The sequence below is a fragment of the Carcharodon carcharias genome, assembly GCF_017639515.1.
Source record: "Carcharodon carcharias isolate sCarCar2 chromosome 38 unlocalized genomic scaffold, sCarCar2.pri SUPER_38_unloc_2, whole genome shotgun sequence".
Classification (NCBI taxonomy): Eukaryota; Metazoa; Chordata; class Chondrichthyes; order Lamniformes; family Lamnidae; genus Carcharodon; species Carcharodon carcharias.
The window spans coordinates 313993-453274 of record NW_024470786.1 but is presented as its reverse complement, the minus strand read 5'-3'; the positions used below and the strand labels follow the sequence as shown (position 1 = coordinate 453274).

The following is a 139282-nucleotide window of genomic DNA, read 5'->3' as shown; positions in this document are numbered from 1 at the left end:
TGGGGAGTGAGGGGAAGAGTGGAATTAGACTGGGTGGGATGTTAAAGTGTGCAGGCAGAGAGTGGGATTAGACTGGGTGTGATATTAAAGGGTGTGGGGAGAGTGGGATTAAACTGAGTGGGATATTAAGGGGGGGCGGGGAGAGAATGGGATTAGACTGGGTGGGATATTAAGAGGTGCGGGGAGAGAATGGGATTAGACTGGGTGGGATGTTGAAGGGTGCGGGCAGAGAGTGGTATTAGACTGGGTGTGATATTAAAGTGTGAGGGGAAGAGTGGGATTAGACTGGGTGGGATATTAAAGGGTGCGGGGAGTGAGGTGGAGACTGGGATTAGACTGGTTGGGATGTTAAAGAGTGCAGGGAGAGTGGGATTTGACTGGGTGAGATATTATAGGGTGCGGGGAGTGAGGGGGGAGAGTGGGATTAAACTGGGTGGGATATTAAAGGGTGTGGGGAGTGAGGGGGGAGAGTGGGATTAGACTGGGTGTGATATTTAAGTGTGAGGGGAAGAGTGGGATTAGACTGGGTGGGATATTAAAGGGTGAGGGGAACAGTGGGATTAGACTGGGTGAGATATTAAAGGGTGTGGGGAGTGAGGGGGAGAGTGGGATTAGACTGGGTGGGATATTAAAGGGTGTGGGGAGTGAGGGGGAGAGTGGGATTAGACTGGGTGTGATATTTAAGTGTGAGGGGAAGAGTGGGATTAGACTGGGTGGGATGTTAAAGTGTGAGGGGAAGAGTGGGATTAGACTGGGTGGGATATTAAAGTGTGAGGGGATGAGTGGGATTAGACTGGGTGGGATATTAAATGGTGTGGGGAGTGAGGTGGAGAGTGGGATTAGACTGGGTGGGATATTAAAGGGTGTGGGGAGTGAGGGGGAGAGTGGGATTAGACTGGTTGGGATGTTAAAGAGTGCAGGGAGAGTGGGATTTGACTGGGTGGGATGTTAAAGGGTGTGGGGAGTGAGGGGAAGAGTGGGATTTGACTGGGTAGGATGTTATAGGGTGCGGGGTGTGAGCGGGTGAGTGGGATTAAACTGAGTGGGATATTAAGGGGTGCGGGGAGAGAGTGGGATTAGACTGGGTGGGATGGCAGAGGGTGTGGGGAGTGAGGGGGAGAGCGGGATTAGACAGGGTGGGATATTAAAGGGTGTGTGCAGTGAGGGGGAGAGTGGGATTAGACGGGGTGTGATATTAAAGGGTGCGGGAAGTGAGGTGGAGAGTGGGATTAGACTGGTTGGGATGTGAAAGAGTGCAGGGAGAGTGGGATTTGACTGGGTGGGATATTAAAGGGTGTGGGCAGAGAGTGTGATTAGACTGGGTGGGATATTAAAGGGTGTGGGGAGTGAGTGGGATTTAGACTGGGTGGGATATTAAAGGGTGTGGGGAGTGAGGGGGAGAGTGGGATTAAACTGGGTGGGATATTAAAGGGTGCGGGGAGTGAGGTGGAGAGTGGGATTAGACTGGGTGAGATATTAAAGGGTGTGGGGAGTGAGGGGGAGAGTGGGATTAGACTGGGTGGGATATTAAAGGGTGTGGGGAGTGAGGGATAGAGTAGGATTAGACTGGCTGGGATATTAAAGGCTGCGGGCAGAGAGTGGGATTAGACTGGGTGGGATACTAAAGTGTGCGGGCAGAGAGTGGGATTAGACTGGGTGGGATATTCAAGGGAGCTGGGAGTGAGGTGGAGAGTGGGATTAGACTGGGTGGGATATTAAAGGGTGTGTGGAGTGAGGGGGAGAGTGGGATTAGACGGGGTGTGATATTAAAGGGAGCTGGGAGTGAGGTGGAGAGTGGGATTAGACTGTTTGGGATGTTAAAGAGTGCAGGGAGGGAGTGAGATTTGACTGGGTGGGATATTAAAGTGTGTGGGGATTGAGGGTGGAGAGCGGAATTAAACTGGGTGGGATATTAAAGGGTGCAGGCAGAGTGTGGGATTAGACTGGATGGGATATTAAAGGGTGTGAGGAGTGAGGGGGAGTGTGGTATTAGACTGGGTGTGATATTAAAGTGTGAGGGGAAGAGTGGGATTAGACTGGGTGAGATATTAAAGGATGTGGGGAGTGAGGGGGTGTGCGGGATGAAACTGGGTGGGATATTAAAGGGTGCGGGGAGAGTGGGATTAGACTGGTTGGGATATTAAATGGTGTGGGGAGTGAGGGGAAGAGTGGGATTTGACTGGGTGAGTCATTAAAGGGTCTGGGGAGTGAGGGGGAGAGTGGGATTAGACTGGGTGGGATATTAAAGGTTGTGCGGAGTGAGGGTGAGAGTGGGATTAGACTGGGTGGGATGTTAAAGTGTGCAGGGGGAGAGTGGGATAAGACTGGGTGGGATATTAAAGAGTGAGGGGAATAGTGGGATTAGACTGGGTAAGATATTAAAGGGTGTGGGGAGTGAGGGGGAGAGCGGGATTAAACTGGGTGGGATGTTAAAGATTGCAGGCGGAGAGTGGGATTAGACTGGGTGGGATATTAAAGGGTGTGGGGAGTGAGGGGGAGAGTGGAATTAGACTGGGTGGGTTGTTAAAGTGTGTGGGCAGAGAGTGGGATTAGACTGGGTGGGATATTAAAGGGTGTGTGGAGTGAGGGAGAGAGTGGGATTAGACGGGGTGTGATATTCAAGGGAGCTGGGAGTGAGGTGGAGAGTGGGATTAGACTGGTTGGGATGTTAAAGAGTGCAGGGAGAGAGTGAGATTTGACTGGGTGGGATATTAAAGTGTGTGGGGATTGAGGGGGGAGAGCGGGATTAAACTGGGTGGGATATTAAAGGGTGCAGGCAGAGAGTGTGATTAGACTGGGTGGGGTATTAAAGGTTGTGGGGAGTGATGGGGAGAGTGGGATTAGACTGGGTGGGATATTAAAAGGTGCGGGGAGAGAATGGGATTAGACTGGGTGGGATGTTGAAGGGTGCGGGGAGAGAGTGGTATTAGACTGGGTGTGATATTAAAGTGTGAGGGGAAGAGTGGGATTAGACTGGGTGGGATGTTAAAGAGTGAGGGGAACAGTGGGATTAGACTGGGTGGGATATTAAAGGGTGTGGGGAGTGAGGGGGAGAGCGGGATGAAACTGGGTGGGATATTAAAGGGTGCGGGGAGTGAGGTGGAGAGTGGGATTAGACTGGTTGGGATGTTAAAGAGTGCAGGGAGAGTGGGATTTGACTGGGTGGGATATTAAAGGGTGTGGGGAAGTGTGGGATTAGACTGGGTGGGATATTAAAGTGTGAGGGGAAGAGTGGGATGAGACTGGGTGGGATGTTAAAGTGTGAGGGGAAGAGTGGGATTAGACTGGGTGGGATATTAAAGTGTGAGGGGAAGAGTGGGATTAGACTGGGTGGGATATTAAATGGTGTGGGGAGTGAGGGGAAGAGTGGGATTAGACTGGGTGAGATATTAAAGGGTGTGGGGAGTGAGGGGAAGAGTGGGATTAGACTGGGTGAGATATTAAAGGGTGTGGGGAGTGAGGGGGAGAGTGGAATTAGACTGGGTGGGATATTAAAGTGTGCGGGCAGAGAGTGGGATTAGACTGGGTGGTATATTAAATGGTGTGGGGAGTGAGTGGAAGAGTGGGATTTGACTGGGTGGGATATTTTGGGTGTGAGGGGGAGAGTGGGATTAAACTGAGTGGGATATTAAGGGGTGCGGGGAGTGAGGGGGAGAGTGGGATTAGACGGGGTGGGATGGTAGAGGGTGTGGGGAGTGAGGGGGAGAGCGGGATTAGACTGGGTGAGATATTAAAGGGTGTGGGGAGTGAGGGGGAGAGTGGGATTAGACTGGGTGGGATATTAAAGGGTGCGGGGAGTGAGGGGGAGAGTGGGATTAGACTGGGTGGGATGTTAAAGGGTGTGGGCAGAGAGTTGGATTAGACTGGGTGGGATATTAAAGGGTGCGGGGAGTGAGGTGGAGAGTGGGATTAGACTGGGTGGGCTGTTAAAGAGTGCAGGGAGAGTGGGAGTTGACTGGGTGGGATATTAAAGGGTGTGGGCAGAGAGTGGGATTAGACTGGGTGGGATATTAAAGGGTGTGGGGAGTGAGGGGGAGAGCGGGATTAAACTGGGTGGGATATTAAAGGGTGTGTGGAGTGAGGGTGAGAGTGGGATTAGACTGGGTGGGATATTAAAGGGTGTGGGGAGTGAGGGGGAGAGTGGGATTGGAGTGGGTGGGATATTAAAGGGTGTGGAGAGTGAGGGGGAGAGTGGGATTAGACAGTGGGATATTAAATGGTGTTGGGAGTGAGGGAGAGATTGGGATTAGACTGGGTGGGATATTAAATGGTGTTGGGAGTGAGGGAGAGATTGGGATTCGACTGGGTGGGATATTAAATGGTGTTGGGAGTGAGGGAGAGATTGGGATTAAACTGGGTGGGATATTAAAGTGTGCGGGCAGAGAGTGGGATTAGACTCGGTGGTATATTAAATGGTGTGGAGAGTGAGGGAGAGAGTAGGATTAGACTGGGATATTAAAGGGTGCGGGGAGAATGGGATTAGAAAGCTTGGGATGTTAAAGGGTGTGGGCAGAGAGTGGGATTAGACTGGGTGGGATATTAAAGGGTGTGGGGAATGAGGGGGAGAGCGGGATGAAACTGGGTGGGATATTAAAGGGTGCGGGGAGTGAGGGGAAGAGTGGGATTTGACTGGGTGGGATATTATAGGGTGCGGGGTGTGAGGGGGAGAGTGGGATTAAACTGAGTGGGATATTAAAGTGTGCGGGCAGAGAGTGGGATTAGACTGGGTGAGATATTAAAAGGTGTGGGGAGAGAGGGGGAGAGTGGGATTAGACTGGGTGGGATATTAAATGGTGTGGGGAGTGAGTGGAAGAGTGGGATTTGACTGGGTGGGATATTTTGGGTGTGAGGGGGAGAGTGGGATTAAACTGAGTGGGATATTAAGGGGTGCGGGGAGAGAGTGGGATTAGACTGGGTGGGATGGTAGAGGGTGTGGGGAGTGAGGGGGAGAGCGGGATTAGACTGGGTGAGATATTAAAGGGTGTGGGGAGTGAGGGGGAGAGCGGGATTAGACTGGGTGGGATTTCTAAAGGGTGTGGGGAGTGAGGGGGAGAGTGGGATTAAACTGGGTGGGATATTAAAGGGTGCGGGGAGTGAGGGGGAGAGTGGGATTAGACTGGGTGGGATGTTAAAGGGTGTGGGCAGAGAGTTGGATTAGACTGGGTGGGATATTAAAGGGTGCGGGGAGTGAGGTGGAGAGTGGGATTAGACTGGGTGGGCTGTTAAAGAGTGCAGGGAGAGTGGGAGTTGACTGGGTGGGATATTAAAGGGTGTGGGCAGAGAGTGGGATTAGACTGGGTGGGATATTAAAGGGTGTGGGGAGTGAGGGGGAGAGCGGGATTAAACTGGGTGGGATATTAAAGGGTGTGTGGAGTGAGGGTGAGAGTGGGATTAGACTGGGTGGGATATTAAAGGGTGTGGGGAGTGAGGGGGAGAGTGGGATTGGAGTGGGTGGGATATTAAAGGGTGTGGAGAGTGAGGGGGAGAGTGGGATTAGACAGTGGGATATTAAATGGTGTTGGGAGTGAGGGAGAGATTGGGATTAGACTGGGTGGGATATTAAATGGTGTTGGGAGTGAGGGAGAGATTGGGATTAGACTGGGTGGGATATTAAATGGTGTTGGGAGTGAGGGAGAGATTGGGATTAAACTGGGTGGGATATTAAAGTGTGCGGGCAGAGAGTGGGATTAGACTCGGTGGTATATTAAATGGTGTGGAGAGTGAGGGAGAGAGTAGGATTAGACTGGGATATTAAAGGGTGCGGGGAGAATGGGATTAGAAAGCTTGGGATGTTAAAGGGTGCGGGCAGAGAGTGGGATTAGACTGGATGGGATATTAAAGGGTGTGGGGAATGAGGGGGAGAGCGGGATGAAACTGGGTGGGATATTAAAGGGTGCGGGGAGTGAGGGGAAGAGTGGGATTTGACTGGGTGGGATATTATAGGGTGCGGGGTGTGAGGGGGAGAGTGGGATTAAACTGAGTGGGATATTAAGGGGGGCGGGGAGAGAGTGGGATTAGACTGGGTGGGATGGTACAGGGTGTGGGGAGTGAGGTGGGGAGTGGGATTAGACTGGGTGGGATATTAAAGGGTGCGGGAAGTGAGGGGGAGAGTGGGATTAGACTGGGTGGGATATTAAAGGGTGTGTGGAGTGAGGGGGAGAGCGGGATTAGACTGGGTGGGATTTCTAAAGGGTGTGGGGAGTGAGGGGGAGAGTGGGATTAAACTGGGTGGGATATTAAAGGGTGCGGGGAGTGAGGGGGAGAGTGGGATTAGACTGGGTGGGATGTTAAAGGGTGTGGGCAGAGAGTTGGATTAGACTGGGTGGGATATTAAAGGGTGCGGGGAGTGAGGTGGAGAGTGGGATTAGACTGGGTGGGCTGTTAAAGAGTGCAGGGAGAGTGGGAGTTGACTGGGTGGGATATTAAAGGGTGTGGGCAGAGAGTGGGATTAGACTGGGTGGGATATTAAAGGGTGTGGGGAGTGAGGGGGAGAGCGGGATTAAACTGGGTGGGATATTAAAGGGTGTGTGGAGTGAGGGTGAGAGTGGGATTAGACTGGGTGGGATATTAAAGGGTGTGGGGAGTGAGGGGGAGAGTGGGATTGGAGTGGGTGGGATATTAACGGGTGTGGAGAGTGAGGGGGAGAGTGGGATTAGACAGTGGGATATTAAATGGTGTTGGGAGTGAGGGAGAGATTGGGATTAGACTGGGTGGGATATTAAATGGTGTTGGGAGTGAGGGAGAGATTGGGATTAGACTGGGTGGGATATTAAATGGTGTTGGGAGTGAGGGAGAGATTGGTATTAAACTGGGTGGGATATTAAAGTGTGCGGGCAGAGAGTGAGATTAGACTCGGTGGTATATTAAATGGTGTGGAAAGTGAGGGAGAGAGTAGGATTAGACTGGGATATTAAAGGGTGCGGGGAGAATGGGATTAGAAAGCTTGGGATGTTAAAGGGTGCGGGCAGAGAGTGGGATTAGACTGGATGGGATATTAAAGGGTGTGGGGAATGAGGGGGAGAGCGGGATGAAACTGGGTGGGATATTAAAGGGTGCGGGGAGTGAGGGGAAGAGTGGGATTTGACTGGGTGGGATATTATAGAGTGCGGGGTGTGAGGGGGAGAGTGGGATTAAACTTAGTGGGATATTAAGGGGGGCGGGGAGAGAGTGGGATTAGACTGGGTGGGATGGTACAGGGTGTGGGGAGTGAGGTGGAGAGTGGGATTAGACTGGGTGGGATATTAAAGGGTGCGGGAAGTGAGGGGGAGAGTGGGATTAGACTGGGTGGGATATTAAAGGGTGTGTGGAGTGAGGGGGAGAGTGGGATTAGACTGGGTGGGATATTAAAGAGTGAGGGGAACAGTGGGATTAGACTGGGTGGGATATTAAAGTGTGTGGGGAGTGAGGGGGAGAGCGGGATTAAACTGGGTGGGATATTAAACGGTGCGGGGAGTGAGGTGGAGAGTGGGATTAGACTGGTTGGGATGTTAAAGAGTGCAGGGAGAGTGGGATTTGACTGGGTGGGATATTAAAGGGTGTGTGGAGTGAGAGAGAGAGTGGGATTAGACGGGGTGTGATATTCAAGGGAGCTGGGAGTGAGGTGGAGAGCGGGATTAAACTGGTTGGGATGTTAAAGAGTGCAGGGAGAGAGTGAGATTTGACTGGGTGGGATATTAAAGTGTGTGGGGAGTGAGGGGGAGAGTGGGATTAGACTAGGTGGGATATTAAAGGGTGTGGGGAGTGATGGGGAGAGTGGGATTAGACTGGGTGGGATATTAAAAGGTGCGGGGAGAGAATGGGATTAGACTGGGAGGGATATTAAGAGGTGCGGGGAGAGAATGGGATTAGACTGGGTGGGATATTAAAAGGTGCGGGGAGAGAATGGGATTAGACTGGGTGGGATATTAAGAGGTGCGGGGAGAGAATGGGATCAGACTGGATGGGATATTAAAGGGTGTGGGGAGTGAGGGGGAGAGTGGGATTAGACTGGGTGGGATATTAAAGGGTGCGGGAATGAGGTGGAGAGTGGGATTAGACTGGTTGGGATGTTAAAGAGTGCAGGGAGAGTGGGATTTGACTGGGTGGGATATTAAAGGGTGTGTGGAGTGAGGGAGAGAGTGGGATTAGACGGGGTGTGATATTCAAGGGAGCTGGGAGTGAGGTGGAGAGCGGGATTAAACTGGTTGGGATGTTAAAGAGTGCAGGGAGAGAGTGAGATTTGACTGGGTGGGATATTAAAGTGTGTGGGGAGTGAGGGGGAGAGTGGGATTAGACTAGGTGGGATATTAAAAGGTGCGGGGAGAGAATGGGATTAGACTGGGTGGGATATTAAGAGGTGCGGGGAGAGAATGGGATTAGACTGGGTGGGATATTAAAGGGTGTGGGGAGTGATGGGGAGAGTGGGATTAGACTGGGTGGGATATTAAAAGGTGCGGGGAGAGAATGGGATTAGACTGGGTGGGATATTAAGAGGTGCGGGGAGAGAATGGGATTAGACTGGGAGGGATATTAAGAGGTGCGGGGAGAGAATGGGATTAGACTGGGTGGGATATTAAGAGGTGCGGGGAGAGAATGGGATCAGACTGGGTGGGATATTAAAGGGTGTGGGGAGTGAGGGGGAGAGTGGGATTAGACTGGGTGGGATATTAAAAGGTGTGGGGAGTGAGGGGGAGAGTGGGATTAGACTGGGTGGGATATTAAAGGGTGTGGGGAGAGTAGGATTAGACTGGGTGGGATATTAAAGGTTGTGGGGAGTGAGGGGGAGAGTGGGATTAGACTGGGTGGGATGTTAAAGTGTGCAGGGGGAGAGTGGGATAAGACTGGGTGGGATATTAAAGAGTGAGGGGAACAGTGGGATTAGACTGGGTGGGATATTAAAGTGTGTGGGGAGTGAGGGGGAGAGCGGGATTAAACTGGGTGGGATATTAAAGGGTGTGGAGAGTGAGGTGGAGAGTGGGATTAGACTGGTTGGGATGTTAAAGAGTGAGGGGAACAGTGGGATTAGACTGGGTGAGATATTAAAGGGTGTGGCGAGTGAGGGGGAGAGCGGGATGAAACTGGGTGGGATATTAAAGGGTGCGGGGAGTGAGGTGGAGAGTGGGATTAGACTGGTTGGGATGTTAAAGAGTGCAGGGAGAGTGGGATTTGACTGGGTGGGATATTAAAGGGTGCGGGCAGAGAGTGGGATTAGACTGGGTGGGATATTAAAGAGTGAGGGGAACAGTGGGATTAGACTGGGTGAGATATTAAAGGGTGTGGGGAGTGACGGGGAGTGTGAAATTAGACTGGGTGTGATATTAAAGTGTGAGGGGAAGAGTGGGATTAGACTGGGTGGGATATTAAAGCGTGTGGGGAGTGAGGGGAAGAGTGGGATTAGACTGGGTGAGATATTAAAGGGTGTGGGGAGTGAGGGGGAGAGTGGGATTAGACTGGGTGAGTTATTAAAGGATGTGGGGAGTGAGGGGGAGAGTGGAATTAGACTGGGTGGGATATTAAAGAGTTAGGGGAACAGTGGGATTAGACTGGGTGAGATATTAAATGGTGTGGGGAGTGAGGGGAAGAGTGGAATTAGACTGGGTGGGATGTTAAAGTGTGCAGGCAGAGAGTGGGATTAGACTGGGTGTGATATTAAAGGGTGTGGGGAGAGAGTGGGATTAGACTGGGTGGGATGGTAGAGGGTGTGGGGAGTGAGGTGGAGAGTGGGATTAGACTGGGTGGGATATTAAAGGGTGCGGGAAGTGAGGGGGAGAGTGGGATTAGACTGGGTGGGATATTAAAGGGTGTGTGGAGCGAGGGGGAGAGTGGGATTAGACTGGGTGGGATATTAAAGGGTGTGTGGAGTGAGGGGGAGAGTGGGATTAGACGGGGTGTGATATTAAAGGGTGCGGGGAGTGAGGTGGAGAGTGGGATTAGACTGGTTGGGATGTTAAAGAGTGCAGGGAGAGTGGGATTTGACTGGGTGGGATATTAAAGGGTGTGGGCAGAGAGTGGGATTAGACTGGGTGGGATATTAAAGGGTGTGGGGAGTGTGGGGGAGAGTGGGATTAGACTGGGTGGGATATTAAAGGTTGTGCGGAGTGAGGGTGAGAGTGGGATTAGACTGGGTAAGATATTAAAGGGTGTGGGGAGTGAGGGGGAGAGCGGGATTAAACTGGTTGGGATGTTAAAGAGTGCAGGGAGAGTGGGATTAGACTGGGTGGGATATTAAAGGGTGCGGGGAGTGAGGTGGAGAGTGGGATTAGACTGGTTGGGATGTTAAAGAGTGCAGGGAGAGTGGGATTAGACTGGGTGGGATATTAAAGGGTGCGGGCAGAGAGTAGGATTAGACTGGGTGAGATATTAAAGGGTGTGGGGAGTGAGGGGAACAGTGGGATTAGACTGGGTGGGATATTAAAGAGTGAGGGGAACAGTGGAATTAGACTGGGTGAGATATTAAAGGGTGTGGGCAGAGAGTGGGATTAGACTGGGTGGGATATTAAAGGTTATGGGGAGTGAGGGTGAGAGTGGGATTAGACTGGGTGGGATATTAAAGAGTGTGGGGAGTGAGGGGGAGTGTGGTATTAGACTGGGTGTGATATTAAAGTGTGAGGGGAAGAGTGGCATTAGACTGGGTGAGATATTAAAGGGTGTGGGGAGTGAGGGGGAGAGTGGAATTAGACTGGGTGGGATGTTAAAGTGTGTGGGCAGAGAGTGGGATTAGACTGGGTGGGATATTAAAGGGTGTGGGAAGTGAGGGGTAGAGTAGGATTAGACTGGCTGGGATATTAAAGGGTGCGGGGAGAGAGTGGGATTAGACTGGGTGGGATATTAAAGGGTGTGTGGAGTGAGGGAGAGAGTGGGATTAGACGGGGTGTGATATTCAAGGGAGCTGGGAGTGAGGTGGAGAGCGGGATTAAACTGGTTGGGATGTTAAAGAGTGCAGGGAGAGAGTGAGATTAGACTGGGTGGGATATTAAGAGGTGCGGGGAGAGAATGGGATTAGACTGGGTGGGATATTAAAAGGTGCGGGGAGAGAATGGGATTAGACTGGGTGGGATATTAAGAGGTGCGGGGAGAGAATGGGATTAGACTGGGTGGGATATTAAAAGGTGCGGGGAGAGAATGGGATTAGACTGTGTGGGATATTAAGAGGTGCGGGGAGAGAATGGGATCAGACTGGGTGGGATATTAGAGGGTGTGGGGAGTGAGGGGGAGAGTGGGATTAGACTGGGTGGGATATTAAAGGGTGTGGGGAGAGTGGGATTAGACTGGGTGGGATATTAAAAGGTGTGGGGAGTGAGGGGGAGAGTGGGATTAGACTGGGTGGGATGTTAAAGTGTGCAGGGGGAGAGTGGGATAAGACTGGGTGGGATATTAAAGAGTGAGGGGAACAGTGGGATTAGACTGGGTGGGATATTAAAGTGTGTGGGGAGTGAGGGGGAGAGCGGGATTAAACTGGGTGGGATATTAAAGGGTGCGGGGAGTGAGGTGGAGAGCGGGATTAGACTGGTTGGGATGTTAAAGAGTGCAGGGAGAGTGGGATTTGACTGTGTGGGATATTAAAGGGTGTGGGGAGTGAGGGGGAGAGTGGGATTAGACTGGGTGGGATATTAAAGGTTGCGGGTAGAGAGTGGGATTAGACTGGGTGGGATATTAAAGGGTGTGGGGAGTGAGGGGGAGAGTGGGATTAGACTGGGTGGGATATTAAAGGTTGTGGGGAGTGAGGGTGAGAGTGGGATTATACTGGGTGGGATGTTAAAGAGTGAGGGGAACAGTGGGATTAGACTGGGTGAGATATTAAAGGGTGTGGGGAGTGAGGGGGAGAGCGGGATGAAACTGGGTGGGATATTAAAGGGTGCGGGGAGTGAGGTGGAGAGTGGGATTAGACTGGTTGGGATATTAAAGGGTGCGGGCAGAGAGTGGGATTAGACTGGGTGGGATATTAAAGTGTGTGGGGAGTGAGGGGGAGAGCGGGATTAAACTGGGTGGGATATTCAATGGTGCGGGGAGAGTGGGATTAGACTGGGTGGGATATTAAAGGTTGTGGGGAGTGAGGGGGAGAGTGGGATTAGACTGGGTGGGATGTTAAAGTGTGCAGGGGGAGAGTGGGATAAGACTGGGTGGGATATTAAAGAGTGAGGGGAACAGTGGGATTAGACTGGTTGGGATATTAAAGTGTGTGGGGAGTGAGGGGGAGAGCGGGATTAAACTGGGTGGGATATTAAAGGGTGCGGGGAGTGAGGTGGAGAGTGGGATTAGACTGGTTGGGATGTTAAAGAGTGCAGGGAGAGTGGGATTTGACTGGGTGGGATATTAAAGGGTGTGGGGAGTGAGGGGGAGAGTGGGATTAGACTGGGTCGGATATTAAAGGTTGCGGGCAGAGAGTGGGATTAGACTGGGTGGGATATTAAAGGGTGTGGGGAGTGAGGGGGAGAGTGGGATTAGACTGGGTGGGATATTAAAGGTTGTGGGGAGTGAGGGTGAGAGTGGGATTAGACTGGGTGGGATATTAAAGAGTGAGGGGAACAGTGGGATTAGACTGGGTGAGATATTAAATGGTGTGGGGAGTGAGGGGAAGAGTGGAATTAGACTGGGTGGAATGTTAAAGTGTGCAGGCAGAGAGTGGGATTAGACTGGGTGTGATATTAAAGGGTGTGGGGAGAGTGGGATTAGACTGGGTGGGATATTAAAGGGTGTGGGGAGAGTGGGATTAGACTGGGTGGGATATTAAATGGTGTGGGGAGTGAGGGGAAGAGTGGGATTTGACTGGGTGGGATATTATAGGGTGCGGGGTGTGAGGGGGAGAGTGGGATTAAACTGAGTGGGATATTAAGGGGGGCGGGGAGAGAGTGGGATTAGACTGGGTGGGATGGTAGAGGGTGTGGGGAGTGAGGTGGAGAGTGGGATTAGACTGGGTGGGATATTAAAGGGTGCGGGAAGTGAGGGGGAGAGTGGGATTAGACTGGGTGGGATATTAAAGAGTGAGGGGAACAGTGGGATTAGACTGGGTGGGATATTAAAGTGTGTGGGGAGTGAGGGGGAGAGCGGGATTAGACTGGGTGGGATATTAAAGGGTGCGGGGAGTGAGGTGGAGTGTGGGATTAGACTGGTTGGGATGTTAAAGAGTGCAGGGAGAGTGGGATTTGACTGGGTGGGATATTAAAGGGTGTGGGGAGTGAGGGGAACAGTGGGATTAGACTGGGTGAGATATTAAAGGGTGTGGGGAGAGTGGGATTAGACTGGGTGGGATATTAAAGGGTGTGGGGAGTGAGGGTGAGAGTGGGATTAGACTGGGTGGGATATTAAAGGTTGTGGGGAGTGAGGGTGAGAGTGGGATTAGACTGGGTGGGATGTTAAAGAGTGAGGGGAACAGTGGGATTAGACTGGGTGAGATATTAAAGGGTGTGGGGAGAGTGGGATTAGACTGGGTGGGATATTAAAGGGTGTGGGGAGTGAGGGTGAGAGTGGGATTATACTGGGTGAGATATTAAAGGGTGTGGGGAGTGAGGGGGAGAGTGGGATTAGACTGGGTGGGATATTAAAGAGTGAGGGGAACAGTGGGATTAGACTGGGTGAGATATTAAAGGGTGTGGGGAGTGAGGGGGAGAGCGGGATGAAACTGGGTGGGATATTAAAGGGTGCGGGGAGTGAGGTGGAGAGTGGGATTAGACTGGTTGGGATGTTAAAGAGTGCAGGGAGAGTGGGATTTGACTGGGTGGGATATTAAAGGGTGCGGGCAGAGAGTGGGATTAGACTGGGTGGGATGTTAAAGTGTGCAGGTGGAGAGTGGGATTAGACTGGGTGAGATATTAAAGGGTGTGGGGAGTGAGGGGGAGTGTGGAATTAGACTGGGTGTGATATTAAAGTGTGAGGGGAAGAGTGGGATTAGACTGGGTGGGATATTAAAGCGTGTGGGGAGTGAGGGGAAGAGTGGGATTAGACTGGGTGAGATATTAAAGGATGTGGGGAGTGAGGGGGAGAGTGGAATTAGACTGGGTGGGATATTAACGAGTGAGGGGAACAGTGGGATTAGACTGGGTGAGATATTAAATGGTGTGGGGAGTGAGGGGAAGAGTGGAATTAGACTGGGTGGGATGTTAAAGTGTGCAGGCAGAGAGTGGGATTAGACTGGGTGTGATATTAAAGGGTGTGGGGAGAGTGGAATTAGACTGGGTGGGATGTTAAAGTGTGCAGGGGGAGAGTGGGATTAGACTGGGTGGGATATTAAAGAGTGAGGGGAACAGTGGGATTAGACTGGGTGGGATATTAAAGGGTGCGGGGAGAGAGTAGGATTAGACTGGGTGGGATATTAAAGGGTGTGGGGAGTGAGGGGGAGAGCGGGATTAGGCTGGGTGGGATATTAAAGGTTGTGGGGGGTGAGAGTGGGATTAGACTGGGTGGGATGTTAAAGAGTGAGGGGAACAGTGGGATTAGACTGGGTGAGATATTAAAGGGTGTGGGGAGTGAGGGGGAGAGCGGGATGAAACTGGGTGGGATATTAAAGGGTGCGGGCAGAGAGTGGGATTAGACTGGGTGGGATGTTAAAGTGTGAGGGGAAGAGTGGGATTAGACTGGGTGGGATATTAAAGGGTGCGGGGAGTGAGGGTGAGAGTGGAATTAGACTGGGTGGGATGTTAAAGTGTGAGGGGAAGAGTGGGATTAGACTGGGTGGGATGTTAAAGTGTGAGGGGAAGAGTGGGATTAGACTGGGTGGGATATTAAAGTGTGAGGGGATGAGTGGGATTAGACTGGGTGGGATATTAAATGGTGTGGGGAGTGAGGGGAAGAGTGGGATTAGACTGGGTGAGATATTAAAGGGTGTGGGGAGTGAGGGGAAGAGTGGGATTAGACTGGGTGGGATATTAAAGGGTGTGGGGAGTGAGGGGGAGAGCGGGATGACACTGGGTGGGATATTAAAGGGTGCGGGGAGTGAGGTGGAGAGTGGGATTAGACTGGTTGGGATGTTAAAGAGTGCAGGGAGAGTGGGATTTGACTGGGTGGGATATTAAAGGGTGCGGGGAGTGAGGTGGAGAGTGGGATTAGACTGGTTGGGATGTTAAAGAGTGCAGGGAGAGTGGGATTTGACTGGGTGGGATATTAAAGGGTGTGGGCAGAGAGTGGGATTAGACTGGGTGGGATATTAAAGGGTGCGGGGAGTGAGGGTGAGAGTGGAATTAGACTGGGTGTGATATTAAAGTGTGAGGGGAAGAGTGGGATTAGACTGGGTGGGATATTAAAGAGTGAGGGGAACAGTGGAATTAGACTGGGTGTGATATTAAAGTGTGAGGGGAAGAGTGGGATTAGATTGGGTGGGATATTAAATGGTGTGGGGAGTGAGGGGAAGAGTGGGATTAGACTGGGTGAGATATTAAAGGGTGTGGGGAGTGAGGGGGAGAGTGGAATTAGACTGGGTGGGATGTTAAAGGGTGCGGGGTGTGAGCGGGAGAGTGGGATTAAACTGAGTGGGATATTAAGGGGTGCGGGGAGAGAGTGGGATTAGACTGGGTGGGATGGTAGAGGGTGTGGGGAGTGAGGGGGAGAGCGGGATTAGACTGGGTGGGATATTAAAGGGTGTGTGCAGTGAGGGGGAGAGTGGGATTAGACGGGGTGGGATATTAAAGGGTGCGGGAAGTGAGGTGGAGAGTGGGATTAGACTGGTTGGGATGTTAAAGAGTGCAGGGAGAGTGGGATTTGACTGGGTGGGATATTAAAGGGTGTGGGCAGAGAGTGTGATTAGACTGGGTGGGATATTAAAGGGTGTGGGGTGTGAGTGGGATTTAGACTGGGTGGGATATTAAAGGGTGTGGGGAGTGAGGGGGAGAGTGGGATTAAACTGGGTGGGATATTAAAGGGTGCGGGGAGTGAGGTGGAGAGTGGGATTAGACTGGGTGAGATATTAAAGGGTGTGGGGAGTGAGGGGGAGAGTGGAATTAGACTGGGTGGGATATTAAAGGGTGTCGGGAGTGAGGGATAGAGTAGGATTAGACTGGCTGGGATAATAAAGGGTGCGGGCAGAGAGTGGGATTAGACTGGGTGGGATATTAAAGTGTGCGGGCAGAGAGTGGGATTAGACTGGATGGGATATTCAAGGGAGCTGGGAGTGAGGTGGAGAGTGGGATTAGACTGTTTGGGATGTTAAAGAGTGCAGGGAGGGAGTGAGATTTGACTGGGTGGGATATTAAAGTGTGTGGGGATTGAGGGTGGAGAGCGGAAGTAAACTGGGTGGGATATTAAAGGGTGCAGGCAGAGAGTGGGATTAGACTGGATGGGATATTAAAGGGTGTGAGGAGTGAGGGGGAGTGTGGTATTAGACTGGGTGTGATATTAAAGTGTGAGGGGAAGAGTGGGATTAGACTGGGTGAGATATTAAAGGATGTGGGGAGTGAGGGGGTGAGCGGGATGAAACTGGGTGGGATATTAAAGGGTGCGGGGAGAGTGGGATTAGACTGGTTGGGATATTAAATGGTGTGGGGAGTGAGGGGAAGAGTGGGATTTGACTGGGTGAGTCATTAAAGGGTCTGGGGAGTGAGGGGGAGAGTGGGATTAGACTGGGTGGGATATTAAAGGTTGTGCGGAGTGAGGGTGAGAGTGGGATTAGACTGGGTGGGATATTAAAGGGTGCGGGGAGTGAGGGTGAGAGTGGAATTAGACTGGGTGGGATGTTAAAGTGTGAGGGGAAGAGTGGGATTAGACTGGGTGGGATGTTAAAGTGTGAGGGGAAGAGTGGGATTAGACTGGGTGGGATATTAAAGTGTGAGGGGATGAGTGGGATTAGACTGGGTGGGATATTAAATGGTGTGGGGAGTGAGGGGAAGAGTGGGATTAGACTGGGTGAGATATTAAAGGGTGTGGGGAGTGAGGGGAAGAGTGGGATTAGACTGGGTGGGATATTAAAGGGTGTGGGGAGTGAGGGGGAGAGCGGGATGACACTGGGTGGGATATTAAAGGGTGCGGGGAGTGAGGTGGAGAGTGGGATTAGACTGGTTGGGATGTTAAAGAGTGCAGGGAGAGTGGGATTTGACTGGGTGGGATATTAAAGGGTGCGGGGAGTGAGGTGGAGAGTGGGATAAGACTGGGTGGGATGTTAAAGAGTGAGGGGAATAGTGGGATTAGACTGGGTAAGATATTAAAGGGTGTGGGGAGTGAGGGGGAGAGCGGGATTAAACTGGGTGGGATGTTAAAGATTGCAGTCGGAGAGTGGGATTAGACTGGGTGGGATATTAAAGGGTTTGGGGAGTGAGGGGGAGAGTGGAATTAGACTGGGTGGGTTGTTAAAGTGTGTGGTCAGAGAGTGGGATTAGACTGGGTGGGATATTAAAGGGTGTGTGGAGTGAGGGAGAGAGTGGGATTAGACGGGGTGTGATATTCAAGGGAGCTGGGAGTGAGGTGGAGAGTGGGATTAGACTGGTTGGGATGTTAAAGAGTGCAGGGAGAGAGTGAGATTTGACTGGGTGGGATATTAAAGTGTGTGGTGATTGAGGGGGGAGTGCGGGATTAAACGGGGTGGGATATTAAAGGGTGCAGGCAGAGCGTGTGATTAGACTGGGTGGGATATTAAAGGGTGTGGGGAGTGATGGGGAGAGTGGGATTAGACTGGGTGGGATATTAAAAGGTGCGGGGAGAGAATGGGATTAGACTGGGTGGGATGTTGAAGGGTGCGGGGAGAGAGTGGTATTAGACTGGGTGTGATATTAAAGTGTGAGGGGAAGAGTGGGATTAGACTGGGTGAGATATTAAAGGATGTGGGGAGTGAGGGGAGAGCGGGATGAAACTGGGTGGGACATTAAAGGGTGCGGGGAGAGTGGGATTAGACTGGTTGGGATATTAAATGGTGTGGGGAGTGAGGGGAAGAGTGGGATTTGACTGGGTGAGTCATTAAAGGGTCTGGGGGGTGAGGGGGAGAGTGGGATTAGACTGGGTGGGATATTAAAGGTTGTGCGGAGTGAGGGTGAGAGTGGGATTAGACTGGGTGGGATGTTAAAGTGTGCAGGGGGAGAGTGGGTTAAGACTGGGTGGGATATTAAAGAGTGAGGGGAACAGTGGGATTAGACTGGGTAAGATATTAAAGGGTGTGGGGAGTGAGGGGGAGAGCGGGATTAAACTGGGTGGGATGTTAAAGATTGCAGGCGGAGAGTGGGATTAGACTGGGTGGGATATTAAAGGTTGTGGGGAGTGAGGGGGAGAGTGGAATTAGACTGGGTGGGTTGTTAAAGTGTGTGGGCAGAGAGTGGGATTAGACTGGGTGGGATATTAAAGGGTGTGGGGAGTGAGGTGGAGAGTGGGATTAGACTGGGTGGGATGTTAAAGAGTGCAGGGAGAGTGGGATTTGACTGGGTGGGATATTAAAGGGTGTGGGCAGAGAGTGTGATTAGACTGGTTGGGATATTAAAGGGTGTGGGGAGTGAGTGGGATTTAGACTGGGTGGGATATTAAAGGGTGTGGGGAGTGAGGGGGAGAGTGGGATTAAACTGGGTGGGATATTAAAGGGTGCGGGGAGTGAGGTGGAGAGTGGTATTAGACTGGGTGAGATATTAAAGGGTGTGGGGAGTGAGGGGGAGAGTGGAATTAGACTGGGTGGGATATTAAAGGGTGTGGGGAGTGAGGGATAGAGTAGGATTAGACTGGCTGGGATATTAAAGGGTGCGGGCAGAGAGTGGGATTAGACTGGGTGGGATATTCAAGGGAGCTGGTAGTGAGGTGGAGTGTGGGATTAGACTGGGTGGGATATTAAAGGGTGTGTGGAGTGAGGGGGAGAGTGGGATTAGAAGGGGTGTGATATTAAAGGGAGCTGGGAGTGAGGTGGAGAGTGGGATTAGACTGTTTGGGATGTTAAAGAGTGCAGGGAGGGAGTGAGATTTGACTGGGTGGGATATTAAAGTGTGTGGGGATTGAGGGTGGAGAGCGGAATTAAACTGGGTGGGATATTAAAGGGTGCAGGCAGAGAGTGGGATTAGACTGGATGGGATATTAAAGGGTGTGAGGAGTGAGGGGGAGTGTGGTATTAGACTGGGTGTGATATTAAAGTGTGAGGGGAAGAGTGGGATTAGACTGGGTGAGATATTAAAGGATGTGGGGAGTGAGGGGGTGAGCGGGATGAAACTGGGTGGGATATTAAAGGGTGCGGGGAGAGTGGGATTAGACTGGTTGGGATATTAAATGGTGTGGGGAGTGAGGGGAAGAGTGGGATTTGACTGGGTGAGTCATTAAAGGGTCTGGGGAGTGAGGGGGAGAGTGGGATTAGACTGGGTGGGATATTAAAGGTTGTGCGGAGTGAGGGTGAGAGTGGGATTAGACTGGGTGGGATGTTAAAGTGTGCAGGGGGAGAGTGGGATAAGACTGGGTGGGATATTAAAGAGTGAGGGGAATAGTGGGATTAGACTGGGTAAGATATTAAAGGGTGTGGGGAGTGAGGGGGAGAGCGGGATTAAACTGGGTGGGATGTTAAAGATTGCAGGCGGAGAGTGGGATTAGACTGGGTGGGATATTAAAGGGTTTGGGGAGTGAGGGGGAGAGTGGAATTAGACTGGGTGGGTTGTTAAAGTGTGTGGGCAGAGAGTGGGATTAGACTGGGTGGGATATTAAAGGGTGTGTGGAGTGAGGGAGAGAGTGGGATTAGACGGGGTGTGATATTCAAGGGAGCTGGGAGTGAGGTGGAGAGTGGGATTAGACTGGTTGGGATGTTAAAGAGTGCAGGGAGAGAGTGAGATTTGACTGGGTGGGATATTAAAGTGTGTGGGGATTGAGGGGGGAGAGCGGGATTAAACGGGGTGGGATATTAAAGGGTGCAGGCAGAGAGTGTGATTAGACTGGGTGGGATATTAAAGGGTGTGGGGAGTGATGGGGAGAGTGGGATTAGACTGGGTGGGATATTAAAAGGTGCGGGGAGAGAATGGGATTAGACTGGGTGGGATGTTGAAGGGTGCGGGGAGAGAGTGGTATTAGACTGGGTGTGATATTAAAGTGTGAGGGGAAGAGTGGGATTAGACTGGGTGAGATATTAAAGGATGTGGGGAGTGAGGGGAGAGCGGGATGAAACTGGGTGGGACATTAAAGGGTGCGGGGAGAGTGGGATTAGACTGGTTGGGATATTAAATGGTGTGGGGAGTGAGGGGAAGAGTGGGATTTGACTGGGTGAGTCATTAAAGGGTCTGGGGGGTGAGGGGGAGAGTGGGATTAGACTGGGTGGGATATTAAAGGTTGTGCGGAGTGAGGGTGAGAGTGGGATTAGACTGGGTGGGATGTTAAAGTGTGCAGGGGGAGAGTGGGATAAGACTGGGTGGGATATTAAAGAGTGAGGGGAACAGTGGGATTAGACTGGGTAAGATATTAAAGGGTGTGGGGAGTGAGGGGGAGAGCGGGATTAAACTGGGTGGGATGTTAAAGATTGCAGGCGGAGAGTGGGATGAGACTGGGTGGGATATTAAAGGGTGTGGGGAGTGAGGGGGAGAGTGGAATTAGACTGGGTGGGTTGTTAAAGTGTGTGGGCAGAGAGTGGGATTAGACTGGGTGGGATATTAAAGGGTGTATGGAGTGAGGGAGAGAGTGGGATCAGACGGGGTGTGATATTCAAGGGAGCTGGGAGTGAGGTGGAGAGTGGGATTAGACTGGTTGGGATGTTAAAGAGTGCAGGGAGAGAGTGAGATTTGACTGGGTGGGATATTAAAGTGTGTGGGGATTGAGGGGGGAGAGCGGGATTAAACTGGGTGGGATATTAAAGGGTGCAGGCAGAGAATGTGATTAGACTGGGTGGGATATTAAAGGGTGTGGGGAGTGATGGGGAGAGTGGGATTAGACTGGGTGGGATATTAAAAGGTGCGGGGAGAGAATGGGATTAGACTGGGTGGGATGTTGAAGGGTGCGGGGAGAGAGTGGTATTAGACTGGGTGTGATATTAAATTGTGAGGGGAAGAGTGGGATTAGACTGGGTGGGATGTTAAAGAGTGAGGGGAACAGTGGGATTAGACTGGGTGGGATATTAAAGGGTGTGGGGAGTGAGGGGGAGAGTGTGATTAGACTGGGTGGGATATTAAAGGGTGCGGGGAGTGAGGTGGAGAGTGGGATTAGACTGGTTGGGATGTTAAAGAGTGCAGGGAGAGTGGGATTTGACTGGGTGGGATATTAAAGGGTGTGGGGAAGTGTGGGATTAGACTGGGTGGGATGTTAAAGTGTGAGGGGAAGAGTGGGATTAGACTGGGTGGGATATTAAAGTGTGAGGGGAAGAGTGGGATTAGACTGGGTGGGATATTAAATGGTGTGGGGAGTGAGGGGAAGAGTGGGATTAGACTGGGTGAGATATTAAAGGGTGTGGGGAGTGAGGGGAAGAGTGGGATTAGACTGGGTGAGATATTAAAGGGTATGGGGAGTGAGGGGGAGAGTGGAATTAGACTGGGTGGGATATTAAAGTGTGCGGGCAGAGAGTGGGATTAGACTGGGTGAGATATTAAAGGGTGCGGGGTGTGAGGGGGAGAGTGGGATTAGACTGGGTGGGATGGTAGAGGGTGTGGGGAGTGAGGGGGAGAGCGGGATTAGACTGGGTGAGATATTAAAGGGTGTGGGGAGTGAGGGGGAGAGCGGGATTAGACTGGGTGGGATTTCTAAAGGGTGTGGGGAGTGAGGGGGAGAGTGGGATTAGACTGGGTGGGATAGTAAAGGGTGTGGGGAGTGAGGGGGAGAGTGGGATTTGACTGGGTGGGATATTAAAGGGTGCGGGGAGTGAGGTGGAGAGTGGGATTAGACTGGGTGGGCTGTTAAAGAGTGCAGGGAGAGTGGGAGTTGACTGGGTGGGATATTAAAGGGTGTGGGCAGAGAGTGGGATTAGACTGGGTGGGATATTAAAGGGTGTGGGGAGTGAGGGGGAGAGTGGGATTAGACTAGGTGGGATATTAAAGGGTGTGGGGAGTGATGGGGAGAGTGGGATTAGACTGGGTGGGATATTAAAAGGTGCGGGGAGAGAATGGGATTAGACTGGGTGGGATATTAAGAGGTGCGGGGAGAGAATGGGATTAGACTGGGTGGGATATTAAAAGGTGCGGGGAGAGAATGGGATTAGACTGGGTGGGATATTAAGAGGTGCGGGGAGAGAATGGGATCAGACTGGGTGGGATATTAAAGGGTGTGGGGAGTGAGGGGGAGAGTGGGATTAGACTGGGTGGGATATTAAAGGGTTTGGGGAGAGTGGGATTAGACTGGGTGGGATATTAAAAGGTGTGGGGAGTGAGGGGGAGAGTGGGATTAGACTGGGTGGGATATTAAAGGGTGTGGGGAGAGTAGGATTAGACTGGGTGGGATATTAAAGGTTGTGGGGAGTGAGGGGGAGAGTGGGATTAGACTGGGTGGGATGTTAAAGTGTGCAGGGGGAGAGTGGGATAAGACTGGGTGGGATATTAAAGAGTGAGGGGAACAGTGGGATTAGACTGGGTGGGATATTAAAGTGTGTGGGGAGTGAGGGGGAGAGCGGGATTAAACTGGGTGGGATATTAAAGGGTGTGGAGAGTGAGGTGGAGAGTGGGATTACACTGGTTGGAATGTTAAAGAGTGAGGGGAACAGTGGGATTAGACTGGGTGAGATATTAAAGGGTGTGGGGAGTGAGGGGGAGAGCGGGATGAAACTGGGTGGGATATTAAAGGGTGCGGGGAGTGAGGTGGAGAGTGGGATTAGACTGGTTGGGATGTTAAAGAGTGCAGGGAGAGTGGGATTTGACTGGGTGGGATATTAAAGGGTGCGGGCAGAGAGTGGGATTAGCCTGGGTGGGATGTTAAAGTGTGCAGGGGGAGAGTGGGATTAGACTGGGTGGGATATTAAAGAGTGAGGGGAACAGTGGGATTAGACTGGGTGAGATATTAAAGGGTGTGGGGAGTGAGGGGGAGTGTGAAATTAGACTGGGTGTGATATTAAAGTGTGAGGGGAAGAGTGGGATTAGACTGGGTGGGATATTAAAGCGTGTGGGGAGTGAGGGGAAGAGTGGGATTAGACTGGGTGAGATATTAAAGGGTGTGGTGAGTGAGGGGGAGAGTGGGATTAGACTGGGTGAGTTATTAAAGGATGTGGGGAGTGAGGGGGAGAGTGGAATTAGACTGGGTGGGATATTAAAGAGTGAGGGGAACAGTGGGATTAGACTGGGTGAGATATTAAATGGTGTGGGGAGTGAGGGGAAGAGTGGAATTAGACTGGGTGGGATGTTAAAGTGTGCAGGCAGAGAGTGGGATTAGACTGGGTGTGATATTAAATGGTGTGGGGAGTGAGGGGAAGAGTGGGATTTGACTGGGTGGGATATTATAGGGTGCGGGGTGTGAGGGGGAGAGTGGGATTAAACTGAGTGGGATATTAAGGGGTGCGGGGAGAGAGTGGGATTAGACTGGGTGGGATGGTAGAGGGTGTGGGGAGTGAGGTGGAGAGTGGGATTAGACTGGGTGGGATATTAAAGGGTGCGGGAAGTGAGGGGGAGAGTGGGATTAGACTGGGTGGGATGTTAAAGGGTGTGTGGAGCGAGGGGGAGAGTGGGATTAGACTGGGTGGGATATTAAAGGGTGTGTGGAGTGAGGGGGAGAGTGGGATTAGACGGGGTGTGATATTAAAGGGTGCGGGGAGTGAGGTGGAGAGTGGGATTAGACTGGTTGGGATGTTAAAGAGTGCAGGGAGAGTGGGATTTGACTGGGTGGGATATTAAAGGGTGTGGGCAGAGAGTGGGATTAGACTGGGTGGGATATTAAAGGGTGTGGGGAGTGTGGGGGAGAGTGGGATTAGACTGGGTGGGATATTAAAGGTTGTGCGGAGTGAGGGTGAGAGTGGGATTAGACTGGGTAAGATATTAAAGGGTGGGGGGAGTGAGGGGGAGAGCGGGATTAAACTGGTTGGGATGTTAAAGAGTGCAGGGAGAGTGGGATTAGACTGGGTGGGATATTAAAGGGTGCGGGGAGTGAGGTGGAGACTGGGATTAGACTGGTTGGGATGTTAAAGAGTGCAGGGAGAGTGGGATTAGACTGGGTGGGATATTAAAGGGTGCGGGCAGAGAGTAGGATTAGACTGGGTGAGATATTAAAGGGTGTGGGAGTGAGGGGAACAGTGGGATTAGACTGGGTGGGATATTAATGAGTGAGGGGAACAGTGGAATTAGACTGGGTGAGATATTAAAGGGTGTGGGCAGAGAGTGGGATTAGACTGGGTGGGATATTAAAGGTTATGGGGAGTGAGGGTGAGAGTGGGATTAGACTGGGTGGGATATTAAAGAGTGTGGGGAGTGAGGGGGAGTGTGGTATTAGACTGGGTGTGATATTAAAGTGTGAGGGGAAGAGTGGGATTAGACTGGGTGAGATATTAAAGGGTGTGGGGAGTGAGGGGGAGAGTGGAATTAGACTGGGTGGGATGTTAAAGTGTGTGGGCAGAGAGTGGGATTAGACTGGGTGGGATATTAAAGGGTGTGGGAAGTGAGGGGTAGAGTAGGATTAGACTGGCTGGGATATTAAAGGGTGCGGGGAGAGAGTGGGATTAGACTGGGTGGGATATTAAAGGGTGTGTGGAGTGAGGGAGAGAGTGGGATTAGACGGGGTGTGATATTCAAGGGAGCTGGGACTGAGGTGGAGAGCGGGATTAAACTGGTTGGGATGTTAAAGAGTGCAGGGAGAGAGTGAGATTTGACTGGGTGGGATATTAAAGTGTGTGGGGAGTGAGGGGGAGAGTGGGATTAGACTTGGTGGGATATTAAAGGGTGTGGGGAGTGATGGGGAGAGTGGGATTAGACTGGGTGGGATATTAAAAGGTGCGGGGAGAGAATGGGATTGGACTGGGTGGGATATTAAGAGGTGCGGGGAGAGAATGGGATTAGACTGGGTGGGATATTAAAAGGTGCGGGGAGAGAATGGGATTAGACTGGGTGGGATATTAAGAGGTGCGGGGAGAGAATGGGATTAGACTGGGTGGGATATTAAAAGGTGCGGGGAGAGAATTGGATTAGACTGGGTGGGATATTAAGAGGTGCGGGGAGAGAATGGGATCAGACTGGGTGGTATATTAAAGGGTGTGGGGAGTGAGGGGGAGAGTGGGATTAGACTGGGTGGGATATTAAAGGGTGTGGGGAGAGTGGGATTAGACTGGGTGGGATATTAAAAGGTGTGGGGAGTGAGGGGGAGAGTGGGATTAGACTGGGTGGGATATTAAAGGGTGCGGGGAGAGTGGGATTAGACTGGGTGAGATATTAAAGGGTGTGGGGAGTGAGGGGGAGAGTGGAATTAGACTGGGTGGGATGTTAAAGGGTGCGGGAAGTGAGGGGGAGAGTGGGATTAGACTGGGTGGGATGTTAAAGGGTGTGTGGAGCGAGGGGGAGAGTGGGATTAGACTGGGTGGGATATTAAAGGGTGTGTGGAGTGAGGGGGAGAGTGGGATTAGACGGGGTGTGATATTAAAGGGTGCGGGGAGTGAGGTGGAGAGTGGGATTAGACTGGTTGGGATGTTAAAGAGTGCAGGGAGAGTGGGATTTGACTGGGTGGGATATTAAAGGGTGTGGGCAGAGAGTGGGATTAGACTGGGTGGGATATTAAAGGGTGTGGGGAGTGTGGGGGAGAGTGGGATTAGACTGGGTGGGATATTAAAGGTTGTGCGGAGTGAGGGTGAGAGTGGGATTAGACTGGGTAAGATATTAAAGGGTGTGGGGAGTGAGGGGGAGAGCGGGATTAAACTGGTTGGGATGTTAAAGAGTGCAGGGAGAGTGGGATTAGACTGGGTGGGATATTAAAGGGTGCGGGGAGTGAGGTGGAGACTGGGATTAGACTGGTTGGGATGTTAAAGAGTGCAGGGAGAGTGGGATTAGACTGGGTGGGATATTAAAGGGTGCGGGCAGAGAGTAGGATTAGACTGGGTGAGATATTAAAGGGTGTGGGGAGTGAGGGGAACAGTGGGATTAGACTGGGTGGGATATTAATGAGTGAGGGGAACAGTGGAATTAGACTGGGTGAGATATTAAAGGGTGTGGGCAGAGAGTGGGATTAGACTGGGTGGGATATTAAAGGTTATGGGGAGTGAGGGTGAGAGTGGGATTAGACTGGGTGGGATATTAAAGAGTGTGGGGAGTGAGGGGGTGTGTGGTATTAGACTGGGTGTGATATTAAAGTGTGAGGGGTAGAGTGGGATTAGACTGGGTGAGATATTAAAGGGTGTGGGGAGTGAGGGGGAGAGTGGAATTAGACTGGGTGGGATGTTAAAGTGTGTGGGCAGAGAGTGGGATTAGACTGGGTGGGATATTAAAGGGTGTGGGAAGTGAGGGGTAGAGTAGGATTAGACTGGCTGGGATATTAAAGGGTGCGGGGAGAGAGTGGGATTAGACTGGGTGGGATATTAAAGGGTGTGTGGAGTGAGGGAGAGAGTGGGATTAGACGGGGTGTGATATTCAAGGGAGCTGGGAGTGAGGTGGAGAGCGGGATTAAACTGGTTGGGATGTTAAAGAGTGCAGGGAGAGAGTGAGATTTGACTGGGTGGGATATTAAAGTGTGTGGGGAGTGAGGGGGAGAGTGGGATTAGACTTGGTGGGATATTAAAGGGTGTGGGGAGTGAGGGGGAGAGTGGGATTAGACTTGGTGGGATATTAAAGGGTGTGGGGAGTGATGGGGAGAGTGGGATTAGACTGGGTGGGATATTAAAAGGTGCGGGGAGAGAATGGGATTGGACTGGGTGGGATATTAAGAGGTGCGGGGAGAGAATGGGATTAGACTGGGTGGGATATTAAAAGGTGCGGGGAGAGAATGGGATTAGACTGGGTGGGATATTAAGAGGTGCGGGGAGAGAATGGGATTAGACTGGGTGGGATATTAAAAGGTGCGGGGAGAGAATTGGATTAGACTGGGTGGGATATTAAGAGGTGCGGGGAGAGAATGGGATCAGACTGGGTGGTATATTAAAGGGTGTGGGGAGTGAGGGGGAGAGTGGGATTAGACTGGGTGGGATATTAAAGGGTGTGGGGAGAGTGGGATTAGACTGGGTGGGATATTAAAAGGTGTGGGGAGTGAGGGGGAGAGTGGGATTAGACTGGGTGGGATATTAAAGGGTGCGGGGAGAGTGGGATTAGACTGGGTGGGATATTAAAGGTTGTGGGGAGTGAGGGGGAGAGTGGGATTAGACTGGGTGGGATGTTAAAGTGTGCAGGGGGAGAGTGGGATAAGACTGGGTGGGATATTAAAGAGTGAGGGGAACAGTGGGATTAGACTGGGTGGGATATTAAAGTGTGTGGGGAGTGAGGGGGAGAGCGGGATTAAACTGGGTGGGATATTAAAGGGTGCGGGGAGTGAGGTGGAGAGTGGGATTAGACTGGTTGGGATGTTAAAGAGTGCAGGGAGAGTGGGATTTGACTGGGTGGGATATTAAAGGGTGTGGGGAGTGAGGGGGAGAGTGGGATTAGACTGGGTGGGATATTAAAGGTTGCGGGTAGAGAGTGGGATTAGACTGGGTGGGATATTAAAGGGTGTGGGGAGTGAGGGGGAGAGTGGGATTAGACTGGGTGGGATATTAAAGGTTGTGGGGAGTGAGGGTGAGAGTGGGATTAGACTGGGTGGGATGTTAAAGAGTGAGGGGAACAGTGGGATTAGACTGGGTGAGATATTAAAGGGTGTGGGGAGTGAGGGGGAGAGCGGGATGAAACTGGGTGGGATATTAAAGGGTGTGGGGAGTGAGGGGGAGAGTGGGATTAGACTGGGTGGGATATTAAAGGGTGCGGGGAGTGAGGTGGAGAGTGGGATTAGACTGGTTGGGATATTAAAGGGTGCGGGCAGAGAGTGGGATTAGACTGGGTGGGATGTTAAAGTGTTGAGGGGGAGAGTGGGATTAGACTGGGTGGGATATTAAAGAGTGAGGGGAACAGTGGGATTAGACTGGGTGAGATATTAAAGGGTGTGGGGAGTGAGGGAGAGAGTGGGATTAGATGGGGTGTGATATTCAAGGGAGCTGGGAGTGAGGTGGAGAGCGGGATTAAACTGGTTGGGATGTTAAAGAGTGCAGGGAGAGAGTGAGATTTGACTGGGTGGGATATTAAAGTGTGTGGGGAGTGAGGGGGAGAGCGGGATTAAACTGGGTGGGATATTCAATGGTGCGGGGAGAGTGGGATTAGACTGGGTGGGATATTAAAGGTTGTGGGGAGTGAGGGGGAGAGTGGGATTAGACTGGGTGGGATGTTAAAGTGTGCAGGGGGAGAGTGGGATAAGACTGGGTGGGATATTAAAGCGTGCGGGGAGTGAGGTGGAGAGTGGGATTAGACTGGTTGGGATGTTAAAGAGTGCAGGGAGAGTGGGATTTGACTGGGTGGGATATTAAAGGGTGTGGGGAGTGAGGGGGAGAGTGGGATTAGACTGGGTCGGATATTAAAGGTTGCGGGCAGAGAGTGAGATTAGACTGGGTGGGATATTAAAGGGTGTGGGGAGTGAGGGGGAGAGTGGGATTAGACTGGGTGGGATATTAAAGGTTGTGGGGAGTGAGGGTGAGAGTGGGATTAGACTGGGTGGGATGTTAAAGAGTGAGGGGAACAGTGGGATTAGACTGGGTGAGATATTAAAGGGTGTGGGGAGTGAGGGGGAGAGTGGGATTAGACTGGGTGGGATGTTAAAGAGTGAGGGGAACAGTGGGATTAGACTGGGTGAGATATTAAAGGGTGTGGGGAGTGAGGGGGAGAGCGGGATGAAACTGGGTGGGATATTAAAGGGTGCGGGGAGTGAGGTGGAGAGTGGGATTAGACTGGTTGGGATGTTAAAGAGTGAGGGGAAGAGTGGGATCAGACTGGGTGAGATATTAAAGGGTGTGGGGAGTGAGGGGGAGTGTGGAATTAGACTGGGTGTGATATTAAATTGTGAGGGGAACAGTGGGATTAGACTGGGTGAGATATTAAATGGTGTGGGGAGTGAGGGGAAGAGTGGAATTAGACTGGGTGAGATATTAAAGGATGTGGGGAGTGAGGGGGAGAGTGGAATTAGACTGGGTGGGATATTAAAGAGTGAGGGGAACAGTGGGATTAGACTGGGTGAGATATTAAAGGGTGCGGGGAGTGAGGTGGAGAGTGGGATTAGACTGGTTGGGATGTTAAAGAGTGAGGGGAAGAGTGGGATCAGACTGGGTGAGATATTAAAGTGTGAGGGGAGTGAGGTGGAGACTGGGATTAGACTGGTTGGGATGTTAAAGAGTGCAGGGAGAGAGTGGGATTTGACTGGGTGGGATATTAAAGTTTGTGGGGAGTGAGGTGTGAGAGCGGGATTAACCTGGGTGGGATATTAAAGGGTGTGGGGAGTGAGGGGGAGAGTGGGATTAGACTGGGTGGGATGTTAAAGTTTGTGGGGAGTGAGGTGTGAGAGCGGGATTAACCTGGGTGGGATATTAAAGGGTACGGGGAGTGAGGTGGAGAGTGGGATTAGACTGGGTGGGATGTTAAAGGGTGTGGGGAGTGAGGGGGAGAGTGGGATTAGACTGGGTGGGATATTAAAGAGTGAGGGGAACAGTGGGATTAGACTGGGTGAGATATTAAAGGGTGTGGGGAGTGAGGGGGAGAGTGGAATTAGACTGTGTGGGATATTAAAGGGTGTGGGCAGAGAGTGGGATTAGACTGGGTGGGATATTAAAGGGTGCGGGGAGTGAGGTGGAGAGTGGGATTAGACTGGTTGGGATGTTAAAGAGTGCAGGGAGAGTGGGATTTGACTGGGTGGGATATTAAAGGGTGCGGGCAGAGAGTGGGATTAGACTGGGTGGGATGTTAAAGTGTGAGGGGAAGAGTGGGATTAGACTGGGTGGGATATTAAAGGGTGCGGGGAGTGAGGGTGAGAGTGGAATTAGACTGGGTGTGATATTAAAGTGTGAGGGGAAGAGTGGGATTAGACTGGGTGGGATGTTAAAGTGTGAGGGGAAGAGTGGGATTAGACTGGGTGGGATATTAAAGTGTGAGGGGATGAGTGGGATTAGACTGGGTGGGATATTAAATGGTGTGGGGAGTGAGGGGAAGAGTGGGATTAGACTGGGTGAGATATTAAAGGGTGTGGGGAGTGAGGGGAAGAGTGGGATTAGACTGGGTGGGATATTAAAGGGTGTGGGGAGTGAGGGGGAGAGTGGGATTAGACTGGGTGGGATAGTAAAGTGTGAGGGGAAGAGTGGGATTAGACTGGGTGGGATATTAAAGAGTGAGGGGAACATTGGAATTAGACGGGGTGTGATATTAAAGTGTGAGGGGAAGAGTGGGATTAGACTGGGTAGGATATTAAATGGTGTGGGGAGTGAGGGGAAGAGTGGGATTAGACTGGGTGAGATATTAAAGGGTGTGGGGAGTGAGGGGGAGAGTGGAATTAGACTGGGTGAGATATTAAAGGGTGTGGGGAGTGAGGGGGAGAGTGGAATTAGACTGGGTGGGATGTTAAAGGGTGTGGGGAGTGAGGGGAAGAGTGGGATTTGACTGGGTGGGATATTATAGGGTGCGGGGTGTGAGCGGGAGAGTGGGATTAAACTGAGTGGGATATTAAGGGGTGCGGGGAGAGAGTGGGATTAGACTGGGTGGGATGGTAGAGGGTGTGGGGAGTGAGGGGGAGAGCGGGATTAGACTGGGTGGGATATTAAAGGGTGTGGGATGTGAGGGGGAGAGTGGAATTAGACTGGGTGGGATATTAAAGAGTGAGGGGGAGTGTGGGATTAGACGGGGTGTGATATTAAAGGATGCGGGAAGTGAGGTGGAGAGTGGGATTAGACTGGTTGGGATGTTAAAGAGTGCAGGGAGAGTGGGATTTGACTGGGTGGGATATTAAAGGGTGTGGGCAGAGTGGGATTAGACTGGGTGGGATATTAAAGGGTGTGGGGAGTGAGTGGGATTTAGACTGGGTGGGATATTAAAGGGTGTGGGGAGTGAGGGGGAGAGTGGGATTAAACTGGGTGGGATATTAAAGGGTGCGGGGAGTGAGGTGGAGAGTGGGATTAGACTGGGTGAGATATTAAAGGGTGTGGGGAGTGAGGGGGAGAGTGGAATTAGACTGGGTGGGATATTAAAGGGTGTGGGGAGTGAGGGATAGAGTAGGATTAGACTGGCTGGGATATTAAAGGGTGCGGGCAGAGAGTGGGATTAGACTGGGTGGGATATTAAAGTGTGCGGGCAGAGAGTGGGATTAGACTGGGTGGGATATTCAAGGGAGCTGGGAGTGAGGTGGAGAGTGGGATTAGACTGGGTGGGATATTAAAGGGTGTGTGGAGTGAGGGGGAGAGTGGGATTAGACGGGGTGTGATATTAAAGGGAGCTGGGAGTGAGGTGGAGAGTGGGATTAGACTGTTTGGGATGTTAAAGAGTGCAGGGAGGGAGTGAGATTTGACTGGGTGGGATATTAAAGTGTGTGGGGATTGAGGGTGGAGAGCGGAATTAAACTGGGTGGGATATTAAAGGGTGCAGGCAGAGAGTGGGATTAGACTGGATGGGATATTAAAGGGTGTGAGGGGGAGTGTGGTATTAGACTGGGTGTGATATTAAAGTGTGAGGGGAAGAGTGGGATTAGACTGGGTGAGATATTAAAGAGTGAGGGGAACAGTGGGATTAGACTGGGTAAGATATTAAAGGGTGTGGGGAGTGAGGGGGAGAGTGGAATTAGACTGGGTGGTTTGTTAAAGTATGTGGGCAGAGAGTGGGATTAGACTGGGTGGGATATTAAAGGGTGTGTGGAATGAGGGAGAGAGTGGGATTAGACTGGGTGGGTTGTTAAAGTGTGTGGGCAGAGAGTGGGATTAGACTGGGTGGGATATTAAAGGGTGTGTGGAGTGAGGGAGAGAGTGGGATTAGACGGGGTGTGATATTCAAGGGAGCTGGGAGTGAGGTGGAGAGTGGGATTAGACTGGTTGGGATGTTAAAGAGTGCAGGGAGAGAGTGAGATTTGACTGGGTGGGATATTAAAGTGTGTGGGGATTGAGGGGGGAGAGCGGGATTAAACTGGGTGGGATATAAAAGGGTGCAGGCAGAGAGTGTGATTAGACTGGGTGGGATATTAAAGGGTGTGGGGAGTGATGGGGAGAGTGGGATTAGACTGGGTGGGATATTAAAAGGTGCGGGGAGAGAATGGGATTAGACTGGGTGGGATGTTGAAGGGTGCGGGGAGAGAGTGGTATTAGACTGGGTGTGATATTAAAGTGTGAGGGGAAGAGTGGGATTAGACTGGGTGAGATATTAAAGGATGTGGGGAGTGAGGGGAGAGCGGGATGAAACTGGGTGGGACATTAAAGGGTGCGGGGAGAGTGGGATTAGACTGGTTGGGATATTAAATGGTGTGGGGAGTGAGGGGAAGAGTGGGATTTGACTGGGTGAGTCATTAAAGGGTCTGGGGGGTGAGGGGGAGAGTGGGATTAGACTGGGTGGGATATTAAAGGTTGTGCGGAGTGAGGGTGAGAGTGGGATTAGACTGGGTGGGATGTTAAAGTGTGCAAGGGGAGAGTGGGATAAGACTGGGTGGGATATTAAAGAGTGAGGGGAACAGTGGGATTAGACTGGGTAAGATATTAAAGGGTGTGGGGAGTGAGGGGGAGAGCGGGATTAAACTGGGTGGGATGTTAAAGATTGCAGGCGGAGAGTGGGATTAGACTGGGTGGGATATTAAAGGGTGTGGGGAGTGAGGGGGAGAGTGGAATTAGACTGGGTGGGTTGTTAAAGTGTGTGGGCAGAGAGTGGGATTAGACTGGGTGGGATATTAAAGGGTGTATGGAGTGAGGGAGAGAGTGGGATTAGACGAGGTGTGATATTCAAGGGAGCTGGGAGTGAGGTGGAGAGTGGGATTAGACTGGTTGGGATGTTAAAGAGTGCAGGGAGAGAGTGAGATTTGACTGGGTGGGATATTAAAGTGTGTGGGGATTGAGGGGGGAGAGCGGGATTAAACTGGGTGGGATATTAAAGGGTGCAGGCAGAGAGTGTGATTAGACTGGGTGGGATATTAAAGGGTGTGGGGAGTGATGGGGAGAGTGGGATTAGACTGGGTGGGATATTAAAGGGTGTGGGGAGTGATGGGGAGAGTGGGATTAGACTGGGTGGGATATTAAAAGGTGCGGGGAGAGAATGGGATTAGACTGGGTGGGATGTTGAAGGGTGCGGGGAGAGAGTGGTATTAGACTGGGTGTGATATTAAAGTGTGAGGGGAAGAGTGGGATTAGACTGGGTGGGATTTTAAAGAGTGAGGGGAACAGTGGGATTAGACTGGGTGGGATATTAAAGGGTGTGGGGAGTGAGGGGGAGAGTGTGATTAGACTGGGTGGGATATTAAAGGGTCCGGGGAGTGAGGTGGAGAGTGGGATTAGACTGGTTGGGATGTTAAAGAGTGCAGGGAGAGTGGGATTTGACTGGGTGGGATATTAAAGGGTGTGGGGAAGTGTGGGATTAGACTGGGTGGGATATTAAAGTGTGAGGGGAAGAGTGGGATTAGACTGGGTGGGATGTTAAAGTGTGAGGGGAAGAGTGGGATTAGACTGGGTGGGATATTAAAGTGTGACGGGAAGAGTGGGATTAGACTGGGTGGGATATTAAATGGTGTGGGGAGTGAGGGGAAGATTGGTATTAGACTGGGTGAGATATTAAAGGGTGTGGGGAGTGAGGGGGAGAGTGGGATTAGACTGGGTGGGATATTAAATGGTGTGGGGAGTGAGGGGAAGAGTGGGATTTGACTGGGTGGGATATTTTGGGTGCGGGGTGTGAGTGGGAGAGTGGGATTAAACTGAGTGGGATATTAAGGGGTGCGGGGAGAGAGTGGGATTAGACTGGGTGGGATGGTAGAGGGTGTGGGGAGTGAGGGGGAGAGCGGGATTAGACTGGGTGAGATATTAAAGGGTGTGGGGAGTGAGGGGGAGAGCGGGATTAGACTGGGTGGGATAGTAAAGGGTGTGGGGAGTGAGGGGGAGAGTGGGATTAGACTGGGTGGGATATTAAAGGGTTCGGGCAGAGAGCGGGATTAGACTGGGTGGGATAGTAAAGGGTGTGGGGAGTGAGGGGGAGAGTGGGATTAGACTGGGTGGGATGTTAAAGTGTGCAGGGGGAGAGTTGGATTAGACTGGGTGGGATATTAAAGGGTGTGGGGAGTGAGGGGGAGAGTGGGATTAGACTGGGTGGGATATTAAAGGGTGTGGGGAGTGAGGGGGAGAGTGGGATTAGACTGGGTGGGATATTAAATGGTGTTGGGAGTGAGGGAGAGATTGGGATTAGACTGGGTGGGATATTAAATGGTGTTGGGAGGGAGGGAGAGATTGGGATTAGACTGGGTGGGATATTAAAGTGTGCGGGCAGAGAGTGGGATTAGACTCGGTGGTATATTAAATGGTGTGGAGAGTGAGGGAGAGAGTAGGATTAGACTGGGATATTAAAGGGTGCGGGGAGAATGGGATTAGAAAGCTTGGGATGTTAAAGGGTGTGGGCAGAGAGTGGGATTAGACTGGATGGGATATTAAAGGGTGTGGGGAGTGAGGGGGAGAGCGGGATGAAACTGGGTGGGATATTAAAGGTTGTGCGGAGTGAGGGTGAGAGCGGGATTAAACTGGGTGGGATATTAAAGGGTGCGGGGAGTGAGGGGGAGAGCGGGATTAGACTAGGTGAGATATTAAAGGGTGCGGGGAGTGAGGGGGAGAGTGGGATTAGACTGGGTGGGATATTAAAGGTTGTGGGGAGTGAGGGTGAGAGTGGGATTAGACTGGGTGGGTTGTTAAAGTGTGCAGGGGGAGAGTGGGATAAGACTGGGTGGGATATTAAAGAGTGAGGGGAACAGTGGGATTAGACTGGGTAAGATATTAAAGGGTGTGGGGAGTGAGGGGGAGAGCGGGATTAAACTGGGTGGGATGTTAAAGAGTGCAGGGAGAGTGGGATTAGACTGGGTGGGATATTAAAGGTTATGGGGAGTGAGGGTGAGAGTGGGATTAGACTGGGTTGGATGTTAAAGATTGCAGGCGGAGAGTGGGATAAGACTGGGTGGGATATTAAAGAGTGAGGGGAACAGTGGGATTAGACTGGGTAAGATATTAAAGGGTGTGGGGAGTGAGGGGGAGAGCGGGATTAAACTGGGTGGGATGTTAAAGAGTGCAGGGAGAGTGGGATTAGACTGGGTGGGATATTAAAGGTTATGGGGAGTGAGGGTGAGAGTGGGATTAGACTGGGTTGGATGTTAAAGATTGCAGGCGGAGAGTGGGATTAGACTGGGTGGGATATTAAAGGGTGTGGGGAGTGAGGGGGAGAGTGGAATTAGACTGGGTGGGATGTTAATGTGTGTGGGCAGAGAGTGGGATTAGACTGGGTGGGATATTAAAGGGTGTGTGGAGTGAGGGAGAGAGTGGGATTAGACGGGGTGTGATATTCAAGGGAGCTGGGAGTGAGGTGGAGAGTGGGATTAGACTGGTTGGGATGTTAAAGAGTGCAGGGAGAGAGTGAGATTTGACTGGGTGGGATATTAAAGTGTGTGGGGATTGAGGGGGGAGAGCGGGATTAAACTGGGTGGGATATTAAATGGTGCAGGCAGAGAGTGTGATTAGACTGGGTGGGATATTAAAGGGTGTGGGGAGTGATGGGGAGAGTGGGATTAGACTGGGTGGGATATTAAAGGGTGTGGAGAGTGAGGGGGAGAGTGGGATTAGACAGTGGGATATTAAATGGTGTTGGGAGTGAAAGGGAGATTGGGATTAGACTGGGTGGGATATTAAAGAGTGAGGGGAATAGTGGGATTAGACTGGGTGGGATATTAAAGGGTGTGGGGAGTGAGGGGGAGAGTGGGATTAGACTGGGTGGGATATTAAAGGGTGTGGGGAGAGTGGGATTAGACTGGGTGGGATATTAAAGGGTGTGGGGAGTGAGGGGGAGAGTGGGATTAGACTGGGTGGGATATTAAAGGGTGTGGGGAGTGAGGGGGAGAGTGGGATTAGACTGGGTGGGTTATTAAAGGGTGTGGGGAATGAGGGGAAGAGTCGGATTTGACTGGGTGAGTCATTAAAGGGTGTGGGGAGTGAGGGTGAGAGTGGGATTAGACTGGGTGGCATGTTAAAGTGTGCAGGGGGAGAGTGGGATTAGACTGGGTGGGATATTAAAGAGTGAGGGGAACAGTGGGATTAGACTGGGTGGGATATTAAAGGGTGTGGGGAGTGAGGGGGAGAGCGGGATTAAACTGGGTGGGATATTAAAGGGTGCGGGGAGTGAGGTGGAGAGTGGGATTAGACTGGTTGGGATGTTAAAGAGTGCAGGGAGAGTGGGATTTGACTGGGTGGGATATTAAAGGGTGTGGGCAGAGAGTGGGATTAGACTGGGTGGGATATTAAAGGGTGTGGGGAGTGAGGGGGAGAGTGTGATTAGACTGGGTGGGATATTAAAGGTTGTGGGGAGTGAGGGTGAGAGTGGGATTAGACTGGGTGGGATGTTAAAGAGTGAGGGGAACAGTGGGATTAGACTGGGTGGGATATTAAAGGGTGTGGGGAGTGAGGGGGAGAGTGTGATTAGACTGGGTGGGATATTAAAGGGTGCGGGGAGTGAGGTGGAGAGTGGGATTAGACTGGTTGGGATGTTAAAGAGTGCAGGGAGAGTGGGATTTGACTGGGTGTGATATTAAAGGGTGTGGGGAAGAGTGGGATTAGACTGGGTGGGATATTAAAGTGTGAGGGGAAGAGTGGGATTAGACTGGGTGGGATATTAAAGTGTGAGGGGAAGAGTGGGATTAGACTGGGTGGGATATTAAATGGTGTGGGGAGTGAAGGGAAGAGTGGGATTAGACTGGGTGAGATATTAAAGGGTGTGGGGAGTGAGGGGAAGAGTGGGATTAGACTGGGTGGGATATTAAAGTGTGCGGGCAGAGAGTGGGATTAGACTGGGTGAGATATTAAAGGGTGTGGGGAGTGAGGGGGAGAGTGGGATTAGACTGGGTGGGATATTAAATGGTGTGGGGAGTGAGGGGAAGAGTGGGATTTGACTGGGTGGGATATGATAGGGTGCGGGGTGTGAGGGGGAGAGTGGGATTAAACTGAGTGGGATATTAAGGGGTGCGGGGAGAGAGTGGGATTAGACTGGGTGGGATGGTAGAGGGTGTGGGGAGTGAGGGGGAGAGCGGGATTAGACTGGGTGAGATATTAAAGGGTGTGGGGAGTGAGGGGGAGAGTGGGATTAGACTGGGTGGGATATTAAAGGGTGCGGGGAGTGAGGGGGAGAGTGGGATTAGACTGGGTGGGCTGTTAAAGAGTGCAGGGAGAGTGGGATTTGACTGGGTGGGATATTAAAGGGTGTGGGGAGTGAGGGGGAGAGCGGGATTAAACTGGGTGGGATATTAAAGGGTGTGTGGAGTGAGGAGGAGAGTGGGATTAGACTGGGTGGGATATTAAAGGGAGCTGGGAATGAGGTGGAGAGTGGGATTAGACTGGGTGTGATATTAAAGTGTGAGGGGAAGAGTGGGATTAGACTGGGTGTGATATTAAAGAGTGTGGGGAGTGAGCGGGAGAGTGGGATTAGACTGGGTGTGATATTAAAGTGTGAGGGGGAGAGTGTGATTAGACTGGGTGGGATATTAAAGGGTGCGGGGAGTGAGGTGGAGAGTGGGATTAGACTGGTTGGGATGTTAAAGAGTGCAGGGAGAGTGGGATTTGACTGGGTGTGATATTAAAGAGTGTGGGGAAGAGTGGGATTAGACTGGGTGGGATATTAAAGTGTGAGGGGAAGAGTGGGATTAGACTGGGTGGGATGTTAAACTGTGAGGGGAAGAGTGGGATTAGACTGGGTGGGATATTAAAGTGTGAGGGGAAGAGTGGGATTAGACTGGGTGGGATATTAAATGGTGTGGGGAGTGAAGGGAAGAGTGGGATTAGACTGGGTGAGATATTAAAGGGTGTGGGGAGTGAGGGGAAGAGTGGGATTAGACTGGGTGAGATATTAAAGGGTGTGGGGAGTGAGGGGGAGAGTGGAATTAGACTGGGTGGGATATTAAAGTGTGCGGGCAGAGAGTGGGATTAGACTGGGTGAGATATTAAAGGGTGTGGGGAGTGAGGGGGAGAGTGGGATTAGACTGGGTGGGATATTAAATGGTGTGGGGAGTGAGGGGAAGAGTGGGATTTGACTGGGTGGGATATTATAGGGTGCGGGGTGTGAGGGGGAGAGTGGGATTAAACTGAGTGGGACATTAAGGGGTGCGGGGAGAGAGTGGGATTAGACTGGGTGGGATGGTAGAGGGTGTGGGGAGTGAGGGGGAGAGCGGGATTAGACTGGGTGAGATATTAAAGGGTGTGGGGAGTGAGGGGGAGAGCGGGATTAGACTGGGTGGGATTTCTAAAGGGTGTGGGGAGTGAGGGGGAGAGTGGGATTAGACTGGGTGGGATGTTAAAGGGTGTGGGCAGAGAGTTGGATTAGCCTGGGTGGGATATTAAAGGGTGCGGGGAGTGAGGGGGAGAGCGGGATTAAACTGGGTGGGATATTAAAGGGTGTGTGGAGTGAGGGTGGGATTAGACTGGGTGGGATATTAAAGGGAGCTGGGAATGAGGTGGAGAGTGGGATTAGACTGGGTGTGATATTAAAGTGTGAGGGGAAGAGTGGGATTAGACTGGGTGAGATATTAAAGAGTGTGGGGAGTGAGCGGGAGAGTGGGATTAGACTGGGTGTGATATTAAAGTGTGAGGGGAAGAGTGGGATTAGACTGGGTGAGATATTAAAGTGTGTGGGGAGTGAGGGGGAGAGTGGAATTAGACTGGGTGGGATGTTAAAGTGTGTGGGCAGATTGTGGGATTAGACTGGGTGGGATATTAAAGGGTGTGTGGAGTGAGGGGGAGAGTGGGATTAGACGGGGTGTCATATTAAAGGGTGTGGGGAGAGTGAGATTAGACTGGGTGGGATATTAAAGGGTGTGGGGCGTGAGGGGGAGAGTGGGATTAGACTGGGTGGGTTATTAAAGGGTGTGGGGAATGAGGGGAAGAGTCGGATTTGACTGGGTGAGTCATTAAAGGGTGTGGGGAGTGAGGGGGAGAGTGGGATTAGACTGGGTGGGACATTAAAGGTTGTGGGGAGTGAGGGTGAGAGTGGGATTAGACTGGGTGGGATGTTAAAGTGTGCAGGGGGAGAGTGGGATTAGACTTGGTGGGATATTAAAGAGTGAGGGGAACAGTGGGATTAGACTGGGTGAGATATTAAAGGGTGTGGGGAGTGAGGGGGAGAGCGGGATTAAACTGGGTGGGATATTAAAGGGTGCGGGGAGTGAGGTGGAGAGTGGGATTAGACTGGTTGGGATGTTAAAGAGTGCAGGGAGAGTGGGATTTGACTGGGTGGGATATTAAAGGGTGTGGGGAGTGAGGGGGAGAGTGGGATTAGACTTGGTGGGATATTAAATTGTGTGGTGAGTGAGGGTGAGAGTGGGATTAGACTGGGTTTGATGTTAAAGTGTGAGGGGAAGAGTGGGATTAGACTGGGTGAGATATTAAAGGGTGTGGGGAGTGAGGGGAAGAGTGGGATTAGACTGGGTGGGATATTAAAGGGTGTGGGGAGTGAGGGGGAGAGTGGAATTAGACTGGGTGGGATATTAAAGTGTGCGGGCAGAGAGTGGGATTAGACTGGGTGAGATATTAAAGGGTGTGGGGAGTGAGGGGGAGAGTGGGATTTGACTGGGTGGGATACTTTGGGTGCGGGGTGTGAGGGGGAGAGTGGGATTAAACTGAGTGGGATATTAAGGGGCGCGGGGAGAGAGTGGGATTAGACTGGGTGGGATGGTAGAGGGTGTGGGGAGTGAGGGGGAGAGCGGGATTAGACTGGGTGAGATATTAAAGGGTGTGGGGAGTGAGGGGGAGAGCGGGATTAGACTGGGTGGGATGTTAAATTGTGAGGGGAAGAGCGGGATTAGACTGGGTGAGATATAAAAGGGTGTGGGGAGTGAGGTGGAGAGTGGGATTAGATTGGTTGGGATATTAAAGTGTGCAGGTGGAGAGTGGGATTAGACTGGGTGGGATATTAAAGAATGAGGGGAACAGTGGGATTTGACTGGGTGAGATATTAAAGGATGTGGGGAGTGAGGGGGAGAGCGGGATGAAACTGGGTGGGATATTAAAGGGTGCAGTGAGAGTGGGATTAGACTGGTTGGGATGTTAAAGGGTCTGGGGAGAGTGGGATTAGACTGGGTAGGATATTAAATGGTGTGGGGAGTGAGGGGAAGAGTGGGATTTGACTGGGTGGGATATTAAATGGTGTGGGGAGTGAGGGGAAGAGTGGGATTTGACTGGGTGAGTCATTAAAGGGTGTGGGGAGTGAGGGGGAGAGCGGGATGAAACTGGGTGGGATATTAAAGGGTGCGGGGAGACTGGGATTAGACTGGTTGGGATGTTAAAGGGTCTGGGGAGAGTGGGATTACACTGGGTGGGATATTAAATGGTGTGGGGAGTGAGGGGGAGAGTGGGATTTGACTGGGTGGGATATTAAAGGGTGTGGGCAGAGAGTGGGATTAGACTGGGTGGGATATTAAAGGTTGTGCGGAGTGAGGGTGAGAGTGGGATTAGACTGGGTGGGATGTTAAAGTGTGTGGGCAGAGAGTGGGATTAGACTGGGTGGGATATTAAAGGGAGCTGGGAGTGAGGGGGAGAGTGGGATTACACGGGGTGTGATATTAAAGGGAGCTGGGAGTGAGGTGGAGAGTGGGATTAGACTGCTTGGGATGTTAAAGGGTCTGGGGAGAGTGGGATTAGACTGGGTGGGATATTAAATGGTGTGGGAAATGAGGGGAAGAGTGGGATTTGACTGGGTGTGTCATTAAAGGGTGTGGGGAGTGAGGGGGAGAGTGGGATTTGACTGGGTGGGATATTAAATGGTGTGTGGAGTGAGGGGGAGAGTGGGATTGGACTGGTTGGGATGTTAAAGGGTGTGGGCAGAGAGAGGGATTAGACTGGGTGCGATATTAAAGGTTGTGCGGAGTGAGGGTGAGAGTGGGATTAGATTGGTTGGGATGTTAAAGAGTGCAGGGAGAGAGTGAGATTTGACTGGGTGGGATATTAAAGTGTGTGGGGTTTGAGGGGGGCGAGCGGGATTAAACTGGGTGGGATATTAAAGGGTGCAGGCAGAGAGTGTGATTAGACTGGGTGGGATATTAAAGGGTGTGGGGAGTGATGGGGAGAGTGGGATTAGACTGGGTGGTATATTAAATGGTGTGGGGAGTGAGGGGGAGAGTGGGATTAGACTGGGTGTGATATTAAATGGTGTGGGGAGTGAGGGGGGGAGTGGGATTAGACTGGGTGGTATATTAAATGGTGTGGGGAGTGATGGGGAGAGTGGGATTAGACTGGGTGGGATATTAAAGGGTGCGGGGAGTGAGGTGGAGAGTGGGATTAGACTGGGTGGGATATTAAAGGGTGTGGGGAGTGAGAGGGAGAGTGGGATTAGACTGGGTGGTATATTAAATGGTGTGGGGAGTGATGGGGAGAGTGGGATTAGACTGGGTGGGATATTAAATGGTGTGGGGAGTGAGGTGGAGAGTGGGATTAGACTGGGTGGGATATTAAATGGTATGGGGAGTGAGGTGGAGAGTGGGATTAGACTGGGTGGGATATTAAAGGGTGTGGGGAGTGAGGGGGAGAGTGGGATTAGACTTGGTGGGATATTAAATTGTGTGGTGAGTGAGGGGGATCGTGGGATTAGACTGGGTGGGATATTAAAGGGTGCAGGGAGAGAGTGGGATTTCACTGGGTGGGATATTAAAGTTTGTGGGGAGTGAGGTGGGAGAGTGGGATTAGAAAGCTTGGGATGTTAAAGGGTGCGGGCAGAGAGTGGGATTAGACTGGGTGGGATATTAAAGGATGTGTGGAGTGAGCGGGAGAGTGGGATTAGACTGGGTGGGATATTAAAGGGTGTGTGGAGTGAGCGGGAGAGTGGGATTAGACCGGGTGTGATATTAAAGGGAGCTGGGAGTGAGGTGGAGAGTGGGATGAGACTGGTTGGGATGTTAAAGAGTGCAGGGAGAGAGTGAGATTTGACTGGGTGGGATATTGAAGTGTGTGGAGATTGAGGGGGGAGAGCGGGATTAAACTGGGTGGGATATTAAAGGGTGCGGGCAGAGAGTGGGATTAGACTGGGTGGGATGTTAAAGGGTGCAGGGAGTGAGGGGTAGAGTAGGATTAGACTGGGTGGGATATTAAAGGGTGCGGCGAGAGAGTGGGATTAGACTGGGTGGGATATTAAAGGGTGCGGGGAGAGAGTGGGATTAGACTGGGTGAGATATTAAAGGGTGTGGGGAGTGAGGGGTAGAGTGGAATTAGACTGGGTGGGATGTTAAAGTGTCCGGGCAGAGAGTGGGATTAGACGGGGTGGGATATTAAATGGAGCTGGGAGTGAGGTGGAGAGTGGGATTAGACTGGTTGGGATGTTAAAGAGTGCAGGGAGAGAGTGAGATTTGACTGGGTGGGATATTAAAGTGTGGGGATTGAGGGGGGAGAGCGGGATTAAACTGGGTGGGATATTAAAGGGTTCGGGCAGAGAGTGGGATTAGACTGGGTGGGATATTAAAGGGTGTGGGGAGTGAGCGGAGAGCAGGATTAGACTGGGTGGGATATTTAAGGGTGCGGGGAGAGAGTGCGATTAGAATGGGTGGGATATTAAATGGTGTGGGGAGTGAGGGGGACAGTGGGATTAGACTGGGTGGGATATTAAAGAGTGAGGGGAACAGTGGGATTAGACTGGGTGGGATATTAAAGGCTGTGGGGAGTGAGGGGGAGAGTGGGATTAGACTGGGTGGGATATTAAAGGGTGTGGGGAGTGAGGGGGAGAGTGGGATTAGACTGGGTGGGATATTAAAGGGTGTGGGGAGTGAGGGGGAGAGCGGGATTAGACTGGGTAGGAGATTAAAGGGTGCGGGGAGAGAGTGGGATTAGACTGGGTGCGATATTAAAGGTTGCAGGGAGAGTGGGATTAGACTGGGTGGGATGTTAAATAGTGCAGGGAGAGTGGGATTAGACTGGGTGGGATATTAAAGGGTGTGGAGAGTGAGGGGGAGAGTGGGATTAGACAGTGGGATATTAAATGGTGTTGGGAGTGAGGGAGAGATTGGGATTAGACTGGGTGGGATATTAAAGAGTGAGGGGAACAGTGGGATTAAACTGGGTGGGATATTAAAGTGTGCGGGCAGAGAGTGGGATTAGACTCGGTGGTATATTAAATGGTGTGGAGAGTGAGGGAGAGAGTAGGATTAGACTGGGATATTAAAGGGTGCGGGGAAAGTGGGATTAGAAAGCTTGGGATGTTAAAGAGTGCGGGCAGAGAGTGGGATTAGACTGGGTGGGATATTAAAGGGTGTGGGGAGTGAGGGGGAGAGTGGGATTAGACTGGGTGGGATATTCAATGGTGCGGGGAGAGTGGGATTAGACTGGGTGGGATATTAAATGGTGTCGGGAGTGAGGGGGAGAGTGGGATTAGACTGGGTGGGATATTAAAGGGTGTGGAGAGTGAGGGGAAGAGTGGGATTAGACAGTGGGATATTAAATGGTGTTGGGAGTGAAAGGGAGGTTGGGATTAGACTGGGTGGGATATTAAGGAGTGAGGGGAATAGTGGGATTAGACTGGGTGGGATATTAAAGGGTGTGGGGAGTGAGGGGGAGAGTGGTATTAGACTGGGTGGGATATTAAATGGTGTGGGGAGTGAGGGGAAGAGTGGGATTTGACTGGGTGAGTCATTAAAGGGTGTGGGGAGTGAGGGGGAGAGTGGGATTAGACTGGGTGGGATATTAAAGGGTGTGGGGAGTGTGGGGGAGAGTGGGATTAGACTGGGTGGGATATTAAAGGTTGTGGGGAGTGAGGGTGAGAGTGGGATTAGACTGGGTGGGATGTTAAAGTGTGCAGGGGGAGAGTGGGATTAGACTGGGTGGGATATTAAAGAGTGAGGGGAACAGTGGGATTAGACTGGGTGGGATATTAAAGGGTGTGGGGAGTGAGGGGGAGAGCGGGATTAAACTGGGTGGGATATTAAAGGGTGCGGGGAGTGAGGTGGAGAGTGGGATTAGACTGGTTGGGATGTTAAAGAGTGCAGGGAGAGTGGGATTTGACTGGGTGGGATATTAAAGGGTGTGGGCAGAGAGTGGGATTAGACTGGGTGGGATATTAAAGGGTGTGGGGAGTGAGGTGGAGAGTGGGATTAGACTGGGTGGGATGTTAAAGAGTGAGGGGAACAGTGGGATTAGACTGGGTGGGATATTAAAGGGTGTGGGGAGTGAGGGGGAGAGCGGGATGAAACTGGGTGGGATATTAAAGGGTGCGTGGAGTGAGGTGGAGAGTGGGATTAGACTGGTTGGGATGTTAAAGAGTGCAGGGAGAGTGGGATTTGACTGGGTGGGATATTAAAGGGTGCGGGCAGAGAGTGGGATTAGACTGGGTGGGATATTAAATGGTGTGGGGAGTGAGGGGTAGAGTGGAATTAGACTGGGTGGGATGTTAAAGTGTGCGGGCAGAGAGTGGGATTAGACTAGGTGTGATATTAAAGGGTGTGGGGAGAGTGGGATTAGACTGGGTGGGATATTAAAGGGTGTGTGCAGTGAGGGGGAGAGCGGGATTAGACTGGTTGGGATGTTAAAGAGTGCAGGGAGAGAGTGGGATTAGACTGGGTGGGATATTAAAGTGTGGGGAGTGAGGGGGAGAGTGGGATTAGACTGGGTGGGATATTAAAGGGTGTGGGGAGTGAGGGGGAGAGCGGGATTAGACTAGGTGAGATATTAAAGGGTGCGGGGAGTGAGGGGGAGAGTGGGATTAGACTGGGTGGGATATTAAAGGGTGTGGGGAGTGAGGGGGAGGGTGGGATTAGACTGGGTGAGATATTAAAGGGTGCGGGCAGAGAGTGGGATTAGACTGGGTGGGATGTTAAAGTGTGCGGGCAGAGAGTGGGATTAGACTGGGTGGGATACTAAAGGGCGTGTGGAGTGAGGGAGAGAGTGGGATTAGACGGGGTGTGATATTAAAGGGAGCTGGGAGTGAGGTGGAGAGTGGGATTAGACTGGGTGGGATATTAAAGGGAGCTGGGAGTGAGGTGGAGAGTGGGATTAGACTGGTTGGGATGTTAAAGAGTGCAGGGAGAGAGTGAGATTTGACTGGGTGGGATATTAAAGTGTGTGGGGATTGAGGGGGGAGAGCGGGATTAAACTGGGTAGAATATTAAAGGGTGCGGGCAGAGAGTGGGATTAGACTGGGTGGGATATTAAAGGGTGTGGGGAGTGATGGGGAGAGTGGGATTAGACTGGGTGGTATATTAAATGGTGTGGGGAGTGATGGGGAGAGTGGGATTAGACTGGGTGGGATATTAAAAGGTGCGGGGAGAGAATGGGATTAGACTGGGTGGGATATTAAAGGGTGCAGGGAGTGAGAGGGAGAGTGGGATTAGACTGGGTGGGATATTAAAGAGTGAGGGCAACAGTGGGATTAGACTGGGTGGGATAGCAAAGGGTGTGGGGAGTGAGGGGGAGAGTGGGATTAGACTGGGTGGAATATTAAATGGTGTGGGGAGTGAGGGGGAGAGTGGGATTAGACTGGGTGTGATATTAAAGTGTGAGGGGAAGAGTGGGATTAGACTAGGTGAGATATTAAAGGGTGTGGGGAGAGTGGGATTAGACTGGGTGGGATATTAAAGAGTGCGGGCAGAGAGTGGGATTAGACTGGGTGGTATATTAAAGGGTGTGGGGAGTGAGGGAGAGAGTGGGATTAGACTGGGTGGGATATTAAAATGTTGCGGGGAGAGAATGGGATGAAGCAGTGTGGGATGTTAAAGGGTGCGGGCAGAGAGTGGGATTAGACTGGGTGGGATATCAAAAGGGTGTGGGGTGTGAGGGAGGGAGTGGGATTAGACTGGGTGGGATATTAAAGGGTGTGTGGTGTGAGGGGGAGAGTGGGATTAGATGGGGTGTGATATTAAAGGGAGCTGGGAGTGAGGTGGAGAGTTGGGTTAGACTGGGTGGGATATTAAATGGTGTGGGGAGTGAGGGGGAGAGTAGGATTTGACTGGCTGGGATGTTAAAGAGTGCAGGGAGAGAGTGTGATTTGACTGGGTGGGATATTAAAGTTTGTGGGGAGTGAGGGGTGAGAGCGGGATTAAACTGGGTGGGATATTAAACGGTTCGGGCAGAGAGTGGGATTAGACTGGGTGGGATATTAATGGTGTGGAGAGTGAGGGGGGAGAGTGGGATTAACCTGGGTGGGATACTAAAGGGTTCGGGCAGAGAGTGGGATTAGACTGGGTGGGATATTAATAGTGTGGAGAGTGAGGGGGGAGAGTGGGATTAGACTGGGTGGGATGTTAAAGGGCGTGGTGAGTGAGGTTGAGAGCAGGATTAGACTGGGTAGGATATTAAAGGGTGTGGGGAGTGACGGGGAGAGCAGGATTAGACTGGGTGGGATATTAAAGGGTGCGGGAAGAGAGTGGGATTAGACTGGGTGGGATGTTAAAGGATGCCAACAGAGAGTGGGATTAGACTGGGTGGGATATTAAAGGGTGTTGGGAGTAAGGGAGAGAGTGGGATTCGACTGGGTGGGAATATTAAAGAGTTTGGGGAGTGAGGTGGAGAGTGGGATTAGACTGGGTGGGACATTGAATGGTGTGGGGAGTGAGGGGGAGAGTGGGATTAGACTGGGTGGGATATTAATATGTGTGGGGAGTGAGGGGGAGAGTGGGATTAGACTGGGTGGGATATTAAAGGGTGTGGGGAGTGAGGGCAGAGCGGGATTAGACTGGGTGGGATATTAAAGGGTGTGGGGAGTGCGGGGAGAGTGGAATTAGATGGGGTGTGATATTAAAGGGTGCGGGGAGTGAGGTGGAGAGTGGGATTAGACAGGTTGGGATGTTAAAGAGTGCAGGGAGAGAGTGGTATTTGACTGGGTGGGATATTAAAGTGTGGGGAGTGAGGGGGAGAGTGGGATTAGACTGGGTGGGATATTAAAGGGTGTGGGGAGTGAGGGGGAGAGTGGGATTAGACTGGGTGGGATATTAAAGGGTGTAGGGAGTGAGGTGGAGAGTGGGATTAGACTGGGTGGGATATTTAAGGGTGCGGGGAGAGAGTGGGATTAGACTGGGTGGGACGTTAAAGGTTGCGGGCAGAGAGTGAGATTAGACTGGGTGGGATATTAAAAGGTGTAAGGAGTGAGGTGGAGAGTGGGATTAGACTGGTTGGAATGTTAAAGAGTGCAGGGAGAGAGTGGGATTAGACTGGGTGGGATATTAAAGGTTGCGGGGAGAGAGTGAGATTAGACTGGGTGAGATATTAAAGGGTGCGGGGAGTGAGGGGGAGAGTGGAATTAGACTGGTTGTGATATTAAAGGGTTCGGGGAGTGAGGGGGAGAGTGGGATTAGACTGGGTGGGATATTAAAGGGTTCGGGGAGTGAGGGGGATAGTGGGATTAGACTGGGTGGGATATTAAAGTGTGTGGTGAGTGAGGGGGATAGTGGGATTAGACTGGGTGGGATATTAAAGGGTGCGGGGAGTGAGGTGGAGAGTGGGATTAGACAGGTTGGGATGTTAAAGAGTGCAGGGAGAGAGTGGTATTTGACTGGGTGGGATATTAAAGTGTGGGGAGTGAGGGGGAGAGTGGGATTAGACTGGGTGGGATATTAAAGGGTGTGGGGAGTGAGGGGGAGAGTGGGATTAGACTGGGTGGGATATTAAAGGGTGTAGGGAGTGAGGTGGAGAGTGGGATTAGACTGGGTGGGATATTTAAGGGTGCGGGGAGAGAGTGGGATTAGACTGGGTGGGACGTTAAAGGTTGCGGGCAGAGAGTGAGATTAGACTGGGTGGGATATTAAAAGGTGTAAGGAGTGAGGTGGAGAGTGGGATTAGACTGGTTGGAATGTTAAAGAGTGCAGGGAGAGAGTGGGATTAGACTGGGTGGGATATTAAAGGTTGCGGGGAGAGAGTGAGATTAGACTGGGTGAGATATTAAAGGGTGCGGGGAGTGAGGGGGAGAGTGGAATTAGACTGGTTGTGATATTAAAGGGTTCGGGGAGTGAGGGGGAGAGTGGGATTAGACTGGGTGGGATATTAAAGGGTTCGGGGAGTGAGGGGGATAGTGGGATTAGACTGGGTGGGATATTAAAGTGTGTGGTGAGTGAGGGGGATAGTGGGATTAGACTGGGTGGGATATTAAAGGGTGCGGGGAGTGAGGTGGAGAGTGGGATTAGACTGGGTGGGATATTAAAGGGTGTGGGGAGTGAGGGGGAGAGTGGGATTAGACTTGGTGGGATATTAAATTGTGTGGTGAGTGAGGGGGATAGTGGGATTAGACTGGGTGGGATATTAAAGGTTGCGGGGAGAGAGTGAGATTAGACTGGGTGAGATATTAAAGGGTGCGGGGAGTGAGAGGGAGAGTGGGATTAGACTGGTTGGGATATTAAAGGGTTCGGGGAGTGAGGGGGAGAGTGGGATTAGACAGGGTGGGATATTATAGGGTGCGGGGTGTGAGGGGGAGAGTAGGATTAGACTGGGTGGGATATTAAAGGGTGTGTTGAGTGAGGGGGAGAGTGGGATTAGTCTGGGTAGGACGTTAAAGGGTGTGGGGAGTGAGGTGGAGAGTGGGATTTGACTGGCTGGGATATTAAAGGGTGCGGGGAGTGAGGTGGAGAGTGGGATTAGACTGGGTGGGATATTAAAGGGTGTGGGGAGAGTGGGATTAGACGGTGTGGGATATTAAATGGAGCTGGGAGTGAGGTGGAGAGTGGGATTAGACTGGTTGGGATGTTAATGAGTGCAGGGAGAGAGTGAGATTGACTGGGTCGGATATTAAAGTGTGTGGGGATTGAGGGGGGAGAGCGGGATTAGACTGGGTGGGATATTAAAGGGTGCGGGGAGTGAGGGAGAGAGTGGGATTAGACTGGGTGGGATATTAAAGGGTGAGGGGAGTGGGGGAGAGAGTGGGATTAGACTGGGTGGGATATTAAAGGGTGTGGGGAGTGAGGGGGACAGTGGGATTAGACTGGGTGGGATATTAAAGGGTGCGGGGAGTGAGGGGGACAGTGGGATTAGACTGGGTGGGATATTAAAGGGTGCGGGGAGTGAGGGGGACAGTGGGATTAGACTGGGTGGGATATTAAAGGGTGCGGGGAGTGAGGGGGAGAGTGGGATTAGACTGGGTGGGATATTAAAGGGTGCGGGGAGTGAGGGAGAGAGTGGGATTAGACTGGGTGGGATATTAAAGAGTGTGGGAGTAAGGGAGAGAGTGGGATTAGACTGGGTGGGATATTAAAGAGTGTGGGGAGTGAGGGGGACAGTGGGATTAGACTGGGTGGGATATTAAAGAGTGTGGGGAGTCAGGGGGAGAGTGGGATTAGACTGGGTGGGATATTAAATGGTGTGGGGAGTGATGGGGAGAGTGGGATTAGACTGGGTGGGATATTAAAATGTGCGGGGAGAGAATGGGATTAGACTGGGTGGGATGTGAAAGGGTGTGGGGAGTGACGGGGAGAGCAGGATTAGACTGGATGGGATATTAAAGGTTGTGGGGAGTGAGGGAGAGAGTGGGATTAGACTGGGAGGGATGTTAAAGATTGCAGGCGGAGAGTGGGATGAGACTGGGTGGGATATTCAAGAGTGAGGGGAACAGTGGGATTGGACTGGGTGGGATATTAAAGGGTGTGGGGAGTGAGTGGGAGAGTGGGATTAGACTGGGTGGGATATTAAAGGGTGTGGGGAGTGAGGGGGAGAGTGGGATTAGATTGGGTGGGATGTTACATAGTTCAGGAAGAGAGTGGGATTAATCTGGGTGGGATATTAAAGGGTGTGGGGAGTGAGGGGGAGAGTGGGATTCGACTGGGTGTGATATTAAAGGGTGAGGGGAAGAGTGGTATTAGACTGGGTGAGTTATTAAAGTGTGTGGGGAGTGAGGTGGAGAGTGGGATTAGACTGGATGGGATATTAAAGGGTGCGGGGAGAGAGTGGGATTAGACTGGGTGGGATGTTAAATGGTGTGGGGAGTGAGAGGGAGAGCGGGATTAGACGGGGTGTGATATTGAAGGGTGCTGGGAGTGAGGGGGAGAGTGGGATTAGACGGGGTGTGATATTGAAGGGTTTTGCGAGTGAGGTGGAGAGTGGGATTAGACTGGTTGGGATATTCAAGGATGTGGGGAGTGAGGGGGATAGTGGTATTAGACTGGGTGGGATATTAAAGGGTGCGGGGAGAGATTGGGATTAGACTGGGTGGGATATTAAAGTGTACGGGGGGAGAGCGAGATTAGACTGGGTGGGATGTTAAAGTGTATGGGGAGAGAGTGAGATTAGACTGGGTGGGATATTAAAGGGTGCGGGGTGAGAGTGGGATTAGACAGCGTGGGTTGTTAAAGGGTGCGGCCAGAGAGTGGGATTAGACTGGGTGGGATATTAAAGGGTGTGGGGAGTGAGGGGGAGAGTGAGATTAGACTGGGTGGGATGTTGAAGGGTGCAGGGAGAGAGTGGGATTAGACTGGGTGGGATGTTAAAGGGTGCGGGGAGAGTGGGATTGGACTGGGTGGGATATTAATGGGTGCAGGGAGAGAGTGGGATTAGACTCGGTGAGATATTAAAGGGTGCGGGGAGAGAGTGGAATTAGACTGGGTGGGATATTAAAGGGTGTGGGGAGTGAGGGGAAGAGTGGGATTAGACTGGGTGGGATATTAAAGGCTGCAGGGAGAGTGTGGGATTAGACTGGGTGGGATGTTAATGGGTGCAGGGAGAGAGTGGGATTAGACTGGGTGGGATATTAAAGGTTGCGGGGAGAGAGTGAGATTAGACTGGGTGAGATATTAAAGGGTGCGGGGAGTGAGGGGGAGAGTGGAATTAGACTGGTTGTGATATTAAAGGGTTCGGGGAGTGAGGGGGAGAGTGGGATTAGACTGGGTGGGATATTATAGGGTGCGGGGTGTGAGGGGGAGAGTAGGATTAGACTGGGTGGGATATTAAAGGGTGTGGGGAGTGAGGGGGATAGTGGGATTAGACTGGGTGGGATATTAAAGTGTGTGGTGAGTGAGGGGGAGAGTGGGATTAGTCTGGGTGGGATATTAAAGGGTGCGGGGAGTGAGGTGGAGAGTGGGATTAGACTGGGTGGGATATTAAAGGGTGTGGGGAGTGAGGGGGAGAGTGGGATTAGACTTGGTGGGATATTAAATTGTGTGGTGAGTGAGGGGGATAGTGGGATTAGACTGGGTGGGATATTAAAGGTTGCGGGGAGAGAGTGAGATTAGACTGGGTGAGATATTAAAGGGTGCGGGGAGTGAGAGGGAGAGTGGGATTAGACTGGTTGGGATATTAAAGGGTTCGGGGAGTGAGGGGGAGAGTGGGATTAGACTGGGTGGGATATTATAGGGTGCGGGGTGTGAGGGGGAGAGTAGGATTAGACTGGGTGGGATATTAAAGGGTGCGGTGAGTGAGGGGGAGAGTGGGATTAGTCTGGGTGGGACGTTAAAGGGTGTGGGGAGTGAGGTGGAGAGTGGGATTTGACTGGCTGGGATATTAAAGGGTGCGGGGAGTGAGGTGGAGAGTGGGATTAGACTGGGTGGGATTTTAAAGGGTGTGGGGAGTGAGGGGAAGAGTGGGATTAGACTGGGTGGGATATTAAAGTGTGTGGTGAGTGAGGTGGAGAGTGGGATTAGACTGGGTGGTATATTAAAGGGTGCGGGGAGTGAGGGGGAGAGTGGGATTAGACTGGGTGGGATTTTAATATGTGTCGGGAGAGTGGGTTTAGACCGAGTTGGATCTTCAAAGGGACGGTGGAAGCCGCCTTGGAGTGGATGGGATATTCAATCTGATTTGGGAGAGTGGGTTTAGACTGGGCGGGATATTTAGGGGGAAGGTGAAGGGGAGTGGGGTTAGAGTTTGGGAATATCACATAATGCAAAACCTGGACAGTGTTCAGGCGAGGTTTGAAAAGTAGCAAGTTACGTTTGCTCCACACAGAGGCAGCCAACTGCAATGAGTTTAACCATCACCCCCTGACATTTAAGAACATTATCATCATTGCATCCCCCACTATCAACAAATCCTGTGGGATTACCATTGACCAGAAACTGAACTAGACCTGCCATATAAATACTGTGACCACAAGGGCTGGGAATCCTGCAGTGAGAAGCTCACCTCCTGACTCCCCAAAGCCTGTCCACCATCTACAAGGCTCAAGTCAGGAGTGTGATGGAAACATCTTTTCATTCATTCACGGGACATGGGCGTTGGTGGCCAGGCCCAGCATTTATTGCCCGTCCCTAATTGCCCCTCGAGAAGGTGGTGGGTGAGCCGCCTTCTTGAGCCGCTGCAGTCCCCGTGTGGTGTCGGTACACCCACGGCGCTGTTAGGGAGGGAGTTCCAGGATTTGGACCCAGCGACAGTGAAGGATAATTCCAAGTCGGGACGGTGAGTGGCTCAGAGGGGAACTTCCAGGTGGTGGGTGTTCCCCATGTGTCTGCTGACCTTGTCCTTCTAGATGGTAGAGGTGGTGGGTTTGGGCGGCGCTGTCGAAGGAGCCTTGGCAAGTTGCTGCAGTGCATCTTGTAGATGGTACACACACTGCAGCTACTGTGCGTCAGTGGTGGAGGGAGCAAATGTTTGTGGATGGGGTGCCAATCGAGCGGAAGTTCCCCTCCGAGCCGCTCACCATCCCGACGTGGAAATACATCGGCCGTTCTTTCACTGTCGCTGGGATCCAAATCCTGGGAACTCCCTCCCTAGCAGCGCCGTGGGTGTACCTACACCACACGGGGAATGCAGCGGCTCAAGAAGATGGCTCACCACCCCCCCCACCTTCTCGAGGGGGCAATTACGGATGGGCAGTAAATGCTGGGACGCGCGCATCCTGTGAAAGAAGGGAAAGGATCAGAAAGATGCACCGCAACGATCCACCAAGGCTCCTTTGCCCGGCTCCACTCTCTCTCCTTCTTTGCCCAGACCAGTTCATGATTTTGTACATCTCTTATCAAATTAATGTGCACTGCCAAGATCTTTCAAGGGGGGGGAGATTGCAAATGAAAGGGAGTGCAATTTGCACGTTGTTTTTCTAAATAAACCCCGTCTGCTGCCTCAAAGTCATCCAGTTCCTTCATTGATCCTGCCCAGTATAAGAAATGCGGCTAAAGACTACATTTCCCATGATGCATCCACAGAAAAGCGCATGCGTAGGCAGGCCCCGGCGTTCCCCGATTAGCTTTCCCCGCCTTGGTGCCCCACTGCCATCTGGGTGAAGGGTCAACGCATGCGCGTTTGGGCTGGTCGACGCCCTCAACCGCCAACCGATGATCCGAATGGGGCCCGGTTTGTATTTTCTAGAAATATTTGAGACGCGCCGTGCTTTCGTCTGGATGGTCCTGTACGGAAATAAGCGATCCATTTGTGGCCCGTTTCCCACCAACTTCGGGCTTGCTGCTTGCTGGGAGTTGTAGTCTGGACTCCAGCTCCCGTTAGCCAGCGCGTCGGCGCATGCGTCGTGAGCTCTACACCCCCTCGGCTGAGGTCGTCGTCGGGGTACCTGAGGGAGAGGGTGGTCGGCGCGTGCGCAGTGCCTTCCCACCGTCCGCCCGTTGGGAGGGTCGCAGTGGCTTGTGGGAGCTGCAGTGCCCGCTCGGCTGGCGAGCATGCGCAGTTGTGTAATAGTAGGATCTGGAGTGGGGGGGAACGGACTACAGCTCGAGTCGGGCGCCACGGGAGCGCGATGCCCCTTGGGACATGTAGTCCGCCGGGCGGCGGGGATGGGAACAGGGGGCCGGGGGGGGGGGGTGTGTTGTGGCGCGGGACTCCAATTCCCGTCGGTCCTCGCCGGCGGCTGCGCAGTGGGTCCTTCTTCCCCGCCTCTGCGAAGGAGGAGCCCCGGCCGCCATGATGGAGACAAAATGGAGGCGAGGGCGAGGGGAGGCGACTGATTAGGGAAAGAAGGAAAAGGGGGGAAAAAAAAAAAATAATCAGCCCGGGATGAAGTGAAGGAGGAGGGAGATCGAAAGAGAAAAACCAGTTGATTGAACCCCCGTCCCCCTGTGTGTAAGGTGGGAGGGGGAGCGGATATTGATCGTTATTTTGTTGTTGGTGGTGTTGGTGGTGGTGGTGGTGGTGGCGCCGACTCCCCGGGCCCGGGGGCCAGAGCCAGCAGGAAGGAAGGAAGGATGGCGGCGGCGGCGGTGCCGCGGCTCCCGCTGCCCCCGCCCCCCCCGCCGCTGAGGGCGCGCAGCCGAGCGGCCCGGCCCTGACATGGCGCTCAGCCCCGAGGATGAGGAGCAGGAGAGCGGCGGAGGCGGAGGAGCCCAGGTGAGGGGGGGGTGAGGGGTGGGGAGGAGGAGGAGGGGCCCAGGTGAGGGGGGGGTGAGGAGGAGGAGGGGCCCAGGTGAGGGGGGGGTGAGGAGGAGGAGGGGCCCAGGTGAGGGGGGGGTGAGGAGGAGGAGGGGCCCAGGTGAGGGGGGGGGTGAGGAGGAGGAGGGGCCCAGGTGAGGGGGGGGGTGAGGAGGAGGAGGGGCCCAGGTGAGGGGGGGGTGAGGAGGAGGAGGGGCCCAGGTGAGGGGGGGGTGAGGAGGAGGAGGGGCCCAGGTGAGGGGGGGGGTGAGGAGGAGGAGGGGCCCAGGTGAGGGGGGGGTGAGGAGGAGGAGGGGCCCAGGTGAGGGGGGGGTGAGGAGGAGGAGGGGCCCAGGTGAGGGGGGGGTGAGGAGGAGGGGCCCAGGTGAGGGGGGGGTGAGGAGGAGGGGCCCAGGTGAGGGGGGGAGGGGTGAGGAGGAGGGGCCCAGGTGAGGGGGGGGTGAGGAGGAGGGGCCCAGGTGAGGGGGGGGGTGAGGAGGAGGAGGGGCCCAGGTGAGGGGGGGGGTGAGGAGGAGGGGCCCAGGTGAGGGGAGGGTGAGGAGGAGGGGCCCAGGTGAGGAGGGGAGGAGGAGGGGCCCAGGTGAGGAGGGGAGGAGGAGGGGCCCAGGTGAGGAGGGGAGGAGGAGGAGGAGGAGGGGCCCAGGTGAGGAGGGGAGGAGGAGGAGGAGGGGCCCAGGGGAGGAGGGGAGGAGGAGGAGGAGGGGCCCAGGGGAGGAGGAAGAGGAGGGGCCCAGGTGAGGAGGGGAGGAGGAGGAGGAGGGGCCCAGGTGAGGAGGGGAGGAGGAGGAGGAGGGGCCCAGGGGAGGAGGAAGAGGAGGGGCCCAGGTGAGGAGGGGAGGAGGAGGAGGGGCCCAGGTGAGGAGGGGAGGAGGGGGTGAGGGGGAGGGAGGAGGAGGAGGAGGGGAGGGGCCCGGGGGGAGGAGGGGGAGGGGCCCAGGTGAGGGGGGAGGAGGAGGAGGAGGAGGGGCCCAGGTGAGAGGGGGGAAGGAGGAGGGGGAGGGTAAGCCCAGGGGGGAGGGACCCAGGTGAGGGGGCGGGGGGGCCCAGGTGAGGAGGGGGGAGGGGCCCAGGTGAGGGGGAGGGGAGGGGTTATGAGGGACCCAGGTGAGGGGGGCAGAGGGGGGAGGGTCCCAGGTGAGAGGTGGTGAAGGGGGAGGGGCCCAGGTGAGGGGGGAAGGAGGGGGAGGGGCCCAGGTTTGGGGGGGCAGGGGGGAGGGGCCCAGGTGAGGTGAGGGGGGGCCCAGGCGAGAGGAGGGGTGGGTGGGGGGGGGAGAGAGGGAGAGAGGGAGGGAGGGGCCCAGGGGAGGTGAGGGGGGAGGGGCCCGGGGAGGTGAGGGGGGGAGGGGCCCAGGGAGGTGGGTGGGGTGGAGGGGCCCAGGTGAGGGGGGAGGGGGAAGAGGGAGGGGGAGGCTTGGCACCTTCAACATCCTCAGGAGGGGAGTCACAAACCCTGAAAGACTGAGGGAAGCAGGGCACCCAGCGACTGTTCAAGGGCTGCTGCTGCTGCCCTCTTAAAATGCCACTGCTGCTCTCTTAAAGGGCTGCTGATGCTCTGTTAATGAGCTCCTGCTGCCCTTTTAAAGGGCTGCTGATGCTCTGTTAATGAGCTGCTGCTGCCCTTTTAAAGGGCTGCTGCTGCTCTGTTAATGAGCTGCTACTCTCCTAAAGGGCTGCTGCTGCCCTTTTAAAGGGCTGCTGCTGCTCTGTTAATGAGCTGCTGCCCTTTTAAAGGGCTGCTGATGCTCTGTTAATGAGCTGCTGATGCTCTCTTAAAGGGCTGCTGCTCCTCTCTTAAAGGGCTGTTGCTGCTCTGTTAAAGGGCTGCTGATGCTCTCTTAATGAGCTGCTGCTCTCTTAACAGGCTGCTGATGGTCTGTTAATTGGCTGCTACTCTTTAAAGGGCTGCTGATGTTAATTGGCTGCTGCTGTCTTAAAGGGCTGCTGCTGGTCTCTTTAATGGCTGCTGCTGCACTCTTAAGGGGCTGCTGATGATCTGTTAATTGGCTGCTGCTCTCTTAAAGGGCTGCTGCTGGTGTCTTAAAGGGCTGCTGATGCTCTGTTAATGAGCTGCTGCTGCCCTTTTAAAGGGCTGCTGATTCTCTGTTAATGAGCTGCTGCTGCTCTCTTAAAGGACTGCTGCTGCTCTGTTAATGAGCTGCTGCCCTTTTAAAGGGCTGCTGATGCTCTTTTAATGAGCTGCTGCTGCCCTTTTAAAGGGCTGCTGATGCTCTCTTAATGAGCTGCTGCTCTCTTAAAGGGCTGCTGCTGATCTGTTAATTGGTTGCTGCTCTTTAAAGGGCTGCTGCTGGTATCTTAAAGGGCTGCTGCTGTCTTAAAAGGCTGCTGATGTTAATTGGCTGCTGCTCTCTCAAAGGGCTGCTGCTGGTCTCTTAATGAGCTGCTGCTGCTCTTAAAGGGCTGCTGCTGGTCTCCTAAAGGGCTGCTGATGCTCTGTTAATGAGCTGCTGCTGCCCTTTTAAAGGGCCGCTGATGCTCTGTTAATGAGCTGCTGCTCTCTTAAAGGGCTGCTGATGCTCTGTTAATGGGCTGCTGCTGCCCTTTTAAAAGGCCGCTGCTGCTCTGTTAATGAGCTGCTGTTCTCTTAAAGGGCTGCTGATGCTCTGTTAATGAGCTGCTGTTGCCCTTTTAAAGGGCTGCTGATGCTCTGTTAATTAGCTGCTGTTGCCCTTTTAAAGGGCTGCTGATGCTCTCCTAAAGGGCTGCTGCTGCCCTGTTAATGAGCTGCTGATGCTCTTAATTGGTTGCTGCTGCCCTCTTAATGGGCTGCTGCTGCTATCTTAAAGGGTTGCTGCTGCTCTCTTAATGCGCTCCTGCCATCTTAAAGGGCTGCTGCTGCCATCTTAAAGGGCTGCTGCTGTCATCTTAAAGGGCTGCTGCTGCCATCTTACAGGGCTGCTGCTGCCATCTTACAGGGCTGCTGCTGCCATCTTAAAGGGCTGCTGCTGTCATCTTACAGGGCTGCTGCTGCCATCTTACAGGGCTGCTGCTGCTTTCTTAAAGGGCTGCTGCTGCTTTCTTAAAGGGCTGCTGCTGCTTTCTTAAAGGGCTGCTGCTGCCATCTTAAAGGGCTGCTGCTGCCATCTTAAAGGGCTACTGCTTTTTAAAGGGCTGCTGCTTTCTTAAAGGATTGCTGCTGCTCTCTTAAAGGGTTGCTGTTGCCGTCTTAAAGGGCTGCTGCTCTTTTAAATGGCTGCTGATTTCTTAAAGAGCCACAGGTCTCTTAAAGGGCTGCTGCTCTTTTAAACATGGCTGCTGCTGCTCTTTTAAACATGGCTGCTGCTGCTCTTTTCAACGTGGCTGCTGCTTATTTAAGGGCTGCTGTTGCGCTTTGAAAGTGCTGTGGCGGTTCAAGAGCTGCTGCTGCTCTTTTAAATGTTGCTGCTGCTGTTTGTTTTAAGGGTTGCTGCTGCTCATTTTAAGGATTTCTAAATCATTCAAAGGGTTGCTGCTGCTCGTTTTAAGGGCTGCTGCTGCGGTTCAAGAGCTCCTGCTCTTAAACATTGCTGCTGCTCATTTTAAGGATTTCTAAACCTCTTAAAGGGCTGCTGCTCGTTTTAAGGGCTGCTGCTGCTCTTTTAAGTATTGTTAAATCTCTCTTAAGGATTATTGCTGCTCTTTTAAATGTGGTTGCTGCTGCTTGTGTAAGGGCTGCTGTTGCTGCTCTTTAAGGGCACCCGCGTTTGGTTAATGAGTTTGCTGCTGCTGTTAAAGGGCTGGCTGCATCTATTGAAGGGGTTGCTGCTAGCGGCTCTAGCTGTTGAAGAACCTGCTGCAGTTTAAAAGCCGCTGCAGCCCTTGGGTTGCTACAGCTGGTCAAGGGGTTTGTGGCTGCTGTTAAAGGGTGGGGGGGCTGCTGCTGTTAAAGTTCAATGGCAGCGCTTGAAGGGGTTGCTGCTGCTGTTAAAGGGCTGCTGTTGAAGGGGCTGCTGTAGCTATTGGAGATTTACTGCAGCTGTTCAAAGGCTGCTGCGTCTGTTGAACGATTTGCTGCAGCTGTTGAAGAGCTGCTGCAGCTATGTAAGGAGTTGCTGCAGCGGTTAAAGGGCCGCTGCAGTTCTTCTGCAGGTGCTGTCATGTTTAAAGGGCCGCTGCATTGGTGAATGATCTAATGCTGCCAAGGAGTTACTGCCGCTGTTTAAGGAGCTGTTTCTGCTCTCAGGGATGGGGGGTGCGGTGTCTACTGCTATTGCTCGCTGGGTCCCTGGTGGGCTGCTGGTGCTGCAATGTGGGTGTAAACGGAACAGAACAGAAAGCGTCTCAAATCCTCAGCAGGTCAGGCAGCGTCTGCGGACAGAGGAGCGCAGTTTAAAGTTTCGGGTCGATGACCTCTCGTCAGACCCGCCTCCGAAACACCAACTCTGTCTCTCTCTCCACAGTCGCCGCTGAGGCTTTCCAGCGCTTTCCGTTTGCACTTCAGGTTTCCAGCAGCCGCGGCACTTTAAAAAATCTTTTGCGTTTGGTGCGAGCGTTTGGCGGGGGAGGGGAGAACACGGGACGCTTGCTCTCTGACTGTCCCTGGCCTCGCCCGTATGCCAACACGCGCCTAGACTCCGTGTAACGTAGAGACTGGAGAAGGTGGGTCCTCTGTCTCACAGTGGGGAGGTTAAGGATGGGTTTGTCACGATGGTCCCAGCGATGAACGGGACTTCAGTCCGCGTGGAGAGACTGGGAGGGAGCTGGGATCGTTCTCCCCGGAACGGACAAGGTGAAGTGGGGGTGGGGGGGGGGGTGCGAGAGATTCAATCAAGGGTGGGGAGATGGGGAAAGGTTGTGATGTGCCAGTGAGTCGTTGTGATCTGGAAGGCGCTGCCTGAAAGGGCGGCGCGAGCAGATTCTGCCACTACCCCGTCCCTCTCCCTTGGACAACATCTGAATCTGAAGTAGGCCATTTGCAGCTTTGCTGGCGTACTTGATCCAGAGCTGAGATTCCACCGGCACCCCGCCCTCCCCATCAGCAGACTGCCTACTGTCCGCTCCATAACATCGCTCGACTCTACCCCCCCCCCCCCCCCCGCCCTGCCGGTGTCAGCTCATCGGCTGCTGAAACCCTCGACCCCCCCTTTCGTTCCCTCCGGACTCGACCATTCCGGTCGCTCTCCCACGTTCGACCCTCCGTATAATTCAGCGCGTTCCAAAACTCTGCTCCCCGCCACCCGGTGTCCGAACTCACACCGAGTCCTCCTCACCCGTCACCCCCCGTGCTCGCTGACCCCACACTGGCTCCCGGTCCGGCAACACCTCCGTTTTCACATTCTCACCCTCGTTTTCAAATCCCTCCATGGACCTCACTCCCCCCCTCCCTATCTCTGTAACCACCTCCAGCCCCTACACCCCTCCCTATCTCTGTAACCTCCTCCAGCTCCTGCACCCCTCCCTATCTCTGTAACCTCCTCCAGCCCCTACACCCCTCCCTATCTCTGTAACCTCCTCCAGCCCCTACACCCCTCCCTATCTCTGTAACCTCCTCCAGCCCCTACACCCCTCCCTATTTCTGTAACCTCCTCCAGCCCCTACAACCCTCCCTATCTCTGTAACCTCCTCCAGCCCCTACAACCCTCCCTATCTCTGTAACTTCCTCCAGCCCCTACAACCCTTCCTATCTCTGTAACCTCCTCCAGCCCCTACAACCCTCCCTATCTCTGTAACCTCCTCCAGCCCCTACACACCTCCCTATCTCTGTAACCTCCTCCAGCCCCTACACCCCACCCTATCTCTGTAACCTCCTCCAGCCCCTACAACCCTCCCTATCTGTGTAACTTCCTCCAGCCTCTACAACCCTCCCTATCTGTGTAACCTCCTCCAGCCCCTACCCCCCTCCCTATCTCTGTAACAACCTCCAGCCCCTACAAACTCCCCATCTCTGTGACCTCCTCCAGCCCCGACAACCCTCCCTGTAAGTACTGACACACTCCCCGGGGACCCCCTGTAAGTACTGACACACTCCCTGGGGACCCCCTGTAAATACTGACACCCAGGGGACCCCCTGTAAATACTGACACACTCCCCGGGGACCCCCCTGTAAATCACAGAATCACACAGCGCAGAAGACGCCCTTCGGCCCATCGAGTCTGCACCTACACGTGAGAAACACATGACCTACCTACCTAATCCTATTTACCAGTACTTGGCCCACAGCCTTGAATGTTATGAGGTGCCAAATTCTCATCCAGGTACTTCTTAAAGGATGTGAGGCAACCCACCTCCACCACCCTCCCAGGCAGTGCATTCCAGACCGTCACCATTCTCTGGGTAAAAATGTTTTTCCTCACATCCCCCCTAAACCTCCTGCCCCCTCACCTTGAACTTATGTCCTCTCGTGACTGACCCTTCAACTAAAGGAAACAGCTGCTCCCTATCCATCCTGTCCATGCCCCTCATAATCTTGTACACCTCGATCAGGTCGCCCCTCAGTCTTCTCTGCTCCAACGAAAACAACCCAAGTCTATCCAAACCTCTCTTCATAACTTAAATGATTCATCCCAGGCAACATCCTGGTGAATCTCCTCTGCACCCCCTCCAGTGCAATCACATCCTTCCTATAATGTGGCGACCAGAACTGCACACAGTACTCCAGCTGTGGCCTCACCAAGGTTGTATACAACTCCAACATGACCTCCCTACTTTTGTAATCTATGCCTCGAATGATAAAGGCAAGTGTCCCAAATGCCTTTTTCACCATCCCACTAACATGCCTTCAGAGATCTTTGGACACACACGCCAAGGTCCCTTTGTTCCTCAGAACTTCCTAGTGCCATTGTTCCTTCCAAAGTGTATCGCCTCACACTTTTCAGGGTTAAATTCCATCTGCCACTTATCTGCCCATTTGACCATCCTGTCTATATCTTCCTGAAGCCCAAGACATTCACCCTCACTGTTAACCACCCGGCCAATCTTTGTGTTTTCCGCAAACTTATTAATCCTACCCCCCACATAGTCATCTATGTCATTTATACAAATAATAGGGGACCGAGCACAGATCCCTGTGGTACGCCACTGGATACTGGCTTCCAGTCACTAAAGCATCCTTCTGTCATCACCCTCTGTCTCCTACAACTAAGCCAATTTTGAATCCACCTTATCAAATTACCCTATATCCCATGAGCATTGCCTTCTTTATAAGTCTCCCATGTGAGACCTTGTCAAAGGCTTTGCTGAAATCCATATAAACTACATCAACTGCGCTACCTTCATCTGCACAACTGGTAACCCCCTCAAAATTTAATCAAATTTGTTAGGCATCCCTCTGACAAAGCCATGCCTGATCAAACCTTGCCTCTCCAAGTGGAGATAGATACTCTCCTTTAGAACTTTCTCCGATAGTTTCCCTACCACTGACGTGAGACTCGCTGGCCTGTAGTTCCCTGGTTTATCTCTACAACCCTTCTTAAATAGCGGAACCACATTCGCTGTACTCCAGTCCTCTGGCATCTCCCCCATGGCCAGAGAGGAATTAAAAATTTGGGTCAGAGCCCCTGCGATCTCCTCCCTTGCCTCCCTCAGCAGTCTGGGACGCAAATCATCTGGACCTGGAGATTTGTCCACTTTTAAGCCTGCCAACACCTCCAATACCTTGTCACTCCCTATATCAATTTGCTTAAGAACCTCGCAGTCTCTCTCCCCGAGTTCCATACCTTCATCCTCATTCTCTTGGGTGAAGACGGATGTGAAGTATTCATTCAACACTCTAGCGATGTCCTCTGGCTCCACCCACAGATTGCCCCCTTGGTCCCTTATGGGCCCTACTCTTTCCCTGGTTATCCTCTTCCCATTGATATACTTATAGAATATCTTGGGACTTCCCCTACTTTTACCAGCCAGAGCTTTCTCATATCCCCTCTTTGGTCTCCTAATTGCTTTCTTAAGCTCCACCCTGCACTGTCTGTACTCCACTAATGTCTCTACTGATTTGCTTCCCTTGTACCTGCTAAAAGCCTCTCTTTTCCTTCTCATCATAACCTGAATATCTCTGGTCATCCATGGTTCTCTGGGCTTCCTATCACCCTGGAGGGAACATGTTGAGCCTGTACCCTCCCCATTTACTTTTTGAAAGCCCCCACCCCCCACTGTTCCTCTGTAGATTTCCCCACAAGTAACTGATCCCAGTCTACCTTGGCCAGATCCTGACCTGTTTTACTAAAATCCACTCTCCCCCCGATCCAAAACATTTTTGGAGAGGAACTTCCAGGTGGTGGTGTTCCCATGTGTCTGCTGCCCTTGTCCTTCTAGCTGGTAGAGATCGTGGGTTTGGGCGGCGCTGTTGGAAGAGCCTTGGTGAGTTGCTGCAGTGCATCTTGTAGATGGTACACACTGCAGCTACTGTGTGTCGGTGGTGGAGGGAGTGAATGTTTGTGGATGGGGTGCTGATCAAGTGGGGCTGCTTTGTCCTGGACGGTGTCGAGCTTCTTGAGTGTTGTGGGAGCTGCACTCATCCAGGCAAGTGGGGAGTGTTCCATCGCACTCCTGACTGGTGCCTTGTAGATGGTGGACAGGCTTTGGGGAGTCAGGAGGTGAGTTACTCTCCGCAGGATTCCCAGCCTCTGACCTGCTCTTGTAGCCACAGTGTTTAAATGTCTGTTTGGGCCTCTCCTGTGAAGCTGCGCGGGGAAGTTTCATTACACTATAACCTGTAGGTTGTTGTTGGCAGATCCTCTCCGCTCATCGTTCGCTGTTGTGGATTTTCCAAGCAGCGGCTGCCTCCTCGTGTTCAGCATCTCCCAGCGAGTCCCAGAGACCCCTCGGTGCAATGTGGCACCATATCCACCCCGATCCCCACCCACCCCCCCCACATTCATCGATATCCACCTCAGTCTCCCCATCCCTCCCACCCCACACACACACACACACACACATCAATGCCCACCTCGATCCCCCCCACCCAACATACACGTCGGTGCCCACCTCGATCCCGATCCCCCCCCCCCCACACACACACACACACATCGATGCCCACCTCGATCCCCCCCACCCAACATACACGTCGGTGCCCACCTCGATCCCGATCACCCCCCCCCCACACACACACACACACACACACACACACACACAGATCGATGCCCACCTTGATCCCCCCCAACGTACACCTCGATACCCACCTCGATCCCGATCCCCCCCACACCCACACACACACACATCAATAGCCACCTCGATCCCGATTTCCCCCCCCCTCCACACACACACACACATCGATGCCCACCTCGATCCCCCCCAACATACACATCGGTGCCCACCTCGATTCTGAACCCCCCCACACACACACACACACATCGATGCCCACCTCGATCCTCCCACCCAACATACACACCGATGCCCACCTCGATCCCCCCCCAACATACACACCGATGCCCACCTCGAGCCCCCCCAACATACACATCAATACGCACCTCGATCCTGATCCCCCCCCCCACACACACACATCGATGCCCACCTCGATCCCCCCCCAACATACACATCGATACCCACCTCGATCCCGATCCCCTCCACACACACACACACACACACACACACACACACACATCGATGCCCACCTCGATCCCCCCCCAACATACACATCGGTGCCCACCTCGATCCCGATCCCCCCCACACACACACACACACACACACATCGATGCCCACCTTGATCCCCCCCCAACATACACATCGATACCCACCTCGATCCCGATCCCCCTCCCCCCACACACACACACACACACACACACACACATTGATACCCACCTCGATCCCGATCCCCCCCACACACACACACACACACACATACACACACATCGATGCCCACCTCGATCCTGATTCCCCCATACACACACACACATCGATACCCACCTCGATCCCGATCCCCCGCTTGGTCCTCCAGGGTGAAATGCTGAACTGAGCTGCGTTGCTGACTGCTGCCTCTGGAGGCAGCCCCGAGCGGGTGTGTTTGCAGCAAGATAAAGCCATTCACGGCTGTCCGGGGGCCTCACGTCCAGAAGCGCCAGGCAGCCCAGGGTACACTTGGTTTGTGTCGGCCGGCACAGCAAGATCCCACCAGCAGCAGCAGCGCCTGTAACGCAATCTGGTGATTTTCGGGCTGAGGGAAAAGTAACGGACCCCCCCCATCCCCCGGATGAAGAGGTGGGGAATGTCACATTCCCCCCTCCCCGCCCCTGAATCCGGGGATCGCTTCAGTCCCCAGGGAGGCGAGAGGAGCCAGGGTTTTGTAAGTTGCCCTGAGGGGACAGGACAGCTCCTCCTGCCCTCCTCGGCCCCCGCACGTGCCGGCTCGGATTGTGCAGCTCATCTCCCTGGACTGAAGCTTGTTAACCAGGGCCAGGACGTGGCCCTCGAGCCCTTGCGCACGCGCCCCTCCGCAGCCCCCTCGGTGTCCTGCCGCTAACCCTTCCTTTCCCATCCGCAGTCCAAGGCCAAGGTAAAAGCTAAAGCACCAATGTCCTCGGGACCAAAGCTCTCCTCCAGCAAGGCAGCGAGTGGGGCGCGGAGGCGCAGGACACGCTGTCGCAAGTGCGATGCCTGCCAGAAGACCGAGTGCGGAGAGTGCCACTTCTGCAAGGACATGAAGAAATTCGGGGGGCCCGGGCGTATGAAGCAGTCCTGCCTCCTCCGGCAGTGTACGGCGGTGAGTCCCCACTAAGCACTCGTCAGCCAGTGACAGCACGGGGTTAGATACAGAGTAAATCTCCCTCTACAGTGTCCCCATCAAACACTCCCAGGACAGGTACAACATGGGGTTAGATACAGAGTAAAGCTCCCTCTACACTGCCCCCATCAAACACGCCCAGGATAGATACAGCATGGGGTTAGATACAGAGTAAATCTCCCTCTACACTGCCCCCAACAAATACTCCCAGGACAGGTACAGCACGGGGTTAGGTACAGAGTAAACCTCACTCCACACCGTCCCCATCATACACTCCCAGGACAGGTACAGCACGGGGTTAGATACAGAGTAAAGCTCCCTCTACACCGTCCCCATCAAACACTCCCAGGACAGGTACAGCACGGGGTTAGATACAGAGTAAAGCTCCCTCTACACTGTCCCCATCAAACACTCCCAGGACAGGTACAGCACGGGGTTAGATACAGAATAAAGCTCCCTCTACACCGTCCCCATCAAACACTTCCAGGACAGGTACAGCACGGGGTTAGATACAGAGTAAAGCTCCCTCCACACTGTCCCCATCAAACACTCCCAGGACAGGTACAGCACGGGGTTGGATACAGAGTAAATCTCCCTCTACACCATCCACATCAAACACTCCCAGGACAGGTACAGCACGGGGTTAGATACAGAGTAAAACTCCCTCTACACTGCCCCCATCAAACACTCCCAGGACAGGTACAGCACGGGGTTAGATACAGAGTAAAGCTCCCTCTACACTGCCCCCATCAAACACGCCCAGGATAGATACAGCACGGGGTTAGATACAGAGTAAATCTCCCTCTACACTGCCCCCAACAAATACTCCCAGGACAGGTACAGCACGGGGTTAGATACAGAGTAAAGCTCCCTCTACACTGTCCCCATCAAACACTCCCAGGACAGGTACAGCACGGGGTTAGATACAGAGTAAAGCTCCCTCTACACTGTCCCCATCAAACACTCCCAGGACAGGTACAGCATGGGGTTAGATACAGAGTAAATCTCCCTCTACACCATCCCCATCAAACACTCCCAGGACAGATACAGCACGGTGTTAGATACAGAGTAAACCTCACTCCACACCCTCCCCTTCCAACACTCCCAGGACAGGTACAGCACGGGGTTAGATACAGAGTAAAGCTCCCTCTACACTGTCCCCGTCAAACACTCCCAGGACAGGTACAGCACGGGGTTAGATACAGAGTAAATCTCCCTCTGCACTGTCCCCATCAAACACCCAGGACAGGTACAGCACAGGGTTAGATACAGAGTAAATCTTTCTCTAACCTGTCCCCATCAAACACTCCCAGGACAGGTACAGCACGGGGTTAGATACACAGTAAATCTCCCTCTACACCGTCCCCATCAAACACTTCCAGGACAGGTACAGCACGGGGTTAGAAACAGAGTAAATCTCCCTCTACACTGTCCAGATCAAACACTCCCAGGACATGTATAGCACGGGGTTATATGCAGAGTAAAGCTCCCTCTACACTGTCCCCATCATACACTCCCAGGACAGGTACAGCACAAGTTTAGATACAGAGTAAAGCTATCTCTACACTGTCCCCATCAAACGCTCCCAGGACAGGTACAGCACGGGGTGAGATACAGAGTAAATCTCCCTCTACACTGTCTCCATCAAACACTCCCAGGACAGGTACAGCAATGGGCTAGATACAGAGTAAATCTCCCCCTACACTGTCCCCATCAAACCCTCCCAGGACAGGTACAGCACGGGGATAGATACAGAATAAATCTCCCTCTATACTGTCCCCATTAAACATTCCCAGGACAGGTACAGCACGGGGTTAGATACGGAGTAAAGCTCTCTCTACACTGTCCCCATCAAACACTCCCAGGACAGGTACAGCACGGGGTTAGATACAGGGTAAAGCTCTCTCTACACTGTCCCCATCAAACACTCCCAGGACAGGTACAGCACGGGGTTAGATACAGTGTAAAGCTCCCTCTACACCGTCCCCATCAAACACTCCCAGGACGGGTCCAGCACGGAGTTAGATGCAGGGTAAAGCTCCCTCTACACTGTCCTCATCAAACACTCCCAGGACAGATAAAGCACGGGGTTAGATACAGAGTAAAGCTCCCTCTACACTGTCCCCATCAAACACTCCCAGGACAGGTACAGCACGGGGTTAGATACAGAGTAAATCTCCCTGTACACCGTCCCTATTAAACACTCCCAGGACAGGTACAGCGCGGGGTTAGATACAGAGTAAATCTCCCTCTACACTGTTCAGATCAAACACTCCCAGGACAGGTACAGCACGGGGTTATATACAGAGTAAATCTCACTCTACACTGTCCAGATCAAACACTCCCAGGACAGGTACAGCACGGGGTTAGATACAGAGTAAAGCTCCCTCTACACTGTCCCCATCAAACACTCCCAGGACAGGTACAGCACGGGGTTAGATACAGAGTAAATCTCTCTCTAACCTGTCCCCATCAAACACTCTCAGGACAGGTACAGCACGGGGTTAGATACAGAGTAAATCTCCCTCTACACCGTCCCCATCAGACACTCCCAGGACAGGTACAGCACGGGGTTAGATACACAGTAAATCTCCCTCTACACTGTCCAGGTCAAACACTCCCAGGACCAGTACAGCACGGGGTTATATACAGAGTAAATCTCCCTCTACAATGTCCCCATCAAACACTCCCAGGACAGGTACAGCACGGGGTTAGATACAGAGTAAAGTTATCTCTACGCTGTCCCCGTCAAACACTCCCAGGACAGGTACAGCACGGGGTTAGGTACAGAGTAAATCTCCCTCTACATTGTCCCCATCAAACATTCCCAGGACAGGTACAGCACGGGGTTAGATACGGAGTAAAGCTCTCTCTACACTGTCCCCATCAAACACTCCCAGGACAGGTACAGCACGGGGTTAGATACAGAGTAAAGCTCTCTCTACACTGTCCCCATCAAACACTCCCAGGACAGGTACAGCACGGGCTTAGATACAGTGTAAAGCTCCCTCTACACCGTCCCCATCAAACACTCCCAGGACGGGTCCAGCACGGAATTAGATGCAGGGTAAAGCTCCCTCTACACTGTCCTCATCAAACACTCCCAGGACAGATAAAGCACGGGGTTAGATACAGAGTAAAGCTCCCTCTACACTGTCCCCATCAAACACTCCCAGGACAGGTACAGCAGGGGGTTAGATACAGAGTAAATCTCCCTGTACACCGTCCCTATTAAACACTCCCAGGACAGGTACAGCGCGGGGTTAGATACAGAGTAAATCTCCCTCTACACTGTCCAGATCAAACACTCCCAGGACAGGTACAGCACGGGGTTATATACAGAGTAAATCTCACTCTACACTGTCCAGATCAAACACTCCCAGGACAGGTACAGCACGGGGTTAGATACAGAGTAAAGCTCCCTCTACACTGTCCCCATCAAACACTCCCATGACAGGTACAGCACGGGGTTAGATACAGAGTAAATCTCTCTCTAACCTGTCCCCATCAAACACTCTCAGGACAGGTACAGCACGGGGTTAGATACAGAGTAAATCTCCCTCTACACCGTCCCCATCAGACACTCCCAGGACAGGTACAGCACGGGGTTAGATACACAGTAAATCTCCCTCTACACTGTCCAGGTCAAACACTCCCAGGACCAGTACAGCACGGGGTTATATACAGAGTAAATCTCCCTCTACAATGTCCCCATCAAATACTCCCAGGACAGGTACAGCACGGGGTTAGATACAGAGTAAAGTTATCTCTACGCTGTCCCCGTCAAACACTCCCAGGACAGGTACAGCACGGGGTTAGATACAGAGTAAATCTCTCTCTAACCTGTCCCCATCAAACACTCTCAGGACAGGTACAGCACAGGGTTAGATACAGGGTAAAGCTCCCTCTACACTGTCCACATCAAACACTCCCAGGACAGGTACAGCACCCGGTTAGATACTGAGTAACTCTCCCTCTACACTGTCCAGATCAAACACTCCCAGGACAGGTACAGCACGGGGTTATATACAGAGTAAATCTCACTCTACACTGTCCCCATCAAACACTCCCAGGACAGATACAGCACGGGGTTAGATACAGAGTAAAGCTCCCTCTACACTGTCCCCATCAAACACTCCCAGGACAGTACATCACGGGGTTAGATACAGAGTAAATCTCCCTGTACACCGTCCCTATTAAACACTCCCAGGACAGGTACAGCGCGGGGTTAGATACAAAGTAAATCTCCCTCTACACTGTTCAGATCAAACACTCCCAGGACAGGTACAGCACGGGGTTATATACAGAGTAAATCTCCCTCTACACTGTCCAGATCAAACACTCCCAGGACAGGTACAGCACGGGGTTAGATACAGAGTAAAGCTCCCTCTACACTGTCCCCATCAAACACTCCCAGGACAGGTACAGCACGGGGTTAGATACAGAGTAAATCTCTCTCTAACCTGTCCCCATCAAACACTCCCAGGACAGGTACAGCACGGGGTTAGATACAGAGTAAATCTCCCTCTACACTGTTCCCATCAAACACTCCCAGGACAGGTACAGCACGGGGTTATATACAGAGTAAATCTCCCTCTACACTGTCCAGATCAAACACTCCCAGGACAGGTACAGCACGGGGTTTGATACAGAGTAAAGCTCCCTCTACACTGTCCCCATCAAACACTCCCAGGAGAGGTACAGCACGGGGTTAGATACAGAGTAAATCTCTCTAACCTGTCCCCTTCAAACACTCCCAGGACAGGTACAGCACGGGGTTAGATACAGAGTAAATCTCCCTCTACACTGTCCACATCAAACACTCCCAGGACAGGTACAGCACGGGGTTAGATACAGAGTAAAGCTCCCTCTACACTGTCCCCATCAAACACTCCCAGGACAGGTACAGCACGGGCTTAGATACAGAGTAAAGCTCCCTCTACACTGTCCCCATCAAACACTCCCAGGACAAGTACAGCACGGGGTTAGATACAGTGTAAATCTCCCTGTACACTGTCCCTATTAATCACTCCCAGGACAAGTACAGCACAGGGTTAGATACATAGTAAATCTCCCTCTACACCGTCCCCATCAAACACTCCCAGGACAGGTACAGCACGGGGTTAGATACAGAGTAAATCTCCCTCTGCACTGTACAGGTCAAACACTCCCAGGACAGGTACAGCACGGGGTTAGATACAGAGTAAAGCTCCCTCTACACTGTCCCCATCAAACACTCCCAGGACAAGTACAGCACGGCGTTAGATACAGTGTAAATCTCCCTGTACACTGTCCCTATTAAACACTCCCAGGACAGGTACAGCACGGGGTTAGATACAGAGTAAATCTCCCCCTCAGTGTAACGGGATCAGTTTGTTTCGGTTTTGCGCCGTCACCCAGTCAAACTCCCCTCGATTACCCTGAGGAACCCCTGAAGGTGCTTATTCTCACTCCTGACATTTGCCGCTCGCCTGGCCTGTTAACTGACCTTGTGCCTGTGTCTCTCTCTCCCCTGCCCCCTCCGCTCTCTCCCTCTCTCTCTGTGCCCCTCTCTTTGCAGCCTGTGCTACCTCACACGGCCGTCTGTCTGATGTGTGGGGAAGCGGGGAAGGAGGAGTCTGTGGAAGGCGAGGCTGAGAAGTTCAAGCTGTCGCTGATGGAGTGCACCATTTGCAATGAGATAGTTCACCCGGGCTGCCTGAAGGTGAGTACTGGGCCGCGGGGTGGGTGCCTCGCGCTGGCAGGGCGGGTGTCGCGACCCGACCTCTGGCGGCCACCTGACATGCCAAGTTTCACTGCCGCCTGCGCTCTGCCGTCACCGGTCAATAGACTGCCTGTCGGCAGAAAGGGCAGGATCGGCAAAAAGCCCAGGCGTGGTGCAGTTGTCTGGAGGGAGAATAGGAATGGGGGGTTTTGGTGGGGGGGGATGATTTGGGCATCCTGCAATGGGCAAAGGGGAGGTGGACCCAGCTGCTGGGGAGGGCGGAGGGGTGTGCTGAATGGCCTGTTTTGGGGAGGGGAGGGGAGCAGGGGAGGTACCTCCGTGTCGACCAGTTCGGGTTTCCCAGCTTGCTCCTGCCTGCCCCGGGCCTGCTCCTTTCCACCTGTCCCGGGACTGCGTTTACCCCCGCTCGCTCTTCCTCTCCGCCCCGTGTCCCGCGTTTACCCCCGCTCGCTCTTCCTCTCCGCCCCGTGTCCTGCGTTTTCCCCCGCTCGCTCTTCCTCTCCGCCCCGTGTCCCGCGTTTACCCCCGCTCGCTCTTCCTCTCCGCCCCGTGTCCTGCGTTTTCCCCTGCTCGCTCTTCCTCTCCACCCAGTGTCCCGCGCTTTCCCCCACTTGCTCCTCCTCTCCGCCCCGTGTCCTGCGTTTTCCCCACTCGCTCTTCCTCTCCGCCTCGTGTCCTGCGTTTTCCCCACTCGCTCCTCCTCTCCACCCCGTGTCCTGCGTTTTCCCCACTCGCTCTTCCTCACTGCCCCGTGTCCTGCGTTTTCCCCACTTGCTCTTCCTCACTGCCCCGTGTCCTGCGTTTTCCCCACTCGCTCTTCCTCACTGCCCCGTGTCCTGCATTTTCCCCGCTCGCTCTTCCTCTCCGCCCCGTGTCCTGCGTTTTCCCCACTCGCTCCTCCTCTTCCCCCAGTATCCTGCGTTCCCCACCCACCCACCCCAACGTCCCGCGTTTTTACCCCCTCCTCCTCCAGCCCAGGGGCCTGCGTTTTCCCGGTAGAGTCTCCGTAGACTCGGCCTGGCGCTTGCTGCTCCATCTCTCAGGGACGGCCTTCTCTTTCTTTCAGGTGTGTGACGCCGAGGGTGTCATCAACGACGAGATTCCCAACTGCTGGGAGTGTCCCAAGTGTCACCTGGAGGGGAAGTCTGGGAAGGTAAGTGCAATGTTTCACCTCCCCCCTCCAATATCACCGTGGGGCTGATCAGACCAGGTCTTCACCTCACCCCAGCCGACAGCCTGGGAGGCCTCGGTGTGTCTGAGCCAGAAAGTGAGGTTCCATCCAGTCGAACAGCTCAGGTTGTATCCAGGGGCGTGTTTGCGTGTTTTCGAGTGGAGGGGGGTGTGGTGGGGGGGTGGGTCAGGCAGGCAGCTAGTTTGAGTCACTGTGGGAGTTGGGGGGGGAGGTGATGAGTCCCTCAGTCCCTACGGGCTGTGAGGTCCACTAACTCGGCACTCGGTCTCTTTGTCTCTTGGCCCCCCCCAGGACTCGAAGGACGGGAAGGACCCGATGGAGTCGAGTGGGAAGCGCCGGTCGGACGGGGAGGACGGGCCGCGCTGGAAGCTGGAGGAGGGCGGGCGCCAGCGGGCAGATGACTACCCGGCCAGCCGCAAGAAGAGCGAGGAGGGGCACAAGAAGAGGAAGGAGAAGGAGGGGCCGCTGGAAGCGGGCCCCAGGAAGAAGGTAATGCGCCAGCGCGCTCAGCCTGGGTGGGAGCGGGTGGCTGTCCCGACCTCTGACCCCTGCGCTTAGCACTGCCGCCAGGATCGGCGTGCTGGCGAGAGGTGTGGGTGTTTGCAGCTCAATCTCTCAACTGTCACTCGGTGTGCCAAACAGAGCAGCTAACAGTCTCTCCACAGTACATTAACAGCAGAGAGAGAGAGAGTGTCCCTGTCTCTCCGCAATATGTTAACGGGAGAGAGAGTGTCCCTGTCTCTCCGCAGAATGTTAACGGAGAGAGAGTGTCCCTGTCTCTCCGCAGTATGTTAACGGGAGAGAGAGAAAGAGAGAGAGTGTCCCTGTCTCTCCGCAGTATGTTAACGGGAGAGAGAGTGTCCCTGTCTCTCCACAGTATGTTAACAGGAGAGAGAGAGAGAGAGAGTGTCCCTGTCTCTCCGCAGTATGTTAACGGGAGAGAATGTCCCTGTCTGTCCGCAGTATGTTAACGGGAGAGAGTGTCCCTGTCTCTCCGCAGAATGTTAACGGGAGAGAGAGAAAGAGAGAGAGAGTCCCTGTCTCTCCGCAGTATGTTAACAGGAGAGAGAGAGAGTGTCCCTATCTCTCCGCAGTATGTTAACGGAAGAGAGAGAGAGTGTGTCCCTGTCTCTCCACAGTATGTTAACAGGAGAGAGAGAGAGAGTGTGTCCCTGTCTCTCCACAGTATGTGAACAGGAGAGAGAGAGAGAGTGTGTCCCTGTCTCTCCACAGTATGTTAACGGGAGAGAGAGAGAGTGTGTCCCTGTCTCTCCACAGTATGTTAACAGGAGAGAGAGAGTGTGTCCCTGACTCTCCGCAGTATGTTAACGGGAGAGAGAGAGAGTGTCCCTGTCTCTCCACAGTATGTTAACGGGAGAGAGAGAGAGTGTCCCTGTCTCTCCACAGTATGTTAACGGGAGAGAGAGAGAGTGTCCCTGTCTCTCCACAGTATGTTAACGGGAGAGAGAGAGAGAGAGTGTCCCTGTCTCTCCACAGTATGTTAACAGGAGAGAGAGAGTGTCCCTGTCTCTCCACAGTATGTTAACAGGAGAGAGAGAGAGTCCCTGTCTGTCCGCAGTATGTTAACAGGAGAGAGAGAGAGTGTCCCTGTCTCTCCGCAGTATGTTAACGGGAGAGAGAGTGTCCCTGTCTCTCCGCAGTATGTTAACGGGAGAGAGAGAAAGAGAGAGAGTGTCCCTGTCTCTCCGCAGTATGTTAACAGGAGAGAGAGAGAGAGAGTGTCCCTGTCTCTCCGCAGTATGTTAACGGGAGAGAGTGTCCCGGTCTCTCCGCAGTATGTTAACGGGAGAGAGAGAAAGAGAGAGAGTGGCCCTGTCTCTCCGCAGTATGTTAACGGGAGAGAGAGAGAGAGAGTGTCCCTGTCTCTCCGCAGTATGTTAACGGGAGAGAGAGTGTCCCTGTCTCTCCACAGTATGTTAACAGGAGAGAGAGAGAGAGAGTGTCCCTGTCTCTCCGCAGTATGTTAACAGGAGAGAGAGAGTGTCCCTGTCTCTCCGCAGTATGTTAACGGAAGAGAGAGAGAGAGTGTGTCCCTGTCTCTCCACAGTATGTTAACAGGAGAGAGAGAGTGTGTCCCTGACTCTCCGCAGTATGTTAACGGGAGAGAGAGAGAGTGTCCCTGTCTCTCCACAGTATGTTAACGGGAGAGAGAGAGAGTGTCCCTGTCTCTCCACAGTATGTTAACGGGAGAGAGAGAGAGTGTCCCTGTCTCTCCACAGTATGTTAACGGGAGAGAGAGAGAGAGAGTGTCCCTGTCTCTCCACAGTATGTTAACAGGAGAGAGAGAGTGTCCCTGTCTCTCCACAGTATGTTAACAGGAGAGAGAGAGTGTCCCTGTCTCTCCACAGTATGTTAACAGGAGAGAGAGAGAGTGTCCCTGTCTCTCCACAGTATGTTAACAGGAGAGAGAGAGAGAGTGTCCCTGTCTCTCCGCAGTATGTTAACAGGAGAGAGAGAGTGTCCCTGTCTCTCCGCAGTATGTTAACGGAAGAGAGAGAGAGAGTGTGTCCCTGTCTCTCCACAGTATGTTAACAGGAGAGAGAGAGTGTGTCCCTGACTCTCCGCAGTATGTTAACGGGAGAGAGAGAGAGTGTCCCTGTCTCTACACAGTATGTTAACGGGAGAGAGAGAGAGTGTCCCTGTCTCTCCACAGTATGTTAACGGGAGAGAGAGAGAGAGAGTGTCCCTGTCTCTCCACAGTATGTTAACGGGAGAGAGAGAGAGTGTCCCTGTCTCTCCACAGTATGTTAACAGGAGAGAGAGAGTGTCCCTGTCTCTCCACAGTATGTTAACAGGAGAGAGAGAGAGAGTGTCCCTGTCTCTCCGCAGTATGTTAATGGGAGAGAGAGAGAGAGTGTCCCTGTCTCTCCACAATATGTTAACGGGAGAGAGAGAGAGTGTGTCCTTGTCTCTCCACAGTATGTTAACGGGAGAGAGAGAGAGAGAGAGTGTCCCAGTCTCTCCACAGTAAATTAACCGGAGAGAGAGAGAGAGAGAGAGAGAGAGTGTCCCTGTCTCTCCACAGTATGTTAACAGGAGGGAGAGAGAGAGTGTCCCTGTCTCTCCGCAGTATGTTAACAGGAGGGAGAGAGAGAGTGTCCCTGTCTCTTCACAGTATGTTAACAGGAGGGAGAGAGAGAGTGTCCCTGTCTCTCTGCAGTATATAAATGGGAGGGAGAGAGAGAGAGTGTCCCTGTCTCTCTGCAGTATGTAAACGGGAGGGAGAGAGAGTGTCCCTGTCTCTCTGCAGTATGTTAACGGGAGAGAGAGAGTCCCTGTCTCTCTGCAGTATGTAAACGGGAGGGAGAGAGAGAGTGTCCCTGTCTCTCTGCAGTATGTAAACGGGAGGGAGAGAGAGTGTGTCCCTGTCTCTCTGAAGTATGTTAACGGGAGAGAGAGAGAGAGAGTGTCCCTGTCTCTCCGCAGTATGTTAACGGGAGAGAGAGAGAGAGAGAGTGTCCCTGTCTCTCCACAGTATGTTAACGGGAGAGAGAGAGAGAGAGTGTCCCTGTCTCTCCGCAGTATGTTAACGGGAGAGAGAGAAAGAGAGTGTCCCTGTCTCTCCACAGTATGTTAACAGGAGAGAGAGAAAGAGAGTGTCCCTGTCTCTCCGCAGTATGTTAACAGGAGAGAGAGTGTCCCTGTCTTTCCACAGTATGTTAACGGGAGAGAGAGAAAGAGAGAGAGAGAGTCCCTGTCTCTCCACAGTACATTAACGGGAGAGAGAGAGAATGTCCCTGTCTCTCCGCAGTATGTTAACGGGAGAGAGAGAAAGAGAGAGAGAGAGTCCCTGTCTCTCCGCAGTATGTTAACAGGAGAGAGAGAGAGTGTCCCTGTCTCTCCGCAGTACGTTAATGGGGCAGAGAGAGAGAGTGTCCCTGTCTCTCCACAGTATGTTAACGGGAGAGAGAGAGAGAGTGTCCCTGTCTCTCCACAGTATGTTAACAGGAGAGAGAGAGAGAGTGTCCCTGTCTCTCCACGGTATGTTAACGGGAGAGAGAGGGAATGTCCCTGTCTCTCCACAGTATGTTAACGGGAGAGAGAGAGAGTGTCCCTGTCTCTCCACAATATGTTAACGGGAGAGAGAGAGAGAGAGAGTGTCCTTGTCTCGCCACAGTATGTTAACGGGAGAGAGAGAGAGAGAGAGTGTCCCAGTCTCTCCACAGTAAATTAACCGGAGAGAGAGAGAGAGAGAGAGAGTGTCCCTGTCTCTCCGCAGTACGTTAATGGGGCAGAGAGAGAGAGTGTCCCTGTCTCTCCACAGTATGTTAACGGGAGAGAGAGAGAGAGTGTCCCTGTCTCTCCACAGTATGTTAACAGGAGAGAGAGAGAGAGTGTCCCTGTCTCTCCACGGTATGTTAACGGGAGAGAGAGGGAATGTCCCTGTCTCTCCACAGTATGTTAACGGGAGAGAGAGAGAGTGTCCCTGTCTCTCCACAATATGTTAACGGGAGAGAGAGAGAGAGAGAGTGTCCTTGTCTCGCCACAGTATGTTAACGGGAGAGAGAGAGAGAGAGAGTGTCCCAGTCTCTCCACAGTAAATTAACCGGAGAGAGAGAGAGAGAGAGAGAGAGTGTCCCTGTCTCTCCGCAGTATGTTATCAGGAGAGAGAGAGAGAGAGCGTGTCCCTGTCTCTCGCAGTATGTTAACGGGAGAGAGAGAGAGTGTCCCTGTCTCTCCACAGTATGTTAACAGGGGGGAGAGAGAGAGTGTCCCTGTCTCTTCACAGTATGTTAACAGGAGGGAGAGAGAGCGTGTCCCTGTCTCTCTGCAGTATGTAAATGGGAGGGAGAGAGAGAGAGTGTCCCTGTCTCTCTGCAGTATGTAAACGGGAGGGAGAGAGAGAGTGTCCCTGTCTCTCTGCAGTATGTTAACGGGAGAGAGAGAGAGAGAGTCCCTGTCTCTCTGCAGTATGTAAACGGGAGGGAGAGAGAGAGTGTCCCTGTCTCTCTGCAGTATGTAAACGGGAGGGAGAGAGAGTGTGTCCCTGTCTCTCCACAGTATGTTAACGGGAGAGAGAGAGAGAGAGTGTCCCTGTCTCTCCGCAGTATGTTAACGGGAGAGAGAGAGAGAGAGAGTGTCCCTGTCTCTCCACAGTATGTTAACGGGAGAGAGAGAGAGAGAGTGTCCCTGTCTCTCCGCAGTATGTTAACGGGAGAGAGAGAAAGAGAGTGTCCCTGTCTCTCTGCAGTATGTTAACAGGAGAGAGAGAAAGAGTGTCCCTGTCTCTCCGCAGTATGTTAACGGGAGAGAGAGTGTCCCTGTCTCTCCGCAGTATGTTAACGGGAGAGAGAGAGAGTGTGTCCCTGTCTCTCCACAGTATGTTAACAGGAGAGAGAGAGAGAGAGTGTGTCTCTGTCTCTCTGCAGTATGTTAACGGGAGAGAGAGAGAGAGTGTCCCTGTCTCTCCACAGTATGTTAACGGGAGAGAGAGAGAGTGTCCCTGTCTCTCCACAATATGTTAACGGGAGAGAGAGAGAGAGTGTCCTTGTCTCTCCACAGTATGTTAACGGGAGTGAGAGAGAGAGAGAGAGTGTCCCAGTCTCTCCACAGTAAATTAACCGGAGAGAGAGAGAGTGTGTCCCTGTCTCTCCGCAGTATGTTATCAGGAGAGAGAGAGAGAGAGAGAGCGTGTCCCAGTCTCTCGCAGTATGTTAACGGGAGAGAGAGAGAGTGTCCCTGTCTCTCCACAGTATGTTAACAGGGGGGAGCGAGAGAGTGTCCCTGTCTCTTCACAGTATGTTAACAGGAGGGAGAGAGAGAGTGTCCCTGTCTCTCTGCAGTATATAAATGGGAGGGAGAGAGAGAGAGTGTCCCTGTCTCTCTGCAGTATGTAAACGGGAGGGAGAGAGAGAGTGTCCCTGTCTCTCTGCAGTATGTTAACGGGAGAGAGAGAGAGAGAGTCCCTGTCTCTCTGCAGTATGTAAACGGGAGGGAGAGAGAGAGTGTCCCTGTCTCTCTGCAGTATGTAAACGGGAGGGAGAGAGAGTGTGTCCCTGTCTCTCCACAGTATGTTAACGGGAGAGAGAGAGAGAGAGTGTCCCTGTCTCTCCGCAGTATGTTAACGGGAGAGAGAGAGAGAGAGAGTGTCCCTGTCTCTCCACAGTATGTTAACGGGAGAGAGAGAGAGAGAGTGTCCCTGTCTCTCTGCAGTATGTTAACGGGAGAGAGAGAAAGAGAGTGTCCCTGTCTCTCCACAGTATGTTAACAGGAGAGAGAGAAAGAGAGTGTCCCTGTCTCTCCGCAGTATGTTAACGGGAGAGAGAGTGTCCCTGTCTCTCCGCAGTATGTTAACGGAAGAGAGAGAGAGTGTGTCCCTGTCTCTCCACAGTATGTTAACGGAAGAGAGAGAGAGAGTGTCCCTGTCTCTCCACAGTATGTTAACGGGAGAGAGAGAGAGAGAGTGTCCCTGTCTCTCCGCAGTATGTTAACGGGAGAGAGAGAGAGAGAGTGTCCCTGTCTCTCCACGGTATGTTAACAGGAGAGAGAGAGAGTGTCCCTGTCTCTCCACAGTATGTTAACGGGAGAGAGAGAGAGTGTCCCTGTCTCTCCACAATATGTTAACGGGGGAGAGAGAGAGAGTGTCCTTGTCTCTCCACAGTATGTTAACGGGAGAGAGAGAGAGAGAGAGTGTCCCAGTCTCTCCACAGTAAATTAACCGGAGAGAGAGAGAGAGTGTCCCTGTCTCTCCGCAGTATGTTATCAGGAGAGAGAGAGAGAGAGAGAGAGCGTGTCCCTGTCTCTCGCAGTATGTTAACGGGAGAGAAAGAGAGTGTCGCTGTCTCTCCACAGTATGTTAACAGGGGGGAAAGAGAGAGTGTCCCTGTCTCTTCACAGTATGTTAACAGGAGGGAGAGAGAGAGTGTCCCTGTCTCTCTGCAGTATGTAAATGGGAGGGAGAGAGAGAGAGTGTCCCTGTCTCTCTGCAGTATGTAAACGGGAGGGAGAGAGAGAGTGTCCCTGTCTCTCTGCAGTATGTTAACGGGAGAGAGAGAGAGAGAGTCCCTGTCTCTCTGCAGTATGTAAACGGGAGGGAGAGAGAGAGTGTCCCTGTCTCTCTGCAGTATGTAAACGGGAGGGAGAGAGAGTGTGTCCCTGTCTCTCTGCAGTATGTTAACGGGAAAGAGAGAGAGAGTGTGTCCCTGTCTCTCTGCAGTATGTTAACGGGAGGGAGAGAGAGAGAGTGTCCCTGTCTCTCCGCAGTATGTAAACAGGAGGGAGAGAGAGAGTGTCCCTGTCTCTCTGCAGTATGTTAACGGGAGGGAGAGAGAGAGAGTGTCCCTGTCTCTCCGCAGTATGTTAACGGGAGAGAGAGAGAGAGTGTGTCCCTTTCTCTCTGCAGTATGTTAACGGGAGGGAGAGAGGGAGAGTGTCCCTGTCTCTCCGCAGTATGTTAACACAGGAGAGAGAGAGAGAGAGAGAGAGTGTCCCTGTCTCTCCGCAGTATGTTAACGGGAGGGAGTGTCCCTGTCTCTCTGCAGTATGTTAACGGGAGGGAGAGAGGGAGAGTGTCCCTGTCTCTCCGCAGTATGTTAACACAGGAGAGTAACCCAAGTTATTTCCCAGCAGTGCAAATTGAACAGAATTTTAATCCCGTGAGGTTTGGGGGGGGATTTGCAGAGCTTAGGGCCCACTCACCCCCAGGCATCGGGAGATGCTCAAGAGGCCTGAATCGGAGGTCTTGGTGGGGTGTAGGGGCTGGACGAGGTTACAGAGATAGGGAGGAGTGTAGGGATTGGAGGAGGTTACAGAGATAGGGAGGAGTGTAGGGATTGGAGGAGGTTACAGAGGTAGGGAAGGGTGTAGGGACTGGAGGAGGTTACAGAGAGAGGGAGGGTTGTAGGGACTGGAGGAGGTTACAGAGATAGGGAGGGGTGTAGGGACTGGAGGAGGTTACAGAGAGAGGGAGGGTTGTAGGAGCTGGAGGAGGTTACAGAGATAGGGAGGCTTGTAGGGGCTGGAGGAGGTTACAGAGATAGGGATGGGTGTAGGGGCTGGAGGAGGTTACAGAGATAGGGATGGGTGTAGGGTCTGGAGGAGGTTACAGAGATAGGGAGGGGGTGTCAGGTCCGGAGGAGGAGGTTGTACCTCCCGCTCGCTCCCCGTTAACGCGCCTCCCTCTTTGCGTTGCAGAAGCTGAAGAACGTGCGGGGCCAGGAGGACTTGGCGTCGAGCAACGAGAAGACGCACCAGCGGGAGAAGCTGGAGCGCTTCAAGCAGATGTGCCAGATGCTGGAGCGGGTGAACCAGGCCGAGAGCTCCAGCTCCAGCTCCAGCTCGGACTCGGACTCAGACTCTCAGGGCTCGGAGGACGAGGAGGAGGAGCCGGACGAGGAGGAGAGCAGCGACGGCGGGGGAGGAGGAGGGGGAGGAGGAGGGGGCATCTCGGGCGCCAGCTCCAACGGCGGCGCCCGGCGGCCCAGGGACCGCCGGACTGCAGCGGCCGCCCTGGGCTTCAGCGAGAGCGAGGAGGAGGAGGAGGACGAGGAGGAGGAGGAGGAGGAGGAGGACGAAGAGGCGCCGGCGGTGGCGGCGCGCCAGGACGAGGCCGACGATTGCCAGCGCGCCGGCGCCGGCGCCGCCCCCCGCAACGGCAAGGCCAAGGGGGGCCGCGAGCCCTCGCAGGGCAAGGAGAACCAGCACTCGGCCCGGCACGAGCGGGCCCGCGGCCAGGGCGGCCGGAAGCTCCCGCGGCCGGCCGGCCAGCTGGGGCTGCGCACCATGGCCCGCACCCAGTTCCTCAACCGGCCGCCCGTCTCCTCGGCCCCCAAGCCCCTGCAGATGGAGCGCCACGTGGTCAAGCCGCCCCCCGACAGCCCCGAGCCGGACTCGCTGCCGCTGGAGACCGGCGCCGACCACGTCATGCAGCGGCACGCCTGGCTCTCCGTCTTCCAGTACCTCAGCCACCGGGACCTGTGCGTCTGCATGAGGGTGTGCCGCACCCTCAATCGATGGTAAGGAGACTGCCTGACGCGGGGGCTCGGTGTGGGGCTGGGGGTGGGTGTGGGTGCAGCGGCGGCTCGGTGGGCTGCAATCCTCTCAGGCCGCTACCTTTCGGGGTCCGAGGTTCATGATCCAGGCCTGACGCTCTCTCACCACCCCACCCCCCCCCGCCCACCCCCCACTCCCCCCCCAACCCCTGCCAACACCCGCTGCTGAGGAGGGTATTAGATTTGGGTTAAAGGCGGGGGCTTCAAATTCTGTTTTTTTTTTGTTCGTTCACGGGATGTGGGTGTCTCCAGCCGGGCCCAGCCTTTGTTGCCCATCCCGAATTACCCCTCGAGATGGCGGTGGGTGAGCCGCTGCGGTCCCCGTGTGGTGTGGGTACACCCACGGCGCTGTTAGGGAGGGAGTTCCAGGATTTTGTCCCGTGCGGTGTAGGTACACCCACGGCACTGTTAGGGAGGGAGTTCCAGGATTTTGTCCCTGTGGTGTAGGTACACCCACGGCGCTGTTAGGGAGGGAGTTCCAGGATTTTGTCCCGTGCGGTGTAGGTACACCCACGTCGCTGTTAGGGAGGGAGTTCCAGGATTTTGTCCCGTGTGGTGTAGGTACACCCACGTCGCTGTTAGGGAGGGAGTTCCAGTATTTTGTCCCTGTGGTGTAGGTACACCCACGACGCTGTTAGGGAGTGAGTTCCCAGGATTCGGACCCAGTGACAGTGAAGGAACGGCCGATATATTTCCAAGTCAGGATGGGTGAGGGGCTCGGAGGGGAACTTCCAGGTGCTGGTGTTCCCCATGTGTCTGCTGCCCTTGTCCTTCTAGATGGTAGAGGTCGTGGGTTTGGGCGGCGCTGTCGAAGGAGCCTTGGTGAGTTGCTGCAGTGCATCTTGTAGATGTTACACACACTGCTGCTGCTGTGCGTCAGTGGTGGAGGGAGTGAATGTTTGTGGATGGGGGGCCGATCAAGCGGGGCTGCTTTGTCCTGGACGGTGTCAAGCTTCTTGAGTGTTGTGGGAGCCGCACTCATCCAGGCAAGTGGGGAGTATTCCATCCCACTCCTGACTGGTGCCTTGTAGAAGGTGGACAGGATTTGGGGAGTCAGGAGGTGAGTTACTCTCCGCAGGATTCCCAGCCTCTGACCTGCTCTTGTAGACACAGTATTTACATGGCTGGTCCAGTTCAGTTTCTGGTCAATGTTAACCCCCAGGATGTTGGTAGTGGGGGATTCAGTGATGATACCATTGAATGTCAAGGGATGATGGTTGGATTCTCTCTTGTTGGAGATGGTCATTGCCTGGCACTTGTGTGGTGTGAATGTTACTCACTACATGTCAGCCCAAGCCTGGATATTGTCCAGGTCTTGCTGCATTTGGACATGGTCTGCTTCAGTATCTGAGGAGTCTCGAATGGTGCTGAACATTGTACAATCTAACTCAGCCTTGAATATATTCAACGCCCCGGCCTCCTCTGCTCTCTGGTGGAGAGAATTCCACAGACTGAAGACCCTTTGAGAGAAGAAATTCCTCCTCATCTCCATCTTCAATGGGAGACCCCTTATTCTGAAATTGTGTCCCCTCGTTTTAGATTCCCACCACCCTGTTGGCCCACCCCTCCACCCTCCTCTCAGAATCATCTTACCTGTCTCGTTAAGATCTCCTCTCATTCTTCTGAACTCCAGCGGGTACAGGCCCAACTTGCTCAACCTTTCCTCATAAGACAAACCCCCTTCGTCCCAGGAATCGGCCAAGTGAACGTTCTCTAAACGGCCTCCAGTGCAAGTAAGTCCCCCCTTAAGTAAGGAGGCCAAAACTGTTCACAGTGCACCAGGTGCGGTCTCACCAACGCCCTGTACAGTCTTACCAAGACTTTTATACTCCATCCCCCTTGCAATAAATGCCAGCGTTCCGTTTGCCTTCCCTATTACTTGCTGTATCTACGTGCTAACCTTTTGTGATTGATATACAAGGACACCCACTTTCGTCTGTACTGCAGCATTCAGAAACTAGTTGGGTAGATAAAGGGGAACTGGTAGATGTGGTATGTGGATTTCCAAAAGGTGTTGGATAAGCTCAATATACAAGCTAAGTGTGGCGTTGGGGGTGATATATGAGCATGGATTGAGGATTGGTTGGTGGACAGGAACCAGAGAATAGGCACAAATGGGGCATTTTCAAGATGGCAGGCAGTGAATAGTGGAGTGCGGCAAAGATCAGCGCTGGGGCCTCAGCAATTTACAATCTATATTAATGACTTGGATGGAGAGGCAGAGAGTAACGTAGCTACGTTTGCTGATGATACAAAGCTCGGCGGGGGGGGAAGCTGTGTGGAGGACACAAAGAGGCTGCAAACAGATACTGACAGGTTAAGCGAGGGGGTAACAAGGTGGCAGATGGGGTAGTTTGTGGGGATGTGTGAGGTTATTCACTTTGCTCGTAAGGATGGAGAAGCAGAATATTTTACAAAATGTGAAACTTGGAAATATTGATGTTCAGAGGGACTTGGGTGGAGCTGTACAAGGGGCACAGAAGTTAGCATGCAGGTACAGCGAGAAACCAGGAAGGGGAATGGTGTGTTGACCTTTATGGCAAGGGGAGTGGAGTACAGGGATAAGGAAGTCTTGCTCCAATTGTACAGGGTTGTGGTGAGACCACACCTGGAACACTGTGCTCAGTTTTGGTCCCCATGTTTAAGGAGGGATATCCTTGCTTTGGGAGGTGGGACAGTGAAGGTTCACCCGATTGGTCCCTGGGACGAGTGGGGTGTCCTGTGAGTAAATTGGGTCTGTATTCTCCAGAGATTTGAAGAACGAGATGCGATCTGATTGAAGGGGTTTGACAGGGTGGACACAGAGAGGTTGTATCACCGCCACCCGCCACCCCCCCCGCACCCCCCCCGCCTCCCGGCTGGGGATTGGAGAACGTGGAGGGGGGGAGGGGGCACAGTCTCAGGGTAAGGGCTCGGCCATTTTGGACTGAGACGAGGAGAAATCTCTTCACTCGGAGGGTGGGGAATCTTCGGAATTCTCTACCTCAGAGGGTTGTGGATGCTCCATCGTTGAGGATATTCCAGACCGGGATTGGGAGATTTTAGGTCTCTCAGGGAATCGAGGGATACGGGAAGTGGGCGGGAGAGTGGAGTTGAGGCAGAAGGTCAGCCAGGATCCTATCGAATGGGGGGAGCAGGCTCGAGGGGCTGAATGGCCTCCTCCTGCTCCTATTTCTTAAGTTCTGACCTGGCCAATTATCTCATTTAGTGGGATCCTGCTGTGTGATGCTGTGCTTCTCTGTGTTACAACCGTGACCACGCCTGGAAGTACTTCACTGATCACAAACCCGCTGCAGTGCTGTGAGATGTTGAAAGTCATGGTGGGATGGAATTAGACCACACTTGGAGCACTGTGCACAGTTCTGGTCTCACCTCCTGACTCCCTAAAGTCTTCCTGACTCCCTAAAGTCTGTCCACCATCTACAAGGCACCAGTCAGGAGTGTGATGGGACACTCCCCACTTGCCTGGATGTGTGCAGCTCCCACAACACTCAAGAAGCTCCACACCATCCAGGACAAAGCAGTCCCACTTGATCGGCCCCCCATCCACAAACATTCACTCCCTCCACCACCGACGCACTGTAGCAGCAGTGTGTGTACCATCTACAAGATGCACTGCAGCAACTCACCAAGGCTCCTTCGACAGCGCCGCCCAAACCAACGACCTCTACCATCTAGAAGGACAAGGGCAGCAGACACATGGGGAACACCAGCACCTGGAAGTTCCCCTCCGAGCCCCTCACCATCCCGACTTGGAAATATATCGGGCGTCCCTTCACTGTCGCTGGGTCCGAATCCTGGAGTTCCCTCCCTAACAGCGCCGTGGGTGTACCTACACCACACGGGGACTGCAGCGGCTTAAGAAGGCGGCTCACCCACCACCTTCTCTAGGGCAATTAGGGATGGGAGATAAAGGTTGTCTTAGCCAGCGACGCCCACATCCTGTGAACGGATGCCCAGGTTTGAGCTGCTACTTGTGTTCTGAATCAGTGCCATTTAGCGTGGTGGTTGTGCCACACAACATGATGAATTCTGACCTCATTTCCACAAAGACTGTGGTGGTCACATGATGACAAAAGGGCTTTCGATAGGGGAGACGTAGAGATGTTCCCCCTTGCGGGCGAGACCAGAACTCGGGCGGGGGGGGGGCCATTATTATGAGAGAGTCACGAATAAAATCCCAGTGGGGAATTGGGGAGAAACGTCTTTACCCAGAGATTGGGGAGAGTGTGGGACTCGCTCCCAGCGTGGAGAGGGTGAGGGGAATCGTGTCGCGAGATTTAAGGTGGGGGTGGGAGCGGGGAAGCTGGTTAAACGCCTGAGGGAGGACGGAATTGGAGGAGATGTGGATGCGGGAAGAGGAACGGTGGGGGGTGCATGGGAGGAGGCTGGTGTGGAGCAGGAGCACCAGCACGGGGGAGAGGGGCTGAACGGCGGTGTCTCTGCTGTTTAATGCTTTGTAAACCCTGTAAAAGGCAAATTGACAAAGACCAGGTAATCCGTTTCTCTGTAATATTGCCTGAGGAATATATTAATTGTCTCACGACGCACTGGAGGGTACACTGGCTATTCATCCATTAGCAGCTGCAAGGTCTTTAATGTTCATCCGTGAGGACAGTTTAACAACCCATCGAACTGCCCCTCCAATAGCGCGGTCCTCCCTCGGCACTGCCCCTACCCCACCCCCACCCTCCCAAGACAGCCAGGCTCCCATTGCCCCCTCTCTGTGTTGAGAAGACTGGTTTGGCTGTGGGCCCAGATTGGTGAGTTTGAGAAGATTGAATGGGTTCGCTCGGGTCACTCCCAAGCCATGTTAAGGGGTCAGCGTGCAGGGTGAGGGCTATGGGGAACAGGGGGGTGTGCCCCAGACTCAGGTCCAAGGGGGTTCACTGTGGTCACTGCCGAGCTATTACGGGGTCAGGGCTGTGGGAACCAGGGAGGAGTTCAGTCCCAGACTAGGTCAGGACAGCACATTTACATAACAATGTAACCCATATCGTTCAGTCCTAATGAGAACCATTCATCTCAAGCCCTCGTACGCTCGCACGTACTCTTGCGCGCTCTCTTGTTTGCACGCTCTCTCGCGCTCGCTCTCTCTCGCGCAACCTGCACTCCGCTCGCTCTCTGCTCTTGTGCTCTCTCCTCTCGCGCTTGCTCTCTCCTCGCGCTCGCTCTCTGCTCTTGAGCTCTCTCCTCTCGCGCTCGCTCTCCCCCATCGCGCTCGCTCACGCTCTCTCATCTTGCGCTCGCTCTCTCTCTCGTGCTTCCATCGTTCTCTCGCCCCTCGCGCTCTCCTCTCACGCTTGCTCTCTCTTGCGCTCGCTCGCCATCCTCTCGCGCTCGCTCTCTCCTCTCGCGCTCGCTCTCTCCTCTCGCGCTCGCTCTCTCCTCTCGCTCTCTCTCTCTTCTCTCGTGCTCGCTCTCTCCTCTCGCGCTCGCTCTCTGCTCTTGTGCTCTCTCCTCTTGCGCATCACTCTCGCGCTCGCTCTCTCTCGCGCAACCTGCACTCAGCTCGCTCTCTGCTCTTGTGCTCTCTCTCATGCTTGCTCTCTCCTCTCGCGCTTGCTCTCTCCTCGCGCTCACTCTCTGCTCTTGTGCTCTCTCCTCTCGCGCATCGCTCTCTCGCGCTCGCTCTCCCCCATCGCGCTCGCTCACGTTCTCTCCTCTTGCGCACGCTCTCTCTCTCGCGCTTCCATCATTCTCTCCTCTCGCCCCTCGCGCTCTCCGCTCACGCTTGCTCTCTCTTCTGCTCGCTCGCTATCCTCTCGCACTCGCTCTCTTCTCTCGCGCTCGCTCGCTCTCCTCTCGCGCTCGCTCGCTCTCCTCTCGCGCTCGCTCGCTCTCCTCTTGCGCTCGCTCTCTCCTCTCGCGCTCTCTCCTCTCGCGCTCGCTCTCTCCTCTCGCGCTCGCTCTCTCCTCTCGCGCTCGCTCTCTCCTCTCGCACTCGCTCTCTGCTCTTGTGCTGTCTCCTCTCGCACATCGCTCTCTCTCCTCTCGTGCTCGCTCTCTCCATTGCGCTCGCGCTCTTCTCTCGCGCATCGCTCTCCTCGAGCTCGCTCTCGCTTCTCGTTCATCTCTCTCCTCGCGCTCACTCTCTCCTCTCATGCTTCGCTCTCCTCGCGCTCGCTGTCTCTCGCGCTCGCTGTCTCTCGCGCTCGCTCTCTCTCGCGCTCGCTCTCTCGCGCTCGCTCTCTCTCGCGCTCGCTCTCTCTCGCGCTCGCTCTCTCGTCGCGCTCGCTCTCTCCTCTCGCGCTCCCTCTCTCCTCTCGCGCTCCCTCTCTCCTCTCGCGCTCCCTCTCTCCTCTCGCGCTCGCTCTCTCCTCCTCGCGCTCGCTCTCTCCTCCTCGCGCTCGCTCTCTCCTCCTCGCGCTCGCTCTCTCCTCCTCGCGCTCGCTCTCTCCTCCTCGCGCTCGCTTTCTGCTCTTGTGCTCTCTTGCGCATCGTTCCCTCTCGTGCATCGCTCTCTCTCGTGCTCGCTCTGCCCCATCGCGCTCGCTCCCGCCACTCACGCTCGCTCCCGCCACTCACGCTCGCTCTCTCCTCTCATGTTTGCTCTCTCTTGCGCTCGCTCTCTCCTCCTCGCGCTCACTCTCTCCTCTCGCACTTCGCTCTCTCTTCTCGCGCTCGTTCTCTCTCACATAACGTGCTCTCCTCTCGCGCTCGCTCTCTCCTCTCGTGCTCGCTCTCTCCTCTCGTGCTCACTCTCTCGCGCTCGCTCTCTCCTCTCGCGCTCGCTCTCTCTCACGCTTACTCCCTCTCGCGCATTGCTCTCTCTCGTGCTCGCTACCTCTCGTGCTCGCTCTCTCTCACACAACGTGTTTTCTCCTCTCGCGCTCGCTCTCCCCTTGTGCTTGCTCTTTCCCCTCGCGCTCGCTCTTTCCCCTCGCGCTCGCTCTCTCCCCTCGCGCTCGCTCTCTCCCCTCGCGCTCGCTCTCTCCCCTCGCGCTCGCTCTCTCCCCTCGCGCTCGCTCTCTCCCCTCGCGCTCGCTCTCTCCCCTCGCGCTCGCTCTCTCCCCTCGCGCTCGCTCTGTCTCCCCTCGCGCTCGCTCTGTCTCCCCTCGCGCTCGCTCTGTCTCCCCTCGCGCTCGCTCTGTCTCCCCTCGCGCTCGCTCTGTCTCCCCTCGCGCTCGCTCTGTCTCCCCTCGCGCTCGCTCTGTCTCCCCTCGCGCTCGCTCTGTCTCCCCTCGCGCTCGCTCCCTCTCGCGCTCGCTCCTCTCCCCTCGCGCTCGCTCGCTCTCGCGCTCGCTCCCTCTCCCCTCGCGCTCGCTCCCTCTCCCCTCGCGCTCGCTCCCTCTCCCCTCGCGCTCGCTCCCTCTCCCCTCGCGCTCGCTCCCTCTCCCCTCGCGCTCGCTCCCTCTCCCCTCGCGCTCGCTCGCTCTCCCCTCGCGCTCGCTCTCCCCTCGCGCTCGCTCTCCCCTCGCGCTCGCTCTCCCCTCGCGCTCGCTCTCCCCTCGCGCTCGCTCTCCCCTCGCGCTCGCTCTCTTCTCGCGCTCGCTCTCTCCTCTCGTGCTCACTACCTCTCGCGCTCGCTCTCTCTCCTCTCGCGCTCGCTCTCTCTCCTCTCGCGCTCGCTCTCTCTCCTCTCGCGCTCGCTCTCTCTCCTCTCGCGCTTGCTCCCTATCCTCTCGCGCTCGCTCTCTCCCCTCGCGCTCACTCGCTCTCTTCTCGCGCTCGCTCTCTCCTCTCGTCCTCGCTCGCTCTCTTCTCACGCTCGTTCTCTCCTCTCGTGCTCGCTACCTCTCGCGCTCGCTCTCTCTCCTCTCGCGCTCGCTCCCTATCCTCTCGCACTTGCTCTCTCCCCTCGCGCTCTTTCCCCTCGCGCTCGCTCTCTCACCCCTCGCTCTCGCTCTCTCCTCGCGCTCGCTCTCTCCCCTCGCGCTCGCTCTCCCCTCGCGCTCGCTCTCCCCTCGCGCTCGCTCTCCCCTCGCGCTCGCTCTCCCCTCGCGCTCGCTCTCCCCTCGCGCTCGCTCTCCCCTCGCGCTCGCTCTCCCCTCGCGCTCGCTCTCTCTCCCCTCGCGCTCGCTCTCTCTCCCCTCGCGCTCGCTCTCTCTCCCCTCGCGCTCGCTCTCTCTCCCCTCGCGCTCGCTCTCTCTCCCCTCGCGATCGCGCTCCCCTCACGCTCGCTCTCTCTCCCCTCGCGCTCGCTCTCTCTCCCCTCTCGCGCTCGCTCTCTCTCGCGCTCGCTCTCTCTCCCCTCTCGCGCTCGCTCTCTCTCCCCTCTCGCGCTCGCTCTCTCTCCCCCCCGCGCGACCTCCCCCCCCGCGCGACCTCCTCCTGCTCTCCACGCTCCCCCGCGTGCTCTCCACGCTCCCCCCGCGTGCTCTCCACGCTCACCCCACGCGCTCTCCACGCTCCCTCCGCTCCCCCTGCGCGCTTTCCACGCTCCCCCTGCTCGCTCACCCCGCGTGCTCTCCACGCTCCCCCCGCGCGCTCTCCAAGCTCGCTCTCCACGCTCACCCCACGCGCTCTCCACGCTCCCTCCGCTCCCCCCGCGCGCTCTCCACGCTCCCCCCCGCGTGCTCTCCACGCTCCCCCTGCCCGCTCTCCAAGCTCGCTCTCCACGCTCCCCCCGCGCGCTCTCCACACTCCCCCCCGCGTGCTCTCCAAGCTCGCCCCACCCTACCCCTGCGCGCTTTCCAAGATCACCCCACGCGCTCTCCACGCTCCCCCCACACGCTCTCCACGCTCCCCCCACATGCTCTCCACGCCCCCCCCCCACGCGCTCTCCTAGCTCGCTCTCCATGCTCCCCAGCGCTCTCCACGCTCCCCCCGCGCGCTCTCCACGCTCCCCCCGCACGCTCTCCACGCTCCCCCCCCGCGCGCTCTCCAAGCTCGCTCTCCACGCTCCCCCGCGCGCTCTCCACGCTCCCCCCGCGTGCTCTCCACGCTCCCCCCGCACGCTCTCCACGCTCCCCCCCGCACGCTCTCCACGCTCCCCCCGCACGCTCTCCACGCTCCCCCCGCTCGCTCCCCCCGCGCGCTCTCCAAGCTCGCCCCACGTGCTCTCCACGCTCCCCCCACGCGCTCTCCACGCTCCCCCCACGCGCTCTCCGCGCTCACCCGCGTGCTCTCCGCGCTTCCTCCTCGTGCTCTCCGCGCTTCCTCCTCGTGCTCTCCGCGCTCCCCCCGCGCGCTCTCCACGCTTCCTCCTCGTACTCTCCGCGCTTCCTCCTCGTACTCTCCGCGCTTCCTCCTCGTACTCTCCGCGCTTCCTCCTCGCGCTCTCCGCGCTCCCCCACGCGCTCTCCGCGCTTCCTCCTCGTACTCTCCGCGCTCCCCCCGCGCGCTCTCCACGCTCCCCCCGCACGCTCTCCACGCTCCCCCCCGCGCGCTCTCCAAGCTCGCTCTCCACGCTCCCCCCGCGCGCTCTCCACGCTCCCCCCGCACGCTCTCCACGCTCCCCCCCGTGCGCTCTCCAAGCTCGCTCTCCACGCTCCCCCCGCACGCTCTCCACGCTCCCCCCGCTCGCTCCCCCCGCGCGCTCTCCAAGCTCGCCCCACGTGCTCTCCACGCTCCCCCCACGCGCTCTCCACGCTCCCCCCACGTGCTCTCCACGCTCCCCCCACGCGCTCTCCGCGCTCCCCCCGCGCACTCTCCACGCTCCCCCCGCACGCTCTCCACGCTCCCCCCCGCGCGCTCTCCAAGCTCGCTCTCCACGATCCCCCCGCGCGCTCTCCACGCTCCCCCCGCACGCTCTCCACGCTCCCCCCGCACGCTCTCCACGCTCCCCCCGCTCGCTCCCCCCGCGCGCTCTCCAAGCTCGCCCCACGTGCTCTCCACGCTCCCCGCGCGCTCTCCGCGCTTCCTCCTCGTGCTCTCCGCGCTTCCTCCTCGTGCTCTCCGCGCTCCCCCCGCGCGCTCTCGCTTCCTCCTCGCGCGCTCTCCGCGCTCCCCTCCGCGCGCTCTCCTCGCTTCCTCAGCGCGCTCTCCGCGCTTCCTCCTCGCGCTCTCCACGCTCCCACCGCGCGCTCTCCACGCTCCCACCGCGCGCTCTCCACGCTCCCACCGCGCGCTCTCCACGCTCCCTCCACACGCTCTCCTCGCACCCCTTCCCTCGCGCGCTCCCTTCGTCCCCCTCCCCTCGCGCGCTCACACTCACACTCACTCGCTCTCTCCTCCTCCTCTCAGGTGCTGCGATAAACGTTTGTGGACCAAAATTGACCTGAGCCGTCAGAAGTCCATCACTCCAGCCATGCTGAGTGGAATCATTCGACGGCAGCCTGTAGCCCTGGACCTTAGCTGGACCAGTATCTCCAAGAAGCAGCTGATGTGGCTCATAAACAGGCTGCAGGGTGAGTGTAGGGGGTGGGGGGAGGGGGGGTGCGGGGGTGGGGGGTTGGTGGGTGCGTGGCTGCTGCCCTCGGAGCATCCTTAGCCCTCGGGGTGGGGGCGCGAATTAATCCCCGGTTCAGAGGAGCAGGGTCCACTGGAGGTGGCTGAGTCGTCACCTCCCCCCGCCCACCTGACCTGTGGCCTCCCCACCCCCCCCCCCTCCCCCCCGCAACCACTTCAGCTGGTCACCTGCCCCCTCCTCTCCCCATCCTCCGAACAGCCCCCCCCCCCCCCACCTTCACACCTCCTGTCTTCACTCCCCGCTACCGTCCTCCTGTCTTACCTCAGCTCACTGACATCTTGCTGGGCCGACCGCGTTGGATGACGAACACTAACCAGGGTCGTGTTGGCTGGAATTTAGCAGGTTTACGGCAAAGTTTCATTCACCTTTTCAAGGCATTCAGGGCAACCGGTAGCTTCAGTCTCCGTCTGCATCTCTCTCTGCGACTCCGTCTCTCTCTCCGTCTGCGTCTCTCTCTCCGTCACCGCCTCTCGCTCCGTCTGCGTCTCTCTCTCCATCACCGCCTCTCTCTCCGTCTGCGTTTCTCTCTGCGTCTCCGTCTCTCTCTCCGTCTGCATCTCTCTCTGCGTCTCCGTCTCTCTCTCCGTCTGCATCTCTCTCTGCATCTCCGTCTCTCTCTCCGTCTGCGCCTGTCTCTCTCCATCTGCGTCTCTCTCTGCGTCTCCGTCTCTCTCTCCGTCTCCGTCTCTCTCTCCGTCTGCGCCTCTCTCTCCGTCTGCGCCTCTCTCTCCGTCTGCGTCTCTCTCTGCGTCTCCGTCTCTCTCTCGTCACCGCCTCTCTCTCCATCTGCGTCTCTCTCTCTCCGTCTGTGCCTCTCTCTCCGTCTGCGTCTCTCTCCGTCACCGCCTCTCTCTCCGTCTGCATCTCTCTCTCTCCGTCTGTGTCTCTCTCTGCGTCTCCGTCTCTCTCTCGTCACCGCCTCTCTCTCCGTCTGCATCTCTCTCTGCATCTCCGTCTCTCTCTCCGTCTGCGCCTGTCTCTCTCCATCTGCGTCTCTCTCTGCGTCTCCGTCTCTCTCTCCGTCTGCGCCTCTCTCTCCGTCTGCATCTCTCTCTCTCCGTCTGCGTCTCCGTCTCTCTCTCGTCACCGCCTCTCTCTCCATCTGCGTCTCTCCGTCTGCGTCTCTCTCTGCGTCTCCGTCTCTCTCTGCGTCTCCGTCTCTCTCCGTCACCGCCTCTCTCTCTGTCTGCGTCTCTCTCTCCGTCTGCGTCTCTCTCTCCGTCTGCGTCTCTCTCGTCATCGCCTCTCTCTCCATCTGCGTCTCTCTCTCTCCGTCTGTGCCTCTCTCTCCGTCTGCGTCTCTCTCCGTCACCGCCTCTCTCTCCGTCTGCATCTCTCTCTCTCCGTCTGCGCCTCTCTCTGCGTCTCCGTCTCTCTCTCCGTCTGCGTCTCTCTCTCCGTCTGCATCTCTCTCTGCGTCTCCGTCTCTCTCTCCGTCTGCGTCTCTCTCTCGGTCACCGCCTCTCTCTCCGTCTGTGTCTCTTTCTCCGCCTGCGTCTCTTTCTCCGCCTGCGTCTCTCTCTCCGTCTGCATCTCTCTCTGCGTCTGCGTCTCTCTCTCCGTCACCGTCTCTCTCTGCGTCTGCGTCTCTCTTTGCGTCTCCGTCTCTCTTTCCGTCTGCGTCTCTCTCTCCGTCTGCATCTCTCTCTGCGTCTCCGTCTCTCTGTCTGCGTCTCTCTCTCCGTCACCGCCTCTCTCTCCGTCTGCGTCTCTCTCTGCGTCTGCGTCTCTCTCTCCATCTGCGTCTCCGTCTCTCTCCGTCTGCATCTCTCTCTGCGTCTCCGTCTCTCTCTCCGTCTGCGCCTCTCTCTGCGTCTGCGTCTCTCTCTGCGTCTCCGTCTGCGCCTCTCTCTCCGTCTGCGTCTCTCTCTCCGTCTGTGTCTCTCTCTGCGTCTCCGTCTCTCTCTCCATCACCGCCTCTCTCTCTGTCTGCGTCTCTCTCTCCGTCTGTGTCTCTCTCTGCGTCTCCGTCTCTCTCTCCGTCACCACCTCTCTCTCTGTCTGCGTCTCTCTCTCCGTCTGTGTCTCTCTTTGCGTCTCCGTCTCTCTCTCTCCGTCACCGCCTCTCTCTCCATCTGCGTCTCTCTCTCCGTCTGCGTCTCTCTCTCTGTGTCTCTCTCTCCGTCTGCGTCTCTCTGTCTGTGCCTCTCTCTCCATCTGCATCTCTCTCTCTCCATCTGCGCCTCTCTCTCCGTCTGCGTCTCTGTCTCTCTCTCCGTCACCGCCTCTCTCTCCGTCTGCATCTCTCCGTCTGCCCCTCTCTCTCCGTCTGCGTCTCTGTCTCTCTCTCCGTCACCGCCTCTCTCTCCGTCTGCATCTCCGTCTGCGCCTCTCTCTGCGTCTCCGTCTCTCTCTCCGTCACCGCCTCTCTCCGTCTGCGTCTCTCTCTGCGTCTCCGTCTCTCTCTCCGTCACCACCTCTCTCTCCGTCTGCGTCTCTCTCTCCGTCTGCATCTCTCTCTGTGTCTCCGTCTCTCTCTCCGTCTGCTTCTCTCTCTGTCACCGCCTCTCTCTCCATCTGCGTCTCTCTCTGCATCTGCGTCTCTCTCTCCGTCTGCATCTCTCTCTGCGTCTGCGTCTCTCTCTCCGTCACCGTCTCTCTCCGTCTCCGTCTCCGTCTCTCTCTGCGTCTCCGTCTCTCTCTCCGTCTGCGTCTCTCTCTCCGTCTGCATCTCTCTCTGCGTCTCCATCTCTCTCTCCGTCTGTGTCTCTCTCTCCGCCTGCCTCTCTCTCTCCGTCTGCATCTCTCTCTCTGCGTCTGCGTCTCTCTCCGTCTGTGTCTCTCTCTGCGTCTGCGTCTTTCTCTCCGTCTGCGCCTCTCTCTCTCCGCCTGCGCCTCTCTCTCTCCGTCTGCGCCTCTGTCTCCATCACTGCCTCTCTCTCCGTCTGCACCTCTCTCTCCGTCTGCACCTCTCTCTCCGTCTGCATCTCTTTCTGCGTCTCCGTCTCTCTCTCCGTCTGCGTCTCTCTCTCCGTCTGCGTCTCTCTCTCCGTCACCGCCTCTCTCTCCATCTGCGCCTCTGTCTCTGTCTGCGTCTTTCTCTCCGTCTGCGTCTATCTCTCTCCGTCTGCGCCTCTCTCTCCATCTGCGTCTCTCTCTCCGTCTGCGCCTCTGTCTCCATCTGCGTCTCTCTCTCCGTCTGCGCCTCTCTCCATCTGCGTCTCTCTCTCTGTCTGCGCCTCTGTCTCCGTCTGCGTCTCTCTCTCCGCCTGCGCCTCTCTCCGTCTGCGTCTCTCTCTCCGTCTCTCTCTCCGCCTGCGTCTCTCTCCGCCTGCGTCTCTCTCTGTCTGCGTCTCTGTCTGCGTCTCTCCCTGTCTGCGTCTCTCCCTGTCTGCGTCTCTCTCTCCGCCTGCGTCTCTCTCTCCGTCTGCGCCTCTGTCTCCGTCTGCGCCTCTGTCTCCGTCTGCACCTCTCTCTCCGTCTCTCTCTCCGCCTGCGTCTCTCTCTCCGTCTGCATCTCTCTCTCCGTCTGCGCCTCTGTCTCCGCCTGCACCTCTCTCTCCGTCTCTCTCTCCGCCTGCGTCTCTCTCTCCGTCTGCGTCTCTCTCCGTCTGTGTCTCTCTCCACCTGCGCCTCTCTCTCCGCCTGCGTCTCTCTCTCTCCGTCTGCGTCTCTCTCTCCGTCTCCACCTCCCTCTCCGTCTGCGTCTCCTCTTTCTCCGTCTCCGTCTCCGCCTCTCTCTCCATCTCCGTCTCTCTCTCCGTCTCCTTCTCTCTCTCCGTCTGCGCCTCTCTCGCCGTCTGCGCCTCCTCTCTCCGTCTGCGCCTCTTGCCGTCTGCGCCTCCTCTCCGTCTGCGCCTCTCTCTCCGTCTGCGCCTCTTGCTGTCTGCGCCTCCTCTCTCCGTCTGCGCCTCTCCCCGTCTGCGCCTCTCTCTCCGTCTGCGTCTCTCTCTCCGTCTGCGTCTCTCTCTCCGTCTGCGCCTCTCTCTCCGTCTGCGTCTCTCTCCCTTTGCGTCTCTCTGTCTCCGTCTGCGCCTCTCTCTCCGTCTGCGCCTCTCTCTCTGTCTCCGTCTCGCTCCGTCTGCGTCTCTCTCCGTCTGCGTCTCTCTCTCCGTCTGCGTCTCTCTCTCCGTCTGCGTCTCTCTCTCCGTCTGCGCTCCGTCTGTGCCTCTCTCTCCGTCTGCACCTCTCTCTCCGTCTGCGTCTCTCCGTCTGCGTCTCTCTCTCTCTCCGTCTGCGCCCCTCTCTCTCCGTCTGCGTCTCTCCATCTGCGTCTCTCTCTCTCTCCGTCTGCATCTCTCTCTCCGTCTCCGTCTCTCTCTCCGTCTCCGTCTCGCTCCGTCTGCGTCTCTCTCCATCTGCGTCTCTCTCCGTCTGCGCCTCTCTTTCCATCTGTGCCTCTCTCTCCGTCTGCGCCTCTCTCCGTCTGCGCCTCCCTCTCCGTCTGCGCCTCCCTCCGTCTGCGCCTCCCTCCGTCTGCGCCTCTCTCCGTCTGCGCCTCTCTCCGTCTGCGCCTCTCTCCGTCTGCGCCTCCCTCTCCGTCTGCGCCTCCCTCCGTCTGCGCCTCCCTCCGTCTGCGCCTCTCTCCGTCTGCGCCTCTCTCCGTCTGCGCCTCTCTCCGTCTGCGTCTCTCTCTCTCCGTCTGCGTCTCTCTCTCTCCGTCTGCGTCTCTCTCTCTCCGTCTGCGCCTCTCTCCCTTTGCGTCTCTCTGTCTCTGTCTGCGCCTCTCTCTCCGTCTGCGCCTCTCTCTCCGTCTGCGCCTCTCTCTCTGTCTGCGTCTCTCTCTCCGTCTGCGTCTCTCTCTCTCCGTCTGCGCCTCTCTCCCTCTCCGTCTGCGCCTCTCTCTCCCTTTGCGTCTCTCTGTCTCCGTCACTGCCTCTCTCTCCGTCTGCGCCTCTCTCTCCGTCTGCGCCTCTCTCTCCGTCTGCGCCTCTCTCTCCGTCTGCGCCTCTCTCTCCGTCTGCGCCTCTCTCTCCGTCTGCGCCTCTCTCTCCGTCTGCGTCTCTTTCTCTCCGTCACCGTCTCTCTCTCCATCTCCGTCTACGCCTCGCTCTCCGTCTGTGCCTCTCTCTCCGTCTGTGCCTCTCTCTCCGTCTGTGCCTCTCTCTCTGTCTCCGCCTGTCTCTCCGTCTGCGCCTCTCTCTCTCCGTCTGCGTCTCTCTCTCTCTGTCTGCGCCTCTCTGTCTCCGTCTGCGCCTCTCTGTCTCCGTCTGCGCCTCTCCGTCTCCGTCTCTCTCTCCGTCTCCGTCTCTCTCTCCGTCTCCGTCTCTCTCTCCGTCTCCGTCTCTCTCTCCGTCTCCGTCTCTCTCTCCGTCTCTCTTCCCGTCTCCACCTCTCTCTCCGTCTGCGCCTCTCTTTCTGTCTTGCTCTTCTCTCTCTCTCTAGCTTCGCTCTCTCTAGCTTCTCTCTCTCTCTAGCTTCTCTCTCTCTCTGTCACTCGCTCGCTCTCTAGCGCCCATCTCTCTCTCTCACTCTTTAGCTTCTCTCTCGCTTTCTAGTTTCTCTCTCCAGTTTCTCACTCTCTAGCCTCTCTCTCTCTCTAGCTTCTCTCGCTCTCTAGCCTCTCGCTCTATACTCTCTCTCTGTCTCTCTCTCTCTACCCCTATCCCCTCTCCATGGGCTGTGGGGATTCGAGGACTAGGGGGCAGTGTCTGAGAATTGGAGCCGGTCTTCTCAGGGGTGTTGAGGGAACACTTCTACACACACAGGGTGGTAGAAGTTTGGAACACTGTCCCCCAAACGCTGGATCAGCTGTCCATCTGAAATCTGAGAGATTGATAGGTTTTTGCTCTTCAGCGGGTTAAAGGGACATGGAGAAATGGCTGGACCAGAGAGAGTGAGTGGGAGATTTCTGGGGAGCTAGGGAGGGAGGAGGGGGGAGGGAGGCGGAGCAGAGAGGAGGGGGGAGGGAGTCGGAACAGGGAGGAGGGGGGAGGGAGAGAGACTGGGGGAGCTGCATTGGGGGAGGGAGGGAGCCGGAGCACGGGGGAGGGAGGAGTGGGGAGGGAGGCGGAGGGAGTCGGAGCAGAGAGGAGGGGGGAGGGAGAGAGACTGGGGGAGCTGCATTGGGGGAGGGAGGGAGCCGGAGCACGGGGGAGGGAGGAGTGGGGAGGGAGGCGGAGGGAGTCGGAGCAGAGAGGAGGGGGGAGGGAGGCGGAGCAGAGAGGAGGGGGGAGGGAGTCGGAACAGGGAGGAGGGGGGAGGGAGAGAGACTGGGGGAGCTGCATTGGGGGAGGGAGGGAGCCGGAGCACGGGGGAGGGAGGAGTGGGGAGGGAGGCGGAGGGAGTCGGAGCAGAGAGGAGGGGGGAGGGAGGCGGAGCAGAGAGGAGGGGGGAGGGAGTCGGAACAGGGAGGAGGGGGGAGGGAGAGAGACTGGGGGAGCTGCATTGGGGGAGGGAGGGAGCCGGAGCACGGGGGAGGGAGGAGTGGGGAGGGAGGCGGAGGGAGTCGGAGCAGAGAGGAGGGGGGAGGGAGGCGGAGCAGAGAGGAGGGGGGAGGGAGTCGGAACAGGGAGGAGGGGGGAGGGAGAGAGACTGGGGGAGCTGCATTGGGGGAGGGAGGGAGAGCGACGGGGGAGTCGGAGCCGGGGGGTGGGGGGGTGGTGGGGGGCGGTGGGGGGTGGTCCAGGTGCTGGAGGGGTGTTGGCTTTGAGAAATGGATCACTCCCTGCACTTGGCACACCACCTCCCCCCTCCATTGCCCACCTCCAGATGGTCCTATAACCTCACGACAAGGTGGCTGCCTGATTGAATTTCTCATCTCAGGAGAATCACCTGGATGATTCTCTGACCACCACTGCCCTGCCCTCTCCCCCCGGCTGATTCTCTGACCCCTGCCCTCTCCCCCCAGCTGAATCTCTGCCCTCACCCTCCGGCTGAATCTCTGACCCCTGCCCTCTCCCCGGCTGAATCTCTGACCCCTGCCCTCTCCCCCCGGCTGATTCTCTGACCCCTGCCCTTTCCCCCCGGCTGAATCTCTGACCTTTGCCCTCTCCCCCCAGCTGATTCTCTGACCCCTGCCCACTTCCCCCCGGCTGAATCTCTGACCCCTGCCCTCTCCGCGGCTGATTCTCTGACCCCTGCCCTCCGCCCTCTCCCCCGGGTGATTCTCTGACCACTGCCCTCTCCCCACGGCTGATTCTCTGACCCCTGCCCTCTCCCTCTGGCTGAATCTCTGACCTCTGCCCTCTCCCCCCCGGCTGATTCTCTGACCCCTGCCCTTTCCCCCCGGCTGATTCTCTGACCCCTGCCCTCTCCCCTCGGCTGAATCTCTGACCCCTGCCCTCTCCGCGGCTGATTCTCTGATCCCTGCCCTCCGCCCTCTCCCCCAGGTGATTCTCTGACCCCTGCCCTCTCCCCGGCTGATTCTCTGACCCCTGCCCGCTCCCTCTGGCTGATTCTCTGACCTCTGCCCTCTCCCCCCGGCTGATTCTCTGACCCCTGCCCTCTCCCCCCGGCTGATTCTCTGACCCCTGCCCTCTCCCCCCGGCTGATTCTCTGACCCCTGCCCTCACCCCGGGTGACCCTCTGTCCTCCGCGCTCTCCCCCCGCTTGATTCTCTGACCTCCGGCCTCCCCCCACCCCCCCCCCGGGTGACTCTCTGACCTCTGCGCTCTCACCCCGGGTGATTGTCTGACCTCTGCGCCCCACCCTCCCCCCGCCCGAGTGACTGTCTGACCTCCGCCCGCTCCCCCGGGCGATTCTCTGACCTCCACCCTCTACCCCGGGTGACTCTCTGACCTCCGCCCTCCCCCCCCGGGTGACTCCCTGATCTCCGCCCTCTCCCCCTGGGTGACTCTCTGACCTCCGCCCTCTCCCCTGGGTGACTCTGACCTCCGCCCTCTCCCCCGAGTGACTCTCTGACCTCCGCCCTCTCTCCTAGGTGACTCTCTGATCTCCGACCTCTCTCCCGGGTGACTGTCTGACCTCCGCCCTTTTCCCCCTGGTGACTCCCTGACCTCCGCCCTCTGCCCTGGGAGACTCTCTGACCTCTGCCCTCTCCCGCCGGTCGATTCTATGACCTCCGCCCTCTCCCCCCGGTTGACTCTTGGACCTCCCCCCTCTCCCCCGGGAGACTCTCTGAACTCCTCCCTCTCCACGGCTGATTCTCTAACCGCCACCCTCTCCCGCCGGGTGCATCTCTGACTTCCGCCCTCTCCCACCGGGTGACTCTCTGACCTCTGGCCTCCCCCCACCCCCCGGGTGACTCTCTGACCTCCGCCCTCTCACCCTGGGTGACCCTCTGACCTCCGCCCTCTTCCCCCGGTAGATTCTCTGACCTTTGTCCTCTCCCCGGGTGATTGTCTGACCTCCGCCCTCTACCCCCGGGTGACTCTCTGACCTCCGCCCTCTCCCGCCGGGTGCATCTCTGACCTCCGCCCTCTCTCCCGGGTGACTCTCTGACCGCCCTCTCCCGCCGGATGCATCTCTGACCTCCGCCCTCTCTCCCGGGTGACTCTGACCTCCGCCCTCTCCCCCGGGTGACTCTCTGACCTCCGCCCTCTCCCCCGGGTGACTCTCTGACCTCCGCCCTCTCCCCCAGGTGACTCTCTGACCTCCGCCTTCTCCCCCGGGTGACTCTCTGACCTCCGCCCTCTCCCCCAGGTGAACCTCTGACCTCCGCCCTCTCCCCTGGGTGAACCTCTGACCTCTGCTGTGGTTGTTTTTTCCCCAGGTCTCAAAGAGTTGATTCTGTCGGGCTGCTCCTGGTCCTCTGTCTCGGCCCTCTGCACGGCCAGTTGTTCCTACCTCCGGCTACTGGACCTCTGCTGGGTTGAGGATGTAAAGGATTCACATCTCCGGGAGCTCGTGTCCCCTCCAACAGACACCAGGCCAGGTGGGTCTGTACAGCTCGGCCTCCACTCCCCTCCCCGCTGTGGCTCTCCCTTGTTCCTGCTTCTCCCTTCATGTACCCGCCGAACCCCCACCCCACGTCCTGCTTCCTCCCTTGACCCCTGCCTCGCCCAACCGTCCCTCTTGTGATCAGGTGCGAGTGCCTGGCCGACTCTCTCGATTTTCATTGAAAATTCTGTGCGTGTGTGAGAGGGAGTGTGTGCGTGAGTGAATCTTTGTGCGTGTGCGCTTGTGAGTGTGAGCGAGTGCGTGTGTGAGACAGAGTGAGGGATCGGGGCCAGCTACGAGCTGAGGAAGATGCCACCCAGACTTGAATTTCCTAACGTCTTGCTTGAAGAGCGGAGATGGGATGGGGAGGAGTGTGGGAGGCGGATGGGAAGTGTGACGTTGCTGGGGAGAGTGTCGGGAGCCTGATGTGCAAGTGGGAGGGGCAGGCAGACTGTCACTCTGCCCACCCTCGCGCTCCGGGGTCCCGGTCACTCTGTCCAGCCTCGCTCTCCGGGGTCTCTGTCACTCTGTCCAGCCTCGCTCTCCGGGGTCTCTGTCACTCTGTCCAGCCTCGCTCTCCGGGGACACGGTCACTCTGTCCAGCCTCGCTCTCCGGGGACACGGTCACTCTGCCCACCCTCGCGCTCCGGGGTCCCGGTCACTCTGTCCAGCCTCGCTCTCCGGGGACACGGTCACTCTGTCCAGCCTCGCTCTCCGGGGACACAGTCACTCTATCCAGCCTCGCTCTCCGGGGACACGGTCACTCTGTCCAGCCTCGCTCTCCGGGGACACGGTCACTCTATACAGCCTCGCTCTCCGGGGACACGGTCACTCTGTCCAGCCTCGCTCTCCGGGGACACGGTCACTCTGACCAGCCTCGCTCTCCGGGGTCTCTGTCACTCTGTCCAGCCTCGCTCTCCGGGGTCTCTGTCACTCTGTCCAGCCTCGCTCTCCGGGGACACGGTCACTCTGTCCAGCCTCGCTCTCCGGGGACACGGTCACTCTGTCCAGCCTCGCTCTCCGGGGACACGGTCACTCTGTCCAGCCTCGCTCTCCGGGGACACGGTCTCTCTGTCCAGTCTCGCTCTCCGGGGTCTCTGTCACTCTGTCCAGCCTCGCTCTCCGGGGACACGGTCACTCTGTCCAGCCTCGCTCTCCGGGGACACGGTCACTCTGCCCACCCTCGCGCTCCGGGGTCCCGGTCACTCTGTCCAGCCTCGCTCTCCGGGGACACGGTCACTCTGTCCAGCCTCGCTCTCCGGGGACACGGTCACTCTATCCAGCCTCGCTCTCCGGGGACACGGTCACTCTGTCCAGCCTCGCTCTCCGGGGACACGGTCACTCTATCCAGCCTCGCTCTCCGGGGACACGGTCACTCTGTCCAGCCTCGCTCTCCGGGGACACGGTCACTCTGACCAGCCTCGCTCTCCGGGGTCTCTGTCACTCTGTCCAGCCTCGCTCTCCGGGGTCTCTGTCACTCTGTCCAGCCTCGCTCTCCGGGGACACGGTCACTCTGTCCAGCCTCGCTCTCCGGGGACACGGTCACTCTGTCCAGCCTCGCTCTCCGGGGACACGGTCACTCTGTCCAGCCTCGCTCTCCGGGGACACGGTCTCTCTGTCCAGTCTCGCTCTCCGGGGTCTCTGTCACTCTGTCCAGCCTCGCTCTCCGGGGACACGGTCACTCTGTCCAGCCTCGCTCTCCCGGGTCTCTGTCACTCTGACCAGCCTCGCTCTCCGGGGACACGGTCACTCTGTCCAGCCTCGCTCTCCGGGGACACGGTCACTCTGTCCAGCCTCGCTCTCCGGGGACACGGTCACTCTGTCCAGCCTCGCTCTCCGGGGACCCGGTCACTCTGTCCAGCCTCGCTCTCCGGGGTCCCGGTCACTCTGTCCAGCCTCGCTCTCCGGGGTCCCGGTCACTCTGTCCAGCCTCGCTCTCCGGGGACACGGTCACTCTGTCCAGCCTCGCTCTCCGGGGACCTGGTCACTCTGTCCAGCCTCGCTCTCCGGGGACACGGTCACTCTGTCCAGCCTCGCTCTCCGGGACACGGTCACTCTGCCCACCCTCGCGCTCCGGGGTCCCGGTCACTCTGTCCAGCCTCGCTCTCCGGGGACACGGTCACTCTGTCCAGCCTCGCTCTCCGGGGACACGGTCACTCTGTCCAGCCTCGCTCTCCGGGGACACGGTCACTCTGTCCAGCCTCGCTCTCCGGGGTCTCTGTCACTCTGTCCAGCCTCGCTCTCCGGGGTCTCTGTCACTCTGTCCAGCCTCGCTCTCCGGGGACACGGTCACTCTGTCCAGCCTCGCTCTCCGGGGTCCCGGTCACTCTGTCCAGCCTCGCTCTCCGGGGACACGGTCACTCTGTCCAGCCTCGCTCTCCGGGGTCTCTGTCACTCTGTCCAGCCTCGCTCTCCGGGGTCTCTGTCACTCTGTCCAGCCTCGCTCTCCGGGGACACGGTCACTCTGTCCAGCCTCGCTCTCCGGGGACACGGTCACTCTGTCCAGCCTCGCGCTCCGGGGACACGGTCACTCTGTCCAGCCTCGCTCGCCGGGGACCCGGTCACTCTGTCCAGCCTCGCTCTCCGGGGACACGGTCACTCTGTCCAGCCTCGCTCTCCGGGGACACGGTCACTCTGTCCAGCCTCGCTCTCCGGGGACACGGTCACTCTGTCCAGCCTCGCTCTCCGGGGTCTCTGTCACTCTGTCCAGCCTCGCTCTCCGGGGACACGGTCACTCTGTCCAGCCTCGCTCTCCGGGGACACGGTCACTCTGTCCAGCCTCGCGCTCCGGGGTCTCTGTCACTCTGTCCAGACTCGCTCTCCGGGGACCCGGTCATTCTGTCCAGCCTCGCTCTCCGGGGACACGGTCACTCTGTCCAGCCTCGCTCTCCGGGGTCTCTGTCACTCTGTCCAGCCTCGCTCTCCGGGCTCTCTGTCACTCTGTCCAGCCTCGCTCTCCGGGGACACGGTCACTCTGTCCAGCCTCGCTCTCCGGGGACACGGTCACTCTGTCCAGCCTCGCTCTCCGGGGACACGGTCTCTCTGTCCAGTCTCGCTCTCCGGGGTCTCCGTCACTCTGTCCAGCCTCGCTCTCCGGGGACACGGACACTCTGTCCAGCCTCGCTCTCCGGGGTCTCTGTCACTCTGTCCAGCCTCGCTCTCCGGGGACACGGTCACTCTGTCCAGCCTCGCTCTCCGGGGACACGGTCACTCTGTCCAGCCTCGCTCTCTGGGGACACGGTCACTCTGTCCAGCCTCGCTCTCCGGGGACCCGGTCACTCTGTCCAGCCTCGCTCTCCGAGGTCCCGGTCACTCTGTCCAGCCTCGCTCTCCGGGGTCCCGGTCACTCTGTCCAGCCTCGCTCTCCGGGGACACGGTCACTCTGTCCAGCCTCGCTCTCCGGGGACACGGTCACTCTGTCCAGCCTCGCTCTCCGGGGACACGGTCACTCTGTCCAGCCTCGCTCTCTGGGGACACGGTCACTCTGTCCAGCCTCGCTCTCCGGGGACCCGGTCACTCTGTCCAGCCTCGCTCTCCGGCGTCTCTGTCACTCTGTCCAGCCTCGCTCTCCGGGGACACGGTCACTCTGTCCAGCCTCGCTCTCCGGGGACACGGTCACTCTGTCCAGCCTCGCTCTCCGGGGACACGGTCACTCTGTCCAGCCTCGCTCGCCGGCGACACGGTCACTCTGTCCAGCCTCGCTCTCCGGGGACACGGTTACTCTGTCCAGCCTCGCTCTCCGGGGACACGGTCACTCTGTCCAGCCTCGCTCTCCGGGGTCTCTGTCACTCTGTCCAGCCTCGCTCTCCGGGGTCTCTGTCACTCTGTCCAGCCTCGCTCTCCGGGGACACGGTCACTCTGCCCACCCTCGCGCTCCGGGGTCCCGGTCACTCTGTCCAGCCTCGCTCTCCGGGGACACGGTCACTCTGTCCAGCCTCGCTCTCCGGGGACACGGTCACTCTGTCCAGCCTCACTCTCCGGGGACACGGTCACTCTGTCCAGCCTCGCTCTCCGGGGACACGGTCACTCTGTCCAGCCTCGCTCTCCGGGGTCTCTGTCACTCTGTCCAGCCTCGCTCTCCGGGGACACGGTCACTCTGTCCAGCCTCGCGCTCCGGGGTCTCTGTCACTCTGTCCAGCCTCGCTCTCCGGGGACCCGGTCACTCTGTCCAGCCTCGCTCTCCGGGGACACGGTCACTCTGTCCAGCCTCGCTCTCCGGGGTCTCTGTCACTCTGTCCAGCCTCGCTCTCCGGGGTCTCTGTCACTCTGTCCAGCCTCGCTCTCCGGGGACACGGTCACTCTGTCCAGCCTCGCTCTCCGGGGACACGGTCACGCTGTCCAGCCTCGCTCTCCGGGGACACGGTCACTCTGTCCAGCCTCGCTCTCCGGGGACACAGTCTCTCTGTCCAGTCTCGCTCTCCGGGGTCTCTGTCACTCTGTCCAGCCTCGCTCTCCGGGGACACGGTCACTCTGTCCAGCCTCGCTCTCCGGGGTCTCTGTCACTCTGTCCAGCCTCGCTCTCTGGGGACACGGTCACTCTGTCCAGCCTCGCTCTCCGGGGACACGGCCACTCTGTCCAGCCTCGCTCTCCGGGGACACGGTCACTCTGTCCAGCCTCGCTGTCCGGGGTCCCGGTCACTCTGTCCAGCCTCGCTCTCCGGGGTCCCGGTCACTCTGTCCAGCCTCGCTCTCCGGGGACACGGTCACTCTGTCCAGCCTCGCTCTCCAGGGACACGGTCACTCTGTCCAGCCTCGCTCTCCGGCGACACGGTCACTCTGTCCAGCCTCGCTCTCCGGGGACACGGTCACTCTGTCCAGCCTCGCTCTCCGGCGACACGGTCACTCTGTCCAGCCTCGCTCTCCGGGGACACGGTCACTCTGTCCAGCCTCGCTCTCCGGGGACACGGTCACTCTGTCCAGCCTCGCTCTCCGGGGTCTCTGTCACTCTGTCCAGCCTCGCTCTCCGGGGTCTCTGTCACTCTGTCCAGCCTCGCTCTCCGGGGACACGGTCACTCTGCCCACCCTCGCGCTCCGGGGTCCCGGTCACTCTGTCCAGCCTCGCTCTCCGGGGACACGGTCACTCTGTCCAGCCTCGCTCTCCGGGGACACCGTCACTCTGTCCAGCCTCACTCTCCGGGGACACGGTCACTCTGTCCAGCCTCGCTCTCCGGGGACACGGTCACTCTGTCCAGCCTCGCTCTCCGGGGTCTCTGTCACTCTGTCCAGCCTCGCTCTCCGGGGTCTCTGTCACTCTGTCCAGCCTCGCTCTCCGGGGACATGGTCACTCTGCCCACCCTCGCGCTCCGGGGTCCCGGTCACTCTGTCCAGCCTCGCTCTCCGGGGACACGGTCACTCTGTCCAGCCTCGCTCTCCGGGGACACGGTCACTCTGTCCAGCCTCACTCTCCGGGGACACGGTCACTCTGTCCAGCCTCGCTCTCCGGGGACACGGTCACTCTGTCCAGCCTCGCTCTCCGGGCTCACTGTCACTCTGTCCAGCCTCGCTCTCGGGGACACGGTCACTCTGTCCAGCCTCGCTCTCCGGGGACACTGTCACTCTGTCCAGCCTCGCTCTCCGGGGACTCGGTCTCTCTGTGCAGTCTCGCTCTCCGGGGTTCACGTCACTCTGTCCAGCCTCGCTCTCCGGGGACACTGTCACTCTGTCCAGGCCTCGCTCTCCGGGGTCTCTGTCACTCTGTCCAGCCTCGCTCTCCGGGGACACGGTCACTCTGTCCAGCCTCGCTCTCCGGGGACACGGTCACTCTGTCCAGCCTCGCTCTCCGGGGACACGGTCACTCTGTCAGCCTCGCTCTCCGGGGACCCGGTCACTCTGTCCAGCCTCGCTCTCGGGGTCCGGTCACTCTGTCCAGCCTCGCTCTCCGGGGACACGGTCACTCTGTCCAGCCTCGCTCTCCGGGGACACGGTCACTCTGTCCAGCCTCGCTCTCCGGGGACACGGTCACTCTGTCCAGCCCTCGCTCTCCGGGGACACGGTCACTCTGTCCAGTCTCGCTCTCCGGGGTCCCGGTCACTCTGTCCAGCCTCGCTCTCCTGGTCGACGGGTCCCGGTCACTCTGTCCAGCCCTCGCTCTCTGCGGGGTCACTGTCACTCTGTCCAGCCTCGCTCTCCGGGGACACGGTCACTCTGTCCAGGCCTCGCTCTCCGGGGACACGGTCAATCCTGTCCAGCCTCGCTCGTCAGGGGACTCTGTCCACTCTGTCCAGCCTCGCTCTCCGGGGACCCGGTCACTCTGTCCAGCCTCGCTCTCCGGGGACACGGGTCACTCTGTCCAGCCTCGCTCTCCGGGGACACGGTCACTCTGTCCAGCCTCGCTCTCCGGGGACACGGTCACTCTGTCCAGGCTCGCTTCTCCGGGGACACGGTCACTCTGTCCAGCCTGCCTCTCCGGCGACACGGTCACTCTGTCCAGCCCTCGCTCTCTCGGGGACACGGTTCACTCTGTCCAGCCCTCGCTCTCCGGGGACACGGTCACTCTGTCCCAGCCTCGCTCTCGGGGTCCTCTGTCACTCTCTCTCCGGGGTCACGGTCACTCTGTCCAGCCTCGCTCTCCGGGGACACGGTCACTCTGTCCAGCCTCGCTCTCCGGGGACACGGTCACTCTGTCCAGCCTCGCTCTCCGGGGACACGGTCACTCTGTCCAGCCTCGCTCTCCGGGGACACGGTCACTCTGTCCAGCCTCGCTCTCCGGGGTCTCGGTCACTCTGTCCAGCCTCGCTCTCCGGGGGACACGGTCACTCTGTCCAGCCTCGCTCTCCGGGGACACGGTCACTCTGTCCAGCCTCGCTCTCCGGGGACACGGTCACTCTGTCCAGCCTCGCTCTCCGGCGACACGGTCACTCTGTCCAGCCTCGCTCTCCGGGGACACGGTCACTCTGTCCAGCCTCGCTCTCCGGGGACACGGTCACTCTGTCCAGCCTCGCTCTCCGGGGTCTCTGTCACTCTGTCCAGCCTCGCTCTCCGGGGACTCGGTCCACTCTGTCCAGCCTCGCTCTCCGGGACACGGTCACTCTGTCCAGCCTCGCTCTCCGGGGACACGGTCACTCTGTCCAGCCTCGCTCTCCGGGGACACGGTCACTCTGTCCAGCCTCGCTCTCCGGGGACACGGTCACTCTGTCCAGCCTCGCTCTCCGGGGACACGGTCACTCTGTCCAGCCTCGCTCTCCGGGGACACGGTCACTCTGTCCAGCCTCGCTCTCCGGGGACACGGTCACTCTGTCCAGCCTCGCTCTCCGGGGACACGGTCACTCTGTCCAGCCTCGCTCTCCGGGGACACGGTCCACTCTGTCCAGCCTCGCTCTCCGGGGACACGGTCACTCTGTCCAGCCTCGCTCTCCGGGGACACGGTCACTCTGTCCAGCCTCGCTCTCCGGGGACACGGTCACTCTGTCCAGCCTCGCTCTCCGGGGACACGGTCACTCTGTCCAGCCTCGCTCTCCGGGGACACGGTCACTCTGTCCAGCCTCGCTCTCCGGGGACACGGTCACTCTGTCCAGCCTCGCTCTCCGGGGACACGGTCACTCTGTCCAGCCTCGCTCTCCAGGGACACGGTCACTCTGTCCAGCCTCGCTCTCCGGGGACACGGTCACTCTGTCCAGCCTCGCTCTCCGGGGACACGGTCACTCTGTCCAGCCTCGCTCTCCGGGGTCCCGGTCACTCTGTCCAGCCTCGCTCTCCGGGACACGGTCACTCTGTCCAGCCTCGCTCTCCGGGGACACGGTCACTCTGTCCAGCCCTCGCTCTCCGGGGACACGGTCACTCTGTCCAGCCTCGCTCTCCGGGGACACTGTCACTCTGTCCAGCCTCGCTCTCCGGGGACACGGTCACTCTGCCACCTCGCTCCTCCGGGGTCCCGGTCACTCTGTCCAGCCTCGCTCTCCGGGGACACGGTCACTCTGTCCAGCCTCGCTCTCCGGGGACACGGGTCACTCTGTCCAGCCTCGCTCTCCGGGGACACGGTCACTCTGTCCAGCCTCGCTCTCCGGGGACACGGTCACTCTGTCCAGCCTCGCTCTCCGGGGACACGGTCACTCTGTCCAGCCTCGCTCTCCGGGGTCTCTGTCACTCTGTCCAGCCTCGCTCTCCGGGGACACGGTCACTCTGTCCAGCCTCGCTCTCCGGGGACACGGTCACTCTGTCCCAGCCTCGCTCTCCGGGGACACGGTCACTCTGTCCAGCCTCGCTCTCCGGGGACACGGTCACTCTGTCCAGCCTCGCTCTCGGGGTCTCCGTCACTCTGTCCAGCCTCGCTCTCCGGGGACACGGTCACTCTGTCCAGCCTCGCTCTCCGGGGACACGGTCACTCTGTCCAGCCTCGCTCTCCGGGGACACGGTCACTCTGTCCAGCCTCGCTCTCCGGGGACACGGTCACTCTGTCCAGCCTCGCTCTCCGGGGACACGGTCACTCTGTCCAGCCTCGCTCTCCGGGGACACGGTCACTCTGTCCAGCCTCGCTCTCCGGGGACACGGTCACTCTGTCCAGCCTCGCTCTCCGGGGACACGGTCACTCTGTCCAGCCTCGCTCTCCGGGGACACGGTCACTCTGTCCAGCCTCGCTCTCCGGGGACACGGTCACTCTGTCCAGCCTCGCTCTCCGGGGTCTCGGTCACTCTGTCCAGCCTCGCTCTCCGGGGACACGGTCACTCTGTCCAGCCTCGCTCTCCGGGGACACGGTCACTCTGTCCAGCCTCGCTCTCCGGGGACACGGTCACTCTGTCCAGCCTCGCTCTCCGGGGACACGGTCACTCTGTCCAGCCTCGCTCTCCGGGGACACGGTCACTCTGTCCAGCCTCGCTCTCCGGGGACACGGTCACTCTGTCCAGCCTCGCTCTCCGGGGTCTCGGTCACTCTGTCCAGCCTCGCTCTCCGGGGACACGGTCACTCTGTCCAGCCTCGCTCTCCGGGGACACGGTCACTCTGTCCAGCCTCGCTCTCCGGGGACACGGTCACTCTGTCCAGCCTCGCTCTCCGGGGACACGGTCACTCTGTCCAGCCTCGCTCTCCGGGGTCCCGGTCACTCTGTCCAGCCTCGCTCTCCGGGGACACGGTCACTCTGTCCAGCCTCGCTCTCCGGGGACACGGTCACTCTGTCCAGCCTCGCTCTCCGGGGACACGGTCACTCTGTCCAGCCTCGCTCTCCGGGGACACGGTCACTCTGTCCAGCCTCGCTCTCCGGGGACACGGTCACTCTGTCCAGCCTCGCTCTCCGGGGACACGGTCACTCTGTCCAGCCTCGCTCTCCGGGGACACGGTCACTCTGTCCAGCCTCGCTCTCCGGGGTCTCGGTCACTCTGTCCAGCCTCGCTCTCCGGGGTCTCGGTCACTCTGTCCAGCCTCGCTCTCCGGGGACACGGTCACTCTGTCCAGCCTCGCTCTCCGGGGTCCGGTCACTCTGTCCAGCCTCGCTCTCCGGGGACACGGTCACTCTGTCCAGCCTCCGCTCTCCGGCGACACGGTCACTCTGTCCAGCCTCGCTCTCCGGTGACACGGTCACTCTGTACCAGCCTCGCTCTCCCGGGGACACGGTCACTCTGTCCAGCCTCGCTCTCCGGGGACACGGTCACTCTGTCCAGCCTCGCTCTCCGGGGTCTCGGTCACTCTGTCCAGCCTCGCTCTCCGGGGACACGGTCACTCTGTCCAGCCTCGCTCTCGGGGGACACGGTCACTCTGGCCAGCCTCGCTCTCCGGGGACCGGTCACTCTGTCCAGCCTCGCTCTCCGGGGACCACGGTCACTCTGTCCAGCCTCGCTCTCCCGGGACACGGTCACACTGTCCAGCCTCGCTCTCGGGGACACGGTCACTCTGTCCAGCCTCGCTCTCCGGGGTCTCTGTCACTCTGTCCAGCCTCGCTCTCCGGGGACACGGTCACTCTGTCCAGCCTCGCTCTCCGGGGTCTCTGTCACTCTGTCCAGCCTCGCTCTCCGGGGACCCGGTCACTCTGTCCAGCCTCGCTCTCCGGGGACACGGTCACTCTGTCCAGCCTCGCTCTCCGGGGACACGGTCACTCTGTCCAGCCTCGCTCTCCGGGGACACGGTCACTCTGTCCAGCCTCGCTCTCCGGGGACACGGTCACTCTGTCCAGCCTCGCTCTCCGGGGACACGGTCACTCTGTCCAGCCTCGCTCTCCGGGGTCTCGGTCACTCTGTCCAGCCTCGCTCTCCGGGGACACGGTCACTCTGTCCAGCCTCGCTCTCCGGGGACACGGTCACTCTGTCCAGCCTCGCTCTCCGGGGACACGGTCACTCTGTCCAGCCTCGCTCTCCGGGGACACGGTCACTCTGTCCAGCCTCGCTCTCCGGGGACACGGTCACTCTGTCCAGCCTCGCTCTCCGGGGACACGGTCACTCTGTCCAGCCTCGCTCTCCGGGGACACGGTCACTCTGTCCAGCCTCGCTCTCCGGGGACACGGTCACTCTGTCCAGCCTCGCTCTCCGGGGTCTCGGTCACTCTGTCCAGCCTCGCTCTCCGGGGACACGGTCACTCTGTCCAGCCTCGCTCTCCGGGGTCACGGTCACTCTGTCCAGCCTCGCTCTCCGGGGACACGGTCACTCTGTCCAGCCTCGCTCTCCGGGGACACGGTCACTCTGTCCAGCCTCGCTCTCCGGGGACACGGTCACTCTGTCCAGCCTCGCTCTCCGGGGACACGGTCACTCTGTCCAGCCTCGCTCTCCGGGGTCTCTGTCACTCTGTCCAGCCTCGCTCTCCGGGGACACGGTCACTCTGTCCAGCCTCGCTCTCCGGGGTCTCTGTCACTCTGTCCAGCCTCGCTCTCCGGGGACCCGGTCACTCTGTCCAGCCTCGCTCTCCGGGGACACGGTCACTCTGTCCAGCCTCGCTCTCCGGGGACACGGTCACTCTGTCCAGCCTCGCTCTCCGGGGACCGGTCACTCTGTCCAGCCTCGCTCTCCGGGGACACGGTCACTCTGTCCAGCCTCGCTCTCCGGGGACACGGTCACTCTGTCCAGCCTCGCTCTCCGGGGACACGGTCACTCTGTCCAGCCTCGCTCTCCGGGGTCTCGGTCACTCTGTCCAGCCTCGCTCTCCGGGGACACGGTCACTCTGTCCAGCCTCGCTCTCCGGGGACACGGTCACTCTGTCCAGCCTCGCTCTCCGGGGTCTCGGTCACTCTGTCCAGCCTCGCTCTCCGGGGACACGGTCACTCTGTCCAGCCTCGCTCTCCGGGGACACGGTCACTCTGTCCAGCCTCGCTCTCCGGGGTCTCGGTCACTCTGTCCAGCCTCGCTCTCCGGGGTCTCGGTCACTCTGTCCAGCCTCGCTCTCCGGGGACACGGTCACTCTGTCCAGCCTCGCTCTCCGGGGACACGGTCACTCTGTCCAGCCTCGCTCTCCGGGGACACGGTCACTCTGTCCAGCCTCGCTCTCCGGGGTCTCGGTCACTCTGTCCAGCCTCGCTCTCCGGGGACACGGTCACTCTGTCCAGCCTCGCTCTCCGGGGTCTCTGTCACTCTGTCCAGCCTCGCTCTCCGGGGACACGGTCACTCTGTCCAGCCTCGCTCTCCGGGGACACGGTCACTCTGTCCAGCCTCGCTCTCCGGGGACACGGTCACTCTGTCCAGCCTCGCTCTCCGGGGACCCGGTCACTCTGTCCAGCCTCGCTCTCCGGGGACACGGTCACTCTGTCCAGCCTCGCTCTCCGGGGTCCGGTCACTCTGTCCAGCCTCGCTCTCCGGGGACACGGTCACTCTGTCCAGCCTCGCTCTCCGGGGACACGGTCACTCTGTCCAGCCTCGCTCTCCGGGGACACGGTCACTCTGTCCAGCCTCGCTCTCCGGGGACACGGTCACTCTGTCCAGCCTCGCTCTCCGGGGTCTCGGTCACTCTGTCCAGCCTCGCTCTCCGGGGACACGGTCACTCTGTCCAGCCTCGCTCTCCGGGGACACGGTCACTCTGTCCAGCCTCGCTCTCCGGGGACACGGTCACTCTGTCCAGCCTCGCTCTCCGGGGACACGGTCACTCTGTCCAGCCTCGCTCTCCGGGGACACGGTCACTCTGTCCAGCCTCGCTCTCCGGGGACACGGTCACTCTGTCCAGCCTCGCTCTCCGGGGTCTCGGTCACTCTGTCCAGCCTCGCTCTCCGGGGACTCGGTCACTCTGTCCAGCCTCGCTCTCCGGGGACACGGTCACTCTGTCCAGCCTCGCTCTCCGGGGACACGGTCACTCTGTCCAGCCTCGCTCTCCGGGGACACGGTCACTCTGTCCAGCCTCGCTCTCCGGGGACACGGTCACTCTGTCCAGCCTCGCTCTCCGGGGACACGGTCACTCTGTCCAGCCTCGCTCTCCGGGGTCTCGGTCACTCTGTCCAGCCTCGCTCTCCGGGGACACGGTCACTCTGTCCAGCCTCGCTCTCCGGGGACACGGTCACTCTGTCCAGCCTCGCTCTCCGGGGACACGGTCACTCTGTCCAGCCTCGCGCTCCGGGGACCACGGTCACTCTGTTCCAGCCTCGCTCTCACGGGGTCTCTGTCACTCTGTCCAGCCTTCGCTCTCCGGGGTCTCTGTTCACTCTGTCCAGCCACGCTCTCCGGGGACACGGTCACTCTGTCCAGCCCTCGCTCTCCGGGGGACCCCGGTCACGTCTGTCCAGCCTCGCTCTCCGGGGTCTCGGTCACTCTGTCCAGACCTCGCTCCTCCGGGGACACGGTCACTCTGTCCAGCCTCGCTCTCCGGGGGACAGCGGTCACTCTGTCCAGCCTCGCTCTCCGGGGTCTCTGTCACTCTGTCTCCAGCCTCGCTCTCCGGTGCTCTCTGTCACACCTGTCCAGCCTCGCTCTCCCGGGGACACGGTCACTCTGTCCACCCCGCGCTCCGGGGTCTCTGTCACTCTGTCCAGCCTCGCTCTCCGGGGACACGTCACTCTGTCCAGCCGCGCCTCCGGGGACACGGTCACTCTGTCCAGCCTCGCGCTCCGGGGACACGGTCACTCTGTCCAGCCTCGCTCTCCGGGGACACGGTCACTCTGTCCAGCCTCGCGCTCCGGGGACACGGTCACTCTGTCCAGCCTCGCTCTCCGGGGACACGGTCACTCTGTCCAGCCTCGCTCTCCGGGGACACGGTCACTCTGTCCAGCCTCGCTCTCCGGGGACACGGTCACTCTGTCCAGCCTCGCTCTCCGGGGTCACGGTCACTCTGTCCAGCCTCGCTCTCCGGGGACACGGTCACTCTGTCCAGCCTCGCTCTCCGGGGACACGGTCACTCTGTCCAGCCTCGCTCTCCGGGGACACGGTCACTCTGTCCAGCCTCGCTCTCCGGGGACACGGTCACTCTGTCCAGCCTCGCTCTCCGGGGACACGGTCACTCTGTCCAGCCTCGCTCTCCGGGGACACGGTCACTCTGTCCAGCCTCGCTCTCCGGGGACACGGTCACTCTGTCCAGCCTCGCTCTCCGGGGTCTCTGTCACTCTGTCCAGCCTCGCTCTCCGGGGTCACGGTCACTCTGTCCAGCCTCGCTCTCCGGGGACACGGTCACTCTGTCCAGCCTCGCTCTCCGGGGACCCGGTCACTCTGTCCAGCCTCGCTCTCCGGGGACACGGTCACTCTGTCCCAGCCTCGCTCTCTCTTACGGGGACAAACGGTCACTCTGTCCAGCCTCGCTCTCCGGGGACACGGTCACTCTGTCCAGCCTCGCTCTCCGGGGACACGGTCACTCTGTCCAGCCTCGCTCTCCGGGGTCTCGGTCACTCTGTCCAGCCTCGCTCTCCGGGGACACGGTCACTCTGTCCAGCCTCGCTCTCGGGGTCTCTGTCACTCTGTCCAGCCTCGCTCTCCCGACAGGGGACACGGTCACTCTGTCAGGCCTCGCTCTCCGGGGACACGGTCACTCTGTCCAGCCTCGCTCTCCGGGGACACGGTCACTCTGTCCAGCCTCGCTCTCCGGGGACACGGTCACTCTGTCCAGCCTCGCTCTCCGGGGACAACGGTCACTCTGTCCAGCCTCGCTCTCCCGGGGACTCGGTCACTCTGTCCAGCCTCGCTCTCCGGGGGACTCGGTCACTCTGTCCAGCCTCGCTCTCCGGGGACACGGTCACTCTGTCCAGCCTCGCTCTCCGGGGACACGGTCACTCTGTCCAGCCTCGCTCTCCGGGGTCACTGTCACTCTGTCCAGCCTCGCTCTCCGGGGGCCTCGGTCACTCTGTCCAGCCTCGCTCTCCGGGGACACGGTCACTCTGTCCAGCCTCGCTCTCCGGGGACACGGTCACTCTGTCCAGCCTCGCTCTCCGGGTCTACGGTCACTCTGTCCAGCCTCGCTCTCCGGGGACACGGTCACTCTGTCCAGCCTCGCTCTCCGGGGACACGGTCACTCTGTCCAGCCTCGCTCTCCGGGGACCCGGTCACTCTGTCCAGCCTCGCTCTCCGGGACACGGTCACTCTGTCCAGCCTCGCTCTCCGGGGACACGGTCACTCTGTCCAGCTCGCTCTCCGGGGACTCGGTCACTCTGTCCAGCCTCGCTCTCCGGGGTCACGGTCACTCTGTCCAGCCTCGCTCTCCGGGGACACGGTCACTCTGTCCAGCCTCGCTCTCCGGGGACCCGGTCACTCTGTCCAGCCTCGCTCTCCGGGGACACGGTCACTCTGTCCAGCCTCGCGCTCCGGGGACACGGTCACTCTGTCCAGCCTCGCTCTCCGGGGACACGGTCACTCTGTCCAGCCTCGCTCTCCGGGGACACGGTCACTCTGTCCAGCCTCGCTCTCCGGGGACCGGTCACTCTGTCCAGCCTCGCTCTCGGGGACACGGTCACTCTGTCCAGCCTCGCTCTCCGGGGACACGGTCACTCTGTCCAGCCTCGCTCTCCGGGGACACGGTCACTCTGTCCAGCCTCGCTCTCCGGGGACACGGTCACTCTGTCCAGCCTCGCTCTCCGGGGACACGGTCACTCTGTCCAGCCTCGCTCTCCGGGGACACGGTCACTCTGTCCAGCCTCGCTCTCCGGGGACACGGTCACTCTGTCCAGCCTCGCTCTCCGGGGTCACTCTGTCCAGCCTCGCTCTCCGGGGACACGGTCACTCTGTCCAGCCTCGCTCTCCGGGTCCCGGTCACTCTGTCCAGCCTCGCTCTCCGGGGTCCCGGTCACTCTGTCCAGCCTCGCTCTCCGGGGACACGGTCACTCTGTCCAGCCTCGCTCTCCGGGGACACGGTCACTCTGTCCAGCCTCGCTCTCCGGGGACACGGTCACTCTGTCCAGCCTCGCTCTCCGGGGACACGGTCACTCTGTCCAGCCTCGCTCTCCGGGGTCACGGTCACTCTGTCCAGCCTCGCTCTCCGGGGTCCTGTCACTCTGTCCAGCCTCGCTCTCCGGGGACACGGTCACTCTGTCCCAGCCTCGCTCTCCGGGGTCACGGTCACTCTGTCCAGCCTCGCTCTCCGGGGACACGGTCACTCTGTCCAGCCTCGCTCTCCGGGGACACGGTCACTCTGTCCAGCCTCGCTCTCCGGGGACACGGTCACTCTGTCCAGCCTCGCTCTCCGGGGACACGGTCACTCTGTCCAGCCTCGCTCTCCGGGGTCTCTGTCACTCTGTCCAGCCTCGCTCTCCGGGGACACGGTCACTCTGTCCAGCCTCGCTCTCCGGGGTCTCGGTCACTCTGTCCAGCCTCGCTCTCCGGGGACCCGGTCACTCTGTCCAGCCTCGCTCTCCGGGGACACGGTCACTCTGTCCAGCCTCGCTCTCCGGGGACACGGTCACTCTGTCCAGCCTCGCTCTCCGGGACACGGTCACTCTGTCCAGCCTCGCTCTCCGGGGACTCGGTCACTCTGTCCAGCCTCGCTCTCCGGGGTCACTGTCACTCTGTCCAGCCTCGCTCTCCGGGGACACGGGTCACTCTGTCCAGCTCGCTCTCCGGGGCTCTCGGTCACTCTGTCCAGCCTCGCTCTCCGGGGACACGGTCACTCTGTCCAGCCTCGCTCTCCGGGGCCTCGGTCACTCTGTCCAGCCTCGCTCTCCGGGGACACGGTCACTCTGTCCAGCCTCAGCTCTCCGGGGACACGGTCACTCTGTCCAGCCTCGCTCTCGCCGGGGACACGGTCACTCTGTCCAGCCTCGCTCTCCGGGGTCTCGGTACTCTGTCCAGCCTCGCTCTCCGGGACACACGGTCACTCTGTCCCAGCCTCGCGCTCCGGGGGTCTCTGTCAACTCTGTCCAGCCTCGCTCTCCCGGGGACCCTGTCACTCTGTCCAGCCTCGCTCTCCGGGGACACGGTCACTCTGTCCAGCCTCGCGCTCCGGGGACACGTCACTCTGTCCCAGCCTCGCTCTCCGGGGGACACGGTCACTCTGTCCAGCCTCGCTCTCCGGGGACACGGTCACTCTGTCCAGCCTCGCTCTCCGGGGACAACGGTCCACTCTGTCCAGCCTCGCTGCTCCCGGGGACACGGTCACTCTGTCCAGCCTCGCTCTCCGGGTCTCTGTCACTCTGTCCAGCCTCGCTCTCCCGGGGACACCGGTCACTCTGTCCAGCCTCGCTCCACCGGGGACACGGTCACATCTGTCCAGCCTCGCTCTCCGGGGTCTCGGTCACGTCTGTCCAGCCTCGCTCTCCGGGTCGCTCGTCACTCGGTCCAGCGCTCTGCTCTCCGGGGACACGGTCACTCTGTCCAGCCTCGCTCTCCGGGGACACGGTCTCTCTGTCCAGCCTCGCGCGCCCGGCGGTCTCTGTCACTCTGTCCAGGACTCTCTCTCTCCGGGGACACGGTCACTCTGTCCAGCCTCGGCGTCTCCCTCCGCGGTCTCTGTCACTCTGTCGCAGCCTCGCTCTCGGGGTCTCTCGACACGGTTCACCTCTGGCTCTCTGGTCACTTCTGCACTCCTCGGGACACGGTCACTCTGTCCAGCTCGCGCTCAGGGACACGGTCTCTCTGTCCAGTCTCGCTCTCCCGGGTCTGCCGGTCACTCTGGTCAGCCTCGCTCTCCGGGGTCACGGTCACTCTGTCCAGGCCTCGCTCTCCGGGGTCTCTGTCACTCTGTCCATCCGTCGGCTCTCCTGGGTCACCGGTCTCGCTGTCCAGCCTGCGCTCTCCGGGGACACGGTCACTCTGTCCAGCCTCGCTCTCTGGGGACACGGTCACTCTGTCCAGCCTCGCTCTCCGGGGACCCGGTCACTCTGTCCAGCCTCGCTCTCCGGGGTCCCGGTCACTCTGTCCAGCCTCGCTCTCCGGGGTCCCGGTCACTCTGTCCAGCCTCGCTCTCCGGGGTCCCGGTCACTCTGTCCAGCCTCGCTCTCCGGGGTCCCGGTCACTCTGTCCAGCCTCGCTCTCCGGGGACACGGTCACTCTGTCCAGCCTCGCTCTCCGGGGACACGGTCACTCTGTCCAGCCTCGCTCTCCGGGGACACGGTCACTCTGTCCAGCCTCGCTCTCTGGGGACACGGTCACTCTGTCCAGCCTCGCTCTCCGGGGACCCGGTCACTCTGTCCAGCCTCGCTCTCCGGGGTCTCTGTCACTCTGTCCAGCCTCGCTCTCCGGGGACACGGTCCCTCTGTCCAGCCTCGCTCTCCGGGGACACGGTCACTCTGTCCAGCCTCGCTCGCCGGGGACACGGTCACTCTGTCCAGCCTCGCTCGCCGGCGACACGGTTACTCTGTCCAGCCTCGCTCTCCGGGGACACGGTCACTCTGTCCAGCCGCGCTCTCCGGGGTCTCTGTCACTCTGTCCAGCCTCGCTCTCCGGGGTCGCTGTCACTCTGTCCAGCCTCGCTCTCCGGGGACAACGGTCACTCTGCCCACCCTCGCGCTCCGGGGTCCCGGTCACTCTGTCCAGCCTCGCTCTCCGGGGACACGGTCACTCTGTCCAGCCTCGCTCTCCGGGGACACGGTCACTCTGTCCAGCCTCACTCTCCGGGGACACGGTCACTCTGTCCAGCCTCGCTCTCCGGGGACACGGTCACTCTGTCCAGCCTCGCTCTCCGGGGTCTCTGTCACTCTGTCCAGCCTCGCTCTCCGGGGACACGGTCACTCTGTCCAGCCTCGCGCTCCGGGGTCTCTGTCACTCTGTCCAGCCTCGCTCTCCGGGGACCCGGTCACTCTGTCCAGCCTCGCTCTCCGGGGACACGGTCACTCTGTCCAGCCTCGCTCTCCGGGGTCTCTGTCACTCTGTCCAGCCTCGCTCTCCGGGGACACGGTCACTCTGTCCAGCCTCGCTCTCCGGGGACACGGTCACGCTGTCCAGCCTCGCTCTCCGGGGACACGGTCACTCTGTCCAGCCTCGCTCTCCGGGGACACGGTCTCTCTGTCCAGTCTCGCTCTCCGGGGTCTCTGTCACTCTGTCCAGCCTCGCTCTCCGGGGACACGGTCACTCTGTCCAGCCTCGCTCTCCGGGGTCTCTGTCACTCTGTCCAGCCTCGCTCTCTGGGGACACGGTCACTCTGTCCAGCCTCGCTCTCCGGGGACACGGTCACTCTGTCCAGCCTCGCTCTCCGGGGACACGGTCACTCTGTCCAGCCTCGCTCTCCGGGGTCCCGGTCACTCTGTCCAGCCTCGCTCTCCGGGGTCCCGGTCACTCTGTCCAGCCTCGCTCTCCAGGGACACGGTCACTCTGTCCAGCCTCGCTCTCCGGGGACACGGTCACTCTGTCCAGCCTCGCTCTCCGGCGACACGGTCACTCTGTCCAGCCTCGCTCTCCAGGGACACGGTCACTCTGTCCAGCCTCGCTCTCCGGCGACACGGTCACTCTGTCCAGCCTCGCTCTCCGGGGACACGGTCACTCTGTCCAGCCTCGCTCTCCGGCGACACGGTCACTCTGTCCAGCCTCGCTCTCCGGGGACACGGTCACTCTGTCCAGCCTCGCTCTCCGGGGACACGGTCACTCTGTCCAGCCTCGCTCTCCGGGGTCTCTGTCACTCTGTCCAGCCTCGCTCTCTGGGGACACGGTCACTCTGTCCAGCCTCGCTCTCCGGGGACACGGTCACTCTGTCCAGCCTCGCTCTCCGGGGACACGGTCACTCTGTCCAGCCTCGCTGTCCGGGGTCCCGGTCACTCTGTCCAGCCTCGCTCTCTGGGGTCCCGGTCACTCTGTCCAGCCTCGCTCTCCGGGGACACGGTCACTCTGTCCAGCCTCGCTCTCCAGGGACACGGTCACTCTGTCCAGCCTCGCTCTCCGGGGACACGGTCACTCTGTCCAGCCTCGCGCTCTGGGGACACGGTCACTCTGTCCAGCCTCGCTCTCCGGGGACCCGGTCACTCTGTCCAGCCTCGCTCTCCGGGGTCCCGGTCACTCTGTCCAGCCTCGCTCTCCAGGGTCCCGGTCACTCTGTCCAGCCTCGCTCTCCGGGGTCCCGGTCACTCTGTCCAGCCTCGCTCTCCGGGGACACGGTCACTCTGTCCAGCCTCGCTCTCCGGGGACACGGTCAGTCTGTCCAGCCTCGCTCTCCGGGGACACGGTCACTCTGTCCAGCCTCGCTCTCTGGGGACACGGTCACTCTGTCCAGCCTCGCTCTCCGGGGACCCGGTCACTCTGTCCAGCCTCGCTCTCCGGGGTCTCTGTCACTCTGTCCAGCCTCGCTCTCCGGGGACACGGTCCCTCTGTCCAGCCTCGCTCTCCGGGGACACGGTCACTCTGTCCAGCCTCGCTCGCCGGGGACACGGTCACTCTGTCCAGCCTCGCTCGCCGGCGACACGGTTACTCTGTCCAGCCTCGCTCTCCGGGGACACGGTCACTCTGTCCAGCCGCGCTCTCCGGGGTCTCTGTCACTCTGTCCAGCCTCGCTCTCCGGGGTCGCTGTCACTCTGTCCAGCCTCGCTCTCCGGGGACACGGTCACTCTGCCCACCCTCGCGCTCTGGGGTCCCGGTCACTCTGTCCAGCCTCGCTCTCCGGGGACACGGTCACTCTGTCCAGCCTCGCTCTCCGGGGACACGGTCACTCTGTCCAGCCTCACTCTCCGGGGACACGGTCACTCTGTCCAGCCTCGCTCTCCGGGGACACGGTCACTCTGTCCAGCCTCGCTCTCCGGGGTCTCTGTCACTCTGTCCAGCCTCGCTCTCCGGGGACACGGTCACTCTGTCCAGCCTCGCGCTCCGGGGTCTCTGTCACTCTGTCCAGCCTCGCTCTCCGGGGACCCGGTCACTCTGTCCAGCCTCGCTCTCCGGGGACACGGTCACTCTGTCCAGCCTCGCTCTCCGGGGTCTCTGTCACTCTGTCCAGCCTCGCTCTCCGGGGACACGGTCACTCTGTCCAGCCTCGCTCTCCGGGGACACGGTCACGCTGTCCAGCCTCGCTCTCCGGGGACACGGTCACTCTGTCCAGCCTCGCTCTCCGGGGACACGGTCTCTCTGTCCAGTCTCGCTCTCCGGGGTCTCTGTCACTCTGTCCAGCCTCGCTCTCCGGGGACACGGTCACTCTGTCCAGCCTCGCTCTCCGGGGTCTCTGTCACTCTGTCCAGCCTCGCTCTCCGGGGACACGGTCACTCTGTCCAGCCTCGCGCTCCGGGGTCTCTGTCACTCTGTCCAGCCTCGCTCTCCGGGGACCCGGTCACTCTGTCCAGCCTCGCTCTCCGGGGACACGGTCACTCTGTCCAGCCTCGCGCTCCGGGGACACGGTCACTCTGTCCAGCCTCGCTCTCTGGGGACCCGGTCACTCTGTCCAGCCTCGCTCTCCGGGGACAAGGTCACTCTGTCCAGCCTCGCTCTCCGGGGACACGGTCACTCTGTCCAGCCTCGCTCTCCGGGGACACGGTCACTCTGTCCAGCCTCGCTCTCCGGGGTCTCTGTCACTCTGTCCAGCCTCGCTCTCCGGGGACACGGTCACTCTGTCCAGCCTCGCTCTCCGGGGACACGGTCACTCTGTCCAGCCTCGCGCTCCGGGGTCTCTGTCACTCTGTCCAGACTCGCTCTCCGGGGACCCGGTCACTCTGTCCAGCCTCGCTCTCCGGGGACACGGTCACTCTGTCCAGCCTCGCTCTCCGGGGTCTCTGTCACTCTGTCCAGCCTCGCTCTCCGGGCTCTCTGTCACTCTGTCCAGCCTCGCTCTCCGGGGACACGGTCACTCTGTCCAGCCTCGCTCTCCGGGGACACGGTCACTCTGTCCAGCCTCGCTCTCCGGGGACACGGTCACTCTGTCCAGTCTCGCTCTCCGGGGTCTCCGTCACTCTGTCCAGCCTCGCTCTCCGGGGACACGGTCACTCTGTCCAGCCTCGCTCTCCGGGGTCTCTGTCACTCTGTCCAGCCTCGCTCTCCGGGGACACGGTCACTCTGTCCAGCCTCGCTCTCTGGGGACACGGTCACTCTGTCCAGCCTCGCTCTCCGGGGACCCGGTCACTCTGTCCAGCCTCGCTCTCCGGGGTCCCGGTCACTCTGTCCAGCCTCGCTCTCCGGGGTCCCGGTCACTCTGTCCAGCCTCGCTCTCCGGGGTCCTGGTCACTCTGTCCAGCCTCGCTCTCCGGGGTCCCGGTCACTCTGTCCAGCCTCGCTCTCCGGGGACACGGTCACTCTGTCCAGCCTCGCTCTCCGGGGACACGGTCACTCTGTCCAGCCTCGCTCTCCGGGGACACGGTCACTCTGTCCAGCCTCCCTCTCTGGGGACACGGTCACTCTGTCCAGCCTCGCTCTCCGGGGACCCGGTCACTCTGTCCAGCCTCGCTCTCCGGGGTCTCTGTCACTCTGTCCAGCCTCGCTCTCCGGGGACACGGTCCCTCTGTCCAGCCTCGCTCTCCGGGGACACGGTCACTCTGTCCAGCCTCGCTCGCCGGGGACACGGTCACTCTGTCCAGCCTCGCTCGCCGGCGACACGGTTACTCTGTCCAGCCTCGCTCTCCGGGGACACGGTCACTCTGTCCAGCCGCGCTCTCCGGGGTCTCTGTCACTCTGTCCAGCCTCGCTCTCCGGGGTCGCTGTCACTCTGTCCAGCCTCGCTCTCCGGGGACACGGTCACTCTGCCCACCCTCGCGCTCCGGGGTCCCGGTCACTCTGTCCAGCCTCGCTCTCCGGGGACACGGTCACTCTGTCCAGCCTCGCTCTCCGGGGACACGGTCACTCTGTCCAGCCTCACTCTCCGGGGACACGGTCACTCTGTCCAGCCTCGCTCTCCGGGGACACGGTCACTCTGTCCAGCCTCGCTCTCCGGGGTCTCTGTCACTCTGTCCAGCCTCGCTCTCCGGGGACACGGTCACTCTGTCCAGCCTCGCGCTCCGGGGTCTCTGTCACTCTGTCCAGCCTCGCTCTCCGGGGACCCGGTCACTCTGTCCAGCCTCGCTCTCCGGGGACACGGTCACTCTGTCCAGCCTCGCTCTCCGGGGTCTCTGTCACTCTGTCCAGCCTCGATCTCCGGGGACACGGTCACTCTGTCCAGCCTCGCTCTCCGGGGACACGGTCACGCTGTCCAGCCTCGCTCTCCGGGGACACGGTCACTCTGTCCAGCCTCGCTCTCCGGGGACACGGTCTCTCTGTCCAGTCTCGCTCTCCGGGGTCTCTGTCACTCTGTCCAGCCTCGCTCTCCGGGGACACGGTCACTCTGTCCAGCCTCGCTCTCCGGGGTCTCTGTCACTCTGTCCAGCCTCGCTCTCTGGGGACACGGTCACTCTGTCCAGCCTCGCTCTCCGGGGACACGGTCACTCTGTCCAGCCTCGCTCTCCGGGGACACGGTCACTCTGTCCAGCCTCGCTGTCCGGGGTCCCGGTCACTCTGTCCAGCCTCGCTCTCCGGGGTCCCGGTCACTCTGTCCAGCCTCGCTCTCCGGGGACACGGTCACTCTGTCCAGCCTCGCTCTCCAGGGACACGGTCACTCTGTCCAGCCTCGCTCTCCGGCGACACGGTCACTCTGTCCAGCCTCGCTCTCCGGGGACACGGTCACTCTGTCCAGCCTCGCTCTCCGGCGACACGGTCACTCTGTCCAGCCTCGCTCTCCGGGGACACGGTCACTCTGTCCAGCCTCGCTCTCCGGGGACACGGTCACTCTGTCCAGCCTCGCTCTCCGGGGTCTCTGTCACTCTGTCCAGCCTCGCTCTCCGGGGTCTCTGTCACTCTGTCCAGCCTCGCTCTCCGGGGACACGGTCACTCTGCCCACCCTCGCGCTCCGGGGTCCCGGTCACTCTGTCCAGCCTCGCTCTCCGGGGACACGGTCACTCTGTCCAGCCTCGCTCTCCGGGGACACGGTCACTCTGTCCAGCCTCGCTCTCCGGGGACACGGTCACTCTGTCCAGCCTCGCTCTCCGGGGACACGGTCACTCTGTCCAGCCTCGCTCTCCGGGGACACGGTCACTCTGTCCAGCCTCGCTCTCCGGGGTCTCTGTCACTCTGTCCAGCCTCGTTCTCCGGGGTCTCTGTCACTCTGTCCAGCCTCGCTCTCCGGGGACACGGTCACTCTGTCCAGCCTCGCTCTCCGGGGTCCCGGTCACTCTGTCCAGCCTCGCTCTCCGGGGACACGGTCACTCTGTCCAGCCTCGCTCTCCGGGGTCTCTGTCACTCTGTCCAGCCTCGCTCTCCGGGGTCTCTGCCACTCTGTCCAGCCTCGCGCTCCGGGGACACGTCCCTCTGTCCAGCCTCGCTCTCAGGGGACCCGGTCACTCTGTCCAGCCTCGCTCTCCGGGGACACGGTCACTCTGTCCAGCCTCGCTCTCCGGGGACACGGTCACTCTGTCCGGCCTCGCTCTCCGGGGACACGGTCACTCTGTCCAGCCTCGCTCTCCGGGGACACGGTCACTCTGTCCAGCCTCGCTCTCCGGGGTCTCTGTCACTCTGTCCAGCCTCGCTCTCCGGGGACACGGTCACTCTGCCCACCCTCGCGCTCCGGGGACACGGTCACTCTGTCCAGCCTCGCTCTCCGGGGACACGGTCACTCTGTCCAGCCTCGCTCTCCGGGGTCTCTGTCACTCTGTCCAGCCTCGCTCTCCGGGGACACGGTCACTCTGTCCAGCCTCGCTCTCCGGGGACACGGTCACTCTGTCCAGCCTCGCTCTCCGGGGACACGGTCACTCTGTCCAGCCTCGCTCTCCGGGGACCTGGTCACTCTGTCCAGCCTCGCTCTCCGGGGACACGGTCACTCTGTCCAGCCTCGCTCTCCGGGGACCTGGTCACTCTGTCCAGCCTCGCTCTCCGGGGACACGGTCACTTTGTCCAGCCTCGCTCTCCGGGGACACGGCCACTCTGTCCAGCCTCGCTCTCCGGGGACACGGTCACTCTGTCCACCCTCGCGCTCCGGGGTCTCTGTCACTCTGTCCAGCCTCGCGCTCCGGGGACACGGTCACTCTGTCCAGCCTCGCTCTCCGGGGACACGGTCACTTTGTCCAGCCTCGCTCTCCGGGGACACGGTCACTCTGTCCAGCCTCGCTCTCAGGGGACACGGTCACTCTGTCCACCCTCGCGCTCCGTGGTCTCTGTCACTTTGTCCAGCCTCGCGCTCCGGGGACACGGTCACTCTGTCCAGCCTCGCTCTCCGGGGACACGGTCACTCTGTCCAGCCTCGCTCTCCGGGCTCTCTGTCACTCTGTCCAGCCTCGCTCTCCGGGGACACGGTCACTCTGTCCAGCCTCGCTCTCCGGGGACACAGTCACTCTGTCCAGCCTCGCTCTCCGGGGTCTCTGTCACTCTGTCCAGCCTCGCTCACCGGCGACACGGTCACTCTGTCCAGCCTCACTCTCCGGGGACACGGTCACTCTGTCCAGCCTCGCTCTCCGGGGACACGGTCACTCTGTCCAGCCTCGCGCTCCGGGGTCTCTGTCACTCTGTCCAGCCTCGCTCTCCGGGGACACGGTCACTCTGTCCAGCCTCGCTCTCCGGGGACACGGTCACTCTGTCCAGCCTCGCTTTTCGGGGACACGGTCACTCTTTCCAGCCTCGCTCTCCGTGGTCTCTGTCACTCTGTCCAGCCTCGCTCTCCGGGGACACGGTCACTCTGTCCAGCCTCGCTCTCCGGGGTCTCTGTCACTCTGTCCAGCCTCGCTCTCCGGGGTCTCTGTCACTCTGTCCAGCCTCGCTCTCCGGCGACACGGTCACTCTGTCCAACCTCGCTCTCCGGGGTCTCTGTCACTCTGTCCAGCTTCGCTCTCCGGGGACCCGGTCACTCTGTCCAGCCTCGCTCTCCAGGGACCCGGTCACTCTGTCCAGCCTCGTTCTCCGGGGACACGGTCACTCTGTCCAGCCTCGCTCTCCGGGGACACGGTCACTCTGTCCAGCCTCGCTCTCCGGGGACACGGTCACTCTGTCCAGCCTCGCTCTCCGGGGACACGGTCACTCTGTCCAGCCTCGCGCTCCGGGGTCTCTGTCACTCTGTCCAGCCTCGCTCTCCGGGGTCTCTCTCACTCTGTCCAGCCTCGCTCTCCGGGGACACGGTCACTCTGTCCAGCCTCGCTCTCCGGGGACACGGTCACTCTGTCCACCCTCGCGCTCCGGGGTCTCTGTCACTCTGTCCAGCCTCGCGCTCCGGGGACACGGTCACTCTGTGCAGCCTCGCTCTCCGGGGACACGGTCACTCTGTCCACCCTCGCGCTCCGTGGTCCCGGTCACTCTGTCCAGCCTCGCTCTCCGATGACACGGTCACTCTGTCCAGCCTCGGTCTCTGGGGTCTCGGTCACTCTGTCCAGCCTCGCTCTCCGGGGACACGGTCACTCTGTCCAGCCTCGCTCTCCGGGGACACGGTCACTCTGTCCAGCCTCGCTCTCCGGGGTCTCTGTCACTCTGTCCAGCCTCGCTCTCCGGGGACACGGTCACTCTGCTCACCCTTGCGCTCCGGGGACATGGTCACTCTGTCCAGCCTCGCTCTCCGATGACACGGTCACTCTGTCCAGCCTCGCTCTCCGGGGACACGGTCACTCTGTCCCCCCTCGCGCTCCGGGGTCTCGGTCACTCTGTCCAGCCTCGCTCTCCGGGGACACGGTCACTCTGTCCAGCCTCGCTCTCCGGGGACACGGTCACTCTGTCCAGCCTCGCTCTCCGGGGACACGGTCACTCTGTCCAGCCTCGCTCTCCGGGGTCTCGGTCACTCTGTCCAGCCTCGCTCTCCGGGGACACGGTCACTCTGTCCAGCCTCGCTCTCCGGGGACACGGTCACTCTGTCCAGCCTCGCTCTCCGGGGACACGGTCACTCTGTCCAGCCTCGCTCTCCGGGGTCTCTCTCACTCTGTCCAGCCTCGCTCTCCGGGGACACGGTCACTCTGTCCACCCTCGCGCTCCGGGGACACGGTCACTCTGTCCAGCCTCGCTCTCCGATGACACGGTCACTCTGTCCAGCCTCGCTCTCTGGGGTCTCGGTCACTCTGTCCAGCCTCGCTCTCCGGGGACACGGTCACTCTGTCCAGCCTCGCTCTCCGGGGACACGGTCACTCTGTCCAGCCTCGCTCTCCGGGGTCTCTGTCACTCTGTCCAGCCTCGCTCTCCGGGGACACGGTCACTCTGCTCACCCTTGCGCTCCGGGGACATGGTCACTCTGTCCAGCCTCGCTCTCCGATGACACGGTCACTCTGTCCAGCCTCGCTCTCCGGGGACACGGTCACTCTGTCCACCCTCGCGCTCCGGGGTCTCGGTCACTCTGTCCAGCCTCGCTCTCCGGGGACACGGTCACTCTGTCCAGCCTCGCTCTCCGGGGACACGGTCACTCTGTCCAGCCTCGCTCTCCGGGGACACGGTCACTCTGTCCAGCCTCGCTCTCCGGGGACACGGTCACTCTGTCCAGCCTCGCTCTCCGGGGTCTCGGTCACTCTGTCCAGCCTCGCTCTCCGGGGACACGGTCACTCTGTCCAGCCTCGCTCTCCGGGGACACGGTCACTCTGTCCAGCCTCGCTCTCCGGGGACACGGTCACTCTGTCCAGCCTCGCTCTCCGGGGTCTCTCTCACTCTGTCCAGCCTTGCTCTCCGGGGACACGGTCACTCTGTCCACCCTCGCGCTCCGGGGTCTCTGTCACTCTGTCCAGCCTCGCTCTCCGGGGACACGGTCACTCTGTCCACCCTCGCGCTCCGGGGTCTCTGTCACTCTGTCCAGCCTCGCTCTCCGGGGACACAGTCACTCTCTCCAGCCTCGCTCTCCGGGGTCTCTGTCACTCTGTCCAGCCTCGCTCTCCGGGGACCCGGTCACTCTGTCCAGCCTCGCTCTCCGGGGACACGGTCACTCTGTCCAGCCTCGCTCTCCGGGGACACGGTCACTCTGTCCAGCCTCGCTCTCCGGGGTCTCTGTCACTCTGTCCAGCCTCGCTCTCCGGGGACACGGTCACTCTGTCCAGCCTCGCTCTCCGGGGACACGGTCACTCTGTCCAGCCTCGCTCTCCGGGGACCCGGTCACTCTGTCCAGCCTCGCTCTCCGGGGACACGGTCACTCTGTCCAGCCTCGCTCTCCGGGGACACGGTCACTCTGTCCAGCCTCGCTCTCCGGGGACACGGTCACTCTGTCCAGCCTCGCTCTCCGGGGTCCCGGTCACTCTGTCCAGCCTCGCTCTCCAGGGACACGGTCACTCTGTCCAGCCTCGCTCTCCGGGGACACGGTCACTCTGCCCGGCCTCGCTCTCCCGGGACACGGTCACTCTGTCCAGCCTCGCTCTCCGGGGACACGGTCACTCTGTCCAGCCTCGCTCTCCGGGGACACGGTCACTCTGCCTCTCCGGGGTCCTGGTCACTCTGCTTCTCCTGGGTCCTGGTCACTTTGCCTCTCCGGGGGCCTGGTCACTCTGCCACTCCGGGCACCCGTTCACTCTGCCTCTCCGGGGTCCTTGTCACTCTGCCTCTCTGGGGACCCGGTCACTCTGCCTCTCCGGGGTCCTGGTCACTCTGCCTCTCCGGGGTCCTGGTCACTCTGCCGCTCCGGGGACCCGGTCAGTCTGCCTCTCCGGGCACCCGGTCAGTCTGCCTCTCCGGGCACCCGGTCAGTCTGCCTCTCCGGGCACCCGGTCAGTCTGCCTCTCCGGGCACCCGGTCAGTCTGCCTCTCCGGGCACCCGGTCAGTCTGCCTCTCCGGGCACCCGGTCAGTCTGCCTCTCCGCGGACCCGGTCAGTCTACCTCTCCGCGGACCCGGTCAGTCTGCCTCTCCGGGCACCCGGTCAGTCTTCCTCTCCGCGGACCCGGTCAGTCTGCCTCTCCGGGCACCCGGTCAGTCTGCCTCTCCGGGCACCCGGTCAGTCTGCCTCTCCGCGGACCCGGTCAGTCTGCCTCTCCGCGGGCCCGGTCAGTCTGCCTCTCCGCGGACCCGGTCAGTCTGCCTCTCTGGGCACCCGGTCAGTCTGCCTCTCCGCGGACCCGGTCAGTCTGCCTCTCCGCGGGCCCGGTCAGTCTGCCTCTCCGCGGACCCGGTCAGTCTGCCTCTCTGGGCACCCGGTCAGTCTGCCTCTCCGCGGACCCGGTCAGTCTACCTCTCTGGGCACCCGGTCAGTCTGCTTCTCCGGGCACCCGGTCAGTCTACCTCTCCGGGCACCCGGTCAGTCTGCCTCTCCGCGGACCCGGTCAGTCTACCTCTCCGGGCACCCGGTCAGTCTGCCTCTCCGCGGGCCCGGTCAGTCTGCCTCTCCGCGGGCCCGGTCAGTCTGCCTCTCCGCGGACCCGGTCAGTCTGCCTCTCCGGGCACCCGGTCAGTCTGCCTCTCCGCGGACCCGGTCAGTCTGCCTCTCCGCGGACCCGGTCAGTCTGCCTCTCCGGGCACCCGGTTAGTCTGCCTCTCCGGGCACCCGGTCACTCTGCCTCTCTGGGGACCCGGTCACTCTGCCTCTCTGGGCACCCGGTCAGTCTGCCTCTCCGGGCACCCGGTCACTCTGCCTCTCTGGGGACCCGGTCACTCTGCCTCTCTGGGGACCCGGTCACTCTGCCTCTCCGGGCACCCGGTCAGTCTGCCTCTCCGGGCACCCGGTCAGTCTGCCTCTCCGGGCACCCGGTCACTCTGCCTCTCCGGGCACCCGGTCAGTCTGCCTCTCCGCGGACCCGGTCAGTCTGCCTCTCCGGGCACCCAGTCAGTCTGCCTCTCCGGGCACCCGGTCAGTCTGCCTCTCCCGGCACCCAGTCAGTCTGCCTCTCCGGGCACCCGGTCAGTCTGCCTCTCCACGGACCCGGTCAGTCTGCCTCTCCGGGCACCCAGTCAGTCTGCCTCTCCGCGGACCCGGTCAGTCTGCCTCTCCGCGGACCCGGTCAGTCTGCCTCTCCGCGGACCCGGTCAGTCTGCCTCTCCGGGCACCCGGTCAGTCTGCCTCTCCGGGGTCCTGGTCAGTCTGTCGAGCTGTGTGATGCGGTGACTCTGATTTGCTGCTTCTGTCTCTCTCCAGGTCAGAATGAGAATCGTGGGCGTCTGCAGAACGTGACCCAGCTCCGTCTAGCTGGACTGGACATCATGGACTCCTCACTGCGACTCCTGGTCCGCCATGTGCCCCAGCTGACCAGCCTGGACCTCAGCCACTGTCCGCACGTCGGAGACCAGTCCGTCAATCTCCTGACGGCTGCAAACTCCCAGCTCCGCGATAACCTCGCTGAGATCAACTTGTCAGGTAAATCCCTGCCCCCCCTCCCCGACGGTACCTGCCCCGCCCCAGCCCTGCCCTACCTCCCCCCCCCCGCTCCCCCTCCCCCCGCTCTCCCTCCCCCCGCTCTCCCTCCCCCCATCCCGCTCTCCCTCCCCCCGCTCTCCCTCCCCCCATCCCGCTCTCCCTCCCCCCGCTCTCCCTCCCCCCATCCCGCTCTCCCTCCCCCCGCTCTCCCTCCCCATCCCACTCTCCCTCCCCCCGCTCTCCCTCCCCCAATTCCGCCCCGCTCTCCCCTCGCTCTCCCACCCCCATCCCGCTCTCCCCTCACCCTGCTCTCCCTCCCCATCCCGCCCTCCCTCACCCCGCTCTCCCTCCCCCTGCTCTCCCTCCCCCACCACGCTCTCCCTCCCCATCCCGCCCTCCCTCACCCCGCTCTCCCTCCCCCCATCCCGCCCCGCTCTCCCCTCGCTCTCCCTCCCCATCCCACTCTTCCTCCCCCCGCTCTCCCTCCCCCCATCCCGCCCCGCTCTCCCCTTGCTCTCCCACCCCCATCCCGCCCTCCCTCACCCCGCTCTCCCTCCCCCCATCGCGCCCCACTCTCCCTCCCCCCGCTCACCCTCCCCATCCCATTCTCCCTACCCCCGCTCTCCCTCCCCGCATCCCGCCCCGCTCTCCCACCCCCTGCTCTCCCTCCCCCCATCCCGACCCACTCTCCCTCCCCCCATCCCGCTCTCCCTCCCCCCGCTCTCCCTCCCCATCCCACTCTCCCTCCCCCCGCTCTCCCTCCCCACGCTCTCCCTCCCCCCATCCCGCCCCGCTCTCCCCTCGCTCTCCCACCCCCATCCCGCTCTCCCCCCACCCTGCTCTCCCTCCCCATCCCGCCCTCCCCATCCCGCCCTCCCTCACCCCGCTCTCCCACCCCCTGCTCTCCCTCCCCCACCACGCTCTCCCTCCCCACCACGCTCTCCCTCCCCATCCCGCCCTCCCTCACCCTGCTCTCCCTCCCTCCATTCCGCCCTCCCTCCCCCTGCTCTCCCTCCCCATCCCGCTCTCCCTCACCCCGCTCTCCCTCCCCCTGCTCTCCCTCCCCCCATCCCGCTCCGCTCTCCCCCCACCCCGCTCTCCCTCCCACTGCTGTCCCTCCCCCTGCTTTCCCTCCCCATCCAGCTCTCCCTCCCCCTGCTCTCCCTCCCCCCATCCCACCCCGCTCTCCCACCCCCATCCCGCCCTCCCTCACCCCGCTGTCCCTCCCCCCGCTCTCCCTCCCCCATCCCGCCTCGCTCTCCCACCCCCATCCCACTCTCACCCCACCCCGCCCTCCCTCCCCATCCCGCCCTCCCTCACCATCCCGCCCTCCCTCACCCCGCTCTCCCTCCCCCTGCTCTCCCTCCCCCCATCCCGCCCTGCTCTCCCCCCACCCCCGCTCTCCCTCCCCCTGCACTCCCTCCCCCCATCCCGCCCTGCTCTCCCCCCACCCCGCTCTCCCTCCCCCCACCCCGCTCTCCCTCCCCCATCCCACCCCGCTCTCCCTCCACCCGCTCTTCCTCCCCCCATCCCACCCCGCTCTCCCTCCACCCGCTCTTCCTCCCCCCATCCCACCCCGCTCTCCCTCCCCCATCCCACCCCGCGCTCCCTCCTCCATCCCACCCCGCTCTCCCTCCACCTGCTCTCCCTCCCCCATCCCACCCCGCTCTCCCTCCACCTGCTCTCCCTCCCCCATCCCACCCCGCTCTCCCTCCACCCGCTCTCCCTCCCCCCATCCCACCCCGCGCTCCCTCCTCCATCCCACCCCGCTCTCCCTCCACCCGCTCTCCCTCCCCCCATCCCACCCCGCTCTCCCTCCCCCATCCCACCCCGCGCTCCCTCCTCCATCCCACCCCGCTCTCCCTCCACCCGCTCTCCCTCCCCCCATCCCACCCCGCTCTCCCTCCCCCCCATCCCACCCCGCTCTCCCTCCCCCCATCCTGCCCCGCTCTCCCCCATCCCACTCTCCCTCCCCATCCTGCCCCGCTATCCCTCATCCTACTCTCCCTCCCCCATCCCCCCCCGCTCTCCCTCCCCCATCCCACCCCGCTCTCCCTCCCCCATCCCACCCCGCTCTCCCTCCCCCCATCCCACCCCGCTCTCCCTCCCCCCATCCCACCCCGCTCTCCCACCCCCATCCCGCCCTCCCTCACCCCGCTGTCCCTCCCCCCGCTCTCCCTCCCCCATCCCGCCTCGCTCTCCCACCCCCATCCCACTCTCACCCCACCCCGCCCTCCCTCCCCATCCCGCCCTCCCTCACCATCCCGCCCTCCCTCACCCCGCTCTCCCTCCCCCTGCTCTCCCTCCCCCCATCCTGCCCTGCTCTCCCCCCACCCCGCTCTCCCTCCCCCCACCCCGCTCTCCCTCCCCCATCCCACCCCGCTCTCCCTCCACCCGCTCTTCCTCCCCCCATCCCACCCCGCTCTCCCTCCCCCATCCCACCCCGCGCTCCCTCCTCCATCCCACCCCGCTCTCCCTCCACCTGCTCTCCCTCCCCCATCCCACCCCGCTCTCCCTCCACCTGCTCTCCCTCCCCCATCCCACCCCGCTCTCCCTCCACCCGCTCTCCCTCCCCCCATCCCACCCCGCGCTCCCTCCTCCATCCCACCCCGCTCTCCCTCCACCCGCTCTCCCTCCCCCCATCCCACCCCGCTCTCCCTCCCCCATCCCACCCCGCGCTCCCTCCTCCATCCCACCCCGCTCTCCCTCCACCCGCTCTCCCTCCCCCCATCCCACCCCGCTCTCCCTCCCCCCATCCCACCCCGCTCTCCCTCCCCCCATCCTGCCCCGCTCTCCCCCATCCCACTCTCCCTCCCCATCCTGCCCCGCTATCCCTCATCCTACTCTCCCTCCCCCATCCCCCCCCGCTCTCCCTCCCCCATCCCACCCCGCTCTCCCTCCCCCCATCCCACCCCGATCTCCCTCCCCCCATCCCGCCCCCCATCCCACCCCGCTCTCCCTCCCCCCATCCCACCCCGCTCTCCCTCCCCCCATCCCACCCCGCTCTCCCTCCACCTGCTCTCCCTCCCCCATCCCACCCCGCTCTCCCTCCACCTGCTCTCCCTCCCCCATCCCACCCCGCTCTCCCTCCACCCGCTCTCCCTCCCCCCATCCCGCCCCGCTCTCCCTCCCCCATCCCACCCCGCTCTCCCTCCCCCATCCCACCCCGCTCTCCCTCCCCCCATCCTGCCCCGCTCTCCCTCCACCCATCCTGCCCCGCTCTCCCCCATCCCACTCTCCCTCCCCATCCTGCCCCGCTCTCCCTCCACCCGCTCTCCCTCCCCCATCCCACCCCGCTCTCCCTCCACCCGCTCTCCCTCCCCCCATCCCGCCCCGCTCTCCCTCCCCCATCCTGCCCCACTCTCCCTCCCACATCCCACCCCGCTCTCCCTCCCCCATCCCACCCCGCTCTCCCTCCCCCCATCCTGCCCCGCTCTCCCCCATCCCACTCTCCCTCCCCATCCTGCCCCGCTATCCCTCATCCTACTCTCCCTCCCCCATCCCCCCCCGCTCTCCCTCCCCCATCCCACCCCGCTCTCCCTCCCCCATCCCACCCCGCTCTCCCTCCCCCCATCCCACCCCGCTCTCCCTCCCCCATCCCACCCCGCTCTCCCTCCACCCGCTCTCCCTCCCCCCATCCCACCCCGCTCTCCCTCCCCCCATCCCACCCCGCTCTCCCTCCCCCCATCCCGCCCCCCATCCCACCCCGCTCTCCCTCCACCTGCTCTCCCTCCCCCATCCCACCCCGCTCTCCCTCCACCTGCTCTCCCTCCCCCATCCCACCCCGCTCTCCCTCCACCCGCTCTCCCTCGCCCCATCCCGCCCCGCTCTCCCTCCCCCATCCCACCCCGCTCTCCCTCCCCCCATCCCACCCCGCTCTCCCTCCACCTGCTCTCCCTCCCCCATCCCACCCCGCTCTCCCTCCACCTGCTCTCCCTCCCCCATCCCACCCCGCTCTCCCTCCACCCGCTCTCCCTCCCCCCATCCCGCCCCGCTCTCCCTCCCCCATCCCACCCCGCTCTCCCTCCACCCGCTCTCCCTCCCCCATCCCACCCCGCTCTCCCTCCCCCATCCCACCCCGCGCTCCCTCCTCCATCCCACCCCGCTCTCCCTCCACCCGCTCTCCCTCCCCCATCCCACCCCCGCTCTCCCTCCACCTGCTCTCCCTCCCCCATCCCGCCCCGCGCTCCCTCCTCCATCCCACCCCGCTCTCCCTCCACCCGCTCTCCCTCCCCCATCCCACCCCGCTCTCCCTCCCCCCATCCCACCCCGCTCTCCCTCCCCCCATCCCGCCCCGCTCTCCCTCCCCCCATCCCGCCCCGCTCTCCCTCCACCTGCTCTCCCTCCCCCATCCCACCCCGCTCTCCCTCCACCCGCTCTCCCTCCCCCCATCCCACCCCGTTCTCCCTCCCCCATCCCACCCCGCTCTCCCTCCACCCGCTCTCCCTCCCCCCATCCCACCCCGCTCTCCCTCCACCTGCTCTCCCTCCCCCATCCCGCCCCGCTCTCCCTCCCCCATCCCACCCCCGCTCTCCCTCCACCTGCTCTCCCTCCCCCATCCCGCCCCGCGCTCCCTCCTCCATCCCACCCCGCTCTCCCTCCACCCGCTCTCCCTCCCCCCATCCCACCCCGCTCTCCCTCCCCCCATCCCACCCCGCTCTCCCTCCCCCCATCCCGCCCCGCTCTCCCTCCCCCATCCCGCCCCGCTCTCCCTCCCCCCATCCCGCCCCGCTCTCCCTCCCCCCATCCCACCCCGCTCTCCCTCCCCATCCCACCCCGTTCTCCCTCCCCCATCCCACCCCGCTCTCCCTCCACCTGCTCTCCCTCCCCCATCCCACCCCGCTCTCCCTCCCCCCATCCCACCCCGTTCTCCCTCCCCCATCCCACCCCGCTCTCCCTCCACCCGCTCTCCCTCCCCCCATCCCACCCCGCTCTCCCTCCACCTGCTCTCCCTCCCCCATCCCGCCCCGCTCTCCCTCCCCCATCCCACCCCGCTCTCCCTCCACCTGCTCTCCCTCCCCCATCCCGCCCCGCGCTCCCTCCTCCATCCCACCCCGCTCTCCCTCCACCCGCTCTCCCTCCCCCCATCCCACCCCGCTCTCCCTCCCCCCATCCCACCCCGCTCTCCCTCCCCCCATCCCGCCCCGCTCTCCCTCCCCCATCCCGCCCCGCTCTCCCCTCCCCCCATCCCGCCCCGCTCTCCCTCCCCCCATCCCACCCCGCTCTCCCTCCCCATCCCACCCCGTTCTCCCTCCCCCATCCCACCCCGCTCTCCCTCCACCTGCTCTCCCTCCCCCATCCCACCCCGCTCTCCCTCCACCCGCTCTCCCTCCCCCCATCCCACCCCGTTCTCCCTCCCCCATCCCACCCCGCTCTCCCTCCCCCCATCCCGCCCCGCTCTCCCTCCCCCCATCCCGCCCCGCTCTCCCTCCACCTGCTCTCCCTCCCCCATCCCACCCCGCTCTCCCTCCACCCGCTCTCCCTCCCCCCATCCCACCCCGTTCTCCCTCCCCCATCCCACCCCGCGCTCCCTCCTCCTCCCACCCCGCTCTCCCTCCACCCGCTCTCCCTCCCCCCATCCCACCCCGCTCTCCCTCCCCCATCCCACCCCGCTCTCCCTCCCCCATCCCACCCCGCTCTCCCTCCACCTGCTCTCCCTCCCCCATCCCGCCCCGCTCTCCCTCCCCCATCCCACCCCGCTCTCCCTCCACCTGCTCTCCCTCCCCCATCCCGCCCCGCGCTTCCCTCCTCCATCCCACCCCGCTCTCCCTCCACCCGCTCTCCCTCCCCCCCATCCCACCCCGCTCTCCCTCCCCCCATCCCACCCCCCGCTCTCCCTCCCCCCATCCCGCCCCGCTCTCCCTCCCCCCATCCCACCCCGCTCTCCCTCCCCCCATCCCACCCCGTTCTCCCTCCCCCATCCCACCCCGCTCTCCCTCCACCCGCTCTCCCTCCCCCCATCCCACCCCGCTCTCCCTCCACCCGCTCTCCCTCCCCCCATCCCACCCCGCTCTCCCTCCCCATCCCCCCCCGCTCTCCCTCCCCATCCCACCCCGTTCTCCCTCCCCCATCCCACCCCGTTCTCCCTCCCCCATCCCACCCCGCTCTCCCTCCACCCGCTCTCCCTCCCCCCATCCCACCCCGCTCTCCCTCCCCATCCCACCCCGCTCTCCCTCCACCCGCTCTCCCTCCCCCCATCCCACCCCGCTCTCCCTCCCCCCATCCCACCCCGCTCTCCCTCCCCATCCCACCCCGTTCTCCCTCCCCCATCCCACCCCGCTCTCCCTCCACCTGCTCTCCCTCCCCCATCCCACCCCCGCTCTCCCTCCCCCCATCCCACCCCGTTCTCCCTCCCCCATCCCACCCCGCTCTCCCTCCACCCGCTCTCCCCTCCCCCCCATCCCACCCCGCTCTCCCTCCACCTGCTCTCCCTCCCCCATCCCGCCCCGCTCTCCCTCCCCCATCCCACCCCGCTCTCCCTCCACCTGCTCTCCCTCCCCATCCCGCCCCGCGCTCCCTCCTCCATCCCACCCCGCTCTCCCTCCACCCGCTCTCCCTCCCCCCATCCCACCCCGCTCTCCCTCCCCCCATCCCACCCCCGCTCTCCCTCCCCCCATCCCGCCCCGCTCTCCCTCCCCCATCCCGCCCCGCTCTCCCTCCCCCCATCCCGCCCCGCTCTCCCTCCCCCCATCCCACCCCGCTCTCCCTCCCCATCCCACCCCGTTCTCCCTCCCCCATCCCACCCCGCTCTCCCTCCACCTGCTCTCCCCTCCCCCATCCCACCCCGCTCTCCCCTCCACCCGCTCTCCCTCCCCCCATCCCACCCCGTTCTCCCTCCCCCATCCCACCCCGCTCTCCCTCCCCCCATCCCGCCCCGCTCTCCTCCCCCCATCCCGCCCCGCTCTCCCTCCACCTGCTCTCCCTCCCCCATCCCACCCCGCTCTCCCTCCACCCGCTCTCCCTCCCCCCATCCCACCCCGTTCTCCCTCCCCCATCCCACCCCGCTCTCCCTCCACCCGCTCTCCCTCCCCCCATCCCACCCCGCTCTCCCTCCACCTGCTCTCCCTCCCCCATCCCGCCCCGCTCTCCCTCCCCCATCCCACCCCGCTCTCCCTCCACCTGCTCTCCCTCCCCCATCCCGCCCCGCTCTCCCTCCCCCATCCCACCCCGCTCTCCCTCCACCTGCTCTCCCTCCCCCATCCCGCCCCGCGCTCCCTCCTCCATCCCACCCCGCTCTCCCTCCACCCGCTCTCCCTCCCCCCATCCCACCCCGCTCTCCCTCCCCCCATCCCACCCCGCTCTCCCTCCCCCCATCCCGCCCCGCTCTCCCTCCCCCCATCCCACCCCGCTCTCCCTCCCCATCCCACCCCGTTCTCCCTCCCCCATCCCACCCCGCTCTCCCTCCACCTGCTCTCCCTCCCCCATCCCACCCCCTCTCCCTCCACCCGCTCTCCCCTCCCCCCATCCCACCCCGTCTCTCCTCCCCCATCCCACCCCCGCTCTCCCTCCCCCCATCCCACCCCGTTTCTCCCTCCCCCATCCCACCCCGCTCTCCCTCCACCCGCTCTCCCTCCCCCCATCCCACCCCGCTCTCCCTCCACCCGCTCTCCCTCCCCCCATCCCACCCCGCTCTCCCTCCCATCCCCCCCCGCTCTCCCTCCCCATCCACCCCCGTTCTTCTCCCTCCCCCATCCCACCCCCGCTCTCCCTCCACCCGCTCTCCCTCCCCCCCATCCCACCCCGCTCTCCCCTCCCCATCCCACCCCGCTCTCCCTCCACCCGCTCTCCCTCCCCCCATCCCACCCCGTTCTCCCTCCCCCCCATCCCACCCCGCTCTCCCTCCCCCATCCCACCCCGCTCTCCCTCCTACCCGCTCTCCCTCCCTCCCATCCCTCCCCGTTCTCCCTCCCCCATCCCACCCCGCTCTCCCTCCACCCGCTCTCCCTCCCCCCATCCCACCCCGCTCTCCCCTCCACCTGCTCTCCCTCCCCCATCCCACCCCGCTCTCCCTCCCCCATCCCACCCCGCTCTCCCTCCACCGCCTCTCCCTCCCCCCCCCATCCCACCCCGCTCTCCCTCCCCCATCCCACCCACGCTCTCCCTCCACCCGCTCTCCCTCCCCCCATCCCACCCCGTTCTCCCTCCCCCATCCCACCCCCCTTCTCCCTCCCCCATCTCCCTCCCCGCTCTCCCTCCACCCGCTTCTCCCTCCCCCCATCCCACCCCGCTCTCCCTCCCCCCATCCCACCCCGTTCTCCCTCCTCCCCATCCCACCCCGCTCTCCCCTCCACCCGCTCTCCCTCCCCCATCCACCCCGCTCTCCTCCACCCGCTCCTCCTCCTCCCATCCCACCCTCGCTCTCCCTCCACGCCCTCTCCCACCCCCCATCCCGACCCCGCTCTCCTCCCTCCCCCATCCCACCCCGCTCTCCTCCCCCATCTCGCCCCGCTCTCCCTCCCCCCATCTCGCCCCGCCTCTCCCTCCCCCATCTCGCCCCGCTCTCCCCTCCCCCCTTTCACGCCCCGCTCTCCGCTCCCCCCCCATCCCGCCCCGCTCTCCCCCCCCACCCTGCTCTCCTCCCCCACCCCGCCCTGCACCCCCTCCCCACCCCGCCCTGCTCTCCCCCACCCCCGCCCTGCTCTCCCCCCCCCACCCCGCCCTGCTCCCCCTCCCCCACCCCGCCCTGCTCTCCCCCACCCCGCCCTGCTCTCCCTCCCCCATCCCGCCCCGCTCTTCCCCCCACCCTGCTCCCCCTCCCAACCCTGACCCGCTCTCCCCCCAGCTCTCTCTCTCTCTCCCTCCCCTGCTCCCTGTCATCCCCCCCTCTCTTTCCCACCCTTCCTCCCGCTCCCTTTCTCCTCTCTCTCCCCACCCCCCCCCCCCCACCACCTGCTCCTCCCCGCGCCCTCTCACCCGCCTGCCCTCTCTCTCTCCTCCCTCTCCCCCCACCTCCCGCTCCCTCTCTCGCTTCCCGCCCAGTCTGTCCCTGCCTTTTCGATACTAACCCCCCCCCTACCTCTCTCTCTCTCTCTGTCTCTGTCTCTGTGTCTCTCCAGGCTGCAGCCGGCTCACAGACCAGTGCCTCCCGCTCTTCAAACGCTGTCCCAGCATCGTCCGCATCGACCTGCGCTCCTGCAAGCAGATCACGCCGGAGGGCTGCCAGCGTTTCATCCAGGACAGCTCCCTGGCCGCCTCCTTCCAGTGCTCCGAGGATAAACTGATCTTGCGCAACAGCTAACATCACGGAGGGGGGGCTGTCTGTCCCCGTTGGGGTTGTGGGGAGGGTGTGGGGGGTGGGGGCGGGGGGTGTTGGAAGAAGGGAGGGGTCGTTGCTGGAAGGAACAGAGACAGGGTCCCAGCTGTGAACCCCCTTCGACAATTTCTTTTGTGTTTTTTTTTTAAAAAAAAAAGAAATATTATTTTCAACTTTTGATTTCCTTTTCCGTTGGGCCTGAAAAACCTCGTTCCTCGTTTTGTTTCTTTTTAAAAATGTTTGCCAGGGAAGTCGTTGAAACCACTTGTAAAAGAGAGAGAGAGAGAGAGAGAGGAGAGAGCCGGTGGTCTGTACGCCACAGGCAGAGTGGGGGGGGTGGGGGGGGGGGTTGCCGGGTGAGGGTCAATAAAGGAGAGAACTTAGAGGAAGCCGGTTTCCTGTCACGTCCTGTCACCCAGCAGTTGGGGGGGGGGGGGGAGCATGGCAGCCGCCTGGCAGCACAGGAAGATCCCACGAAGCCGCCGGGTTGGGGGGGTGCGGTGGGTTGGTGGGAGGGGGGGGTGCTAACTCGCCAGGGGCATTCTCTTCCCCCCCCCCCCCCCCCCCCCCAACACCTCCCGTCGTGTTTCAGAGGCGTTGGTTTGGGGGAAGTGGAGTACCGGCCCTGGTGGACCCCCCCCCCCCGTCCGTCCGTCGGGAATTCCACTTCACCGTTCTGTCCATGGCATTTCTCCTTGACATCCAGCCAAGAGGCCATTTTAGTTTCTGTTA

The 139282-nt window shown here is 58.7% G+C and overlaps 1 protein-coding gene across 1 annotated transcript; it reads left to right on the top strand.

Moving 5' to 3' along the window:
* The first annotated feature begins 53934 nt into the window (after positions 1–53934).
* On the top strand, positions 53935–138574 carry LOC121274793 (F-box/LRR-repeat protein 19-like). Its single transcript, XM_041182145.1, has 11 exons — positions 53935–54133; positions 64587–64805; positions 70387–70530; positions 71618–71704; positions 72035–72232; positions 79898–80089; positions 80345–80718; positions 90883–91046; positions 99723–99884; positions 129079–129297; positions 138354–138574. Exons 1-11 carry the CDS (start codon positions 54077–54079, stop codon positions 138533–138535), a joined length of 1998 nt encoding a protein of 665 aa, XP_041038079.1. The 5' UTR covers positions 53935–54076; the 3' UTR covers positions 138536–138574.
* Positions 138575–139282: the final 708 nt, after the last annotated feature.

Bases quoted from the DNA above. Each gene is read 5' to 3' on its own strand.
- LOC121274793 (XM_041182145.1), top strand. From the start codon at position 54,077: ATGGCGCTCAGCCCCGAGGATGAGGAGCAGGAGAGCGGCGGAGGCGGA. The intron at 64,806-70,386 runs GTGAGTCCCCAC...CTCTCTTTGCAG, and splicing joins TCCTCCGGCAGTGTACGGCG to CCTGTGCTACCTCACACGGC. The intron at 80,719-90,882 runs GTAAGGAGACTG...TCCTCCTCTCAG, and splicing joins TGCCGCACCCTCAATCGATG to GTGCTGCGATAAACGTTTGT.